This window comes from Chiloscyllium punctatum, chromosome 17 (genome assembly GCF_047496795.1).
Source record: "Chiloscyllium punctatum isolate Juve2018m chromosome 17, sChiPun1.3, whole genome shotgun sequence".
NCBI lineage: Eukaryota > Metazoa > Chordata > Chondrichthyes > Orectolobiformes > Hemiscylliidae > Chiloscyllium > Chiloscyllium punctatum.
The window spans coordinates 7,682,155-7,826,333 of NC_092755.1; the positions used below are offsets into that span (position 1 = coordinate 7,682,155).

At 44.3% G+C, this 144,179-nt stretch overlaps 1 long non-coding RNA gene and 2 gene segments (V, D, J or C); all 3 read right to left on the reverse strand.

Moving 5' to 3' along the window:
* Window positions 1-29,956: 29,956 nt before the first annotated feature.
* LOC140487729 (Ig heavy chain C region-like) lies at window positions 29,957-52,118 on the reverse strand. The segment is given in 7 exon segments: window positions 29,957-31,617; window positions 31,757-31,884; window positions 34,707-35,036; window positions 35,491-35,799; window positions 37,733-38,038; window positions 41,153-41,458; window positions 51,699-52,118. Coding segments are annotated over 7 exon segments (1,407 nt in total).
* Window positions 52,119-52,126: 8 nt separating this feature from the next.
* Window positions 52,127-55,755, reverse strand: LOC140488198 (Ig heavy chain V region-like). The segment is given in 2 exon segments: window positions 52,127-52,458; window positions 55,749-55,755. Coding segments are annotated over 2 exon segments (339 nt in total).
* Window positions 55,756-60,092: 4,337 nt separating this feature from the next.
* Window positions 60,093-91,122, reverse strand: LOC140487730 (uncharacterized). The gene is made up of 3 exons (XR_011962908.1): window positions 90,055-91,122; window positions 64,061-70,762; window positions 60,093-60,372 (listed from the first exon to the last, which is right to left on the reverse strand). It is a non-coding gene; the product is annotated as an uncharacterized lncRNA (long non-coding RNA).
* Window positions 91,123-144,179: the final 53,057 nt, after the last annotated feature.

Here is a 144,179-nt window from a genome sequence, read left to right on the forward strand (position 1 = left end):
TTTGTGGTTCTTCGACATGTCCCACCTCAGTCTCGGGACATCTCTGCGGGAGATCCACAGCACAACCATCCTCATTTGTGCCTCGGTGTCTTCCCCCCCATCAGAATCTCAGAAGTGGAGATTGTGACTGAAAATCATGTAAGGTTTAGAACAATGTGCCCCCCTCACCTCCTGAAGCAGCCTGTGTCCATGTGCAGGAAGACCCGGACAACATTGAAATGTCGGTAACATTCATGTAACAGTCCTGCTGGATACTGTGCGTTACCAGAGTAAAGAGAGGTGCTCATTCAGCACCTCAAGCTCACTTCACAGGAATGTGAGGAGGTCATTCTGCCCATCAATGTTATTGGATAAGAATAGGGATAGCCCATTCATTCTTTCCTGACTATTCAACAGGAAGATAAGGAGCCCAGTCAAATACATGAGCTGTTAAACAGGAAACACAGTTTGCTCAGTCAGGTTCTTGAGCATCTCCCATGCCATCAGGAGGTGGCCATTCAGCCGCTCAAGCCCATTGTACAGAAATAAGACGATGTTATTTATGACCAAACAAGACAAACCAATGAAACAGAGACTGCACAGATAGACTGCTCTATGTCGTTCCTCCTGGCTCCATTGCTAATGGTACACAATAGATACATTAATACGGTTCGTTGACGGGGAGGAGGGTGGACATCTCCGAGAAGGCAGACCGGTATCCCCAGTGGAGGTCGGAAGCTGTTGGGAACAATAAATATTTTAGGTGTTGCAGCTGCTGACAGATTAGTGAACACTGTGACTTTCAGTGCAGGGTCACACACCAACTGCACATTGAGGCAATGAGAGTTCATTCAGAGCCTGAAACTCTCTCCCAACCAACATAGGAGCTTCACAGAGGTACATAAACTAAAAAGAAGCATGTATCATGGGCAAAATGTAAGTTCCCATGCCATCAATGTTTTTCTCTGGACGTTTTGTGTGTTTGTCCATCATCTTCAAGGTTCAATGCAGTCAACTCTTATTCTCTCACGGTGCTGCAAATTAAACATCAATTTCCTTCACACTCTCTTCATGTTACCATCATCCCAGAGACTGTTCTGATAAAACAGCTTTGCACTGCCTCTGTGACAAGGAGATCACCGATTTATAAAGGTCAGAAAATCTGTCCACAATCGCCTCAACAACTCTCCACAACTCCTACATATGATTCATTTTGTAATGAAGGCTGGCATTTCATTTCCTGGATGCCCTGCATGAATTCTGTTCATGACGCGTGATCAAGGACATTCTGGTCCTTTTTGGCAAAAGCACTTCCCAACCTCGCACCTTCTAATAAATACAACATGAAAAGGAAAGTATATGTTAATAAAAAAAGAACAAAGAAAATGTACAGCCCAGGAACAGGCCCTTCGGCCCTCCAAGCCTGAGCCAATCCAAATGTACTATCTAAACCTGTCAGTCAATTCCTAAGCATCTGTATCCCTCTGCTCTCCATCTACTGCATCTGTCCATATGCATCTTAAATGAATCTACCATGCCTGCCTCTACCACCTCAGCTGGCAACGCATTCCAAACGGCCACCACCCTCTGTGTGAAGTACTTGCCGCATGTATCCCCCTTAATCTTTCCACCTCTCACCTTGAAAGCGTGACCTCTCGTTAATAAATCCTTCACACTGGGAAAAAGCTTGTCTCTATCCACCCTGTCTAAACCCTTCACAATTTTGTAAACCTCAATCAGGTCCCCCCTCAATCTCCTTTTTATTAATGAAAATAACCCTAACCTACTCAACCTTTCTCCATAGCTAGCACCTTCCATCCTCGTAAACCTTGTTTGCACCCTCCAAAATGCGTCTATATCCTTTTGACAATGTGGCGACCAGAACTGTACAGTCTTCTAAGTGCGGCTGAACCAATGTCTTGTACCATTTTAACATGACTTGCCAGCTCGTATACTCAATACGCCATCCAATGGAGGCAAGCAAACCAAATGCCATCTTGACTACTGTATCCACCTATCCAGCAACCTTCAGAGTACCATGGACCTGCACTCCCTGATCTCTCTGCCTAACAACTTTTCTCAAGGCTCTTCCGTTCATTGTATAATTTGCTCTAGAATTAGACTTGCCTACTTGCATTACCTCACATTTGTCTGGATTGAAAACCAACTGCCACTTTCCGCAAAAATCTCCAGTCCCTCTATATCCTCCTGCATTCTCTGACAGTCCTTTATGCTTTCTGCTACTCCAACAATCTTCGTGTCACCTGCAAACTTGCTGATCATACCAAAAGTGTCCTCTTCCAGATCATTTATTTATATTACAAACAACAGTTGCCCCAACACTGACCCCTGTGGATCACCACTGGTCACCTTTCACCATTTCAAGAAACTCCCTTCAAATACTCCTCTCTGTCTCCTGTTTCTCAACCAGTTCTTTATCCACCTAGCTAGAATACCCTGCACACCATATGACTTCAATTTCTCCATTAGTCTACCATGGGGAATCTCATCAAATGCCTTACTAAAGTCCATGTATATGACATGTACAGCCCTTCTTTCATCTAGCAAATTGCTCACTTCCTCAAAGAACTCAATTAAGTTGGTAAGGCACGATCTCCCCTATACAAAACCATTTTGCCTATCACTGTAAACCCATTCTTTTCTAAATATAAGTAGATCCTATCCCTCAGTACCTTCTCCAGCACCTTTCCCACCACTGACGTCATGCACACTCGTCTTTGGTTACCCAGAATATCCCTACTACCCTTCTTGTATAGGGGGACAACATAAGCTACCCTCCAAGCCTCCAGCACCTCACCTGTATTTAAGGATTCCACAAAGATATCTGTCAGGGCACCAGCTATTTCCCCTCTCGCCTCCCTCAGCAACGTGAGATAGATCCCATCCGGTCCTGGGGATTTGTCCACCTTAATAACCACTAGCCTACCCAACACATCTTCGCTACTTATGTCAGCGTGATCAAGACTAATCAAATTTCTATCGCTAATCTCAACATTCATCATGTCCCTCTCCTCAGTGAACACTGATGCAAAGTAATCATTCAGAATCTCACCCATTCTCTCAGGTTTGACACACAGGCTTCCTTCATAATCCTTTAATGGACCAATCCTTTCTCTAGTTACTCTCTTGCTTCTTGTATAAGAATAAAATGCTTAGTGATTCTCCTGAATTCTGCTTGCTAAAGATATTTCATAACCCATTTAAGCCCGCTTGATTTCTCGTTTAAGACTTGTCCTACTTTTCCGATATTCTTCCAGGGCCCATTCTGTTCTGAGCTGCCTAGACCTTATGTACACTTCCCTTTTCCTCTTTGCTCGTTGTAGAATTTCTCCTGTCACCCACGGTTCACGAATGTTGCCCTTCCTATCCTTTGCCTTCAATGGGACATGCCTATCCTGCACTATCTTTAACCTATCTTTCAAAGCCTCCCATGTCTCAAATGTGGACTTCCCTTCAAATAGCTGTGTCCATTCCACATTTCTGAGCTTCTGCCGAATTTTGATTTAATTGGTCTTGGCTCAGTTTAGTAGTCTTCCCTTAGGAGCACTCTCTTCTTTATCCATAAGTATTCTAAACCTTACAGAATTGTGGTCACTGTTCCCAAAGAAATCCCCCACCGCAACTTCTACCACCTGTCCTTGTTCCCCAGTACCAGGTCCAATATGGCCTCTTCCCTCATCGGACTATTGACATACTGCAGTAGAAAACTCTCCTGGACATTTCTTACAAATTCTACCCCATCCAGGCCTCTGACGCAAAGTATATCCCAGTCAATGTTGACAAAATTAAAATCTCCCATCACCCCTACCCTATGGCCTCGACATATTTCCATAATCTGTTTGTTCTTCTACCACATGCTCACTGTTGGGAGGCCTGTAATACAGCCCCAACAGTGTAACTGCACCCTTCTAATTTCTCTGCTTCACCCATAATGACCCACTACCCAAGACCTCCATAGTGTGCTCCTTTAGCACAGCCGTGATATCGTCCTTGACCAGCAATGCAACTCCACCTTTTACTTCCCTTTTACTTCCCTCCCTGTCCTGTTTGAAGCGTCTATATCCAGGGATGTTTTATTTGCCAATCTTCATGCCCTTCCTTCAACCAAGCGTCTGTGATTGCAACGACATGATACTCCCAGGCACCAATCCAAGCCCTAAGTTCATCTGTCTTTCACACTATACTCCTTGCATTAAAGTAGATGCATTTTAGGCTACCAGTTTTTTTATGCTCTGTCTACTCTTCCCTTTATGAATGCAATCTTCATAATTCTTACATTCTCCACATCACTGCCTACTTGTTTTCTCTTCTGGTTCCCAGTCTCCTGCCACATTAGTTTAAATATTCCCAAATGCAGGAGCAAAAAACCCACTAAGGACATTGGTTCCAGTCTGGTTCAGATGTACACCATTTTGTAATAGTCCCACCTGCCTCAGAACCGGTCCCAATGTCCAACAAGTTGAGCCCCTCCTTTCTACACCATCTCTCAAGCCATGTGTTCAACCTGTCTTTTTTTAAAATTTCTACACTGGCTTGCACGTGGCACTGGTAGTAATCCCAAGATCACTATCTTTGAGGTCCTCCTATTTAATTTCCCTCCTAGCTCCCTGAATTCTTCTTTGAGGACCTCATCGCATTTCCTACTTATATTGTTGGTGTCCATAAGCACCAAGACAACTGACTGTTCACCCTCCCCTTTTAGAAGGCTCTGCAGCTGATCGGTGGCATACCTGACCTGTGCACCTGTGAGGCAACATACCATCCAGAAGTCCCATTCCGGCCACAGAACCGCCTATCTACTCCCTTCACAAGAGAATTCCCTGTGACAATGGTCCTACGAGTCGTTTTATTGCCCTTCTGAACAGCAGTGCCTGCCACGATGCCATGAACCATGCAACTGCTGCCCTCCCCTGGTAAGTAATCTCCCCCAACAGCATGCAAAACGGTATACCTGCATTGGAGGGAGATGACCGCAGGGGACACCTGCACTGTCTTCTTACTCTTTTTCTGTCTTTTAGTCACCCATTCACTGTCTCCCTCAGCAATTCTAAACTGTGTTGTGACCAACTCACTAAACGTACTATCCATGGCATCCTCAGCATTACAGATGCTCCACAGTGAGTCCATCCACTGCTCCAGAGTCATCATGCGGTCAAACAAGAGCTGCAGCTGGACACACTTCTTGCAAGTGTAAGAGTCAGGAGCGTCAGCCACATTCCTGAGCTCCCACATCAAGCAAGAGGCACAGGCCACGGGTCTGAGTCAACCATTGTTGACATCGTACAGTGGAAGTTTATAGTATCCATTTGCCTTACAGACATCTTACATTTCATGATTTTCACATATCCATGGTGTGTGTGTGTGAGAGAGTGACAGAGAGAGAGGGAGGCTGACAAGAATCCTATTGTTATTTTGGTATACTCTGATTATATTCAGGGGTTCAGCCTTTTTTACATGAATGTTCATTACTTCGGTGTTTGGAACTGAGAATTATCCGGAGTTCAGAATGGTTAGGATCATATAACTTGAGCAGCTATTTCAAACAAATCTGAATCTGCTCAAATCTTCCACGTATTGACTCACAGTCCATGACTCACGAAGGAATTAATATAAAGCTAACATGACAAAAGAAAGGTTAAAAAATAACTTCAGATGACATTGGAGTGCTATAGAGAAATGTAGGTTAAGTGAGTCGTCAAAGGCCTGACAAATAGAGCTTTACGTGGATAAAAGTGAAGTTGTCCATTTTGACTGGATGAAAAGCATTTTTTTTAAATAGAGGGAGATTCCATAGCTGTGAGATGCAGTGGGATCAGAGTGTAACATTACCTGAATCACAAAGTGCTAGCAATACGTAATTAGGAAAGCGAATAAATGTTTTCCTTTTATCGTGGGGCAATTTAAAGCCAAAGGTAGAGAGCACTGTTGAGCTTGTATCTTGAATGCTCTAATTCTTATCGGTCACCCTGTTTATGGAAGGAAGTAAATTCATTGGAGGCAATTCGGAGAATGCTTACCAGAATAATACTTACAGAATGACTTTCATACAAAGGGAATTCGGATAGTCTAGGCTTTTGTCAGTTTGTGGTTAGGAGAGGAAGAGACAAATTAATTGAAACAAGATGTTTCCTCTTACGGAAGAGACGAGAATGAAGGATTGCTGTCTAAATGTCAGTGGTTGCCCATTTGAATCACATAGAGATGATTTGTTTTCTCTCAAAATGTGGAAACTCTGACACGTTATTAAAGCAGAGCTATGGAATATTTTAAAGGCAAAAATAAATAGTTTATTGTTGAGAGAGGGATGGTGAAAGGTTTTCAGGGTAGGCAGGAATGTGGATTTAACGTTACAATGAATGAGACATACTCATGTTGAATATCTAACTCATCCCTGTTTGTATGGGATGTGACAGGTTGATTAAACTGACAAATTGGAGTTTCAATGTAAAGATCCAAAGTTTATAATGCTGAAATCCTCCATCTTCAGAGCCTTTTCAATGGTTGAATTTTTCAAGTGTTTGTTTAAAATCACCTAATTTGTGCTGTAACACTAATTGCCGATATGGAAACTGTGAAGAGATTCCAGTAATGAATGCAGTGATCACAAAGAAAGTTTTAGTCCAATGTGGGACTTAATTAAGATTCATCTAGAACTCAACAATGTGAAAGAAAATTAGTGTTACTTCCCGTAAGTTCTATGGAGGGGCTTCTGTCTGAGAACATGCCACAACAATGCAACAATAACAGTAAATTGCTGGTGGACTGACAGTTTCAGTAAGATAACGTAGAGACTCCTCATGAAAACAGCACACAGCAATGCAGAGAATACCATTCCCGACAATAGCAATCACATACTGCCTCTCCATTATCGACATTATCCTTCGGGTCAGAGAGTTTATTACAAAACAGACAGTTTTAGGAGAGGACATCAAGGAAGCTTGAATTCAAAATTGCTTGCAAATTTGAGTTACTTGTCCCTCCTCATTTTAGTGTCTTAAAATGAGTATATTCAAGAAATACGTATCCCATCACACTCTCACCTTTATCACCGGCTATAATGTTCATCAAACCTATGAAAGGGGTTGAAGAATAAAATCAGTATTGATTGCAGTATCCATCTGGGTTGTAAGAAGTTGAACAAAAGCAGCTGAACGCAAGCTGCAGGACTGCCTCCAGAGTCTTCAGCCATTCAAGCAGCTGGCACTCAATAGTAGCTGGAGGCAAATGCTAACTTCAGGATTTAATTTATCTTGTCTGACCAGTTACAGGCATGGTAAGGTTGACAATCCAAACTGCACGGGATATGTAAAATATAATTCTCCAAGATTGTTTGCAATAACTGGAAAATATGTTTGATCTTTTGTGTAATTCGTACTTCATTTGATATTATATTTTCCAAGGCAAAGGCTGGAGAAGAAGCAGTTCCTGTGAAGTTATGTAGATATTTCCTTCTACATCCAGGAACCATGTAGCAGGCCCTAGTTACCACAGTCAGCTTTAACCCCCAAAAGATGTATTACATCCAGAAGTGGGATAGTGTTCTTTCTTACAGGAGACTTTTGCAGTCATCATTTTATGAATTCTGGTAAAGCCCTGCTGGTTGAACTGAGAGCTGGAGTCAATCGTGATGGTTGGCAGTGCCAAGGGTGGCATGGTACTGACAGTAGGTAGTACAGAAGATGCTGCCTGATCACAAACCATTATTGAAATGGCATGATCCCAGGAGCTAACAGCAACAACAGAATGAAGACAGAGCAGTGATCTGTCCTTTGCTGCCAGTAGTGGTGGATATTGCTGAGCCTGTACTCAAGAGATTTGCAGGCCATGGCCCACTGCGGGAGTTGAGGAGCTCTCCTATTCACTACACAGACAGACACGAGTGGCTCTCAACTGGTGACTTCATATCCCCCCCCACTGACAGGATAATATAATGGGGCAGAAGGGAGTTGGGCTTTGCTCCTGGACTCCCCTCCGCTTGGCCTGACTCATGAGAATCTTGACAAATGCCAGTTGACATGGAAAATGCAGCCCTGCATGTGGAGACAGTACCAAAGGTCTTCATTGGAGATATTGGAAAATTGGTTGCCAAGTCTCCATTTGGGCCTGGAGCTCTTCAATTGAGATATTTTGAGACGCTGCAACAAGTATAAAGTTTTGAAGAAATGAATTGATTGCATCGTATCTCCCTTTCTTTGCTTCCACACTCCAGCCTCATTAGCTTGTCTTGCCAACAGTTAATGAGGGTTTTGAGCTAATAAATCTTGAACCAGTTTTATAAAACTAGCTGTCAATCGCTTGAAATATTTACTCAATTCTTCAGGTTTATTATGATGATTTTATTGTGGATGTAGAGGTACGCTTAAAATGACTGAATAGCACGTTTCTGACTATTTGCAGATCACCTGAGAGTCCAAAGTACAAGGTCGATGAAAAGCTGTACACTCCAAAATCTATCATGAAAAAAGTAAGTTTGAAAACAATATATGATTTGCTTCATTCAGAGGACACAAAATAGAAAGTAAATCACTTTCTCTGGACTTTTCAGGAAACATCACACAGCAGCACAGGGAAGACCACTGCAGGCAAGAGCATTTGCATTACTGTCTCTCTGTTATCTGCATTAGAATGAGGGATTCAGAATTTTGTTTCAAAAATATCAGGAGAGAACATCGAAGACACTTCATTGTAAGTTTGCTTACATTTTATTATTGAAGTTTCTAAACTCTTAATATGAATACATTCAAGACCTTGCTATCCCATTTTTGTCTCTAATCATTATCACCAGCAACAAAGGTTTTGAAGAACAAATTCATCATTTATTGCTAAACATCACACAACACCAGGTTATAGTCCAACAGGTTTATTTGGAAGCATGCTAGCTTTCGCAGTGTCGCTCCTTCATCAGGTGATAGTGGAGGGCTCAATCCTAGCACACAGAATTTATAGCAAACATTTACAGTGTGATGTAACTGAATCATGAACATTTATTGCAGTCCCCCATCTGGAGTGTGGCCAGTTTCACTCAAACGGCTGAATGCAAGCTGCAGTCCTGAATCCCGAATCTTCAGTCTTCCAAACAGCTGGCACACAATTGTGGGATGGAGGCAAATGCTCATTTAAATAACTTCATGTATCTTTTATCATCAATTGCAGGCATAGTAAGTGTAACAATCCAAACTGCAATGGAAATGAAACCTATAATTGTCAGGAACAAATGAAGAAATTGAAGTGTCAGTTTGATCCAAAGTGCAATTTAACTCCTGAATAATATTGTATTTGGAATAAAGGCTATTGCTGCAGAACCAGCAATTCCTTTGAAGTTATGTAGGTATTTCCTTCTGCATACATGCAAGAACAATGTCAAATATGCTGTTCAGGCCACAGTTAGCACATTGTGGAAACTGCTGGGCTCTGCCTCCCAAGTGTGTATTTTACCGAGAAGTTAGATTGTGGTGTTTTTTTATTTAAACAAGGCTTTTGCAGTAATAATGTTGTGAATTGTGGTGGAGTCCTGCTGCTTGGACTGAGAGCTGGAGCCAGCGCTGCTGTGGTGGATGGCACCACCAAGGGCAGCATGTTGCTGATGTGGCCTGACCAAGAAGATATTGCTGGGTCACTGTCCCAAGAATGAAATGGCCCAATCCAAAGAGCTGATGGTGAAATCGGAACGATAACAGAGTGGCAAATCTTTCTGTGCCACCATTAATGTTTGCAATTGCTGAGCCAATACCCATTGATGAGGAAAAGTCAATCCTGTATTAGAACCAGTATCCAAAGCACTTCACTGGAGAAATTGGACAGTTCGTTGCCCTTCTATAATTGCCCCCAAGCTTTTTATTTGAGACTTTTCTAGACTGTGCAACTGTGAAGAAATAGGTTTATAACATCCTTCATTTCCATGTTCCAGCCTGCCTGTCAGTGGCTTGAAATCCTGACACTCCTATTCAAGTTTCTAAAAATGTTTTTATTCTGAATGTAAATGTTTGCTAAAATTGACTTAATGGCACTTGATGACCATTTGCAGCTCTGAAAACATCAACTGCTGAAAGTGCAAGGGAGCTGGTGATTCTGGTTCTCCAGAAACTAAGAAGGTCATTGAAAAATAAGCTGAATACAATGTGTGACTGTCTACTAATAGCTAGCAGGTCTGGCTGCATCTGTGGAGTGAAAGCAGAGTTAATGTTTTTAGTTGAATGACTCATGTTCAGAACTTCAGACCTCTCTTAAGAAGGGTCACTTGACTCAAGGTGAACTCTGCTTTCTCTCCACAGATGCTGCAAAATATGTTGAGTTTCTCCAGCAACTTTTGTATTTTTTTCAGATTGTCAACTTCCACAGTTTGTTTTTTTACATTAAAGAAATTATTGACTGGCGTATAATCTTTGCTCTATCGTTAATCTTGTAAAAAGAGATTTTAGGTGGAAGCTTGCAGTGAATGCTGCAGACCTAATGCTCGGACTGAAACCTAGAGTTTTGGCGTATGCTCAGGATGGTATATTGCCAGCAGTGACCAATGAAGAGATTCTTCATTGATGAAGGGCTTTTGCCCGAAACGGCGATTTTCCTGCTCCTCAGATGCTGCCTGACCTGCTGTGCTTTTCCAGCTCCATTCTAATCTAAAATGAAGAGATTCCTGCCAGGGTTACTCATCAGTTGACAGTGCAGCTTAATTTCAAGAGTTGCTACTCCAGTAAGAGGGACACATTTCTGAGCCCTACTGTTCATACTGATCATTGTTGAGGCTGTAAAGGTGGGCACAATCAGGGAAATGAGGGAGGCAGGACTGAGAGAACATGCAGAGTCAAGATGTCAAAGAGAACTGGTCTATGTCAGCATGGCTTAGCAATGAGAAGGTGCCAGACTCCCTCCTGCAATTTCCCAAATTCGACCACCTCCCAGTTAAAGGTTAGTGAATAATTGAGTGAATAATGCATTAATACAAAGTCTTTCAAGAATCATTTCCAGCCCTTCAATGTTCAGGCCTTCAGTTGTTCACTTCAAAGCACTGGACTGTACAGTGAGGCTAAACATATTGAAAACACATTGACTACCTAACTCTCTGCTTCCAGACACTATTACATTGGCCACCTCCCCTCACCCCATCTCTTCCAAAAGAACAGACTAAGGTGTCCTGCAAACCTCTGTAGAAGTTGAAAAAAAGTCAGCATATATTGCAGTCATATCTTTTGAAAGTGGCCTTTTTTAACAGAATATAATAGAACTTAGAACAATACAGCACAGAACAGGCCCTTTGGCTCACGATGTTGTGCCGAACATTTGCCCTAGCTTAAGTACCTATCCATGTACTTATCCAATTACCGCTTAAAGGTCACCAATGATTCTGACTCTGCCACTCCCACAGGCAGCGCATTCCATGCCCCCACCACTGTCTGGGTAAAGAACCTACCCCTGACATCCCCCCTATACCTTCCACCATTCACCTTAAATTTATGTCCCCACGTAACACTCTTTTGCATCCGGGGAAAAAGTCTCTGACTGTCTACACTATCTATCCTAATGTAATCAGGAATTTCTGGAGTGCATTAATTTCTGTAAGATTTCTGTAGGAACTTCCTCTTGACAACATCTCTCAGTGCTATAGCAAACCCCACCATTCCAGACCACAGCCCCTCCCAATATTTGCATTACTCCTGGTGATTAGAGTGATTCCTCTCTTTTTTAAAAATATGCTGTATCAGCTCAATAGAGCCTTTTGATCTTCAGGGTTTATTTTCAAATGTTTGCAAGTCATTGATAAGTGTAAATCCTTTGTTTAATTTGTGCTTCACGATGACTTGTGGCTGGGGACATTTTGACAGACTAGATTGTCAGGAAGATGGGAATCAAAGTTTGCCAGAAATGAGGAAGCGAGTTTGATTTGATCTGATTTTGATGTGGTTTAATTATGCTTCATTTGGAATACAACAATGTGAAAAGGGAATGTTGGAGAACCATTGATTCCTTCAAAATGTTTTGTGCAATGCAACGAATGCCAGTTCAGACAACAGCAGCTCCATTAAAGAGGCTGCTAGACTGCCTCCCAAGGAATTTAAGGTTAGGGACAGAGTTGTCTTAAACAGTAGTACCACCACCCGAAATGCTGAGAAGGGAAATTACTTGCTGATCAATATTGAGGTTCTGTTTCTGGACATCGGAGCTATAGTGAAAACACTGAAGAATTGTGTTCCTTTCCTTCACCCCACCTCATCGCTTCTTTTAGTTTCTCTTTCCTGCTCATCCTCACTCCCCCACCCCCGATTCCACACTAACTCCAAAATCATCGCCATGGTCTCCAGAGTTTGGTGACATTTGATGAAGTATGGCTGCATATTTGAAGAAATATGGCTATGGATTGGGACCAGCTCCTGGTCTCCTCACCTTGGTCTATCTCCCATACAATGTCGCCATTGTATACTTCGCACTTTTTATAATTTAAGTTGGCCAGAGGCCATGTGTATCCACAGAGTCAGGCACATTCCCTAGTAATAGTCATTTGTTTGAATCAAGCTTATAAATTGCTTTCATGGTGAATTCAATACAGGCAGCATCACATCCACACCGTTTCACTGACATCATCAATGAATAGAAGCCTAAATACTGAGGTCATTACTGTGCTCTGGGTCAGAGATCTGTAATTACTCCCGGGTTTATTATGGTCAGGTCTTTCAGTAAACTCCAAACGGATGAAGGAGCAGGAAAGGAAAAGGAATAAAATTCTCTTTTCAACAAAACAGCCAATACTGACTAATATGACATGAACATTCAGTGAATTTGAATAATGAGAAATTACTATATTCGGATTCTGAATCAAACATTGAGCTACAAATTGTGCTTGTAAGGGTTAAATTAGCAATAGTGTATAAAGGGCTTGAGTTACTTTTTCAGAGATAAGGAAGTTAAACTTGAATCCTTGCATTTGGGATGTTGTCCCTCTGTCCAAGTGCAGACAAGTCTTGATTTGACCTCTTTACTCCCCACCGACCAACTCCTACCCTGACAGCCAAAACTTTCGATGTTAATAAGAAGTGCCAAACATTAATTTGTGATTATGCACATATTTAAAATGATTTAACTGGTAATTTATAACCAGTTGCAGCTGTGAAAATGTTGACACCTCACACTGTGAATTAGGTGGAAACCTAAGTTTGCCAGAAACTAAAAGGAACAAATTGGCAAGTAAGTTTGGTCTAATGTAAGATTTAAATCTGCTATATTATGGATCCAATAATGTGAAATGGAAGTGCTGGCAGTTGTTGTAAGATTATGTCAGGATTGCCTCACGAAGGCATCCCATGGCAGTGTGGTGAACACCAACACAGATGAGAACAATCACAGAAAACAACTGCTTGACTGGTTCAGAAATGCTTGGCTTATTTCGAAAGACCAATCTTGAATCAGCATAAAATATCCAAAGTTTTTCAATGGTCAGTTGAATTTTGCTTGTCTTTCAGTATTAAGGTCTTGCATAGACCAGAAATAGCTATAAACAATGGTGACATACTAAATAAATGGTTTTCTCTTCTTTTCACTCTGTACTGTCTCTTCCACACCCCAACCCCAGCATTCCCTCATTGTATTGTACTGTAGAGATCCTGTGGAAGTCAAAAGAACCCCATAACAACAGGACCAAGATGGTTTATGATGCATCTTGAAAACAAATAAAGTCCCAGCACCATTTTGTAGATCATAGGACAGCATTGTCAATACACTCCAGGGGGATGGGTGGTGAAGGCATCAATAACTAGTTACATTAGCAAGATTACAAGACTGGGATTCAAGGTATACTGCTCTGTCATTACCCCCTCATTAACTTCACCATTACAAGGCTAAAGTCGGGAGCATTGGAATCTTCACTGCTCACCTGGTGATTGGTTTGTTTGCAATAATAGTCAAGAAGCTCAATATGATCAAAGAGAGAGCAGTTTGATTGACTGGCAAAAGAACTAATGAACCTAATTTCCACCTCCTTCACCATCATTGAGCTACGATGTTGGGCTACATAGTACTTACACTCTACGGAATGAACCTCAGCAACTTATTAGCCTCACACTGAAAGGACCTTTCCTGTCTATAATCTCTATTTCTGAACAGAACAATGATCAGCTAAAGGTCTGTTACACCAGATTCTGACTTTGCATGGATATCTCTGTTCTGTTATTATCGCTATGGCAAAATAATGTGATTTATTAAAATTGCAGTCATTAACTAACTTATGAAAACTAATCGATCAGGCTTGGAATATTGAATCGCAAGTCTGCGATGTTTTTTGTTAAATTGCTTTGGACTTAATTCTGAATAAGTTTACTGATAGCAAATTACTTAATTTGTGCTCTTCGATGAATTGCAGTTCTGGAAACATTGTCAGTGCAAACAGTGAGGAAAATGGGAATGTAGGTTCTCCTGGATCAAGTGAAGTAATTGCAAAGTAAGTTTAGTTTCGTGCATGACTGACGAAGTCATTATTTCAGAATATGACAAACCATTAGGAAATAACTGGTGAGCTGGGAGTTTGGGCAATGTTATACAACGATCAGTGGTAACAACTCGGAGGCAATGATTTGATGAACTCTCAAAGAGGAACTTGCCTGTGTTCACTCCCAAGTCCTTTTAGTATGTGATACTGCAAAACCTCTCCGTATGAAAATCGTAGATTCCCTTTGAAGACCTCAGTTGAAGCTGCCTCCACCACTACACTATTAGGCAGTACATTCCAGTTTCCGAACTATGCTGTTTTTTAAAAAAAAAGGATTCCTTGTAACCGTTGTTTTATTTTGCCGATCATCTTAAATCGATGTCCTTTTCTTCTCAAGCCTTTTTAAAATAGAATCTGTACAGTATGGAAACAGGTCACTTGGCCCAACAAGTCCACACCAACCCTCCACAGAGTAACCAATCCAAATGTATTCTCCTCCCCTTTTACTCTACTCTATCCAAATCCCTCATGATTTTGAACACATGTAAAATGTATTCTTCACCTTCTGTTCTCCATAAAGAGCAGCCCGAGCTTCTTCAAACTATCCACTTAGTTCTCCAGTTGCTCATCTCTGGTACCATTTTTGTGTACCTTTTGTGCACATTCTCAAATCCCTTCCTGAAGCGTGCTGCATAAATACTAAACATGTGGGAAAAGCAGGACTGTTTATAACCATTTGTCATAATTTCCTTATTTTGCTAGTGACGGTCCTATTTCTAATGTTCAGAATCCTAATGATATCTTCAATCTGTACTGCCAACTTCATAATTTGTGTGCATACACACAATATGTATAAAATGCATTAAATATTAGACCGGGATCATTTCAGAAAGCATTGATCATTGTATCAAAAGATTTTAGCTTGTGTATTAAATGAACAAAGAACAATCCAGAATAATTCTGAGTTGGAGGAGGGCTGAGTTCAATGGGGCAAGAGGGCATTTGTGCGAGGGCATTTGAGCACAAATCTGGGCAACGTTCAGCTTCAGCTGTATAGTACAGCTTAACATTTCCACAAGCAGGAAATGGTGGCAAAAACAGTACTCTAATTCCCTGCATGATATTGCAAAGGATATGGATTATTGTTAACCTCAGTGAGGACCATGCTAAATATAGACTGTTCAGAGGGGAAATAAAGAGTAAGGGAGACTGGCAGCTAACTTTAAAAGGGAATCCAAAAGTCATCATTAGTCACAAACAGTGAAAGGGTACCAAAGGAATGAGTGGGGCCAATTCTCATTCATCTCCTGTTTAAACGTCATCGGGGCAGGGGCCTGGCTGAGGTATTATGAAGAGGATGTTGATGTCCAGTTCATGGTGAAACAAAATGTAGTTGAGACTTGGATGAGATGAAGTTTGACAGAATTTTAGAAAGGCTAAAATAAAACAAAATTGTAGATGCTGGAAATCTGAAACAAAAATGAAACTGCTGGAGAATCTCAGCAGGTCTGGCAGCATCTGTGGCGGGAAAGCAGAGTTTTAGTTTTCGGGTCCTATGACCCATTGAGTATATCCAGCTCTTTCTTTTTCAATGAGAAAGGCTGATCATCATTGAGTGTTGTAACTGATAACAGCGAAATTGGAGATACCTGAGGATACAGAGGAAAGTAACATTGAAGCTGCAGTGGGAATATCCACAACAACCGAATCCTGTTCAAATAGAGGCATGAAATCAGAGACAGGAAAATCACAACATTTCAAATACTTTTGTTCAAAATTGTCTGGATAAATCCAGCAACCAGATTCATCTTAGTGGTAGGAAAGTTTCTAATGAACTGTACTCACAGCTCAAGCAACAATACTGGGAGATCATATGGACTAAATTTATATGCTGACTAAAAATTTAATATGTAACCTGTTCACCTAAATCAACTGATGAAGGCTCATAATTCTGAATCTTCAGTTTTCTTGGGTATTTAATCCAGTTTAGAAACGTAGAAAATAGGGCAGGAGCAGGCCATGCAATCCTTCGAGCCTGCTCTGTCATTCATCACGATCATGGCTGATTGGAGTATGACCTTGTTTCATTAAATTATTTGATCAAGGCTTGAAATGCAGCATTGTGAGACTTCTGCTTTTTAAATGTCTGACAATAAATTATAGACCCAGACACCATTTTAGTTTGCTTTTAATTTTGTGGTTATTGATCAATTGCAATTTAACAGACAGAGCATTCAACAAAATTATAGACTCAATTCTACAGAAAAAAAATGGACGAAAAAGTAAGTTTGATTTGTCATGTGACTAAATTGTATTTTTAATGTGGAATCGAACACCATGAGAGAAATTGCTGGAGAGTCAGAATATCCTGCAAAATAATGTAGAGACTTTCTCATGAAGACATGCCCCGAAAACCAGTCGACATTGTTTGTCCTTGAATTTTTCCAAAAACCTTTCAAGGATTATGATCAATATGTATGGTTGTCTCAGATACATTACTGGCAAATGTTGTAACGCCAATACCAAACTCAAGGTCTCTTTCTCAACTTTAAACATTCCTAGGAGAAATTGAGGATGGCAGAGTCTGGAGATCAGAGATGAAAAATGTGTTGCTGCAAAAGCACAGCAGGTCAGGCAGCATCCAAGGAGCAAGGAATCGACGTTTCGGGCATTAGCAATAGTCAGTAATTTCTATCAGTGTCCACCGTTACAGCTACAAAAAATCCTCTAATATCTCTCCTCAATGGGTCATTCTTCCCCTTTGAATGTGGGCAGTGAGCACTCAGCTCTATCTTTTTTTTGTCAGCAAATGGCTACCTTACTTCCAGCCTGCTCTCAACAAGAGGTTAACTTGCACTGTCAAAGTGTGGCAATACTGAGAGGAATCCTCCCCATACATGACCCATGCTATGATCACAAGAGAGGGGCTTATGCCCGAAACGTCGACTCTCCTGCTCCTTGGATGTTGCCTGACCTTTCAAATATTCCTGTTGATGAATGTTTAGCTTCCTGAGAAACAATTGATAAGTCTTTTTATCTTCTCGATGCTTTCTGTAAGAGTACAGCACCAACACTTCTATCACTTGCATCGATAACTACATTGAATAGCTTTGGGTTATTAGTTGTCGCTAATATTGGGGCAGTAGTTAACACAACTTTCAGGCTGACAAATGCCTTCTGACAGTTTTCCATCCATTGAAACTTCCTGCATTTCTACGCAATTCAGTGAGTGAAGCAGCCACACTGCTAAGACTCCCTACAACTTTCTGATAAAACCCACTTGTAGCACTATCAAATGCAGAACAACCTCTGTTATATGAACGTCAATTATCCAAATTTCAGATTATCTGAACAAGATCTCAAGGTCCTTTGTTTGCAATCTGATCAGTTATCCGAGCAATGCATTATCTGAACAATTAGTTATTCGAACAATTAGTTATCCCCACCCGTCTAATGTGGATAATCAAGATTGTTTTGTAGTCGTACTGCTCTTTTGGTCGATGAGGACACCTGTCCATGTTCAATAACATGGTCCAGGAGAGTGATTTGTGTTTTCTTGAGTTCGCTGTCAGCCAGGTTTATCACCAAGCCTGCCTCTCAAAGTCGAGTGAATAATTTTGAGAAATTCTGCAAATTTTCCCTCCATGTGTGACTAAAAACCAGGTCATCAATGTGTACCACGCAATTGAGGAATGAAGAAATTGCGTCATTGGTTAGTCTTTAAAATGTAGCTGGCACATTCTTCATACCACATGACATGGCTGTAAACTGTACAGTGCATTTTGGTGTCATGAAAGCCAAAATTGTCTTCACATTTTTGAATAGAAGTAGCTGAAGGGATCCTTTGAGTAAGTCGTACAGAGAAATATAAATTGCTAGTCCCATCTTCTCAATATGGTCTTCCAAACTTGATTTAGGACATGTATCAGATTTAGTAACTGCATGGATTATGCATAGGTCCACACGTAATCATTGGATATGATCTGGCTTTGGTATCACTGATGTAGGTGAGCTCTATTCACTACGACAGATTTTGATTATATTGTCTTTCAGCAAGTGTTCAGTCTCTTTCTGAACCTGTGCCAACCTTCAAAGGTTAAATCTGTAAGATGTTATTTGATTGGAACAGCATTTCCTCAATCAATATTATGTGTAGTGAGATTAGTAATTCCCAGGTTATTCCCACATATCTCTCCATGTGATTATACTATTTATTTTGGGTCATTTCGATTTTCATCTGGAAGGGAACTCAGCAGTTTATCCCAGTTTCCCAGAACTTCCTCATTGTTCAATTTAATTTGAGGAGACAAATTCACAATCATCTGAAATTATTTTATCACTCTGTGTTGTAACCAGTACCACATTCTCTTTTGTTTTCCTATCAAAATAGCTTTTGAACAAAACACATCTCTTCAAGCCACAGAATGGTCACAGAAATAAGTGGAGCAGTAAGCCATTCAGCCCCTTAAGCATGCACTGCTGTTCAAAATGACGATGACTGATTATTCAACTCAGTACCCTGTTCCATCATTCTTTCTGTAAGCTTTGATCCCTTTAGCCCGAAAAAAAAACTATTACGTTTTGGACTCAATCAATTTCTATGACAGTGAATTCCAAAGAGTCACCACTGTCAGGGTGAAGAAAGGTTTCCCATCTCAGTCCAAAATGCCCGAGCCAGTATCCTTAGACCGTGAGCCCTGGTTCTGGACTCCCCAGCCGTGGAGAACATCCTTCCAGACTATCTAATTCTGGACATAAACACTGACTTGTGCTACATCTTGTGATCTTAGCCTGGGTCAATATGGGGAGAGTTGTTCTCAGTATTGCCACACTTTGACAGTGCAAGTTAACCTCTTGCTGATAGCAGGCTGGAAATAAGGTAGCCATTTGTTGCTAAGGAAGAGATAGGACTGAGTGCTCACTGCCCATATTCAAAAGGGAAGAATTACCTATTGATGAGAGATATTAGAGGACTTTTTGTTGCTGTAACGGTGGACAGTGATAGAAATTACTGACTCCTGTAGAACACACAGGGAATCAGCAAAGGTGACCCAAAGTGCTGATTCCTAATTACACATGTTGCACTTTCCAAATGACAACAGCCCATTGGTTGAAGAAGTTTTCCTTTATTTAAAATTAAAATGCCCATCGATGTATGATACACTTCTGGAGTAGGTGGGACAGGAAGATAAGCCTACTCAGTCTAACCTAGGAACTTAAGCTACTGATCTAGGGTAGGGAGACTACCATTCGATGATAAGAGGCCTGTTTGGCATCTCATACAGAATCGATGCAATTGCCCTTAATTGCTTCATTAATCCCTGGGGATGTAAGTAATAAGCCACTTGTCAGAGTGTTGTGTTTTGCTCAAGTGTCACTGAGTAGTGTGCTGATCTTTAAGTCGGAACGTTCAGGGTTCAAGATCTACCCTCGGGGTTAAAATAGACTAATTGATACTGCCACAGCAGTGCTGTCCTGAGATAATCCTACACATCAGACATATATGAGGCATTAAACCAAAGCCACTTATTATTTTGAACTAACGTGAGGAGATTATACTTGGTGTCCCGGCCAATATTTATTGCTCAATCCCGATGAGCAGATGATCCAGTCATCATCTCCTTCCTGGTTTTCTCATGGCACACAAATTAAATATCACTTTTCTGACATGTGACTACATGATCAAAAGTACTTCGGTTGTTGTATAGAATATCTCTGATTGAAAATTGATTTGTCAGAACCTGGATGTATTGTTACTCAACTTTGCTGTTCATTTTTTTATTCTCTTCACTCTATGCTGTAAGAAAAAACTCCTTTCCAACTTCCACCAAAGGAGAATGAGACAAAGTTCAGTGCTGTAATATTGCACTTTGTACTAACCTCTGGATGAAACTAAAATACCATTCAATGCAAATATAAAACGAATTGAACCAGTTTTAAATGTTTAAAACAAATTATATATTTCACCAAAGGAGTGTATTGAAATATTTCAATAGTTCTCGTTGTGTCAAGTACCAGCAAACAGTGGAGTCTGTTCCAATCTATTTTATCTTGTCGAAAGAATAGGCTGAGGAAAAGAGCAGTGCATTATGGACTCCTTCAATTTAAGAATGAGGAAAGGAGTACAGTGTGGATCAGTGATTAACAGCAGGAACAGTACTCTCCAGGTTAGAATAGATGTGCAGTGGAATATACTAAAATGATAGAATGAGAGAAGCTGAAGTGGGATATTGTCAGCTGAATGTTTTATAAGTCTGTTCAAATCGGGTCAGTCAGAATCTTATTAAATGGTGGAGCAGGCTTGAAGGGCCAAGTGACCTATCCTCGTTCATTGTTCATACCTCGAAACAATAATGTTAGTTACTCAAGTGGAAGTATTAAACACACATTTTAAACTGTTACATGGGTACGTGCTGATATTTCCATCTATGACTCCCTGGGTTTGATAACATGTAATTGACAGTGGCCCCAGGGGTTCTGCATTTGTTTCAGAGATCTGGAAAGAGATGTTTAGGATAGTCTGAGATTGCATTAAGATGTTATATAAATGCACAACTTTTCTACTTGTCTTCCTGCGAGGGTAGAGAGGGTTTTGCTCTTCATCAAACCTGTGCATCATTTGACTTCAATCTGCTTTTCTTTTTTGCATTATTGTGTGGAGTTTATTCTCTGAAGTCAATAGCCTGGGTTTTGCCCAAAGTTTAAGAGGTTTTTACTCATATTGGTGAGTTTCTGTATCCCATGAGGTAGATTCATTGCAATCAGTAATGGGAAATATAGCAGATCAAATAAAATGTTGTTAACTGTAATTAGGTCATTTAACAGGGATAACTATGTGCTGTTCTATGCCCCTCAGGATTTAGAAGCCTTTTCAATGGGGCCACTACTGATTTTCCCAAGGCACTATACTAGTGAACTCACTGAGACTGAAACCTTTATAATCTGGGACAATGATGAAATACACACTGACTGGAACTGCAACTTATCAGAAAGACGAGGGAACAGGGAGAGATTGGGGCCGAAGCTCAGAACACAGAGGCACTGTAAACCCAAGCACCCATTGACACAGCTTCTCGAGATGAGTTATGATGTGGTTCTGCACTATTCGGGTCTGATCTCTGATCAGAACCAATGCTTCTCTGTCAAACCTATGTGGTTTGTGGAAACAAATCATGTCTGCTCGGAGGCAACTACAAAGCTCTCCTGCAATAATGTGACACAGAATCAAGTGAAATTTGGAGTATCCCCTTTTGGGGCTTCTTGCATCCTTTCAAGTGGCAGCTGAATTTGTTGATCAGGTATCAGTTACCATCGAATTGGATGAAATCTTGTTAGTGGTTCATTTATTTACATTTCCCTATCTCTGAGGTTTGCCCCATTTCTTTATTAAAGAGCCAATGGGTGTGAGATCTCTTTAGTGCTGTCCATAGGAGAGCCGTGCTCCTGCCACTGTGCAACTTCATATTGATATCTGCCTTTAAAAACAATCTGAATCTATGGTCACATACTGGTGTCGGAACTGAGTAGGGCTCATAATAGAATGACCAACTCGACAACTGCTACAAACCAATGTGGGCTAGATTTTCCAACTGTCATTATCACAAGGGTGCTTTTGGTGCCGCATTCACTATTCAGAATAGCAATTGGTTTTTCTGCTCATGCAGAATTTCTCTCTATTACTTTAAGTAATATTGTAATGATTGTGGTTTGTTTCTATTTATTTCTGTTCCTCAATGACTTTGAAATTCTTACTGTAAAAGGATCAAAGGCAAAGTAATGCCATTCTTCTCTCTCCAGTAGTACATTGTTGCTGGTTTTCCTCTGAGGCCAGTGCAGAACTCTACCAGTTCATTGTAGGCCTGATACATTATAGTTAAGTTTCACCTCTGCCAGCTGGTACAACATGGAAATTTGAGTATTGATGAAAATAAAGATTTTTTTAAATTTAAGTCTTTATTATTGTACTTATCAGGACACACTCAAGAATACCAATGGGAAGGAAGAAGACATTTAATCTGTCTGGGTAATGAGTGCTGATTGGTAAAGGCCTGGAGAATGGACCAGCTGATGATTGGCAGTTTACTGCCAATGCTTGTTGTGATTCGACTAAATTGGTGATGGCCATTCTCTGATTCATTTGGCAGGGCAATACCTTAACCACTCAGGCAACCTGCCAATTGAAAACTTAACAAAGTTTAGCTGTTAATTGTCCGTCACCATCTGACCCGCCCATTTCCATTGGGGACATCTCGATCAATCATTGTGCACTTTCCAAAGCTGCAGAACTCTTTTCCTGTTCAGTGTAAACTGTTGTTTCCCTTTACATCAAAATCCTTGCAGCTATGCTGATGCATGCAAGACAAAAAAAAAAGAGTATGTCCTATTTTACAGCAATACCCAATTTCTGTATTTGCAAACAACTGTTTGAAAATGGGAACCTTTTGTTAATGGAGGATCCAACATCCGGCTGATATGATTAAAATGGAGGAGAAAGTGAGGACTGCAGATGCTGGAAATCAGAGCTGAAAATGTGTTGCTGGAAAAGCGCAGCAGGTCAGGCAGCATCCAAGGAACAGGAGAATCGACGTTTCGGGCATAAGCCCTTCTTCAGAAGGGCTTATGCCCGAAACGTCGATTCCCATGATTAAAATGGAATCTAGTTTTCGAATTTGAAATAATTTAACCCCCTGACAAGCCCACTTTGTACATGCAGATCCTCTTTGAATATTGTATCAGTCTGGCTGTTGAAAGCCAGCTTTGGAAAGTTGTTTGATTATGTTAACTTCATTTAATGAATTGCTGAACCGGTGGAAAATACATTCTATTGCATTTACAAAACTAAGATATCTTGTGAAATCAGGAGATGTGCACAATGCAAATGAACATCCCATTTACTGCTGGCCTGGACAAGACTGGTAAATTTAAACTGGCGCTTATAGAGAAAAGACTGAGAACTTAACTGGCTCATTATCATCTAATGTATTGAGTTTAAACTTATGTCTGTCTGTAAATTCTTCAAGGCCTTGGTCCATGCTGCCTCTTGTACCCCTAATATACACACTCTGTTCTTTTGGTTCTCTGATTGCTTTATATCTTTTTGTCCACGAGTATGGTCAAGTCCCCTTAATTAGCTGGACTTTACTGATAAACTTCCTCAGATGCCCTCTTTACTCATTCTCTCTTTGAAAGCTTACTTAAAAGGCAGTTTCATGTTTCTGGTCATTGGTCCAAACTCTACTGATACATGACAACAACCTTCTCCTGTTTGGCTTTCGGTGCATCCTTTTCCAGTTTGGAAGGTCGAACTCAAATGCTGAATATAGGGTTAAAGACAGGATTCTTGGCAGGGTGGATAAACAGAGGGATCTGGGTGTGCAAGTACATAGATCCCTCAAAGTTGCCACCCAAATGGATAGGTTTGTTAAGAAAGCATATGATGTTTAGGCTTTCATTCACAGGGAAATTGAGTTTGAGATCCGCGAGGTTTTGCTACAGCTCTACATGTCACTGGTGAGACCACGATTGGAATATTGTGTCCAGTTCTGGTCACCCTCCTATAAGAAGTATATAGAGGCTTTGGAGAGATTGCAAAGAAGGCTTACCAGGATGCTGCCTGGACTGGAGGGCTTGCCTTATGAAGAAAGGTGGAATAAGCTCAGACTTTTCTCTCTGGAGAGAAGGAGGAAGTGAGGAGACCTGATTGAGGTGTCCAAAATAATGAGAGGAATAGATAAAATCAAAGCTAGAGAGTTTTCTGCATGGCAGGAATGACAGGTACGAGGGGGTCATAGTTTTAAGATATTAGGAGAAAGGTGTAGAGGAGACGTTAGAGTAGGTTCTTTACACAGAGAGGTGTGAATGCATGGAATACATTGCCAGCGGTGGTGGCGGAAGCAGAGTCATTAGGGACATTTAAGTGACTGCTGGACATGCACATGGTTAGCAGGGAGTTGAGGGATGTGTAGGTTGTTATTATATTTTACATTAGGATTAAAACTCGGCACACTGTCGTGGGTCTGAGGGCCTGTTCTGCGCTGTACTTTTCTATGGTCTACGTGAAAGCATCTCATAAATGTGAGTAATAATGTCCACTTTTGGCAGATTTAATTGATTCTAATTGGAATGTATCTGCCAAACCTTTAGCAAAACTGAATCAGCCAACAGCTTCAAACTGTGCGCACATCCATCACATCACATTGCTGTTCCTCATTAACTCTTCAAATACACTGCTCCATTCCAAATAGCGGACCATCCCGTTCCCATTCAGAGACATTTGTTTCTGATGGATGGAAGCGGTTGTTTCTGTACTTCTGCCATTTTTATTGAACTCATCTCAAGCTACACTTTAGAATTTGACAGTCAGGCCAAGACTGTTTGTGTTAAGCTTTATCAATTTTGACCAGTTTTCCAGCTCTTCATGTTCTTGAATATTGGAATGGGACTGCGGTCTATCAGGCCTCAAGGGACAGGCAGCAAGGTCATTAGGTGGATAGTAGGGTGGAAGATGACAAGGGAAGGAAGGAGTTTCTGTGGCTCTCATATTTCCACCTCCGTAGTGTTTTATTGATCCCAAATTCGGGAAAGGATGGCTACTCAGGTGGTCAATGTAGAGTCTGTTCCCGCCAGTGCTGGCAGTTTATTAGCAGTAGGTGGGTCCTCTATTGCGTGGGAGACCTCCTCCTGCATCCTAGAGACACGCCTGCAGGATGTCCCTCCTAATGAAGTACCTCATGGCTCACAACAGGGTATCCAATCTGCATACTGGATCAGTCTCCTGTCCATGGTAGCGATTATTACGGGAACTGGAAATCAGAGTATGTGAGTGAAAGAAGCCGTGAGGGCTAGAGTGTTCACAACATTCCCAGGACCAGGTTGGCAGGTCCTACTGAAGCCATTAATAAGTCATTAAGATCCCCCAATTGGTGCATGGACAATGGGTTACTCCTACTCCAATAAGAGTATTGTGATTAATGCTTTTTAGTGCTATTAAGCAAATAGTGAAGTGTGGCCATGTGATAAAATCATTTACATTCACTGCTGAATACTCGGGACTTTTTGTGAGAAACTTTATAATTTTTCTAGCTGTTCTGAATACACTTTTTATTTCATACAATGGTGATTTTCTACATAGGGTTACAGAGGAAAAACAGACCATTAGGCACAATCAGTCCATGCCAGTGCTTATGTTCCACTCAAGGTGTTTCACATCTTTCCTCATCTAAATCGCCCATTGTAATTCTCTATTCCCAACCCTTCCAAGTGCTCGCCTAGTTTCCTTGAAATACATCTAACTATTGATTTCAACTATTCCGTCTGGTCACACATTCCCCATTCTCATCATTCTTTCAGTGAAGAGGTTTCTTCTGAATTCCCTTTTGGATTTCTTGAGGTACCGCCTTATATTGACAGCCTCTAGTTATGTTCTACCCCAAAGTGAAATGTTTTCTCTGTACCTTCTCTTTTCAAAACCTTTTATGAGTTTAGAACTGTCAGCCTTCTTTTCAAGAGAGAAGTGAACAGCACAACAATTCTTCCTTGATATGCACAGCCAGAAACTTGTGTAGCATTTTTATAAATCTTCTCTTCACTCTTTCTCATACATTCTATAATATGTCAACTCGACCTGCAAGCAATACTCTTAATTATAGTCAACCAAATTTTTATAGGGACCCTACTTTCAAATCTATCCCTTTCGAGATAAAGCTTAGAGCTTTGTTTGCATTTTTATGACCTTTGGAACCTGTGGTGAAATTGTTGATGACTGATGTAATTGTCTGAAATCCCTTTGTTTGTCTCCCTCACTTCGACGTGCATCTTTGAATAAATGACCTGCACATTATTCCTACCAAGATGTAACACCTTACGTTTATCTGTGTGGATCTTCATTTGCTAATTATTTGAACATACCCTAAATTAATTAATGATCGCTTGCAACCTCTTGTAGTCTTCAGAATTGGCTACATTTCAACATTCCTTTCCAATTTGGTGTCATTGAATTGCTCATTTTTTTTGTCGTAATTAGATACAATATTTAATTTGCAGTTTTACTTTATTTTGTTTTGAATTTTTAGAGAGGTGCAGTAATCCACACGGTAACTATAACAACTAAATGTAGAATGACAGATAGATGAAAATTATTACAAACACAGGGTTAATTAATAGACTCTATTAACTGCAAGGTCAAAACAGGGAATTATTTTTTACACGAATGATATGGTGAGATTATCCGTAGTGCAATAACTTTTTATCCATTTTTTTGTTGCAGTTTATTTCCTCAGGTCTTTCTGTGCTACTGGTACGAAATTGAAAAGGCACCCATCCTCCATTTTACGCTAAATGATAATTTTTTAAAAAAGCATTTATATAAAATGTAACATGATTTATGAAGCCATCCCTCTGGGCTTATACATATTCACAGCCATGTAGAGTTATATAGGGAGAGGCTGAATAGGCTGGGGCTGATTTCTCTGGAGCGTTGGAGGCTGAGGCGTGACTTTATAAAATCATCAGAGGCATGGATACGGTGAATAGACAAGGTCTTTTCCCTGAGTTGGGTGGAGTCTCACCTAAACCTATACTCGTGAGTATAGGTTTAGAGTGAGAGGGGAAAAAGTTGAAAGTACCTAAGGAGTAACATGTTCATGCAGAGGATGGTGTGTATAGAATGAACTGCCAGAGGAAGCGGTGGAGGCTGGTGCAATTTCAACATATAAAAGGCATCTGAGTGTGTATACAAATAGGAAGGGTTTAGAGGGAAATGGGCCAAGTACTAGGAAATGGGACTAGATTAGTTTAGAATATCTGGTCAGCATGGGCAAGTGAGACTGAAAGGCCTGTTTCCAAGTTGTAAATCTCTATGACTCTATGATCTACCCCTTTGCTCTTAATGTACTAGTCGAATCTCTTTGGATTATCTTGAACATTATCTCCCAAGACTATCTCATTTTCCTTTCTTGCCCTCCTCATTTCCCTCTTTAGAATGTCCCTGCACCTCTTGGACTCTTCGAGATTCACTTGATCTCATTTATCTATATCTAATATATGATTCATTCTTAATCTGAACCAGAGCCTCAATATCTTTATTCCTCCAGTGTTCCCTCCTCTTACCAGCCTTATCTTCACACTAACAGGAACATCACGCCTCCGAACTCTCGTTATCTCACTTCTGAAAGCTTCACTCTTGCCAGCCGTCCCTTGAGCTGCAAACAGTCTACTCCGATCAACCCTTGAAAGGTTTTGTCTCATACTATCAAAATTTGCTCTAGTCCAATTAAGAACTTTAACTTATATATAATGCCAATCCTTTCCATAGATATTTTACAACTAATCGAATTATGACCCCGGCCCCAAAAAGCTCCCCTACTAACCATTCAGTCCCTTGCCCTGCCTTGTATCACAAGAGTAGGTCAGGTTTGATCCTTCTGTGATAGTTACGTCTGCATATTAATGAAGAAAATTGACTTTAGCACTTACCAAATTCCTCACCATCCAAGCTCTTAAGACCATGGCTGTCCCACTGTATGTTTGGAAGTTTAAAATCCTATTATTCTTCAATATAAATAAGATCTTTCAACATATTTGTTACTCAATTTCACTCTGACTACTGGGGGGACTATTACAATTGCATCAAAGTAATCATGCCCTTCTTATTTATGAGTTCCATCCACATAGCTTCACTGGACCATCCCTCAGAAATACCTTGTGTTAGAACAGCACTTATATTTCACCACAAGAAAAATTGACTCCAATCTCCTTCTAGCTCTTCCTATTTCTGCCGTACCTTTGATAGTGAGATGGGCTTTGAACATAAATTATTCAGTTTACTGGTGATGGTTCGTAGTTGAAAATAAAGATACCATGGGTGATTTGGGTGATGGGAAATAAAAGGTTACATTGTGTGGAAGGAAAATTCTGGATATAAACAAGAATTTTACAAACCGATCTCCATTCTGTCTGCCCAGGTCTTGCCTTCACCACTGTACCTCCAGAGGACTTTGCTTTTATTTTGATGAGTTCAAGTTAATCTCAGCCGCTGTTTTGTACTTGTCAACCATTTGTTAACGGGGGTTTGCCGTTTCAGAATATAGGTTACCTTATTGTGTACCTTCTCAGAGTTCAGTGTTTGGAGTCCTTGTTGGTTGACCCTGTGCTTTGGTATATAATGCAAAATTACAGAAAAATATTAATAGCAAGTTAAGGTAAAATGTTAGGATATTGGAAGAACAGCTAAGAGCATCAAGTTTGACAGAGGGTTGTGGGACAGGACATGGAAAGCAGCAGGGTTTCCAAAACTTCTCATCTCTGCCTTCCCTGATCGAAATCAACCTGCGATTTATCATTTATGAGGATTGTTATTCATTAATATCGGTGTGTCAGATAGATCTCAGTCTCAGGGAGGTGTGACGTGCTTCTTTGTTTTGTGATGAACTCAGAGGAACATACAATAGTAAGGGAGTAAACCCAAAGGGGTGAAGGAGCAGAGGATCCCCCGTGTGTATGTGCACAAATCAGGGAATGTACAATGACACATGGACAGAAGAGCAAATAATCCCAACTTCATCAATAACGCTGTAGAGAACAAACACAAAGCAATTATATTAAACTCAAATAAAACAGTCTCTTGTCTCACCTGGAATGTTGCATCTTGTTTCTGGTGCCACGTTTTTGAAAAGATGCGAAGTTATGAGATTGAGTGCGTGACTGATTCACAACACTATTCCCGGGATGATACACCTCACCAACTCTGAGAAATGGAGAATGTTCTCCTCTGCTGATAGTTTCCAGACTCTGTGAACAGTTGCTCTGATTGGTTCTCAATTCAGTCTTGCGTCACATAGATCCCAATGGCTGAATATTTCAAGTACTCATGAGCTCTGCCTGATCAACATCGACCTCTGATTTATTATTTGGGAGGGTTGCTGTTCAGTAATATCCCTGTCTCAGATAGATCTCAGTCTCATTCCCTGGGATTTGACAGGTGTGGTGTGTCAAATAGACCCCAGGAATTGTGCTCCATGAGATTTAGGTGTGAGAAAAACGCCAGTCCTGAGAATCCGCCCTTGGATTGTGCACGTGTTTTGTCTGAATACCTGACTGAACGATGACATTTTTGGCTGATGAATGTTTCGTTGGGCGCTTTAGGTGGCGATTTCTGCATTACTAACCCAGGCTTTCCCCACATTGGAAGCACTTTTAGTTTAGACAGTGTAGAGTAAAGTTTCAAACTCCTTTGCCTGCCTTTTATAGGCTTCTGGTGGAGCAAAGCTCCTCATTTGTATCATTAGATGACCCGAGGTCGTGACCCTTTGTGCATAAGAGGAAATGTTCACTAATCATTCTGCCTCTGGAGTGTTCCATCAGGCATATCGTGTGATAGATGTATTGACATTAGTGGGCTGCATGGTAGCACAGCATTAAACTAAATGACTGGATGAAACACAACCAAACAGAACAAGTGAAAGCATTTGGCTGGGAAAGGAGTAGGATGTGGGAAAATGTATTATTACTGACTGGCCTTGAAGAAAAAATTAAGTAAACTCAAGATTAGTGCATATTCATTCGAGATTTATTAACAATTTCAGAAAGCATTTTTATCCAAAAAGTTGATGTAAAAGCGAACAGAAGTGAATATAATGGCTGGATGCCACATTGAGATGAGAACACATGCGCTGTGAGCTGGGAATTTTCTGTACATCAGTAACAGTCACAAGAAAGGGAATACAAAGGCTCATCAGAAAGGGTTACATCAGTAACAGTCACAAGAAAGGGAATACAAAGGCTCATCAGAAAGGGTTACATCAGTAACAGTCACAAGAAAGGGAATACAAAGGCTCATCAGAAAGGAGTACATCAGTAACAGTCACAAGAAAGGGAGTACTAAGGCTCATCAGAAAGGGTTACATCAGTAACAGTCACAAGAAAGGGAATACAAAGGCTCATCAGGAAGGGTTACATCAGTAACAGTCACAAGAAAGGGAATACAAAGGCTCATCAGGAAGGGTTACATCAGTAACAGTCACAAGAAAGGGAGTACTAAGGCTCATCAGAAAGGGTTACATCAGTAACAGTCACAAGAAAGGGAGTACTAAGGCTCATAAGGAAGGGTTACATCAGTAACAGTCACAAGAAAGGGAGTACTAAGGCTCATCAGAAAGGGTTACATCAGTAACAGTCACAAGAAAGGGAATACAAAGGCTCATCGGGAAGGGTTACATCAGTAACAGTCACAAGAAAGGGAGTACAAAGGCTCATCAGAAAGGGTTACATCAGCAACAGTCACAAGAAAGGGAATACAAAGGCTCATCAGAAAGGGTTACATCAGCAACAGTCAGAAGAAAGGGAGTACTAAGGCTCATCAGAAAGGATTACATCAGTAACAGTCACAAGAAAGGGAGTACAAAGGCTCATCAGAAAGGGTTACATCAGTAACAGTCACAAGAAAGGGAGTACTAAGGCTCATCAGAAAGGGTTACATCAGTAACAGTCACAAGAAAGGGAATACAAAGGCTCATCAGAAAGGGTTACATCAGTAACAGTCACAAGAAAGGGAGTACTAAGGCTCATCAGAAAGGGTTACATCAGTAACAGTCACAAGAAAGGGAATACAAAGGCTCATCAGGAAGGGTTACATCAGTAACAGTCACAAGAAAGGGAATACAAAGGCCCATCAGAAAGGGTTACATCAGTAACAGTCACAAGAAAGGGAGTACAAAGGCTCATCAGGAAGGGTTACATCAGTAACAGTGACAAGAAAGGGAGTACAAAGGCTCATAAGGAAGGGTTACATCAGTAACAGTCACAAGAAAGGGAATACAAAGGCCCATCAGAAAGGGTTACATCAGTAACAGTCACAAGAAAGGGAGTACTAAGGCTCATCAGAAAGGGTTACATCAGTAACAGTCACAAGAATGGTAGTACTAAGGCTCATCAGAAAGGGTAGGTAACCATTCTGAGTAAGGAACTAATAAAAGCAAAACAAATTGGCTTCAAACAACTGGGAAGCTGCAAATTCTTCCAACCACAACCATCTCAAAGATATCAAAGTAAAAAGGAAAATCCATCAATAATTGTCTCAGTTACACGCTGATAAACTGAAGTAATCTCACTGTTAGAGTGAGCAACAGGACAGATTGTAGATTGGGAATTCAGAGACCTTGATAAGCAGATCAGGAAAATCAAGGGGGTCCACAATTCATTCACTTAACCTGGAAAAGAGAGATAAAGCAATGACGCTGATATTTATGATCAGGGACTTTCAGACTTAATGTTTATTCAATGGCACACTTAGAGATTTCACAAAACATATTGGGCTGCTTGGCGTGAGAAAGATGTGATTATTCTCACCTTCACCAGAGTGACGGCAGCGCTGTAGAAAATACTCAGGACGAACAAGGTGATGAATGTGGAAGCAGTTGTCCAGATGTTGCTGTTATCATCCTCATAGTCTTCAATCCAAGTGCGATCTATTGAATCTATGAATATAAAGCCGAGAGAACGCATTTAGATTGTTTATTGATCCAGATCGATGTATCTGCATCCAAGTCATGTAATTAGAGACCATTACATCTTCATAAAGCTGTCAGGTATTTCTCAAGTGTGACTCTTATCTGTATCTATTAGTGCATTATTGACTCTCAGCAAGAAAATACAAATACTAACTGCACATGTTCTTTCTTCATTGTCCATGTCAGAATGTTTTAAATTATTTTTCTTTCAATCTATTATTTAAGGATATTATTATTGAAGAATGCTGATAACTAATGATTATTTTAATTGAATCATTATATTTTAAATATAGGCTGTGACAGCACTTTAGTTGAAAATTGTGGCCATCACTGAATAAAAGTTCAAATGTGGTTCTCATCTTTATGTATTGGTGACCAATTGCTTGGCAAATCATGAATATAAGTGACATCACAGTCAGGACATTGCTTCATATTTTTGTTTGTAGGATCTGTACATTTAGGAAGAAGTGTTTGTACATGTGTCCCTTAATTTATTTGATCTACTGCTTGGTGTGTTTGGTTTTCCTTCAATGTTTGTGTATGTGGTTATGAGAGTCTCTTACTTCACTCTTGCCCATGTTGGAGTCTGTGCGTGAATAAACACATTCCTGTTCCTTTACTGCTGGTGTGCTCATGTGTTTGTGTACCTAAATTTTGGTCTTTTCACATTGTGTCAGCATCATCACGCTAATATGCCACTTCGTTGCTGCCTATGCTTATCTTGTAATTTCTTTGTGAGTGTTCACTTTTCATTAGTGCTATCTAAAATGTGTGGTTATGTGTCTGTTTCAGATCCTACCTACATTAGGTTATTTTCATGTTTATGCTTACTAAATGTTAGCATGCAATGTTCTGTTTTGATGGATGTTTATCTTTATATGATGATGTTTGCTTGTGTGACAATCTTTCCCAAACCATCTCCTGAGAAGCTTGTTTGTGTTACTGTTTGTGGATGCTTGCTGATGCTTGTGCCCATTATCCTTATTTAATAAACACCCCTCTATTTGTTGATCTATGCATTTCTGTGTCTGCATGTGAGACTCTGAATTTGTGTGTACGTGTGATATTGTATCCATGCTGATCAATGTGGTTTAAAAATAACTAATTAAGCTGCCTCTGTCATTGTATGTTTGTGATTCTGAAAATGGGAAAATTATGATATTAATATTTATCTCTGTGCACTTATGTGCCTGTGTGAGTTGACAAGTGGGAGGACATTTTTTGGAATTTGTATCTGTGTTCATGTGTGTATGTCTGTACGCATTGTGCTGTATGAATGTAAATGTATTTGTGTGTTACCGTGTGTCTATGTTTCTCATGGTTATGTGTGAGTACCCCTGTTCATTTGTGCAAATGATTTTCATTCGGTGTATGTGAATTTTTGTATGAGCTTAGAGAGTGTTCAAGTGCCACTTGCATGTGTGGCTCTGTGTGAGTATGCATGTGTGACATCTTATCTATATGCACATTTGAGTGTGCACATAAATATGTGTCTTTAGGTGAGAGCTCGTATATGTGTCATTACGAGTGTATTTGTGATCATCTCTCTGTATCTGTTCTTATACCAGACTGCAATTTTTATTATTCTAATTTATTGTTCTAATTTTAATGGATTGTCCATAATTAGATCTGACCTTGGTGTTGTAGGAAACATTTCCCATTGTCATGGAGAGATAAGTGTTTTATGAGCAACACTTCTGTTGCAGTGATAGAATTTCTGTCTCTGAGAGAAAAGTCTTGAGTTCAAATCCCCACTGCCCCAGAGATAACATTTCTGAATATATTTATTAGAAAATGTCGACTTGTGTTCTGTATGTGAAACAAAATGATATCAGGTATTCGAATACCAGAATTGATCCCATGTGCTCCAGAAAACTGAGACAAACCTATGGAATTCAAACTGGGACGATGCAAACACCAGTTTTGGATTATGGGAATCAATGTTAATCATTTGTTAACAGAGCCAAGCATGTCCAACATGCTTCAAAGGTATTATTTTGCATGGAAATGTTAAATCTTTGGACAGTAAGCAAGACGCTGACTGTTCCTGTTAGTAACTGGGTTACATTACAGAGGACATCTTCCATGAAAACTCTTCACAGGGAGCAAGAGGACAGACCATTCATCGTTCCCCTCCCCTCTGCTTCACGACAACTTATCTGTTGATTCTCTTTGGTGTGAAAGTGAAGATACATTCTGTCAACTCATGCGCTGGTGCAAGATCCCTGGCAGTTCCCCAGAAACAAAGGTTACATTCAAACTGTTCTGCACTATTTACGATTGGTATGTTCCAATCAAATTTAATTTTTATGTGTCTTAAATTTACATTTCCAATTGGTGCAATGTGGCAGTTTAAAACCGACATGAATTTTGTAAGAGTGTCCAATCGGGGGAATCAAGAACACCAAGTTCAAAATTCGTGCTCTACCCTTGACATAAAATGGACATTGTCAGATTTTGTCACAGAGGGATTTAGGATGGATACGGTATTTGGCGGAATCCTGCAATGAGTGAGCTTTACTCTGTCTCTAACCCAGGGTGTATCTGAGCAGAGAACATTAACTGCACAAGACACTTGTCCTAGACCTGTTAATAATCCACTTTAACTACACAGATGGAATGGAAGTCAGGGTGGGAAACAATTAATTCAGTATTTAACTCACAGCTGGAGGAAAAAAAACCACTTCTATTACTTCTGTTGAATTATTAAATGCAACTTTGAGATTTTTATTGACATGAATTAACAGTGTCCATCAGTGCAAGCGAAATGTTTACAAAACTTGGTTTACCGCTGGATTTATCGACTGTTCTGTTGATGATCTTCAGTGGAATCGCTTCATGTCCCACCACACAGGAGTAAGAAGCACCGCTGGCCCACTCCTCCGCTGTAATGGATAACAGGCTGTACATGAAGAAGGAGATGTTGTCACTCTCCGCCATCACCTCGGTGTTCTTGTAGTTACTGGGATTCACCGGCTTGTCATTGTTTGTCCACTTGACGAAGATCTCTCGGGGGGAGAAACCTCTCACTAAACAGGTGAGGGAGAGAAACTTCTGAGCGGAGATTTCTTCTGTTGGTGGCAGGAGGACCGACACTGATGGCTCCAGTGGATTAATCACTGCAAAATATTTGAGACAAATATAAATCAACCAAAAAATGCTGAACCAATATCACAATTTCACTAAATATTAAAATATGCCATGTTTAATTTGGGATTTATTCACTTCCGTTTACTAAAGGAGCAGAATGGTAGACGTTCTGTCCAGTAAAAAAGGTCGAGTTTAATGTGAAAGTTGTCTCCATGTTTCCAGCCCACAACAAGGACATTCTGTCCAACTGTCATTGCTGATGGTGACGTCACAACCCAGGCTTCTTCCCACTTTATCTGACTGAATCAGAATACAATATCCTTTGGTCGATCTTTTTCTTAATCAGCTACCTAGCTATCCTGCCTTCAGATGCATCATTAATACTCCCAATGGTGTTTGTTCATTACCAATCAAAGCCTGCCATTGATGTAACTGGATCTGGATTACACATGGGATCCTTTGTGTTTTAATCTCACTGCTCACCTTTCTCCTTGTGGATGGAGTCTCTCAGCGGAGTCGGTAGATTCTGATGGTACACCACACATTCAAAAGTAACGCCACTCAGCCAGGCTTCAGTAGAAATGTCTAATTTGCTGATCACGCTGTCGGGATTCTGTCCAGGCTGGTCAGCAATCTCTGTTTTCAGAGGCTTCTTTTCTTGTTTCCAGGTCACGTTGACTCCAGAAGGAAAATTGGACACAACGCAGGTTAACGTCACCGTCGCCTCCAGTAAGACTTGTTCTACTGGCGGTGGGAGGATTTTAACGGTGTTAGGGTGGCACTCGGTATCTTCTATGAAACAAAAATCAAAGTTAATGAAAAATGCCCCTTTATGATACAAACAGTCAATCTTCAGATTACTTCTTCACAGGGTGAAGACACCACCTTCAAAATGGCAACTCCAACTATTGCTGAAACGATGCTTACTGTTGTTGATGTATTTTGATTTGTGAAAGCATTTGTGATTACCTATAACATACCCTGTGTAATTACTCCTAAAGAACACTGGCTTTGGAACAAGTGAAACCTGAAAAAAAATAAAATAATCGAAGATACCATCATGTAACCCATGGAATTACCTTTCTTTCAGAGTCTGTCTCTCACTTAACACCATCTATTGATACTTGTGACAAGAGTAATCTCAATATAATGAGTTCATTTCCATGTTCATAACCCTTAGGTGCAAATGCTGCTGGTCATGCTGACTGCCAAATCACATCCTACATTTTAGACAAATTATAATAAATAATAATTATTCTCTTTGCAGAGTTCTAAAGTGTTACAGGAGCGGTGAACAGCCATGGAAATTCTGTTCATTATATTTAATGTGATCAAAAATACTTTGTGTTATTGGTGTGATGTCATTCTCTAATTTATGTCATTGTTCCTCGTGAGCTGTGTTTGGAGTAGATCGGAAAACAAGACATTGAGTACAGTATTGGATATCGAGAAGGACACCCATCTCCTTAAGACTTTCCCTCCATTCAGTTTGTTCATAACTGGTCTGTACTTTCACTTTATTTACCAAGGTGCGTTTTTTAATTTCTTCATAGAGCAGGGGAGAAAAAAACAAACAAAAGCATCTTAAATCTACAAACGCGATGGAAATGTGCACTAATTTTATAGACATCCACTACTCACTGTGTAAACATGACTACCCCAAACAGGCTAAATCAGCCTGTCTCGAGTTCCTAGTTCATTCATCCCTATTGGACCGTTCTTACCAGAATTTATTCTCCTGCCTCATCCACTAATTAGAGAGAGCATCTTAAAGAAGCTCATTGAGATCACGTTTATCCCAGTTGATGTGATACCCACTTGGTCTGGGGTCTGATCCCATAAATGAAGTTAAAGAGCTCAGTACCAGATAAAAATCGATGTCGTACAATGTCCAAGGCCAACAGGTCATTCCTGAGCAGGGAATGAAACATTGAACGCATTTTGATTTATTTTCAAGTAAGGGTCACTGCATATTTTAACCACATCTTTTTGAGACCACAACATCATAAGATAGAAGATCAGAATAAGGCTGTACGGCCAATCTAGAGTTTAGATCAGAATGATGCTGGAAAAGCACAGCAGGTCAGGCAGCATCCGACAAGCAGGAAAATCGATGTTTCGGGCTACAGCCATTCTACTGTCTTCTCTAAACAAGAGCCGATCTATCTCTGTCTTGAATACACACAATGGCCTGGCCTCCACAGCCCTCTGCAGCAACAAGTTCCACAGCCTCATCACCCTCTGGCTGAAGACATTTCTCCCCACATCTCAGTTCTAAACGGTGCCCCTTTGACCCTGAGATTGTGCCCTTGGGTCCTAGTCTGGCCTACCAGTCAAAACATCTATTCCACGTTCACCCGACCTCAGTCTCTCAGTATTTTCTATGTTTCAATCAGATATCTCTCCAATATCCCCCCTCCACCCCCAAGCTTACCCTTGAAGCGGCCCTCTGAACGCCTCTCCTAGCATGGTCAGGCAATAAACTATTTAACAAAGCTCACAGTCTATATATCTATCTTCAACAGAGAGGAAACATGCTTTTCTGACTTGCCAAAATGTTGAGTCATGAGCGATGCTAATGTAACACTCAAATTGAAATGCGATACGTGGCATGTTGGGAAACGAGAAGCTGTACCGTACTGTTTACTACGCCTGATAAATGAGCGTGTTTGATTCACATCAGAGTTTAGAATAATTTGTAGCTCTCTCAGTGTGTGTCTCTTACCCTGGAGTGCGGTGATGTTTTTACTTTGAATGTTCTCTCCATGAGTGACCTGGCAGGTATAGACTGCGCTGTTGAACCATTCACCATAAGGGACCATCAGCCGACTCATCACCGAGAAGTTCCCGTTTGCCTCACACACGGGAGACGTGAAGAAGCCAGAATCCAAGGGTCGGCCATTTTTCAACCAACTCACGGAGATTGACTTCGGATGGAAATCGATGATTGAACAGACGACGGTTGCAAACTTGCTGCTTGTGATTTCTTCACTGGAGCTCACGGTTAGGAGAAGAGTTGGTGGGAGAATACCTAGATCATTAGGAAACACATCGCATAAATTATCTGACGAATTTCAGAACAAATACAATCAGTTCTCATATATCAAGGTTTCTTGTGGTTAATGGATACAAGAATCATAATTGTGCAGAGTGCTGGAGAAGCTGGGATCCACACAGAAAGATCAGCAGGACAATGTGAAAGGCTAAAATTATAGGGCACAGCAAGGGAGTCAAGGAGGCATAGAAACTATAGCCCGGTAACATCAAAAGGGAGATAGCAATGTTGGATGGTATTCGTTTTAATGACAGAGTCTGATGAACAAGGCAGACGAATTACCGGCATAAATGAGGAAACGATGCGGTTGCTATCACGGAGACATATTGAGAGTCAGGCAGGAGTGGGCTATTCAACATTCCAGGATTTAGTGCCTTCAGGCGAGACAGGCAAAGATGGAAAAGGATGAGGGCTGGGGGTGTGCAGTGCAGAATGTTGCTTCTGTCGCAATTCTGACAAGAGTATTTTAGGCTGTAAAGAGAAATGAAACCATGGATACCTCCTCGAACAAAGGCAAATGGACAGTACTTCAAAACCAAAATACAGCAAACATAACTACTGGGAGAGCACGATAGACCTTACTATCGGTCCAAAAGAGCAAGTGCAGATACATGGGCAAATTTCAGAGAAATGTAAATTAAATCGGGGAGTGAGAAAAGAGGTTTTGAACTTCCTCAGCTTAGGCTTGGATATTCATTTTGTCAAAAATTTAGAGGGAGCAGAATTCTGAAAATGCCCCCAGGAGAATATTTTAACAAAGTATGTGTTTAATATTGAGAATTTTAATCCAGACCTTGCAAGAGAGGGGTGAATCTGGACTTAACTTTAGGGAATGAAGTCGACCCAGTGGGTAAAACCTCAATGGTGGAGCACTGTGCAGACAGTGATCGTCAATCAGTTGGATTTCAGATTGTACTGTAAAGGAATAGAAATTGGCCCAAAGTTCTGAAAAGGGGAAGGACAATTTTAGTAAGATCAGGTAATGACTTGACCAGAGTGGACGAGAAGCTGACACTTATTGGTAAATCTGAGTCAGAGCAGTGTGACACATTTAAGAGAGAGATAAGAAAATCACAGGGAGGACATTTCCCAGGAAGCCACTGAGTGGGACCAAGAATGCAGTGGGCTCTGGACACCAAAGGGCAAGGAGGGGGAGATAAAGAGAAACAAGGGAGGCTTCTGGTCGATACTGAAATCTCAAAACAATAGCAATTAGTATGGAGTACAGAACGTGCAAGGGGGAGTTTGAAAGACAGAGGAATTAGAAGAGCAAAAGGGACCATGAGAAAATAATAGCAGTCAAAATAAAGGAAAATATTTTTAAAAGTTACACGCTCATTCATAATAAAAGAATTATTCGGGAAACAGTAATGCTCATTAAGTGTATTATTGGAGTGGAGCCGGAGGATTAGGTTGTGGTCAAAACGAACGTGTTGTGCCAGTGTTCAGTAGTAAGAGGGACAATGTGGGGACAGAAAACATGGAGGGGTGTTGTGATGTAGTTTTCAGAAATTAGGACACATGACGTGATGTTCTGCGTTGTCTTGCTGAATGAAAAGTGGTTATATTTCCAGGGCAGATGAAATGTATACCGAGCTGTTGAGCGATGCAAAGGATGAAATAGTTGGGTCGCTGAAAATAATTTAGAATTCCAGTCTGGCCACAGCACTTGTGCCAAGTGAGTGTAGATCAGCCAACGTTGCACTGTCATGCAGGATGAAGGAAAGTATAAATAATGAAAACACAGATCTGTCAAGCTCATCTCAGTGGTAGGGAAACTATTGAGAAGTGAAATTAGTCTTCATTTGGAAGATAAATCAACAATTTTCAGCACGGTTTTATTGAGAGGAAGTCATGTGTAAGAATTTGATAGAAGTTTTCAGAGAGATAACTCAATGTCCAGATGATAGAAATAATCAGAGCCAATGGGATCGGAGTTAATTTGACAGATTGGATCTAGAACTGGCTGAGTGGTGGGAGCAGGGGATAATAGTCATCGGGTGTCTGCGTGACTGGAAATCTATGTCTCCTGGTGCTCTGTAGGGATTGGTTTGATTTCCTTGTTATTTCTCTTACATACTAATGATTAAGACTCAAATTTAGGAGGATTAACCAGTGAATTCACAGATGAAACGAAAACTGTCATGTTGGTAAGTCATGAGCATAATGGCTTTAGATTGCAGGAGGATATAAAAGGGTTGGTTGTATGTGAAGAGAAGTTGCAAATGGAAATTATTCTGCATAAATGTAAGGTGATGTAATTCAGCAGAAGAATCTGTGAGGTATGACGTTTTGAATCGTGGAACCCTGGAAAGGACTGAGGATCTTTGGTGCATGTACCCACCGATCCCCTATTATACTGTGTCGTCTGGATAAAGAGGCTAAGAAGGTGAGAGGATATTTTCTTTTATGAGCCGAGACATTGACAATGAAGAGTAGGGAGATGATACTGGAACTTAAGAGAACACTGGTTAGGCCATACTGAAGCGTTGTATGCATGTTATCGAAGGAATGTGATTACACTGAAGGCAGTATTGATGAGATTTGCCAGGATCTTGCCTGGGTTGGAGGGTTTTAGTTATGAAACTAGTTTAGATAGACAGGGGTTTTCCCTGGAGCAGAGGAGAATTAGGGAGAAGATTATCATAATGTCTAGAATTATTTTAGGCATAGACAGGGTAAACTGGATGAAACCTTTCCCCTTGATGGAGAGATCAATGCCTCAGTGGCACAGGGTGAAGGTAAGGCCAGGAGCTTCCAAGTGGATCTCAGGGGAAAACAAAATCAAACAGAGGGTGGTGTTAGCCTGGAGCTCAGCACCTATAAGTCATGTAGAGACTGAGCCCCTCATAATAGGTATGAAGTATTGCGATGCATCCTTGCAAGGGCAAGTCACACAAGGCAATGGATCAGCTGCTGGCACATGAGACTGGAATAGTTAGGTGGCTGTTATTGATAGGCGTGAACTGGATGGATCAAAGGGCCTTGTTCCTGTGCTGTATAAGGTGATTCTGTGAAAACGGTTATAAATAATGCCTTCTTCATATTAATCCCAGATGCTCTGTTTATCTCAGTTCCCACAACACGTACCTGGACATGGCATTTCTTTGCTCTTGTGTGACCCGCTGTGTTGAACCTCACAGTAGATTTTGCTGGGGCAATCTGCCGCTGACCTGGGCAGGGTTAACTGGCTGCTCAGGGTGTAGGTTCCCTTCTTGTTTCTCACTGATGGGTAAGTCTTAAATCCAGTCGTGATTAACTCCCCACCTTTCTTCCAGGTTACCTTGGTGACGTCAGGGGAATAGTCCATCGCCAAACAACCAAAGGTCGCAGAACCAGTGTCGTGCTCCTGACAGGAGGAGACCAGGCCATAAAGCGTGGGGGGAGGTGGTGTCTCTACAATAGAATGACCAATTGAGCAAGTTAGTTTCTGTTCATTTGACCTTATCAGTTACTCAAATGTATCCTCAGCTGTAAACGTTTGCCAGTCTGCTCCCACTGAGTCTACAGCATAACGGGAGTTTATTTTTGTTTCCTACCAGTTGCTGATCACGATCATTGGTTTCTTCTTTAGAAACATGCCCTCGACCTTGACCATTGCCATATAATTTAGGAAGAAGAACATCCTGATCCCACCCCAGTAACTTTGAAGATCTCACCAACTGACACTTTCACTGGATTGCTGTGAAGAGCAGAGAAGTTTCACAAAATACAAACCAAGGAAATGCAGATTCATCAAAATTCTACACTGTGTGCAAACAGGCCATTTGGCCCAACAAGTCCACACCCACCCTCTGAAAAGTAACCCATCCAGAACTAATCCCCTACCCTATTATGCTATAGTTAACCCTGACTAATGCACTAACCTCCCAATCACTGAACACAACATTTGCAATTCCCCCAGCTTGCACATCTTTGGACTGTGGGAGGAAACGCACACAGACCTGGGGAGAAAGTGCCAACTCCACACAGACAGTCACCCGAGGCTGGAATGGAACCCGAGTCCCTAGCACTGTGAGGCAGCAGCGCTAACCACGGAACCAGCGTGCTGTCCCACTAGGGACCGTGCTGCTGGAAATACCCAACCGCTGGCAGTACCCCCGGAGAGAAATCAGAGTGAATCATAGAACATAGAACATTACAGTGCAATACAGGCCCTTCCGCCCTTGATGTTGCGCCACCCTGTCATACTAATCTGAAGCCCATCCCACCTACGTCTGTATGCCTAGGTAAAAACAATGACGACAGATGCTGGAAATCCGATTCTGGATTATTGGTGCTGGAAGAGCACAGTAGTTCAGGCAGCATCCAAGCCTGTCCAATGATGACTTAATCTTGGCGAATCTACTACCGTTGCAGGCAAAGCATTCCATTCCCTTACTACTCAATGAGTAAAGAAACTACCTCTGACATCTGTCTTATACCTATCTCCCCTCACTTTAAAGTTGTGTCCCCTCGTGTTTGCTGTCCCCATACTTGGAAATCAGGTCCAGTGAGCCTTCCTCCCTTATCAATGCAAGGCAGAATGTTCTCTCTGGGAGGAAGGTCACTGCAGCAGCAGCACAGACAGGAGCTGAGCACTGGGACTGGGAGGAGGGCTGTCACGGCTGAACTCATGCCAATTGTCTGGAAGTTGAAACATCTAATTTACAATTATCTGAATTCTGGAGGCCTCTGAAAAATGGAGGACCATTAAGGTTCAGAGGCTTTGGAGTGTTACAGCTGAGTATTTACGTAAATATGATTTGAGAAATGAACTGGTAATGTTTAACTTTAATGACTATCAAATTGACACACAGTTCACCACCAAACCTCATCTTTCAGACTAACCACTGCACTTACTCTGTCTAGACTAAATTTCCACTCACATTGACAAACCCTACCCATTCATGCCCGGAACACACAACCCCGATCACACAAAACACATCCAAGGCAATCCATATTGGTAGTATAGCTGAGAAGAGAGATCTCGGTGTCTATGTACATAGATCCCTAAAAGTTGCCAGCCAGTTTGATAAGAGTTATTTAGAAGGCATACTTTGTGTTGGCTTTCATCAATAGAGGGACTGAGTTTCAGAATCACGAGGTTAGGCTGCAGCTGTACAAAACTCTGGTGTGGCCGCACTTGGGAGTATTGTGCACTGTTCTGGTCACCACATTATAGAGAGAATGTGGAAGCTTTGGAAGAGATCAGAGGAGGTTTACCAGGATGTTGTTGGGTATGGCGGGAAGGTTTAATGAGGAAAGGATGAGGGTCTTGAGACTGTTTTGTTTGAGAGAAGAAGGTTGAGAGGTGACTTAATTGAGACATAAAAGATAAACAGAGGGTGGACAGTGAAAGTCTTTTTCCTTGAATAGTGATGGCTAGCAGGAGAGGACATAGATGATAGATGTCAGAGGTTGTTTCTTTACTCAGAGAGGAGTAGGGGCATGGAGCGCACTGCCTGCAACAATAGTACACTCGCCAACTTTAAGGGCATTTAAAGGTCATTGGATAAATATATGGATGAAAATGGAATAGTATAGGACAGATAGGCTTCAGATTAGTTCCACAGGTCAGCACAACCTTGAGGGCTGAAGGGCCTGTATTGCACTGTAATGTTCAATATTCTATATTCCAGAAGGACATATGATCTCAATTCCTTTCACTCATTTACATTCCTGCCACCCTGCACCTGGCCCATGGTGAATCTGGCCCTGACTGGACCTGGCACCATCATTTTCACAACCTCTGACAAAAGCCCACTACCCAAGACATGACCTCAGCCCTTGATCACTGACCTCTCATCTTACCCAAGTCAACCTGTGCACATTGCATCCTCGCTCCTTTCGCATCTGTGCTTTACAACCTACCATTTTGCCAGACTCCGAGCTTTGCATTTTGACAACACGTCCACCTGTCACTTCATTACAGTGACCTTCCACCCTGAAACATCCTGGCACTCTGCCCACCTCTACACTAACCAGCCTGGCATCCTTCCCACCTCTCTATAAACCTGTCTGGCAAAGACAGACCTCCTGCATTTCAGCTCAAACTACCCCTCACCTACCAAGCACAATTCAAACAAATTATCCTGTGACCATTACCATTTACCTTGATGCCACCTTGCCTGACAGAGTGCATGCAAGCTTACCCAGCAGCCAGCCAACACCTCACAGCCTACCAGCCCAAACTCTCCCACATGCCCAATCTAGCCCCTCACTTGCTCACCACCTTCCAACTTTGAGCCTACTCCAACATAAAGTCAGAGAGTCATAAAGTCGTACAGCACAGAAACAGTTCCTTTGGTCCAGCTCATCCATACTGACCAGAGTTCCCAAATTAAACTCATTCCACTTGCCTGCCTTTGACCCATATCCATCCAGACATATCCTGTTCCTTTAGCTGTTCAAATGTCTTCTAAATGTTGGACCTATCTCTGCATTTACCACTTCCTCTGGCAGTTCATTCCAATGTTTTGGACAGTTACAACATGAAGCCCTAACTCCTGCACTCAGTGCTCTGACCAATGAAGGTACATGTGCAAAACACCTTCAACACACTAGGTACTTGAGACAACGCTTTCAAGAATCTATGAGTCTGATCCCTCAGGTTCCTCAGTGTTCAACATCACTATCCAGTGCCCTACCATTAACCCTGTAAGACTCTATGAGTCTGGACCCTCAGGGCCCTGTGTTTAAACATCACTATCCAATGCCCTACCATTAACTCTGTAAGTTGTGACCTGATTTATCTTCTCAAAAAGCAACACGTCGTATTCATTTAAATTAAACTCCATCTGCCACTCCTCAGCCCATTGGCCCAGCTGATCAAGATCTCATTGTACGTTTAGATAACTTTCACTGCCAATTATACCACCAATGTTGGCATTATATGCAAACTTACAAACCTACAAACCATGTCCCATTCAATGTTTTCATGGCTTTCAACCAATATTGTAGCCTGTTTCCCTTTCTCCCACATATCTGTAGCACTTTTTTAAAGATTGAAGGAATCTATCTCCTTATTGAAATCATTTAATGTTTTATCCTCAATCAATTTCTGTGGTGGAGAATTCCAAAGGTTCACCATTTTTTTGCTGAATAGTAAACAATCAGGTTCAATGTTATCGAGTGTTGGGAAGATTGGTGAGCAGCAAGATTAATGATGATCCCATGAATGGAATAGCCTTCTAGAGGGGCCAAGGTGCCTTCTTCAGCTTCCATTTTGCATGCTGTCATGTCTCTTCGGCAGCATGTTCCAAAATTGTGACCCTTGAGGATAAGGGTGCACATGTATGTAAATGCTTCTCCTGAAAGCTTTCCTCCAAATCAGACTTCAACTTGACTCTCAACTATTTCCCTGCCCGTTTCCTCTTCCTCAATCACAGCCATGGGACTCACTTCCTACCAGCGCTCTGAATGTGCTAAATACCACACCAACTTCAGCAATTCAAATAGACTGATGACAACTGGTTTCTCAAGGCAATATAAAAAGTCTGACACTTCCACACCGGTCTAGAGATTCAAACAACCACTGGAAGAATTGTAAATAATTTGAGGCACTTGCGTGTCTACACAAGATGACATGGTTTCCTTTTGTGTGATTTGACTGTGTTTTCACTAAAGGAACAGAGCTATTTCTTAATCATATAGTAGGAATCAAGCATCCCTCATTTTTAGCAAGGCAATCACACATTATATTTCTTTATTCCAGGGAAGTATAGTGTTAACTTAATGAAATATGATGATTGGGATGTTTCAATTGGAAATAGTCAGAGATTTAAAGTTTACTTTCATGAGCAATTAATTCCAGCCTCATTGTTTCACAGTACTCACAGGAATGTCTTTCAGAAATGGTGTCTCCCTTTGTTTACTGAATCAGTAAATCTGGGATAGTTTTTGCTTGTTAATCAAAGGTGTTAAAGAGTTTTAGCCAAAGGGAGACCTGCGGATTTAGCTCACAGATGCTCCATGATCTAAGTAAGTGGTGGAACAGCTCGAGGGGCTGAGTGCCCTCTTCTTGCTCCTACCTTCCTATCATTGTGTCATTCATTAAACTAGCACTGGCGGTGAACACTTTTTATTAAAATATTTCAACAAATTAATTGTTTCACACATGCTTTAAAAAGAATTCTGTTGAGTATTTGGAATGAGATCATTGACATTCTCTATTTGAGTGATCAAAATAACTTCCACCCAATTACAGCAGCCACTGCACTCTGGAGTGGGTTGTTACTTCATAATAGTTTCTTGTGAAACTACAGCTCGAGATCAGGGTGCTCAAATTCAATGATTCTCTGATATTTAATATCTCTGAACATTCGCAATTTGTTCAAATGCATCTTTTCTCTGAAGAACGTGTTTAATCGAACAGAACATTTTTCAATGAAACAACAAACTTTAAATGCTAGAAAACCAAAATAAAAGACAGAAATTTCTGAAGAAACTCAGCAGGTCTAGCAGCTCCTGTGGAGAGAAGGCAAGGTTAACCTTTCGCACCCAGAGACCCCCTCTTCACCAAATTGTTTTCATGTTTTTGACACAAGAGCTCACACCTGTTGAGATAAACAGTGATTACGTTGGCTTGACTTCTGCTGGAGAAAGGATTCTTAGCAGAGGGACTGGATGGTCGGAGATAGCAATTGAAGACCAACTGAAAAGCTATCACCATCTGCTGCAAGTATTGGATTCAGCAGAACTCCCACTGTACTGAACAATCAAATTCAGCGACAGCACTGGTTTAATATAAAGTAAAAACAGCCGAAGTATCATCTCATCAAATATGCTTCGAAAATGATTCAATCTGGATTAGTTATAAATTATATTGTTAGAACAGCAAGTCAAAAGCTGGGATTTCTTTGAGCACTTACTCCATTAACACCATCTAGCGATGCCCAAACGCTTGTGAACAAATATTGATCTGGAAAAAGCTGCTAACTGCCAAAATTCTGTTTAATATCTAAGAGACACAAGTCAGGACAGCGATTGAATAGATTTCACTGGCCTCTGTGAGTGGAATTCCAACAAACACCCAAACATCTCAATCTGCTTTCTTGCACTGAAGTAACCTGATAAGAGATGGTGTTACATACCTCTCTAACAGGTTGTAAGTGAACACAGGCCACCTGGCACAGAATCAGGAACACTACTACAACATCACAACAGACCTGAACACAATGAGCTTGACACTATCACAGAGAACACAGCCCACCTGTTCTGACAGTACATAAACCATGTTAGTTATTAACACCTTCCAACAACCAGGAATTGTTCCAGAATGTTTGTACAATTAAAGTAACATTTCAACATTTATCCAAGAATACTTTGACAGCAGCTCCTAATTGTTCAAACTCTATGGGAACTACAGAGGAATAAAACTAGGAATTGCATTGCCATCAATTCACTGTCACTGGATTCCAACCTCGAACTCCCTTCCTCTTTCCCCTGTGAATGTTGCTGCACCAGATGGTCTACTTAGTCTGAAAAAGATTAAAATGTTTTGAAGTGTAATATGACCGTTGCCAGTGACATGAAAAGCTGATAATAGGTTTTCAAATAATAAGATGCAAAAAAATTCTGATTCTACATTGTGCCACGAAACATGTCCTGCATAACTGAGGCACAAAGAAAGTATACAGCATATTTCCATCTGCCTCGCTCAATCAAATATCTCTTGTTGCCAACAACCAATTTCAAAACTCTTGCTATCTGCCTTTTGTTCCTGAAACGTTTGTTCTGATTGGAACAACTTAGTCAGGGCTCTCAATTCTGAGGCATCTAATCGAATATTGTATTTCTGGCTGATAAAAGTGGTTTTGAAGCGCGAGATGAAATTGAACTGTCTGAGATTCAGGGATCCGAATTGGACAATTTACAAATGGTCAGGACCGTTGACAAGTTAGTCAGAGATAGCACTGAAACAAACTGTACAACAGACTTAATCCGAGAGGATACATTGCTCAACTCCTCATGTCAAATATATTCACTGTACTTGAACATTCATCAGAGGAACTAACCAGTGGATTAATGTGAACGAGAATGTGTTCACAATGAACATAAATAACCACTGAGTTAATAAACTTAATAAGTCATTGTATTTAATAAAATGATTGAGGTGTGAAATATCACCAATTAAAGCACAGATCCGGAGGCAATGGATTATTCTCCAAATTATTTTTACATATTTTTAAAATGTTCCTTGAACTGTGGAGATTTTGCATGCACTGCATAAAGTCAATACTGCATTTCAGTGTGGAAAGCATTTCTGTTGAAGGAATCAGGGCAAGGTCATTTTCTTGTTTACTGCTTTTAATGAACGAAAATGTTTAAAAAGGTATGAATTGAAAACATGCTTCTGTCTGGAGTTGCCCGCTTTAACAGATGTCTAAGTAAATGTGGGCACTGCTGCCTCACAGATCCAGGTACCCAGGCTCGGTTCCAGCCTTGGGTGACTGCCGATGTGGAGTTTACACAATCTCCCCTGTGTCTGTCTGGGTTTCCTCCCACAATCCAAAGATGTGCAGGTCAGGTGAACTGGTCATGCTATATTGTCCATAGTGTTAGGTGCATTAGTCAGGGGTAAATATAGGGTAGGGGAATGGGTCTGGGTGGGTTACTCTTCAGACGGTCGGTGTGGACTTGTTGGGGTGTGGACCCCAACTCGGTGACTCGGTGTGGACATACTGCAGGAAATCTAATCTAAACGATTGTAACACTTAACAAATGTGAGCAGATTCCTTCAGATCGCTACATTGCAATAAATCGGTCAAGTATATTAATTAAAATAAATATTACTCTATTTTCAGTGTCTGAATAAACAATGTGCTCCGTTATCCTCTAGTTCATGTCTTCTGCAAATTTGTGAACTCTGCACACGTCTGAACACATCGATGTAAAATGAATTCTCTGCGTTTGCAGCAAGTACTCCCATGGTTTTAAGAGTAGAGTTCCTACAGTATGGAAACAGGCCATTTGGCCCAACAATTCCACACTGACCCTCTGAACAGTAAGTAGCCCAACCAGACCCATTCCCCATAATTTATATTTACCCCTGACTAATACACTCTAACCTCGACATCCCTGAACACTATGGCTGTGCTAAATTGCACAAATCACCTGACCTGCGCATCTTTTGGACTGTGGGAGGAAACCAGAGCGCCCTAAGGAAACCCACGCAGACACAGGGAGAATGTGCAAACTCCACACAGGCAGTAACCAGAGGGTGGAATCGAATTTGGGATCCTGGCGCTGTGAGGCAGCAGTGCCAACCACTGAGCCACTATGCTGCCCTGCAAGTTCATGAGTGAATTATTTTAATTAATTCAAAATTTGTCCTTGGTCACATAATTCACTATAGCAGTTGTTTCCGAAAGAATGACTCTTCAGTTGATTTTTTTTGTAAAATGTAACTAATTAATTAAAATGCACAGATTGGGAACACATAAAGCACTGTGCAGATTAAATAATTCAGTTAGTTTCATTTTTATTCTGCAAATCCAGTTTAATCAGGGACATAACAATGAATTAACTCAAGTTATGTATGAAACTGATCAAAGCAGTGAAACTGATCTGTTCTTCATAGAATTGTGCAGAATTTCCAAATGGTCTTTGCCAATGATCTTTTCCAGTCAGAAAAATATGTATGTAGTGTACAGCGGAATTGAAATGTGTTTCTTGATCAATTATAACGCAGTCATGGCATTTTTGGTCAAGAGCAAGAACTATTAGAACATTAGATTTTTGAAATGCTATTTATATTTCTCTATGACTTGTAAACTGTTTAAAGACAGACCTTGTGATTGAACTAGATAGTGGAGTTCTGAATTTGGATTGGAAAGCATGGATTAGATTAATCCTTAATTATTACTTTTAAGTAAAAATGGCGCCCGAAGGTATCTGTTTTCCCTTCATTTCTGAAACCTTTGCGATTTGCCTTTCACTTAATAATAGGCTTTATGAAATGTCAACTCGCATGCTGATTGCATTGAATGAGGAACCTGGAGCGGTTCACTGTCACCAACCGTGTTAACATTGCAAAAACAATGTCGAAACCAGAAACGGTTTCCCAAATATAACACATTTAATGTTACCCAAGCACAGTCCTTCCTCAACAGATGAACGATCACCAGATCACAACATGGTGTGTTTGCAGCAGAACTGGCTCTGCAAACATTTTCAACAGAACCAAGAACATGATGTAACCTCACACAAAAAAAACCAAGTTGAAGTCTAACAAAGCTGCTCAGAATCAAGCAAACTAATGATTAAATTGAATAGAAATAACAAGTCATAACAGCAACCTTGTTTGTGAGGGGACTTAACACTTCAAGCTGTAACGTTTCTGGCAAAAGTTCAATTTATTTCCAACCTGCACACCCTTCTTGATCATGACAATCCTGTGCAGCACACAGTAGAGCGGTTGAAGGCATATATTGATTAATCACTTCATGGTCAAAACAAAATTACTGAATGGACAATTATTATCGCATTATAATTTTAAATTAGTTTCAATTACATAATCTGTTCAATTCTGCAGTTTCAGATTTTAGTCCCAAATTTTATTTTGAATGAGGCTACTCAAAACAAAATTCAGTTAGTTTACAATTAGAACTGAGTTCTTTTTTTAAAAATCCAATGCATTAAAAACTTATTTTTTTCATTTCTCACACTTCTGGGTTTCTGCCTTAAGTTGGTTTTCATACCGTTACAAATGGATGTAATGTTTTCAATCAAGCAGAGAAAAATGTGTCATATAAGTTGAACAAATGCAGAAATGATTCATGAAAAACAATAGAACTTCACAAATATTGGGAATGAACAGTAATCCAGAGAGACAATCTCCTCACCAGAAAGAAAACACCAATTACAGAAAGCATGAAAACGCTGATCAATTCCACAAATTGAATAAGAATTCAATCAACTCAATTCAACAGAATCAAGGAAAATAAAATCAGAATCCAATCAACTCAAAACAACAGATTTGAATGAAACATAATCAGAATCCAACCAATTCACTTCAACAGAATCAAATAAAACAATTTCAAATACCAATCAACACACTTCAACAAAACCAAGTAAAAACAAAGCCAAAATCCAATCAACTCAATTCAACAGAATCAAGTAAAACAACTCAGAATCTAATCAACAAATTGCAATATTGCACCGCAAGAAAATTTTATGACAGTTTCTAACCTGCTTGTCATCAACAAAATAAATGAGAAAATATAATCATGGTAAGAACATATATTCAAGAAATGAATAATGATATTTTAGCATATTTTAATCATGTTTGGTAATATCTCAAGCATCTTTGAATTCTTAGCGTTTGTTGTTGACAATAAAACTCACAGTCAGTGTGTCACTGACATTAAACATTATTTATAGCTGACTGTTTAAGAGACAATAGTGTTTCAAGTAACCCAGCCACATAGAATGCCCATCTGATCAAAAAAAAAGAGATACACGGAGCAACTGACGCCATCATCACCATTTTAGCTATTTGCTGAGCCTTAACTGAAGTCTATAATCAGTCTGAACAAAAATCAATCCGAACCAAACCAAACTCAGCACAGAATCTGAGTTTCATTTAATTCAGAAATTAGTCACATGAATAGAAAGTTTTTAAAAAGTCACGAAGAAAGTTCAAGTTTCTTACCTGAAGTCACTGTCACCATGGTCCCTTGGCCCCAGTAATCAAGATAGTCACAGTGTTACATTCTCTGGACTGGGTCACACAATAACTAGCTCTGCATTAAACAAATCAAAAATTTACCAACATTTTAAATTTTCAGAACCACAGGTAAAATAAAGTCACAATAAATCTTCATCACATAATTGCGCTAGTGAATTCTGATCATTCTTGATAAATTTTAATACTGTTTTATACTTCACAGAGTAACACATGAGTTGATTCTCAAAATCCCCAAATGGTGTATCGATAATTACCCAACACTTTTACAAATTAAATAGTGATACTGGCATTAAACCCCACAGAATTAATACTGCACTGCAAGTTAAGTTGGTTTGTAGAAGTAATCACTGACTAGTTTCAAACAATGGAGGCTGAATAGGTTTTTGTATTGATCATAATTGCAGTGTCACTCCAGCTACCCATCTTGCACAGTAATAGATGGCGGTGTCTTTGATCTTCAGGTTCCCCATGTCCAACGCGAAAATATTGTTTGAATTGTCTTTGGACGCAGTAAATCGATTTTTAATCGCTGGTGCATAGTAACTGCTGGATGAACTATAGTAGTACAGCAGCCACTCCAGACCCTGTCCGGGAACCCGTCGGACCCAGCTCATGTAATAGCTGCCAAGATTGAAGCCGCTGGTTTTACAGGTCAGTTTCAGGCTGCCTCCGGGACGGCCAGTCTCTGCCTCTGGCTGGGTCAAAACAATCTCCGACTGGACACCTTTAAAAAAGAAAACAAATAAACCATGAGCATTAATGCTGATGAAATCATGGCTGAGTCTTTTACATTCCTGCGGTAGACTAACATTGAGACAGTGACAAAGACAGACTTGAACAAAAAAACACTCACATGATAAGAAAGTAAGGAATAAACTGAGAAACATTGTCGACACAATCATTCTGATAACTTGTGGGAAGCGGTTCTGTCAAGATCGTTCTAAACAGAGCCGACCCAGGAGTGTTGAATTACGGTCTAGTGCCCAGGATTTATATGGCCATCGGAAAGGGGCAGGATCACAGCTTCCGCCTGTTGGTTTCCTGCTGGAGGCTCAGACTGGATCCTGGTCTCAGCTTGTACAGCCCGAACACATGGGATCATTTATTTACGAGGTTACGCTGAAACATGGACATATACACATCTTGGGATATTTATTTTGCTGAATAGCTTCTTTGGGAGTGTTTTTATTTAAATGGTGGAAGTAAAATTGAGTAGCTTCAGGTCTGTTTCACATGATAGTTGTAAGTATTTTGTTTAAGAAAAACAAATTCATTCGGATGTTAGCTCCCTTTATTTCTACATTCATTCACAAGCAGATAAAACTAAAATCAAAGTTCAAACATATTACCATATAGTAAAACAATTGAGCTTGTTTTCCCAGGACACTGCCAGTCTCTGTCCCACTACAAAATAACATGTAATTCATACTAAACATTTCAAAATTCAATTTAGACAACTGAACACAGAGCTTGTCCAAAGTGATTATATTTATAATATTCAATTAGAAGTTAACTCCCTTGAATTCTACATTCCACCACAAGCAGATAAAGCTAAAAAGAACTTCAATAATATTATTAACCAACAAAATTAGTGACTTTATTTTTGCTGTCAAAGTCGCTCTCACTTTACAAAATAACATGCCATTTCTAATCTGCGTTTCTAAATTCAGTTTAGGCAACCTAATATGGAGCATGTCTAAAGTGATTATGTTCAGAATGTGAGTGTGTGTCACTAAACAGTTTGGACTCGGAGATTAGAAGCACCTCCTTACATTGCAGAATGTCTCTCCCTGCATCTTTATTTTCAAATTGCTCCGACCCTAAAATGCATAGTAAAGGAAAGCTGTGTGCCTGAGAAACAAAAAAATGAGTTGGCAGTGATACATAACACCTAGGTAAACTTTTGAAAGAGCATCTAATGAACTAGAACAGGACAGTCCATACGTCCATATCTTACAGTCTGGGTTCATCAGGAATGTTTGGTTAAATTAGAGAGTATTACAATAATCATTACCACAGATGGAGGTTATAAACAGTACATGTCTCTGCTCACTGATAGCTCTGACAGGGGCAGATAACTCATAAAAATCAGTAAAAATTCGCTGTTACACTCAGTTTTAATGAGATGCATGAATCCGAGAATGGTGTCACAAGTGATGTGAGTTTGAACCAATTCAATTTTGCTAATTTACTTTGAGATGATAACAAATGTTAGTGCAATGTGGGATTTTGGATCCATTAACTTCATATTCAGGAGCTTTAAAGATACTCAATAAACAGGCTGAACTAACCAGAACGTCACTGCATTCAATGTCCTGTTTTCTGACAGTCATACAGTGAATTCTGTATTTAGTGACTTTCCTTTTTAAAGAAGAAATGCCAAGTGAAATGTATCCATTGTGAGTAAATGGGAAAATATCGTTTGTTTGGTAGGATTTTACTTGAGTTGATTCATTTTCCCTTTAATAGGCCAGATACAATAGTTGGCAGCAATTAAACTGACTGCCGAAGGGGTCCTTGAGTTTCCAGTTTCATTTACTGGAAGCAGGTGGAGTTTCTGCAGTGGATCAAAGATATTTTGTCTCACTGTTGACCAGTTGGTGGAAAGCAAACTGCAAACCATAACCACTGCCTCCTCAGAAACAAATCGACTCAGCAACAATGCTGGAGGAAAGTTTATTTTTCAGTTATGTAACTTGGAGAACTAGTCACTCCTCTCATTGAAAGAAATATTCACAGAGTCTCAGACACAACCTTAACATCAACAGTTCATTCGAGGATCACTACAGCACTGTTTAATATTGAGAAAAATTGATAAATAGTCAGAGTCATGTAGTGATACAGCATGGTTCCAGACCCTTCGGTCCAACCAGTCCATGCCAGTCATACTCCCAAACTAAACTAATCCCACCTGTGTGTACTTGGACCATATCCTTCCAAACATTTGATATTCATTTACTTATCCAAATGTCTTCTAAAGGTTGTAAGATCATCCCACACAAAAACCATTCTCATTGTAAAAAGTTGTCTCTGATATGTTTTTTAAAATTTTTCTCCTCTCATTGTAAAAACATGTTCCCTATTGTTGAAATCCCCCACCATAGGGAAAATTCGCCAATGTCTTAGTCAAAAATTGAAAACAATCCCAGCTCCAAACACTTACAAAATATCACTATGGATCTTCCTCGAGTCCAAAATAAGATTGTCCCCTTTGATCAATGATTTGTAAAATTTACTCGTGTATCTACTGTGATAGACGTTTTCAAATAACTTCTTAAATGCAAATGGTTCACATCAATCGGATTAAAGTAACATTTCGTGCACTACCCCACACACAAAAAAAAGAACTAGTTTGTTAACATGATTTGCTCTGAGGAAGTCTACGATGGATTCTTTTATCAAACAAAATCATTTCCACTGTTGTGAGCGCTCGTCTATCTTCTGTGCAATGGTCTGAATTTTAAGTTGTGTCTGACTGCAGATGAAACTGGCTGATCTGGGTAAAAGTACAGTTTGTGCCTTTCACATTGTTAATGTATATTGCTGACTTTAGGTGTTGTCCCAGGCATCGTCTGGCACCATTAATTAGACCATTAATTTCCACATCACTAGCCAGATTATCAGGTGGAGTTTATTGATATGTGATATTTTTGAAACGAAAGCTTCGTACATTTCCAGTATGAATCATGTCAATTAGAGCCATTCACCTTTCCACTCATGGCTTGATAAACGTATATGAGGTCGCCCCCCCGAACTCTCACCCTCCAGTGATAAAGGTTCCAGTCTATCTGGATTTCCAATGGTGGTTCTGTTCCCTCACATTCTGCTGTTTAAGATCCTCCTGCCACCCCAGGTCCACAGACAGTGTCCCTTGATACCAATTCAAAGAAATGAAAGGAACTTGTCCCACCATATTTTTCAATTTTCTTTGGCTTCAAACACCATCAAAAATAAATGTTTGTGTCATTGCTGATTTATGGGAGAATGCCGTGTACACAATATCTGCTGAAATACCTGCCATACCATCCTGAATCTGGTTCGCAGGTTCATCTGTTGCTCACAGACGCAACCAGACATCAGGGAACAATGAACATCGGCCACACCCAACCCTCCACCATTCCCCTCTGTACTTTGCACTTTGTGAAATCCGTGTTGTCAATAATAATTTAAAAGAAAGTTTCTTTTTTAAACTTTCTTAATTCATGTTGCTGATCTTGGCGGAATGTTGCTGTCAGCATTTCTGGGGAACATGTCTGCACTTTTTTCATGTCAGTTTATATTAAGACAAGAATTGTCAAAATGTCCTGAGAAACAACGTTTAGAAATGGGCCTATTAGCTCCTCAGGGCTGTACCAACTGTTTGAATATTGATACAGTTCTGCCCCTACTTTTTCCCCATAAGCCAGGATTTACAGCATTGGAGATCATATCTATGTTGATAATGGATTAGACCCTACACAATGTTCCCGAATGTTTACAGTGCTATCACCTGCAGGGTTATGGACAACATGCTATAAATTGGGTCTTGGCTGGAAGGCTCTGTCTTCACGTGATACAGGTGCGATGGGCGAAGTGATCTCTCTCTGTCGTGAAAACTTCCTACTACTCTAAATTCATCTTTCCTACTTTGTCTCGTTCAGAGGCTCTTCATACCAGAAATATTCCAAGCATTCGTTTCAATGAGATCAATACATTCCACCTGATAGTCTGGCTTGTGATGTGGAAATTAATGGTCTAATTAATGGTGCCAGACAATATCACTTTATTCAACTAAAGTCAGCAATATACATTCACAATGTGAAAGGCACAAACTGTACTTATACCCAGATCAGCCAGTGTCATCTGCAGTCAGACACAAAATTCAGACCATTGCACAGAAGATAGACGAGTCCTCACAACATTGGAAATGATTTTGTTTGATAAAACAGTCCATCACAGACTTGCTTAGAGCAACTCGTGAATATTGCTTGATATCTTTTTGTGTGGGGTAACACATGAAATGTTACTGTATTCCGACTGATGGGAACCATTTGCACTTCAAGTTATTTGAAAACGTCCTTCAAAACAGATATGTGAGTAAATTTTAGAAATCATTGATCAAAGGGACAATTTTTTTGGATTCAAGGAAGATCCATAGTGAGATTTTGTAAATGTTTAGAGCTGTGATTGCTTATATTTTTAACTAAGACATTGACATACAGTGGACAACTTCACAATTTGCTGTAACATGAAATTCGCAACCACTGTGAACCTGGAAGGTAATGGTTCAGAATTTAACAAGGACCTAACAAGGTTCGTGAATGGACCAACGAATGGTTCATGAAATTTAACAAAGGCATTTCTGAAATGATTAATTTAGCTAGGATGAATGTAGAGACACAAATTCACATCTCTGTTTGCATTTCAATATGCTATAAATCACTTTTCTATTATATCCTAAAATACTTGCTTCTTCGTTCATATTTAATACACTCTATCTTGTTCCGGTGTGAAGATAGTTTCTTTATTTATTTCACTCAAGACTGTAAGCTGTATTTTTGCCTCAGTATTGACCAAACTCGGTTTGGTGCAGATTATATCACTTGATCTGCTTTTTCAGGAAGTGAATCTCTCCACCTGTTATGTCAAAATAATCTGTTCATGCTTAGTTCGAAATGAATCCTGTTAATATCATCCCAAATTCAGACTCGGTTATTTTGTATTTATTCATTGGAAATGAACAGAATATGACTGGTCTGTTCTTGGTGGAGTGGGAGAGGGAGTTAAAGTGTTCAGCCACGGGGCCGTGGGGTTGGTTGGCACGGGTGTCCCAGAGATGTTCTCTGAAATGATCAGCAAGTTAGTGTCCTGTCTCCCTGATGTAGAGGAGTCCACATCAGGTGAAACAGACACAGCAGATGACATTTGTGGAAGTATAGATAAATTTCTCTGGATCATTTGGGGCCTTGTCGGAGGTGAGGTGGAGGTGTGGGCACAGATTTTGCACTTCCTGTGGTGGCAAAGGAAGGTGATAGGGGTGAGGAGTGGGCTGGTGGAGGGGCATGGACCTGACGAGGGAGTCGCGGAGGGAATGGTGCCACCGGAATGCAGATAGGGGTAGGGAGCGAAATATACCCGAGTGATGGGGTCTGTTTACAGGCGGTGGAAGCAGCGGAGGATGATATGATGTATGCAAGGTCGGTGCATTGGAAGTTGAGGACCAGGAGGGCTCCCTGTTGAAATTGGAGGAATGGGGTTCAAGGGCATCGTTGACCACGTGGGAGGGGAAATTGCAATTTTTGAAAAAGGAGGTTATCTGGGATGTTTTATGGTGGAACTGATCCTCCTGGGAGTAGGTGCGGTGCAGGCAGAGGAATTGACAATAAAGGGATTGCATTTTTACAGGAAGCCGGGTGGGAGGAGTGTAGTCCAGGTAGCTGTGGGAGTCAGAAGGCTTGTAGTAAATGTTCAGTTGGTCACTGGAGATAGAGGTGGAGAGGTCTAGGAAAGGGAGGGAGGTGTCCGAGATGGTCCCTCTGAAGTTTAGGTCAGGGTGGAAGGTCTTATTAAAGTTGATGAACTGTTCAACCTCCTAGTGGTAGCATGAGGTGGCATTGATACAGTCATCAATGTAGCGGTGGTAAAGGTGGGCAATGGTATCAGTGTAGCTGTGGAAGATTGACTGTTCCACATATCTGACAAAGAGGCAGGCATAGCTGGGGTCCATACAGGGGTCCATGGCTACCCCTTTGGTTTGGAGGAAGTGGGAGGATTGAAAGGAAATGTAGTTGAGGTTGAGCATGTACTGCTTGGGTTGGCGTGACAGGAAGAAACGGAGATCTTCGAGGCCTACATCATGGCGTTTGGATGTGTACAGGGCCTGGACATTCTGTTCATTCTGGGGCTTATCAATTGCTTGCAGTTATTATGGAACTGCAAGGACAATGGCTGGGAACTCGGAGAAACCAATGATTAGGTCTTCTGCTTGAAGCAAATTTAGATCAGAACATTTAAACACCACAAAGCTCACTGTAGGAAATGACAGTGGTGCAACTTTTAATAATATTTGAAACTTTGTTAAAAATAGGGATTTTTAGTCATAGTTTCTGAAATAATCAAGAAAATAATTAACCGTTTGAACAAGCTCTTTCGAAGAGAGAGGATTTGCAAAGTTTGAAACCATACAGTGCTGTGGTTTATTTGAATTCAATGTCGGTCAGAGTTAGATACAGACAAGGTGATCTCTCCATATATTGATTCTGTTAATCTGACAGACCGACATACCTGTCTGTACAAAACTGTATTATTTGTTTAGTTGATCAAAATTTAGGAAACAGATCAAACAGAATGTATTCGGCTGGGAAGGTGATGGATACAGAAGGCAGAATCAAAAACTGGGAACATTAAATCTGAAGAGAGAGTTACAAGGAGTACAAGATCAAAGACATGATAAGGTGCATGTCGATATGTTCCAGACGTTAGTGAATCGAATGAGCTTGTTCGATGGTCGAGAGACTAGTCCAGTGATGTCCTGGAATCAGACCATGAAACAGAGATCGAAATGTCGATTTGCAAATGTCACTTCGATGTGATCGCTTCACACTCTGTGTCCTGATATAGGCCACATTGGCAGATGTTTCCGCCAGATTGCATCCCCTGGGTTTATTTTCTGATCACAAGTGAGATGTGTGGCTTGCTGCTGGCACATAGAAACAGGAAGTTGCGCGCCAGCTGAGAATGATCCATCAGGCGCTACTTTCCGTATTATCAGCACAAACAGTCTTCCTTCCTCTGAGGGTGAACACACACTGACAGGGTCAAGAACAAACGGACAGATTGCTGTAGGTCTCAACGTTGTATTCAATTCCATTCCCATGTTCCAGAATGAAACAGAAGAGACACAAGGTTATTTCAGCTAGAGTAAATTATCTGTCAGAGAGATAAGAAGAGTTACCATCGGGTGAAAGGAGCTAAATGACAATATGTAGTTTCGCTCATAAACCTATGTTTAAAAGTAGAAAGCTTGAGGGAAGTTAATAAGTAAATCTAAGAGACAGCATTCATTAAAAGTTGGAAAAGTAAAGTTTAAGCAATAAAATTCAGCATGGTAACTCTTCTTATCTCTCTGACAGATAATTTACTCTAGCTGAAATAATCTTGTGTCTCTTCTGTTTCATTCTGGAAAATGGGAATGGAATTAAATACAATGTTGAGACCTACAGCAATCTGTCCGTTTGTTCTTGACACTGTGGAAGTGATATCATATCGGAAGTGGTTGATTCTGTTTTCCGGAGAGGCAATGAGATGTGACATCGGGTGTAAAAAGTGGATGTAATGCTTCTTGACTTCAATCAGGTTTTTGACCAGATCTTGCATCTTCAATAAGGTAAGGGTTCATGGGATCTGGTGCAGTTTGGCAAATGCATCGAAGGTTTATTTGTTGGCAGAAGGTGATGTTTGAAGGTAGTCATTGTGAAGACATCTTGTGTCCAGTGGCTTATTATATGACTTGGTGCTGGATCCTTTGATGTTTGCAGAGTATATGAAAGGTCTAGTCAAGAATGGAGCAATTTTGATCAGTAAGTTCAAAGATGAGGTGAAAAACATTTGGTTTTGCAATTAGTGAGGAGGAAAGCCAGTGTGACATCGATGACCTTGCCTGTCGGAGAGAAGAATTGAAAACAGAACATTATATCCTAAAGTCTGTGAAGTAAAGCATTTTCAAGACTAACAATTTAAGTGAATATATGATGTATTGTTAGAATCTACAAAATACAAAGGATAAGCGATCTTCAGGAATCCTGAAGAAGGGCTCATACCCGAAACGTCAATTCTCCTGTTCCTTGGATGCTCCCTGACCTGCTGCACTTTTCCAGCAACACATTTTCAGCTCTGATCTCCAGCATCTGCAGTCCTCACTTTCTCCTCGATATTGTGGCTAGACCATTAATTCAGGAAGCTGGGGTCTGAGCCCACAGTGCTGCCACATCAAGACGTGAATTAAGGTTGATAATTAAACAACTCATTGAAGGAATAAGCTCCACAGATATTCCCTTGCTCTGCTTTGGAAAGAACAACACATCAGCGCAAAAGTTAAGGCTGAAGCGTTCACAGCAACCTTCAGCCAGATGTGCCAATTGTCTGATCCATCTCAGCATCTTCCATAGATCACCAATATTACAGATACCTGTCAGCAGGGAATTCGCTTCGCTCCACGTGAAATCAAGACACTGTTGGGCGAGTGGCACTGGTTACTGCAAACGCTATGGAGCCTGACAAAATTCTGGCAATAATACTGATGACTTGTGCTAGCCAAGCACTCCCGGTACAGCTGCAACACTGGCATGGACAATGTGGAAAATAGGCCAGGCATGTCCTGGGCACAGAAAACAGGTCAAACCACCCCGGTGAATTACTGCCCCATCAATCCATGCTCAATCATGAGTTAGGTGTAGGAAAGTGCTTTCCACAGTGCTATCAAGCAGCACTAGCTCAGCAATAACCTGCGTAAATGTGGGTCATGCAAGGCCTACTCAGCTCATGACTGAATTACAGACTTGATTGAAACATGGACAAAGAACTGAATTCCAGAAATGAGGGGAGAGTGACAGCCCTTCACACTAAAGTCACATTCGACAGAGTGTGATATTATGGAGTCCTAGCAAAACTAGATTCAATGGGTATCAGTTGACAACCTCCCTGCTGCCTGCAGTCAGACCTCCCACATTGGAAGATGGCTCTGCTTGTTAGAGGTCAGTCGTCTCAGCCAAAGCAAATCTCTGTTGGAGTTCCTAAAGGAAGTGTTCTTGGCCCAATCATGTTCAGCTGCTTCAGCAATGACCTTCCCTCCATCAGAAGGTCAGAAGTGAAATCTGCATTGATCTAGCACTTTTTCTGTGACTCCTCAGTCCACATTCAAACGCAACAAAATCTGGACAATATCCAGACTTGAGCTGACAAGTGACAAATAGCATTCACACCACAAAACTGCGAGACAAAGACCATTGACAATAGGAGTGAATCTAGCCAAAACCCCTTGATATTCAATAGTGTTACCTTCACTGAATCCCTCACCATCGACATCCTGGGTTTTATTGTTCATTAGAAATTGAGCTGGACACTCCATATAAATACAATGGTTGTAACAACAGGACAGAGGCGAGGAATACTGCAGCGAGTAACTCACCCTTCTGACTTGCAAAGCCAATTGACTATTTAAGAGACAGAAGTCAGGAGAGTAATAGCACAGCTCACCCCTTGACTGGATAGGAGCACCTTCAACTGCACTCAAGAAGTTAGGCATTGTCCAGGACAAACATCCCACTTGATCAGCAGCACATCCACAAGTGCCCATTGCCTCCATATCTGATGCTTAGTACCAGCCGTATGCTGAAAAATGAGTTGCTGGAAAAGCGCAGCAGGTTAGGCAGCATCCAAGGAGCAGGAGAATCAACGTTTCGGGCCTAAGCCCGTCTTCAGGCATACCTGCCATATGCACTATCTAAAATACTGCACTGCAGAAACTTAGCCACTTCCTTAGACAGTATCTTCCCACTACCACTTGCATCTCAATGGACAAGAATAGCAGATACTTGGGAACAGCACCACTGTAAGCTCCTCTCTAAACCACTCCTGACATGGAAATATATCATCGATCCTTGACTGTAACTGGGTCAAAATCTGGAACTCCCTTCCTCAGGCCATTTTGGAACATGTTATTTCAGAAAGGCAGCTTACTGCCATCGTCTGAAGGACACCTACAGACAACTGAAAGCAACCACCGTGTTCCATGAGTCAATAAAAAAAATCATTCAAGCTAACATGACAGTTTGAGAAAGTGGTTGAGGAGGCACTATGGGTATGTAATAAGCAATCAAAAGGTTTGGAGCAAAGTTCCAGAATCAATCTCTACCATGGGAGCTTCAATTAATGAAAGAGTATGAAATGAAAATGCTGGGGTAATGAATGATAATCACATACCTACCAAAGTTTTGAAACATGTGAAATGGTTCAGTATTGTCCTTCAGAGGAGGATGTGTGACTTTCCTACCTGGCCTGCCTACCTGTTCAACAAAAAGGCGATGGTTCCTTTCCTGTGCCGAACCTGACTAAGAAAGTGAGGACTGCAGGTGCTGGAGACCAGAGTTGAGAGTGTAGTGCTGGAAAAGCACAGCAGGTCAGGCAGCATCCAAGGAGCAGGAGAATCAACGTTCCAGGCATAACAACTTCATCAGGTATCTTAATGAAGGCCTCATGCCTGAAACGCCGATTCTCCTGTTCCGGATGCTGCCTGACCTGCTGTACTTTTCCAGCACTACAGTCTCGACTGAGAAGCCATTTGGTTGTAATAAAGCTTAAGAAAGATCAACCATAATTAGCCGAGCAAGATGGCAGACCTTCAAAAAGGTAGCTGATGACCACCTTCTTGGGATATGTGACTAACTTTTTCATAAGTCAGTGCAGAATTCAAAAATGCAAATTATGGTGAGTCAGGCTGTTCAGACAGAGCCCGGTACACATTTAAGATTGATGATTGGATGCAAAGTCTCCTGTGGTGTTGCTGTGAACAGCAAAAGAGTTCTTGCCAGTATTGCACTCCAATATTTGTTCATGAAGTAAAGTGTCAGATTTATTGCATTTCTGTGCTTTCTGTGCATTTCCCACATTAGGATCACAGTGGTGATATCATGAGACCAGGATTCTCGAACTCCAGTTTAATGTTGAATGGCCAGGGTTTGGAATACCATCGTTTGCCCAGGGTGAAATTTGAATTTAAAGAAATCCTGGAATCGGAAAGAAAGCCAAATGGTGACCATGTAGCCCGAGTCAATGGAAAAATACAAAAACAGCTGCTGCACGAATGCCAAGGCATCTGTCACCTTTCCATGGTCTGGCCGACATGAGATTCCAGACCCACTGGGAAGTTAATTGACTGTGTTCTGAAGTGGCTTTAGCAAGTTATTCAATGGGCAATTGGGGATAGGGACTCATCGCTGACCCGAACCAGAAAGTAATACGTGTAACAAAACCTCACAACAACTATATCAATTAAATGTAATTGTTGCGGCAGTTCCTGATGACATTTCATGTATTTCATGTGAATGTTCTAACACACACTTTGAGTGATGTTGCACCGTCTAAACGGACTACAATATAAATCATTGGTCATTCAGAGTAGATCCAGTTCAACATTTAAGTTTAATAGCAGAATTTTCAGCACTGAATTTTTAACCTAAATAAAAGTTTTCAATAAATAAAATATGTTGCAATTCGTCTTCATTAATTTGTATTCACTTCTACAAATGGTCAATATTCTTAAAACATACTTGTTTCGATTTGAATCTTACCAACAAATCACTTTGTTCATCTGGCTTTGCTGTCATCATCACTTCCTTGAAGCCAATTAAGCATTTATGTAAATAAACACAGAAATAGAATTCTCAGAATAGATTACAGAACCACAAAACCCTAATTTATATTTCCCCACAAGCACCGCACACGAATTGTGGAAAAAATGCAAATAACTCAATGGATTCCAATACTAATTGATGTTAGGACTTTTTAATACATAAGTTGTATGATTGTTGAATGACAGAGGTATCAGTTCTCATGTTTAGTCAAAAATCTATAATTCAGAGATACATTGGCACAGCTAATATTTCTGTCTCTCTTTTTCTCTCTTCCCCTCCTGCCTTCTCCCCTTTTTTCTTTCTATCTGATGCCGTGTTTTGCCTCTCCACAATCGGACGATGTTTTCCTTAATAACCTGATCCAACACCTCCCCAACATATCCTCTCAGCCACATTCATCCATTTCATTAGAGGGATTTGAGTCAAGATTTTCTCAAAAATCTGTCTGAGTATTGAGTGATCTGGAAATACTTGATAGGAATGAGGCTGCAAGACTGGGATAGCGTTTTCATTGTATCTCAGCAGTATTATTCTTGGCTGAGGAATGTTTAATGGTTCAGGGCAATGCTTATTGAGACTATAATTAACCTTTACTGCACATCTCATGGAATGTTTAATATTGTAGAGGTCGATTTATTCTGTATCGACTCTGTGTCGTACCTACTCTGGGAGGGTTTTTTTTAAGGGAACCCTGGACGCAGCTCTACTCTATGTCTAAACCAAAATATATTTGACATGATTGCATTGGACAGTACAATATAGAGGGAGATTTACCCAGCACATTACATGAGCTGTACATTCATAGAAAACATTTGATGTAGCCGTGTAAAGGGGCTTGGACTCCTACCCACTGTCTTTGTGATTTTGAAATGCTTGATACCAGAATAAAAAGGGAACAACACTATGCACCGAAACTTTGTTATACAAGCAGATTATCATCTACAGGCACATACGCAAATCATCTATGAACAACCCTTGCAGTGTTTAATGGATGAGTGCTGAGAGAGCTTTAATATGCAATACGTGTCTATTCCATGCAACACATGCCGACAGTGTGTTTGATATGGTCGTTTAAATGTAGTTTTGATTTGTCTTTAACCTTTTCTGTGACAGTCGTGGTTGTGTTTGACAAATATTCAACAGAACTGGAGGACTCTATGACTATAAATACAGTCACTGCATTCGAGGCAGAATGCAATGCCATCAAACAGGGAGAAAGATGATCCCTGTCTTTTTTCATGATGAGGAGAGATTGAAGCAGCTGGGCTTCAAACATGAAATTTAAATGAGGCCTATATAATTCTGAAAAGAGTAACTTAGAGCAAAGGTCAATGATAGGGAACCAGAAGCAGCTTGTTCAGCCAATGGAGTTTGGTCTTCCAAACAATGACATCAGGGCTGAACTGATAATCCTCACCTCCACTTCCCAGCGTTTTAAATGTAAGCATTGATTCAATTACCAAATCAAAATCTGTCCATTTCAGCCTTCGGAATACTGAATGACCCAACCTCGACAGTCTTCTGTGGAAATGAATTCCACAGATTCACAACATTCTGGGAGACAAAATTCTGTTCTGCCTGAAAATTGTGACCTCTAATTCAGAGATTCTACTCCCTGGTCCGAAACTCTCCCACAAGGGGAAACAACATTTCTGCATTTACACCATCAAGTTTCCTGAAAATAATAGATGTTTCAGAATGTCACCACTGAGTCTTCTATGTTCCATTGAGTATAGGCCCAAACGACTCAATCTCTACTCTCAAGACAGTCCCTGCATCCTCAGGATCAGTCGACTCAACCTCGTGTGGATTGTCTCACATTCCAGTGTACCTTTTCTTTGTGATATGAGTCCAAAGAACAATTCACAGTATTCCAGCTGTGGTGAGAATAGAGGTTTTTTTCAGTTTTAACAAAGATTATAGTCATACAGACATCCAGCAAAGAAACAGACCCTTCGGTCCAACTGCACTGACCAGACATCCCAATCTGACTGAGTACCATTTGCCAAACATTTGGCCTACCTTCCTCTAAATGTTACCTGTTCATACACCCATCCAGGTGCCTTTTAAATGCAGTAATTGAACCTGCCTCCACCACTACCACTGGCAGCTTTAACCATACATACATGTGAAAAGGTTACCCCTCAGGTTCTTTTCAAACGTTTCTCCTCTCACCTTAATCCGCTGTCCTCTAGTTTTGGATTCTCCCACTCGAGGAAAAAGGCCTTGGCTATTCACCATATCAATGCCCCCCATGATTTTATAGGTCTTGTTCAGGCCACTCCTCAGCCTCCTTTCCTCTCACTGCAGGGAAAAAAAAAGCCCCAGCCTATTCAGCCTCACCTTATACCTTAAACACTCCAGTTCCAGCATCATTCTTGGAAATCTTTTCTACACCCTCTCAAGTTTCACAAAATCCTTCATAGAAATGGTCAACCAGATTTGTCTGTAATAATTCTAAATGTGGCCTCACAGACGTTCTGTAGAGCTGAGACATGACATCTCGACTCCTACACTTAATGTTATGACCAATGAAGGAAAGCATGCCAAACACCATCTTCCCCACCCTGTCTCCCTGCAACTCCACTTTCAAGGAATGATTCATCTGCACCCTTTGGTGTCTTTGCTCAGCAAAACTCCCCAAGGCCCAGCCATTAATTGTGTAAGTCCTGCCCTGGTTTGCCTTACAAAAATGCAACACCTACATTTATTTAATGAAGCATGGGTTCATGAAAGGCAAGTCAGCTTTAACTGATCTATTGGAATTCTTTGAGGTTATAACGAGCGTGGTAGACAATGGGGAACTGGTGAACGTGGTGTATCTGGATTTCCAAAAGGCATTCAGCAAGGTGCTGCACAAAAGGCTGTTGCATAAGATAAAGATGCACAGTGTTACGGGCAATGCATTAGCAAGGACAGAAGAATGGTTAACTAACAGAATGCAAAAATTGGGGATAAATGGGTGTTTTTCTGGTTGACAATCAGTGGCTAGTGATGTGTCTCAGGGATCAGTGTTGAGACAGCAATTATTTACAATGGTTGGGACTGCAATTGTTTACAATTCAGATAGATTGCTTCAAGTTAGAGACCCAAGTGTAGAGTGTTGTAATTCACAGAAGCCACTTAAATGAGTGATAGGGCACAGTGTGCAGAAGGATATAGACAGGCTAAGTGAGTGGGCAAGAGTTTGGCAGATGGAGTACAATGTTAGTAAACGTGAGGTCATCCATTTTGGTAGGAACAATAACAAAGTGGTCTACTTTAAAATGGTGAAAAATTACAGAATGCTGCTGTGCAGGGGGACCTGGGTGTTCTTGTGCATGAAACACAAAAGTATGGTTTGCGAGTACAGCAGCTAATTAGGAAGACAAATGGAATAATGTCCTTCATTGCCAGTGGATAGAGTTTAAAATTAGGAGCTGCAGCTGTATAGGGCCACACCTGGAGTACTCTGTACACTCTTCATCGCCTTACATGAGATGGCACTGGGGTGGGGTTTGCTGACGAGGTTGACTGTGTTGATTCTGGAAATGAGGGTGTGGGCTTACGAGGAGAGATTGAGCAGACTGGGATTATACTCATTGGAATTCAGAAGAATGGGGGACCGGGTTTGTAAAATCATAAATGGGATAGATAAGACAGAAGCAGGGAGGCTCAAAGTTTGGGAGAAGATTTGTAGTTCGGGTGCTCGTTGTTGTGGTTCTGTTTGCCGAGCTGGGAATTTGTGTTGCAAACGTTTCATCCCCTGTCTAGGTGACATCCTCAGTGCTTGGGAGCCTCCTGTGAAGCGCTTCTGTGATGTTTCCTCCGGTATTTATATTGATTGGTATCTGCCGCTTCCGGTTGTCAGTTCCAGCTGTTCGTTGCAGTGGTCGGTACATTGTGTCCAGGTCGATGTGTTTGTTGATAGAATCTGTGGATGAGTGCCATGCCTCTAGGAATTCCCTGGCTGTTCTCTGTTTGGCTTGTCCTATAATAGTAGTGTTGTCCCAATCGAACTCATGTTGCTTGTCATCTGTGTGTGTGTGGCTACTAAGGATAGCTGGTTAAGCCAAAGTCTTCACCCAAAGGGTTGTGAATCTCTCGAATCCCCTGCCTAGTGAAGCAGCTGAGTCGAACCTGTTGAATATTTTAAGGTGAAGATAGATTTGTGAAGAGTAAAGGAATGAAGGGTTATCGTGAGGGGTGGGTAAGTGAAGTCTCAGTCCATTGAAAGATGATCCACGATATTATTGAAAGGCAGAGCTGACTCATGGAGTCAGATGGCCTCCTCCTGATTGTATTTCTTATGTTCGGATGTTGTTATGTTCTAACAGGCCTCCAATTCAAAACGTAATGCTCTCTAACTACTAAATAAAAACTGAAAGAACTGTGGATGCTGTGTATCAGAAACAAAAGCAGAAACTGCTGGAAACGCTCAGAAGGTCTGGCAGCATCTCTGGGGTGAAAGGCTCACCAGTTTATGGTTCCCTGGCTTTTCCATCCAACTTTCTTCAATAATGCTGCCCCATTAGTCACTCTCCAGTCTTCTGGCATCTCATCTTTGATTATCAACAATACAAATATCTCAGCAAGGGGTCCAGGAATCTCTTCCCTAGCTTCCCACAAAGTTCTGGGAAACACCTAATCTAGTCTGTAGGATTTATTTCCATTTTTCTACTTTAGACCTCCAACATCTCCTTTTCTGCAAAATGAACTCATTTTATGATCACATTATTTATTTCCCTAGCTTCTATGCTCCTGTCTACTGTAAATATTGATGCAAAATATTTGTTTAGTGTTTCAGCCATCCCCTGTGGTTCCATGCATGGAAAGCCATGTTGATCTTTAAGGGCTGTATTCTCTCCTTAGATATTCTTTTAACCTTCAAATAATTTTAGAATCTTTTCGGATTCTCCTTCATTCTATTTGCCATAGCAATTTTATGTCCTCTTTTTTCCCTCATGATTTCCTGTTTAAGGATACTCCGACTGCCCTTCTACCCTTCTCAGGATTCACTCAATCCCAGCTGTCTATATCGGATGAATGCCCCCTTCTTTTTCTGGACAGAAGTTGCAATTTCCCTCATCATTGAGCTTTCCCCATGCCTTGCCCTTCACACAAACAGAAACATACCATCACTGAACTCTCATTGTCTCATTCTTAAAGGCCTCCCACTTGTCAGCCATCCCTTTACCTGTGAATAACCTCCCCAAACCAACTTCTCAAAGTCTAATACCATCGAAACTGGCCACACTCGTATTTGAAACTTTTCATTTTTAAATCAATTCTATCCTTTCTCATCATTATCATTAAAGCAATAGAATTATGATCACTTTCCCTGAAGCCTGCCCCTATGGACACCTCAGTCACTTGCCCTGTCTTGGTTCCCAACAGAAGGTCAAGTATTGTGAACTGTCTAGTAGGTGCATCCCCATATTGAATAACAACATTTTCTTGTACACACTTAACCAATTTCTCCACCTTCCAAGATCTTAACACTACCCCAAACTCTGTTTGGAAAGTTAAAATTCACGATCATTATCCGTTTTTTCTTACAGATAGCATATTCGCTTGTAAATTTCCCATTAACTATTAGGAGGCCCATTTTACAATCCCAGCAAGGTCATCACCTCTTTCTTATTTTTATGTTTCATCCATATAACTTCACTGGGCAGTCTCCAAGAAATATCCTCTCTACATCCAGCTGTAATGTTCTTTCTAACCAAAACCACCACTCCATCTCCTCTCTTGCTCCTCTGTCTATACATTCTATAGCATCTATATCCTGGAACATTAAGCTGCCAGTCCTGTTCATCCCTGAGCCACATTTCTGTAATGGTAATGATATACTTGTCCCACATTCCCATCTATGGCCTATGTTCATCTGTCTCACATGTTAGGCCTCTTGCATCAAAGTAAATGCAGTTTCGCAGCCTTCCCTCGCTCTTGCCGAACTGTTATCTGCCTTGACCCCTAGAACTGCTCACCATATCACACCTCAAACATTTCTCTTTTCTCACGATCTTGTTGGTTCCCACCATCCCCCTTACTGGTTTAAAACCTTCAGCATACTGCTAGCAAATCTCCCCACAAGAATATCGGTCCCCTTCCATTTCAGATCCCTCTTATACAGGTCATTTCTATCCCTGAAGAGATCCCAATGATTGAAAAATGGGAATCCGAACCCCTGCAGCAGCTCCTCAGCTACACATTAGCTGCTCGATCTGACTGTTCCTAATCTCAATATTCCATTAGTTTTTAAACAAATCCCAACATGACATTTGCCATCCTTATTGACAGTTGAAATTAAAAGCTAACTTTTTGTGGTTCGGAGATGCAGACTCCCTGTAGATTTCTGAATTCAATCTCTATCTTGCCTGTTAAAATGCATAACTTCACGGTTTATGTCTGTTCCCATTTATTTCATCCACATTACATTATTATGCAAAGCTCCTTGTTCACTCTCTTGTCCTATCTGTATGCCTCCACAAACTTCTTTTTGTGTCATACTCACCACTTGTCTCCGCTCCAACTTTTGAGTCATTCGCAAACTTGCCTACAATATATTCACTTTCCTCATCTAAGTCATCAAAATACTTTGTAATTTTTTTTGTTATCTCCAGAACAGACTTATGTGGTACTCCACAGGTTGACATCCTGTAAAATAAAACACTTAATCAAACTTGTCTGATTGGGATTTCAAAACACCTCTCTCCATGTTAATACAGTCCCTCCAAAGCCAAGGCTCCTTTCTTATTCAGTAATCTTATCCATGGGTGCTATCAAACACCCTCAGAAAATCAAAACATATTACAATCACAGTTTCCTCCATTTTCTCCAAGAATTCCGATACTTTTATCAGGCAAGATTTCCATTTTGTAAAGCCATTCTCAGTTTTCTGCTATAACATTCCTTTTTAAAGACTCCACCATTTTTTTCAATAAATGATGTTCAACTAACTAGCCTCAGTCAATATTTGTGTGCCTTAACTTTTTATGAGTGAAGGTGTTGGGTGAAGGATCTACTATCAGCCCTCACTTCCAACTGCTGGAGAAGCACTGTCATTGCATCTACTGTGAAAATCTCAACAAAATGTATCTATGTTCATTTACTGAGAAAGCAATTCCACAAATGTTCTAGCTCATCACCTTCTGCTGGCGGACCCAGATTTTACGAAGCAACTCATTGAAAGTCAACAAGGCTAATTAGCATCAAACCAAGATCAATATTTGAGCAAAAATATCTCAATTCCTGGTCACGTATTTTTGTTCATCTCTTTTTCGGACATTAGCTTCGACAATGTGGAGACTGTGTGGGTGGAGCTGTGAAATACAAAGGGACAAAAAACATTAGTGGGTGTCATACAGAGACCCCCAGACAGCAGTGGTCATGTTGGAATAGTATTAAACAGGAAATTAGCCAAGCATGTGATATGGAGACATCGGTGATCATGGGTGATTTTAACCTGCATCTAGATTGGACAAATCAAATTAGCCACAATGTCTAACAGGCGGAATTCCTGGAGTACATATGGGATGGTTTTCTTAACCAACATGTGGATGAACTAACTAGAGAGCAGGCCATCTTAGACTGGGTACTGTGTAATGAGAAGGGAATCATTGCCAATCCAGCTGCGTGAGACTCCTTGGGGATGGGTGACCATGACATGATACAACTTTTTTATCAAGATGGAAAGTGAGCCGGCTGATTTGGAGACTAGAGTGCTGAATTTTAATAAAGGAAACTATGAAGATATATAAGGCATGAGTTGGGGTTGATAGATTAGTGGAAGTTGCTTAAAGGTGTGACAGTAGATAGGCATTGGCAAATATTCAAGGAAATCATGGGAAGCTGCAACAACTATTTATTCCTGTCTGGTACAAAAGCAAAATGGGTAACAGGGCCAATCCATGGCTTATAAAGGAATTCAGATAGTATCCATTTGAAGGAAGAAGCATAAAGATTGGCCAAGAAAAATAATAGGTCTGATATTTGAGAACAGTTTCGAATTCAGCAAAGAAGGACCAAGGGATTGATGAAGATGGGAAAACAAAGTACAAAAGGAAGTAAGCTTACAGGGAACATGGAGACTGAGACTACAAGGTTCAACAGTAGGTGAAGAGAAAGAGATTGATGAAGACAAATGTGGGTCCCTACAGATGGAAATTGGGGAAATGTATAACAAAGGACAACGAAACAGCTGAACAATTGTATACATCCTTTAGTTCTGTCTTCACAAAAAACGACAGTTGTACAGGAGGTTGGTGAGGCTGCAGTTGGAGCATATGTTCTGTTTTGGTCATCTTGCTCGAGGAAGGAAGTTATTAAACTGGAAAGAGTGCAGAAGAAATTTATACGGATGTTGCTCGCACTCAGTGGTCTGAGTTATAAGAAGAGGCTGAACAAGCTCGAACTTCTTTTCTTGGCAGTCCAGGAGACTGAGAGGGGACCTTGTACAAAATTATGAGAGGCATACACTCAGTTTTTTTTGCCAGGGTTGGGGAATCAAGGATTAGATGGCATTAGTTTAAGGTTAGAGGGGAAAAGTACAAATGGGAACCTGAGGGGCAATTTGATTACACAGTGGCTGGCACGCGTATGCAATGAGCTGCCAGCGGAAGTGGTTGAGGTGGGTACGTTAGCAAAATTTATCGGCATTTTGACAAATACATGGATAGGAAAGGGTTAGAAGGGTGTGGACTAAATGCAGGGAAATGGGGCTAGCATGGGTGGACATTTTGGTCAGTATGGACCAGTTTGGGCTAAACGACCTCTCTCTGTGCTGTAGGACTCTCTGACTCGAAGATAGAAATCAGGTACCAGAAATCCTGGAGAATGCAAGATTTATTGAGAGGGAAGAACTGAAGGAGGTCAATATTAATAGAGAAATGCTGCTGGGAAATTGAGGGGATTGAACCCGATAAATCCTCAGGGCCTGATAAATCTACATCCCAGAGCACTTAGGAAATGGTTCTAGAAATAGTGGATGCTTTGGTTGTCAGGATTCACTAGATTTTGGTACAGCCCTTGCAGATTGGAGGGCAGCTACTGCCACTCCAATACTCAGAAAGAGAGGTACAAAGAAACCAAGGAATGAGAGACCAGTGAGCTTCAGATCAGTAGTGGGGAAAATTATCAAATCCTTTATCAAGTACTTTATGGCCAAGCATTGAGAAAGCTGTGGCAAGATCAAACAGAGTCAGCATGGATTTATGGAGGGGAAATCATGCTTGTCAAATCTATTGGAATTCTGTGAAGATGTAACTATCAGAGTCGACAAAGGGGAACTGGTCAATATGGTATATTTGGGCTTTAAGAAAGTTTTTGACAATGTCCCACTTAAGACATCACTGTACAGTATTAAAGCGCATGGGATTGGGGTAGGTGTACTGAGATAGATAGAAAACAGATCGGTCGAGAGGAAACCGAGTAGGGCTTAAGGGGTCCGCTTCAAATTGGCAGCCAGTAGCTTGTGGGGCGCCGCAGGGAGCCCAGCTATTAACAATTATTTTAATGATTTGGATGAGGGAATAAAATGCAATATCTCAAGGTTTGCAGATGATACCAAGTTGGGTGGGAGGGTGAACTGTGACGAGGATGCAGAGACCCTATGGCATGGTCTGGACAGATTGGGTGAGCAGGCAAAACAATGGCAGATGCAGTTATTTTGGATAAATGTCAGGTTATTCACTTTGGAGACAAAAGTAAGGTGGTGGATTACTACCTGACTGGCTGTAAATTGGGAGAGGAGAGTGTGCTGCAGGGCCTACATGTCCTTGTGCACCAGTTGCTGAAGGTAAGCTTGCGAGTGCAGCAGGCAGTAAAGAAGGCAAATGCTATATTGGTCTTCATTGTGAGATGCTTCAAGTACAGGAGCAGGGATGTGTTGTTACAGTTAGTTATACAGAGCCTTGGTGAGGCCACACCTCAAACACTGTGTGCAGTTTTGGTCTCATTTTCTGAGGAAGGGTGTCCTTGCTTGGAAATAAAATACGAGGATAGATTGTCCAGCTTAGGATTGTATTCACTGGAATTTAAACGAATGGGAGGGGATCTCATTCTAACAGGATGAGACAGGGTAGATACAGGGAGGATGCTCCGGATGGTGGGTGTGTTTCAAATCAGGGGACACAGACTGAAGATTTGGGGTGGATCATTTAGGACAGAGATGAGGGAGACATTTCTTCACCCAAAGAGTGATGAGCCCGTGGAATTCATTATCACAGGAATTAGTTGATGCCAAGACATTAAATGTATTGAAGAGCGGCTCAATATAGCACTTAAGGCAAATAGTTCAAAGGGGGAGTAAACAGGATGAGGTTGTTGAGTTGGACAATAAGCCATGATCATGATAATGACAGCGCAGGCTCAAAGGGCTGAATGGCCTCCTCCTGCTCCTATCTTCTACACTTAAGAGGATATTGCCCTGAGAAAACCATGGACAGTATTAGTGCTTCCCCATTTAACTCAAAATATCACTCATCATCCCACCCGAAAAATAATATGGAGACATAACCACTCAAATTTCAATGACACATCACCTCCCAAGTGTCAAGATGTGATGACTGAAGTGCAGCTTTGCTCAGTCTTAACACAAGATGTCATTTTGTTCTGTGATTGTGTGTGTGTCTGCAAATCTATGTGCGCATGTGTCTGTGTGCGTGTATCTGTATATGTATGTGTCTGTGTCTGTATGGTTGTATGTGTGTGTGTGTGTGTGTGTGTGTCTGTGTGTGTCTCTGTGTGGGGATGTGTGCATAACTGTGTCTGTTTGTGTCTCTGTGTAGGTGCATGTCTGTGTGTGTGCGTGTGTATGTGTGCATGTACATTTCTGTATCTGTAGCCATGTGAAGCACATCATATTTCCTTGAAACTACTTTCTTTGTCAGAGACCACCAGCATGCTCCAGTTGCTGGAAGGTGCTCTGATGTATTTCAGATTGTGTGCCTCCATGTAATGTAACTTTACTGCTTGATGAAAAGACTGATTCATAAGAGACAACTTCTATCACCAATTTCTCACTAACAATTACAGAGTGTCATGATGAGTTATTATCTTTAGTTTTAGCATTTAAGGTCACCCTGACAGCACATGTCAAACCAATGGAAATCTTCCCATTCATTTCTCTCAGCCAATAGGGACTCTCTCCATGTATAGTCAATGTTCAAGACTGTCATACCATTCTTCAGCGTTCCTAAAGCGGACCCTTTGGTCCATCACTAGCTGCCTGGCTGTAGGAATCTCACCATGCAGGAAGTAAGTTCACATGTCACATGCTTCTATTCTGTGAACATACCCAAGATACACTTGTTGGATGATTTAGGGACTCTCCATTTGAGAGGACACAGAATTCAAGAATTTGTCATGTCACCTCCAAATCTCAGCATTCTAACTGGGATACCTTCACCCACATCTCAATTCAACCCAACAAACGCTGCATGTCTCCATACCTTTTCATTCCACCCTCTGTATGTTCCAGGAACACAAAACTCCTTGCAAGGGCATCCGTACCTCTCAGATTATTCCAGACCAGACAACCAAGGGAAAGGGAGTAAGAAAGGACTGCAGCTCAGAGTCAAAAAGCGTGGCGCTGAAAAAGCACAGCGGGTCAGACAGTATATCCAAGGAGAAGAGTCAACGTTTGGGGCATAGGCTTTTCATGGAGTGTCCTGCCCGAAACATTGACTTTTTGGTCAGAAGTGAAGACTATTGTTGGGACAAGGTCTGCTGTTAGAATTGGGCAGTGAAAAGTTAGTTGTCACTCTAATAGATGCCATAATACAACATTCTTGTGGATGGATTATCTCATGCTCCAAATAAAATACAATGAACATCATTGTTATGTGAATCATGAAAAAATTGGAGAACATTAACAGACTGATAACAAAGTCACAAAGCCACCAGTTGACACAGGAGAAGAAAACAAAGAATACAGATAAGCAAGTTCAAGCAGAATTATCAGAGACCATATTTGATTGAATGACTGAGACAAAACAAGTACAGATGACGAACAAATGGATATTTTCAGTTCAGAGAAATTAACTGAGCTACAGCGGAAAGATGAAACACTGAAGCAATATATTGAAAGGCACACACAGAAGTAGAATCGGAAAGCATTCCCAAATGTTACTAACCTAAAAATGATGTCTTGATGAGAAAATGGAGGCGATCACATATTCAGGCAGATGGGAAAGTGGCAGAAATTCATTACCAGGGGCTTTTCGAAAGGAGGTGTGGCATGGAGCACCTGAGCTACCTGTAGGTCATTGTGGGAGTGATAAAACTCACCAAAATACAAGAACATTTTTACTGGTCGAGACTGCACTAAATGGAGTTTACAGTTGATAGAAATGTCAAACATGTCATGCATCTGGAAAACCTCAGGCAGGAATAAAACCAGCACCTTAATACCCATCCCTGAATTTGAGGAACCCTGTTACAATTCTTTGAAGAGGTGACAAGTAGGTTAGACCAGGGAAACCCAGTGAATGTGGTCTACCTAGACTTCCAAAAGGCCTTTGATAAGGTGCCACACGGGAGGCTGCTGAGCAAGGTGAGGGCCCATGGTGTTCGAGGTGAGCTACTGGTATGGATTGAGGATTGGCTGTCTGACAGAAGGCAGAGAGTTGGGATTAAAGGTTCTTTTTTGGAATGGCAGCCGATGACAAGCGGTGTCCCGGAGGGTTCAGTGTTGGGGCCGCAGCTGTTCACATTATATATTAATGATCTGGATGAAGGGACTGGGGGCATTCTAGCGAGGTTTGCCGATGATACAAAGTTAGGTGGACAGGCAGGTAGTACTGAGGAAGTGGGGAGGCTGCAGAAGGATCTAGACAGTTTGGAAGAGTGGTCCAGGAAATGGCTGATGGAATTCAATGTGAACAAATGCGAGGTCTTGCACTTTGGAAAAAAGAATACAAGCATGGACTACTTTCTAAATGGTGAGAAAATTCGTAAAGCCAAAGTACAGAGGGATCTGGGAGTGCTAGTTGAGGATTCTCTAAAGCTAACCATGCAGGTTGAGTCCGTGATTAAGAAAGCGAAAGCAATGTTGTCAATTATCTCAAGAGGGTTGGAATATAAAAGCACCGTTGTGCTGCTGAGACTTTATAAGGCTCTGGTTAGGCCTCATTTGGAGTACTGTGTCCAGTTTTGGGCCCCACACCTCAGGAAGGAGATACTGGCACTGGAGCATGTCCAGTGGAGATTCACACGGATGATCCCTGGAATGATAGGTCTAACATATGAGGAATGGCTGAGGATCCTGGGATTATATTCATTGGAGTTTAGAAGATTAAGGGGAGATCTAATAGAAACTTACAAGATAATACATAGCTTGAAGAGGGTGGACGCGAGGAAATTGTTTCCGTTAGGTGCGGAGACTAGGACCCGTGGACACAGCCTTAAAATTAGAGGGGGTAAATTCAGAACAGAAATGCGCAGACATTTCTTCAGCCAGAGAATGGTGGGCCTGTGGAATTCATTGCCGCAGAGTGCAGTGGAGGCTGGGACGCTAAATGTCTTCAAAGCAGAAATTGATAAATTCTTGACGTCACGAGGAATTAAAGGCTACAGGGAGAATGCGGGTAAGTGGAGTTGAAATGCCCATCAGCCATGATTGAATGGCGGAGTGGACTCGATGGGCCGAATGGCCTTACTTCTGCTCCTATGTCTTATGGTCTTACGGTCTTACAAGGTTCTTAACTGATTCAGTAGGTCCCCTACATAAAACAAAAAGTGGGAGTCAGTATTTGTTAACAATAATAGATGAGTCCATTAGATTTGCAGAGGCTATTCCATCTGTGCAATATCACTGCTCGAAGGATTGTAGAAGAGTTAACCCAGTGTTTAACTCAATAAAGACTACCCACAGAGATACAACCAGATCAAGGATCAAATTTTACATCAAATTTATGGCAGGGAGTGTTAGAAAGGTGGCATCAAACTTCAAAGACCATTAACAAATTTAGGGAAGACCATATTGTGGGCTTATATTCAAGATAATCCAACCAACTGGATAAAGGAATTCCATTTGCACATCTTGCCAATAGGGATGTACTAAATGAATCTGCCTCTTTCAGTCCATTTGAATGAGTGTTGGGGCACGAGCTGAGAGGACCACTGAAATTAAATAAGGAGAAATTAGTGAGTCAGAGTTCAGCAACATATTTGAACTGTGTATCAAATTTTAGGCAATGATTAAATTGAGCGGGGGGTTGGCTAGATGGCATTTAAAAGTAGCACAGCACCTAATGAAGCAGGAAGCAGACAAGAGATCGAAAATTTGGAATTTTTTGAACATGGATAAAGTGTTAGTGTTACTTCCACTTGAACAAATAAAAGCAAGATTTAGTGGAACTTATCAAAGTGAAAGAAAATTGAGTGAGGTGAATTATTTGATAAGGACTGCAGATAGAAAGCAATCTCAGAGTGTCATGTGAATATGCTCAAATGATAATTTGATCCTGTGACAAAGCTGTTACTTTAACAAGGTTAGGTTGTCATTCGGTCTTTTTTCTTCTGGAGGTCATAAAAACTCAGGTTCAGAAAAAGTCTGAGTTTGGAAGGGTTCTAGGGCCAATTTGACAATAGCTAACAGATACTGCCGCAGGCAGAATGCTTTCAAGTTTAAAAAACAAACACTTGTATATTGAAAGGGAGCGGCCAGTTCACCCAGCTCAGCTTTTCTCTGGTTTAGTTTTTTTTAGCAGTCGTGTGAAGAAAGACTGCTGGACCCAAAGAAGCATGTCCAGGCTGGTAATCTCTCTCAGGTGTCTATCCTGTGATAACTTGTGTTTGATATGACCATTTGTGCCAAGGGGTGCTTGTGGGGATGTTGCAAGTACCTTGGAACAGATACACTGTTAGGTTTTAGGATAGGATAAGTTATTCGGTATTCTGTTTCTGTTCTTTGTGTTTCATTCAGTAATCTTTTAAATAAATCCTGTTTGGTTTACAATGAGGTGGTTTAACCAGCTGACTCTCTCCTTGAATATCCACTGTACACCTTCTCAAAACAACTAGCAAAGTTAGGGTCTGGGCTACCTTCTTGAAATATTTTAAGGGGTTTGGTCTGGTCCATAACAATCGAGAAGGAAAGTAAAAGGAGAGTGTGTGACTGGAATCAACTCGCGTGACAAAGTGAGTTCACAGGATTCTGAATTGGACTTTCCTCAAATTAAAATGGACAATGAGGACGTTCTCAAAATTTGGTATAAATTATTGAGGTACCTTCCACCGGAAATCAAAGTGACCTGAAAGAGTTATTTCTATTACATGGGTGATATATGTGGGAATAAGCTGGGAAGTACTAATTTAATTATGCATGATATAGATATAGGAAATACTGTTCCAATTAAGCAATATCCTTATAGATGTACGCCAAAGAAAGTTGGTATAGGTTCAAAGACAACTTGGACGCATGTTCCAAAACAACAGCATCAAAGGGAGTTGCAGGAATTGGAGCTCAGTCATAGTAATGGTGCCACAACCAGATGATTGCGTGCAGCCTATTGCAAAGTTAATGCACTTGCAGCGTCTGATCCATATCCACTTCGACATTGAGAAAACTGTATTGAAAAGGTAGAACAAAGCAACTTATATTTGTAATTTGGACTTGCTCAGAGGATACTGGCAGGTACCTTTATCCAAAGGAGAGAAGACAATTTCGGCTTTTGTAACAATGAATGGATGTTACCAACTTAAAGTCATAGAGTCATAGAGATGTACAGCATGGAAACTGACCTTTCGGTCCAATCCGTCCATGCCGACCAGATATCCCAACCCAAACTGGTCCCAGCTGCCAGCGCCGGCCCACATCCCTCAGTAATCTTTTAAATAAGGTGGCTTACAATGAGGTGGCTTAACCAGCTGATTCTCTCCTTGAATATCATATATCAATCCAGATGCCTTTGAAATGTTGCAATTGTACCAGCCTCCACCACTTCCTCTGGCAGCTCATTCCATACACGTACCACACTCTGTGTGAAAACGTTGCCCCTTAGGTATCTTTTATATCTTTCCTCTCTCACCCTATACCTATGCCCTCTAGTTCTGGACTCCCTAACCCCAGGGAAAATACTTTGTCTATTTATCCTATCAATGCCCCTCATAATTTTGTAAAATTCTATAAGGTCACCCCTCAGCCTCCGATGTTCCAGGGAAAACAGCCCCAGCGTATTCAGCCGCTCCCTGTGGCTCAAATCCTCCAACCCTGGCAACATCCTTGTAAATCTTTTCTGAACATTTTCAAGGTTCACAACATCTTTCCGATAGGAAGTAGACCAGAATTGCACACAATATTCCAACAGTGGTCTAACCATTGTCCTGTACAGCCGCAGCATGACCTCTCAACTCCTGTACTCAATACTCTGACCAATAAAGAAAAGCATACCAAACACCACCTTCACTATCCTACCTATGTGCGATTCCATTTTCAAGGAGCTATGATCCTGCACTCCAAGGTCTCTTTGTTCAGTAACACTCCCTCGGACCTTACCATTTAGTGTACAAGTCCTGCTAAGATTTGCTTTCCCAAAATGCAGGACCTCACATTTATCTGAATTAAACTGCATCTGCCACTCCTCAGCACATTGGCCCATATCCTGTTGTAATCTGAGGTAACCCTCTTCGCTGTCCACGACACCTCAAATTTTGGTGTCATCTGCAAACTTACTAACTGTACCTCTTATGCTCGCATCCAATTCATTTAAGTCATGCAATTTGGTTTAGAAAATGTCCCAGCCACATTTGAAAGGCTAGCTAATAAAGTAATTTCTGGGTTATTCAATTGTACGGTGTACATCGACAACCTTGTGATCTTTTAGTCACACACGGAAGGAACATTTGCAGCATTTATTGGAAGTATTCAATTGACTTTGGGAGGCAGGCTGGTGATAAACCTGTCTAAGTGTGAATTCTCCAAAGACCGAGTCATGTCCCTCAGCCATGTTGTCAGGCATGGACAGGTGGCCCCGACAATGCCATTGACAACGACAGCAGGACGATGGTTCCTGGGAATGAAAAGGTTTACCAGAAGTTTGTACCAAACTATAGTAGTGTGGTTGCTCCACTAATTGACTAATTGAAGAAGTGCAGGAAATTTCAGTGGACAGTAGAATGTCAGAAAGCATTTGCCAACCTGAAAGCTGTGTTAGCCACTGCCCCAGTGTTAGCAACGCCGAACTGCACAAAGCTCCTCAAGATGGCTTCTGATGTGAGTGATATGAGTGTTGGTGTTGTATTCTTACAAGATGACAATGAGAAGATAGAAAGCCCCATTGGGTATTTCTTCAGGAAATTGAATACTCATCAGAAATATTCCACAATTGAGAAGGAGAACCTTGAGCTTGGTGTTCCAACATTTCAACATTTGTATTGTCAGTAATGGGCCTTGGTCAATTGTCTGGACTGATCATAACCCATTAAAGCTTTTGGAGAAATGTAAGGGCTGCACTTCCAGATGGTTTACATGGAGCTTATTACTGCAGCCATTCAATTTGAAAATGATACACGTGGCAGGATGAGAAAATGCATTTGCTGATGACTTGTCACAACTTGGATAATGTAAGATGGAGGGATTTGGTGACAGGAGTAAATGGACAGAAACAGAATGCTGTAGTGAATACTTGCATGGTTCCAGGTGATGCAAGGTGTATGTATTGTCATGTAATAATAGATTAAGACTAAGGTTTTTAAAATGAAATCATCTTTGTCTCTTATTAATGTTGCAGTACAATTACAATACTGGTACCAAACCAACAATGTGGAAACTTGCCCAGGATGTCCTGTACATTAAAAAAGGACAAATTCCAGCCAATTAACGCCCCCATCAGTCTATTCTTGATCATCAGTAAAGTGATGGAAAGGGTCATGAACAGTACTATAAAGCAGCACTTGCTCAGCAATAAGCTGCTCAACATCCTGGGCATTATTATTGACCAGAAACTCAACTGTACTTGCCACAAACACAGTAGCTACAACAGCAGGTCAGAAGCTAGGAATACTGCAGCAAGGAATACTGCAGCCTGTCCCCCATCTACAATGTACAAGTTGGAAGTGTGATGGAATTCCCCCAACTTGCCTGGATGGGTGCTGCCCCATCAACACTCAAGACGTTTGGCACCATCCAGGAAAAGCAGCCCACGTGATTGGCACCACATCCACAAGAGTCAACTCCCTCCACCACACATGCTCAGTACAAACTGCTGCTGCTACTATCTACAAGATTCACTGCAGAAATTCACCGAGGATCCTCAGACAGCACCTTCCAAACCCACAACCACTTCCATCTAGAAGAACAAGGGCAGCAGATGTGTGGGAACTCCACTATCTTCAGTTCCCCTCCAAGTCATGCATCATCCTGACTTGAAAATATAACGCCGTTCCATCACTGTCACTGGGTCAAAGTCCTAGAATTCCCTCCCTAATTACATTGGGGGTTAACCCACAGCAGTTCAAGAAATCAGCTCACCCCCACCTTCTCAAGGACAACTTAGGTCAGGCATAAAATGCTGGCCAGCCAGCGACACCCACACCCCATAAAATAAATAAAAGATAATAGTTCATTGTGTGTGTGTGTGTGAGAGAGAGAGAGTGAGTGAGTAAGACCATACCTCTGTGTGTGTGTGTGCGCGTGTGTCTCTGTGTATGTGTGTATGTGTATTTGTGTATGTGCGTGTCTGTGTGTGTGTGAGAGAGAAAGACCATACCTCTGTGTGTGTGTGTCTCTGTGTGTGTAAGAGAGAGAGAAAAACACTGTGCCTGAGCATGTGTAAGAGAGTGAGTCAGAGAGAGAGAGAGACCATGCCTCTGTGTGTGTGTGTGTGAGAGAGAGAGATAGCAAAAGACTGTGTGTGTGTGTGTCTGTCGGGGGCAAGCGGAGTGGGGGGTGTGGTGATGTGAGGATGCTGTTATCATAAAAATGTTATTTTTGTCCTGTGTTTTTTTGAAGAGAGATTGTAAGGGCAGAGGTGCTGAAGAGTCCAGAGTGTTTGCAGTTTTTTCTTTAAAAAAGTTTAACAATGGAAAAGGAGTGACCAGTTCAGGTTCTTCTAGTTTTGGTCGAGCTGCAGCATTCCCAAGATGTTTTGAGTATCAGAAGGTTGCAAGCTTCAGTAAATGATTCCTAACTGAGCACTCGGGCATTTCTCTGGATGTCGTTCCCTCCTGCCTGTAAGAATACGAGTTTGAATTTACCTTTTTGCCAAGGGGTGTGTTTATGAGATGTTATAACATTGGATCAGGAAATTAGTAAGTTACTGTATCAAGTAGTCGGTTATGTTTTCCAATCGTTTAATGCCACTTTCTTTTGTTTGTGTTTCAACCGTAGTGTTTAAGTGAATTCTGTGTGGCTTAATGCCGAGCGGTTTAACCAGTCGTATCACATCTGGAACATCAATGTCACATTTGCCTTTAAACAAAGAAAACCTTATTTATCCCATCCATGCCTCAATGATTTTACAAACCTCTATACGGTCACCCCTCAGCCACCGACACTCCAGGGAAAACAGCTGCAGCTTCTTCAGCCTTTCCTTGTCGCTCAAACCCTCCAACCCTGGCAACATCCTTGGAGATCTTTTCTGAACCCTTTCAAGTTTCACAGCACCCTTCCTTTACGAGGGAAATTGCACGCAATATTCTAACAGTGGCCTAACCATTGCCCTGTATAGCCGCAACATGACCTCCCAACTCCTATACTCAATGCTCTGACCAACAAATGGAAGCATACTCAATGCCTTCTTCACTATGCTGTCTTCCTGGGACTCCACTTCCACGGAACTAGGAACTCCAAGGTTTCTTTGATCACCAACACTCCCCAGGACATTACCATGAAGTGTGTAAGCCCAGCCCTGATTTGTCTTTCCAAAATGCAGCACGTTGCATTTATCGAAATTAAACTCCATCTACCAACGTTTGCTCTATTGGCCCATCTGATCAAGATCCCGTTATAATTTGAGGTAACCTTCTTCGCTGTCCATTACACCGACAATGTTGGTGTCATCTGCAAACTTACTACATATACCTTCTATGTTCACATCCAAATCTTAAATGTAAGTGATGAAAAGCAGTGGATCCAGCATTGATCCTTGTGGCACATCACAGGTCACAGGCCTCCAGTCTGAAAATCAAACATCTACCACCATCCTCTGTCTTCTACCTTCAAGCCAGTTCTGTATCCAAGTGGCTAGTTCTCCCTGTATTCCATGAGATCTAACCTTGCTAGCCAGTTTCCCATGGGGAACCTTGTTGAACGCCTTACGCCTTATATAAATCACACCTACTGCTCTGCCTTCATGAAATCTCTTTGCTCCTTATTCAAAAAACTCAATCAAGTTTGAGAGACATGATTTCCCATGCACAAAGCCATGTTGACTGTCCCTAATCAGTCCTTGCCTTTCCAAATACATCCTGTCCCTCAGGATTCCCTTCAACTGCAACGTACCCCACCCCCACTGATATCAGGCTCACTGGGCTATAGCTCCCTGGCTTTCCATACCACCTTTCCTCAATAGTGGCACCATGTTAGCCAACCTGCTGCCTTCCAGCACCTCATCGTGACTATCGATGATAAAAAATATCTCAGCAATGGGCCCAGCAATCACTTCTAGCTTCCCACAGAGTTCAAGCGTACACCTGATCAATTCCTGGGGATTTACCCACATTTATGTGTTTTAAGACATCCAGCACCTTTTCCTCTGTAATGTGGACATTTTTCAAGATATCACTGTTTATTTCCCCACATTCTATTTCTTCCATGCCCTTCTCCACAGTAAACACTGACACAAATACTCCTTTAATGTCCCCCTCCCATCTCTTGCAGTTTGATACATAGGCTGCTTTGCTGATCTTTGAAGTACCCTATCCTCTCCCCAGTTACCATTTTGTCCTTAATGCTTTTTTTGTAGAATCATTTTGGATTCTCCTTCACCCAGTTTGCCAAATGTATCTCCTGCCCCCTTTTTGCCCTCCTGATTTCCCTCTTAAGTATACTCCTACTGCCCTTATACTTGAAGAATTCACTCAATCTCTACTGTCTATACCTGACATATGTTTCCTTCTCTTTCTTGAGCAAACCTTCAAGTTCTCGAGTCATCCAGCATTCCCCACACCTCCCAGCCTTGCCTTTCACCCCAATAGGAACATACTGTCTCATTATCTCATTTTTGAAGGCTACACATTTTCCAACCATCCCTTTACCTGCAAAAATCCGCACATAATCACATTTTCAAACTTCTTCCCTCATCCTGCCAAAATTGTCCTTTATCCATTTTAGAACTTTAACAGTTAGATCCTGTCTATCCTTTGCCAGTACTATTTTAAAACTAATCGAATTATGGTCACTGGCACCAAAGTGCTCCCCCACTGACACCTGCTCTGCCTTATTTCCCAAGGGTAGGTCAAGCTTTGCACCTTCTCTAGTCGGTACATTCACATACTGAATCAGAAAATCTTCTTGTACACACTTAACAAATTCCACTCCTTGGGTGCTCCGGTTTCCTCCCATAGTCCAAAGATGTGCAGGTTAGGTGAATTGGCAACGCGAAGTTGCCTGTAGTGTTAGGTGAAGGGGTAAATGTAAGGGAATGGGTCTGGGTGGGTTGGTCTTCAGAGGATCGGTGTGGACTCGTTGGGCCGAATGTCCTGTATTCCACAGTGTAAGTAATCTAATCTAATTTAATCTAACTTTATCTAATCTAATCTAAACCCTTAGCACTACGCCAGTTCTAGTCTACATTTAGAATGTTAAAATTCCCTACCATAACACACTATTATTCTTATAGATAACTGAGATCTCTTTACAAATTTGTTACTCAATTCCCCGCTGATTATGTGGAGCTCTATAGTACAATCCCAAAAAGGTAATAGTCCCTCTCTTATTTCTCACTTCCACCCAAATGAATTCCTGGATGTATTCCCAGGAATATCCTCCCTAATTACATTCATAATGTTATCCCTTATCAAAAATGACACTCCTCCTCCTCCACACCTGCCTCCCTTTCTATCCTTCCTGTAGCATTTGTATCTTGGAACATGAAGCTGCCAGTCCTGCCCATCCTTGAGCGACGTTTCTGCAATTGCTCTGATATCCCAGACCCATGTTCCTAACCATGCCCTGAGTTCATCTGCCTTCCTTGCTAGGTCTCTTGCATTGATGAAAATGCAGTTTGATTTATCAGTCCTACGTTGTTCTCTGCTTTGTTCCTGCCTGCCCTGACTGTTTGACTTGCTCCTTTTCCCAACTGTACCAGTGTCAGATTGATCTCTTTCCTCACTATCACCCTGGGTCCCATCCCCTTGCCCACCTTATTAATTTAATTCCTCCCAAGCAGTTGCAGCAATCTCCCTGCCAGTATATTAGTCCCTTTTGAATTCAGGTGCAATTCATCCCTCTTATATGGGTCACTTCAGCCCTAGAAGAGCTTCCAATGATCTAAAATGTGAATCTTTCTCCCACACACAAGCTCCTTGGCTACACATTAATCTCGGACACCACCTTCCCTCTCCTTCCTGGACCGCTCCATCTCCATCAACAGTGTCCGATTCAACACTGACATCTTCTCCAAACCCACCGGCTCCCACAGCTAAACAAGGACAGAATCCCCCTGATCTTCACGTTCCACCCCACCAACCTCCGGATACATTTCATCATCCTCCGCCACCTACAAATGGACCCCAGCACCACAGAGATATTTCCCTCCACACACTTATTTGTATTCTGTAAAGACCATTCCCTCCGCCACTCCCTTGTCAAGTCCACACCCCACACCCCACCAACCCACCCTCCCCTCCTGGCACCTTCCTCTGTCACCACAGGAATTGCAAAACCTGTGCCCCGATCTCCCTCTCACTTCCCAAATGCCCCAAAGCAGCCTTCCACATCCAACAGAGCTTTCGCTGCACTTCCGCACACGTCATTTACTGTATCCGTTGCTCCCGATGCAGTCTCCTTTACATTGGGGATACAGGTCGCCTACTTGCTGAGTGCTTCAGAGAACATCTCCAGGACACCCGCACCAACCAACCCCACCACTGTGGCTGAAAACCTCTCAACCCCCCCCCCACTCCCACTCCGCTGAGGACATGCAGTTCCTGGGCCTCCTCTATCACTAAACCCTAACCACTCGTCTCGTGGAGAAAGAATGCCTCACATTCTACCTTGGGACATTGCAACCACACACTATCAATGTGGATTTCACCAGGTCCTCTTTTCTCCTCCCCCTCACCATCCCCCCAATCCCAGCCCCAACCTTCCAAATCAGCACCACCATCATGACCTGTCCTATCTGTCAATCTTCCTTCCCACCTATCCACTCCATCCTCCCCCCGACCTTTCACCTTTACCCCCAACTCCATCCATCTAATGCACTCTCATCTACCTTTCCCCAGGCCCACCCCCCCTCCCAGTTCTCTCTCCATCCCCTTGGCTCACAGCCTCATTCCTGATGAAGGGTCTTTTCCTAAAATGGTGATTCTCCTGCTGCTCAAATGCTGCCTGACCTGTTGTGCTTTTCCAGCACCACGTTCTCGACTCTGATCTCCAACATCTGCAGTCTTCACTTTTTCCTAGACGTTCATCTGCTTGATCCTCCTATTCCTAGCCTCACTAGCTCACAGCATCGGGAGTAATCCAGATATTACTACCCTCGAGGACCTCCTTTTAAAATTCCTGCCTAACTTTCTCTCTCCTCTCTTCAGCATTTCATCCATTTTCCTTCCTGTGTCATTTGTTCCAGTGTGCACAGTGACCTGCTGCTGGTCCCACTGCCCTTTGAGAATATTCTGCCTTGATCCTGGAAACAGGGAGACAACACACCATTCTGATTTCTCACTGTCGACCGCAGAAACATCTGTCTGTGCCTCTGACTAGAGAGTCCCCTCTCACAATCGATCGCTTGGTACCTGACATACCCCTTGTTACATTACAGCCTGTCTCGGTCCCAGAAACTTGGCTGTTCATGCTGCGTTCTCCTGAAAGGCAATCACCCCCTACATTTTCCAAACCAACATACTTGTTTGAGATGGGGTTAACCACAGGAGACTCCTGCACGACCTGCCTCCCTCTCCTACTTTTCCTGGTTTTTCTCCCTTTCTTAAAACTACCATCCGTCAGATGCCCCAAGTTCCTGTAAATTCCTCCTTGCCTCAAACTGCCGCTCCAACTGATCGATGCGATCTGATAGGATTCAGAACCAAACACACTTACTGCTGACATAATCATCAGAATTAAGGAAACTGTCCCTAATCTCCAACAGCTGACAGGAAGAGCACATCACTCGACTCAAGGCCATCTTTGTACCTTAACAACCTACAGAAAATAGCATAGTCTAATGCACTTAAAAAACAGTAATCCAGTCTAACTTAGTATCTATGTTTCATATTTTTAAATTTTAATCAAAGGACAGATCTCAAAAAAAACACTCCCCATTAAAAATGACAGCAATATTACACTTAAAAACCATGTACTTATCTGCTCCTGTGCTGTGTGCTCTCCAACATAGGTTCCTCGAATGTCAGCTGTGAATTTCGCTGTTTGTCAATTTTTCTTCAACACACTCCAATATCCGGAAACACTTGAACTCAAACAGCAAAGGCAGTAACTGTGCAGATTCACTGCTGTGTCAGTTAGCAGTGTCAGTTCCTTTCTCTCTGTCTCTCTCTGTCTCTCTCCCTCTCCGTTTCTCTCCCAGACCATGTGGTCACTACCTTTCTTCACTTCCTCCTTTTTAAAGAGCCATTGTTTTGATCTTTTCTCCCAAACTTCCAAAACAATGCAACAGCTTAAAAACAGTAATTACTGCTTGTGGAATTCGAGGAACTCACTTCCAACACATAAAATACTCCAAAAGCGAGCAGTTCTTACAGCCAAAACTTTTCCCATCTTCCATCTTGGATTACCCAAATCCTGATAGCTTTTGCTCCATCTCCATGTCAATCCTTATCACTCATTAATTGGTTCTCCCTGTTTCAGTTTGCTTACTTGTCTTCAAATCCTGACCAGTGTAGGGCAGAAATGTTCAATTTTGGTTTTCTTTTAGCAATATTTTGGTTTTGTTCAGTTCTATAACAATAATTCACTATCTTCTTTTTAATGTCCTTTCCACTTCTCTAACGACTATATTTATTGCCTTCAGTTGTGAAGAATATTTGTCCCTATTCTCGTAGAAACTGAGCTCATCTTGTACCAAACTGGTTGAATGTCAGACAGATCGGGGAGTTAGGCATCATTCACCCCAGACTTACACTGACAAGGAAAGCCCAGACTTCAGTCAGGTTTTCTCTTGTTTCTCACCAGCTATTCCTTAAGATACTGAAACCTGACTGTCATCCAGTCCATTTCTGGAGTTCTTAATCCATGAACCTTCAACCTTCAATAGGGCCAATGGTGAAATACCACAGTGGGGGTGATCCCTTCAAAAATGAACTAACTTGTGTCAGAGATGCTAAAATGGCTCAATATAGCTAATGCAAAACTAATTTATTTGACTTTTATCCAAAATATTAAACCTGTCTCACACAGGTTAATTAACCTGAGCATAAACAGACTCAGTGAACATGGCTTGGGCCTGGATGTGGTTAACAGCACAATCTCATTGCTGCAGTTCCTTATGAACACGTTGGTGTCTCAGCAGGTTGAATGAGCGAGCAAACCCTTCTTACACACAGAGCAGGTGAATGGCCTCTCCCTGGTGTGAACTCACTGATGTTTGATGTCAGATGATTGACTGAACCTGGTCCTGCAGTGAGAGCCCCAGAAAGGTTTCTCATCATTGTGAACATGTTGATGGAACATCAGTTTCCTGGAACCTTTAAAGCACTTCCCACAGTCTGGACATTTAAAAGTCCTAGTCTCAGTGTGAACTCACTGGCCTCCCAGTAGGGCAGAAGAGTGAGTAAATCCCTCCCTAAACACGGCGCAATGAAATGGTCTCACGCTTGTGTGAACTCACCGGTGTTTTTGCACATAGGATATGGTACAGGATACCTTCTCATTCGGCTCAGAGGAACAGTCTGAGTTTGCCGATATATCTGCAGCTGGATGACTGAATGAACGCCTTGCCACAGTCAGAGCAGGTTCTCAGCCTCTACCCAGTGTGATCTCGCTGGTGTATAGTGAGTTGAAATAATTGTCTGAACTTAATGCCGCAGTGAGAACTCCTGAATGGTCTCTCCTCTGTTCGAATACGTCAATCAGTTGCCCAGAATTTCTATGGCATTTTCCAAAGTCTTGTGATTTAACAAGTTCTTTTATCTGGGTGAACTCTATGGTCTGCCTGCAGTTGAGAAGACTGAGTGAATCCCTTCCCACACTTGGAGCAGATGAATGGCCTTTCCTCAGTGTGAGTGCATTGCTGAATTTCCAGTTGAGGTGGGGATTTGAATCCTCCTTCACTGTCCTCATATTCCCATCCTTTCTCCCCAGCTTGACTGTGATTATATTTTGACAGTTCAGATGATTTCATCCACACACAGGACAGGTGCACAGTTCCTCGTCACTTGGTGTTTTTTCCTTCCAAGTTCAGAATTGAACAATATTCCAAACATAAAATAAAAATCAATCTTTCCAATTCTAATATGATACCTGGTTCTGTTTCCTGACCACAGAGTGTCCCCTTCACATAATCTATGAAGCTAATTAAAGAGAAGCAAAGTGAGTGAGAAGACCACAATCTGACTGAATGGTCATCCCTAAGACCTGGCTGCAGGATGAAGTTCTAGGACATTCCTGAAGAGGGCGCGCGATATCTCCCCCGCCCCCCAAAAGACACCGGTGCGCAGGCGCTGGATTGAACACGTTGGAGCATGCGCAAATTGACTAAAGGCCCCTTTTTCAGTATCCAGGTTATGGCGGGGAGAGGGTGGTCCCGGAGGAATCATAGAGCCAGTGGTGGGAAAGGTGGTGCGATCTGTCTTCGTAATATCCAGTAAAGGTCCCGCGAACCGAATAAGAATGAGCGGGTCCCGCAGTTTCAGCCCTGAGTTTAATTTCCGGGACCTGGCCGTGACCACCATTTTGTTTGGGGCCAGGCGCATGCGCCGTTATACTGGTGACGCAAAGGGGGTGGGCGGGGCCTACGGTCCCAGTGACGGAGACAATGGAGACAATGGAGATGGGGAGGGGCCTGTGGGACTGACCCAGGAGGAGGGAGAGCCTGGGGGCGGGGACAGGCTTCACAGATCAGGGGGAGGGGGGGGGGACAGGGATTCACAGATCAGGGGGAGGGGGGGGACAGGGATTCACAGATCAGGGGGAGGGGGGGGGACAGGGATTCACAGATCTGGGGGAGGGGGGGGACAGGCATTCACAGATCGGGGGGGGGGACAGGGATTCACAGATCAGGGGGAGGGGGGGGGACAGGGATTCACAGATCAGGGGGAGGGGGAGGGGGAGGGGGAGGGGGGGACAGGCATTCACAGATCAGGGGGAGGGGGGGACAGGGATTCACAGATCAGGGGGAGGGGGGGACAGGGATTCACAGATCAGGGGGAGGGGGGGACAGGGATTCACAGATCAGGGGGAGGGGGGGACAGGGATTCACAGATCAGGGGGAGGGGGGGACAGGGATTCACAGATCAGGGGGAGGGGGGGGACAGGCATTCACAGATCAGGGGGAGGGGGGGACAGGGATTCACAGATCAGGGGGAGGGGGGGACAGGCATTCACAGATCAGGGGGAGGGGGGGGACAGGGATTCACAGATCGGGGTGGGGGGGGACAGGCATTCACAGATCAGGGGGAGGGGGGGACAGGGATTCACAGATCAGGGGGAGGGGGGGGACAGGGATTCACAGATCTGGGGGAGGGGGGGACAGGGATTCACAGATCAGGGGGAGGGGGGGGACAGGGATTCACAGATCAGGGGGAGGGGGGGGACAGGCATTCACAGATCAGGGGGAGGGGGGGGGACAGGCATTCACAGATCAGGGGGAGGGGGGGGACAGGCATTCACAGATCTGGGGGAGGGGGTGGGGGACAGGCATTCACAGATCTGGGGGAGGGGGTGGGGGACAGGCATTCACAGCTCTGGGGGAGGGGGTGGGGGACAGGCATTCACAGCTCTGGGGGAGGGGGTGGGGGACAGGCATTCACAGCTCTGGGGGTGAGGGGGTGGGGGACAGGCATTCACAGCTCTGGGGGAGGGGGTGGGGGACAGGCATTCACAGCTCTGGGGGAGGGGGTGGGGGACAGGCATTCACAGCTCTGGGGGAGGGGGTGGGGGACAGGCATTCACAGATCTGGGGGAGGGGGTGGGGGACAGGCATCCACAGATCTGGGGGAGGGGGGGACAGGCATTCACAGATCTGGGGGAGGGGGTGGGGGACAGGCATTCACAGCTCTGGGGGAGGGGGTGGGGGACAGGCATTCACAGCTCTGGGGGAGGGGGGGGCAGGCATTCACAGATCTGGGGGAGGGGGGGACAGGCATTCACAGCTCTGGGGAAGGGGGTGGGGGACAGGCATTCACAGATCTGGGGGAGGGGGTGGGGGACAGGGATTCACAGATCTGGGGGGGGGGGGCAGGCATTCACAGCTCTGGGGGGGACAGGCATTCACAAATCTGGGGGGGGGGAGACAAGTATTCACAGCTCTGGGGGAGGGAGGGGGATAGGCATTCATAGCTCTGGGGTTGGGGGGACAGGCATTCACAGCTCGGGGGGTGGGGGGACAGGCATTCACAGCTCTGGGGGAGGGGGAACAGGACAGGGACAAATAATTCACCAATACTGGAATGGTCTGAACTTCTCTCCTGTATTGACAGTGATCACTTTTATAAACTTCTTTTACAGGGCATCAGGAGAGAGCTAGAGAAAGGAAACTCAAACCAAACCAAAAACAGTCAAAATCTGATACGACACAATTAATCAGGAACTGAATGCTATCGGTCTTTGAACTTGAAAGCAGAAGTGTTACAACCAGATGATCAGCCTAGAAAAAGCTTTGCACCATTCGCAGCAGACAGGACCTGGACAGCATAGAGTTACAGAGATCTACAGAACAGAATAAGATCCTTGAGCCCTTCTACAATTTAAACCAAACACACAGAAAAACTCACCTTGCCTCGTAATATGTTAAGCTATGAGAGACAGAGGACTCCTAAATTCCACTATTTAAAGAAAATTATCAATTTTATTCTTTAGCCCTAAAAGTGAATATGAAACATTAAACAAAAATGAACATTTTTATTGGGGAAAATGAAATTATGATGCGATCAGGCAGGAGTTGGGAAGGACAAACTGAGAGCAATTGTTCCACAGATAGGGCACAGCAGACATGTGGCGACTATTTAAGGAGCAGTTGTTGCAAGTGATGCACGAAGTTGTTCCTGTGAGACAGGTACGAAGGGGTAAGATTAAGGAACCTTGGATGACGAGAACAGAGGAACGTCTCGGCAAAAGGTAGAGGGCAGCTTAGGTTAGGTGGAGGAAGCAAGGATATAGCACAGTTTTAGATTATTACAGGCGAGTTAGAAAGGAGCTCAGTAAATGGACTGAGGAGAGCCAGGAGGGGGCACGAAAAAGGCTTGGCAAGAAGGATTAGGGAGAATCCAAAGGCATTTTACTCCTACGTGAGGAATAGAGAATGATCAGGGAGAAGGTAGGGCCAATCAGGGATAGCGTAGAGAACTTGTGCTTGGAATCTGAGCAGATAGGGGAAGCCCTAAATGAGTTTTTTTGCTTTGGTTTTCACTAAGGAAAGGAACCTTGTTGTGAATGAGAACTTTGAGGAGCTGGGATACAGGCTGGAACCGATCAAGATTGATGAGGTTGATGTGCTGGAAATTTTGGCAAACATTAAGATTGATAAGTCCCCAGGACCAGACCAGATTTATCGTAGGTTACTCTGGGAAGCAAGAAAGGAGATTGCTAAGCTGCTGGTGAAGATTTTTGCATCCTCACTCTCCACAGGAGTCATACAGAAGGATTTTTTTTTGAGTGCGAGCAGCAGCTAAGGTAAGACTGTTTGTTTTAAAAGTACTTACCGGAAGCGGGCAGCGGTATTTTTTTTTCACTCTCTCTTCACAGAAAGAGCGGGAGCAGCAGGGGGAAGTGACGACGACCAGAGAGGCAGCCGAGACCCGGAAGCAGGTAGAGCGTAAGCTTACCTGGGTAGGTTTGTTTCCCCTTTACAAGCGCGCAGCTGAAGAACCCGAGGCACTACGGAGGTAGTGCCTCCCACCCGCTCTCCTCCTCTAACCTAATAATAAGATCCGTTGTGGGAAGGAGGTAAGTGCTGAATTTTGCTTGTTGTATTCTTTAGACCCAGTTTTGTTTTAAAATAAAGGTTAGCTTTAGAGGGATGGCAGTGAAGGCAGTGCAATGTTCCTCCTGCAACATGTATGAGGTGAGGGATGCCATGGACGTCCCTGCTGATTACACTTGCAGGAAGTGCACCCATCTCCAGCTCCTCCAAGACCGTGTTAGGGAACTGGAGCTGGAGTTGGATGAACTTCGGATCATTCGGGAGGCAGAGGGGGTCATAGATCGGAGCTATAGGGAAGTAGTAACTCCAAAGATGGCAGATAGATGGGTGACAGTGAGGGGGACAGGGAGGAAGCAGCCAGTGCAGGGACCCCCTGCGACCGTTCCCCTCAAGAACAAGTATACCGTTTTGGATACTTGTGGGGGGGACGACTTACCAGGGGTAAGTGACGGGGCTCAGGCCTCTGGCACGGAGCCTGTCCCCATTACTCAGAAGGGAAGGGTGGAGAAGAGCAGAGCAATAATAATTGGGGACTCGATAGTTCGGGGCACAGATAGGCGGTTTTGTGGGAACGAGAGAGACTCACGTTTGGTATATTGCCTCCCAGGTGCAAGGGTACGTGATGTTTCTGATCGTGTTTTCCGGGTCCTTAAGGGGGAGGGGGAGCAGCCTGAAGTCGTGGTCCATATTGGCACCAATGACATAGGTAGGAGGAGGGCTGAGGATGTTAGACAGGCTTTTAGGGAGCTAGGTTGGAAGCTCAGAGTTAGAACGAACAGAGTTGTTGTCTCTGGTTTGTTACCCGTGCCATGTGATAGAGAGTCGAGGAATAGGGAGAGAGAACAGTTAAATGCGTGGCTACAGGGATGGTGCAGGAGGGCGGGATTTCGGTACTTGGATAACTGGGGTTCTTTCTGGGGAAGGTGGGACCTCTATAAACAGGATGGTCTGCACCTGAACCTGAGGGGCACCAGTATCCTTGGGGGGAGGTTTGCTAGTGCTCTTGGGGGGGGTTTAAACTAACTCTGCAGGGGCATGGGAACCCAGACTGTAGCTTTAGGGTGCAGGACCTGGAGTGTAGGGAGGTTAGGAATATGGCATCAATCTTAAAGGAGGGTGCCTGTAAACAGAAGAGTGGCTTGAAGTGTGTATACTTTAATGCCAGAAGTATACGAAATAAGGTAGGTGAACTTGCAGCGTGGGTTGGTACCTGGTACTTCGATGTTGTGGCTATTACGGAGACATGGCTAGATCAGGGACAGGATTGGCTGTTGCAGGTTCCAGGGTTTAAATGTTTTAGTAGGGTCAGAGGTGGGGGTAAAAGAGGGGGGGGGGTGTGGCTTTGCTTGTCAAAGATAGTATTACAGCGGTGGAAAGGAAGATGGACGAAGATTTGCCATCTGAGGTAGTTTGGGTTGAGGTTAGGAATAGGAGAGGTGAGGTCACCCTGTTAGGAGTCTTTTACAGGCCTCCTAATAGTCCTAGAATCGTTGAAGAAAGGATTGCGAAGATGATTCAGGAGAAGAGTGACAGTAATAGGGTGGTTGTTATGGGGGACTTTAACTTTCCTGATATTGATTGGGAAAGCTATAGCTCAAGTTCGTTAGATGGGTCAGTGTTTGTGCAATGTGTGCAGGAGAGTTTCCTGACACAATATGTAGATAAGCCAACAAGAGGTGAGGCCATACTGGATTTGGTTCTGGGTAACGAACCAGGCCAGGTATTAGAACTAGAGGTAGGTGAGCACTTTGGGGACAGTGACCACAATTCGGTGATTTTTACTCTAGTGATGGAGAGGGATAAGTGTGTACTACAGGGCAAGAGTTATAGCTGGGGGCAGGGAAATTATGATGCGGTGAGGCACGACTTAGGATGTGTGGATTGGAAAAGTAGATTCCAAGGCAAGAGCGTAATTGATATGTGGAACTTGTTCAAGGAGCAACTATTGAGTGTCCTTGATAAGTACGTACCTATCAGGCGGGGAGGAAAGGGTCGTGTGAGGGAGCCATGGTTTAATAAGGAATTGGAATCCCTTGTTAAATGGAAGAGGACGGCCTTTGTAAAGATGAGGTGTGAAGGTTCAATAGGGGCGATTGAGAGTTATAAGGTAGCCCGGAAGGACCTGAAGAGAGAGCTAAGAGCAGCAAGGAGGGGACATGAAAGGTCCTTAGTTGGTAGGATTAGGGAAAACCCTAAGGCTTTCTATAGGTATGTTAGGAATAAAAGAATGACTAGGGTAGGAATAGGTCCAATCAAGGAGAGTAATGGGAAGTTGCGTGTGGAGGCTGAAGAGATTGGGGAGGCACTAAATGAATACTTTTCATCAGTATTCACTCAGGAACAGGACATTGTTGTCGATATGAATACTGAGGCACGAATAAGTAGAATGGATGGCTTTGAGATATGTAGAGAAGAGGTGTTGGAAATTCTGGAAAGGGTGAAAATAGATAAGTCCCCTGGGCCTGATGGCATTTATCCTAGGAATCTCTGGGAAGCAAGGGAGGAGATTGCAGAGCCATTGGCCTTGATTTTTGTGTCCTCTTTGTCTACAGGAGTAGTGCCAGAGGACTGGAGGCTAGCAAACGTGGTTCCCTTGTTCAAGAAGGGGAGTAGGGATAATCCTAGTAACTATAGGCCAGTGAGTCTCACTTCTGTTGTGGGCAAAGTCTTAGAGAGAATTGTAAGGGATAGGATTTATGCACATCTGGATAAGAATAATGTGATCAAGGACAGTCAGCATGGTTTTGTGAAGGGCAGGTCGTGCCTCACAAACCGTATTGAATTCTTTGAGAAGGTGACTAAGGAGGTAGATGAGGGGATAGCGGTAGATGTGGTATATATGGATTTTAGTAAGGCGTTTGATAAGGTCCCCCATGGTAGGCTACTGCAGAAAATACAGAGATATGGCATTGAGGGTGAGTTGGAGGTTTGGATTAGGAATTGGCTGGCTGGAAGAAGACAGAGGGTAGTAGTTGATGGCAAAGGTTCATCTTGGAGTGCCGTCACTAGCGGTGTTCCGCAAGGATCTGTTTTGGGACCATTGCTGTTTGTCATTTTTATAAATGACCTGGAGGAGGGGTTAGAAGGTTGGGTGAGCAAGTTTGCGGATGATACGAAAGTCGGAGGAGTTGTAGACAGTGAGGAAGGATGTGGCAGGTTACAGCGGGATATAGAGAAGCTGCAGAGCTGGGCAGAAAGGTGGCAAATGGAGTTCAATGTAGCTAAGTGTGAGGTGATTCACTTTGGTAGAGTAACAAAAAGATGGGGTACTGGGCTAATGGTCGGATACTTGGTAGTGTGGAAGAGCAGAGGGATCTTGGTGTTCATGTACACAGATCTCTGAAAGTTGCCACCCAGGTAAATAGTGCAGTGAAAAAGGCATATGGCGTACTGGCTTTTATTGGTAGAGGAATTGAGTTCCGGAGTCCTGAGGTCATGCTGCAGTTGTATAAGACTCTGGTGCGGCCACATCTGGAATATTGTGTGCAGTTTTGGTCACCATACTATAGGAAGGATGTGGAGGCACTGGAACGGGTGCAGAGGAGGTTTACCAGGATGTTGCCTGGTATGGTAGGAAGATCGTATGAGGAAAGGCTGAGGCACTTGGGGTTGTTTTCATTGGAGAAAAGAAGGTTTAGGGGTGACTTGATAGAGGTGTACAAGATGATTAGGGGGTTAGATAGGGTTGACAGTGAGAACCTTTTTCCACGTATGGAGTCAGCTATTACAAGGGGGCATATCTTTAAATTAAGGGGGGGTAGATATAGGACTGATGTTAGGGGTAGGTTCTTCACTCAGCGAGTCGTAAATTCATGGAATGCCCTGCCAGTAGCAGTGGTGGACTCTCCCTCTTTATGGGTATTTAAGCGGGCATTGGATAGGTATATGGAGGATAGTGGGTTAGTGTAGGTTAGGTGGGCTTTGATCGGCGCAACATCGAGGGCCGAAGGGCCTGTACTGCGCTGTATTCTTCTATGTTCTATGTTATTGCTAGGAGGCCAATGTTGTTCCCCTTTTCAAGAAGGGTAATAGGGAAATCCCTGGCAATTACAGACCAGTCAGTCTTATGTTTGTGGTCAGCAAGGTTTTGGAAAGAATTCTGAGGGATAGGATTTATGACTATTTGGAAAAGCATAGCATGATTAAAGGCAGTCAGCATGGCTTTGTGAGGGGAAGGTCATGCCTCATAAATCTTATTGATTTCTTTGAGGAAGTGACAGGATAGATCGATGAAGAGGATATGGTGTATGAGGACTTCACCAAGGCATTTGATAAGGTGGTCTCATCCATAAAGTCAGGAGGTATGGGTTACAGGGAGATTTGGCTATTTGGATTCAGAATTGGTTAGCTGACAGAAGGCGAGATGGAAAGTTCTGCCTGGAGATCAGTCTTAAGTGGTGTCCCACAGGACTCTCTTCTTGGGTCTCTGCTCTTTGTAGTTTTTATAAATGACTTGGATGAGGGGTGGGTTAGTAAATTTGGAGATGACACAAAGGTTGGAGGTGCCGTTGATAGTATCGAGAGCTATTGCAGGCTGCAGCGCAACATAGGCAGGGTGCAGAGCTGGGCTGTGAAATGGCAGATGGAATTCAACCTGGATAAATGCGAAATGATGCAATTTGAAAGGTCGAACTCGAATGCTGAATATAGGATTAAAGACAGGATTGTTGGCAATGTGGAGGAGCAGAGGGATCTTGGTGTTCAAGTACATAGTTCCCGCAGATTTTCCACCCAAGTGGATAGGGTTATTAAGAAAGCATATGGTGATTTGGCTTTCATTAACAGGGGGATCAAGTTTAAGAGCCGTGAGGTTTTGATACAACTCTACAAGCCCCTGGTGAGACCACACTTGGAATATTGTGTCCAGTTCTGATTGCCCTACTGTAGGAAAGATACAGAGGCTTTGGGGAGGGTGCAAAGAAGGTTTGCTGGGATGCTGCCTGGACTGAAAGGCTTGCCTTATGAAGAGAGATTGAAGAAGCTCAGACTTTTCTCTCTGGAGAGAAGGAGGAAGAGAGGAGACCTGATTGGAGATCTCCCTGGGTCATCTTTGGACTTCTGCTGCAAGGGTAAAAAAAGTACCGTTGATCGAGAGTGTTTTGGATGGCAGTCTCTCTCTCTCTCTCTCTCTCTCTTTGGGTTTTAGTATACTGGGGCATAATTTAAACAGATTGGCTGAATTCAAATTGTGGTCAAAATACTGAGGTATCTAATTTACAACCAAATGTTGCATATTTTCAATTTTCCAGAACACTCTGAGACTGCTAGTCAGTCACACAGCAGTTGCTCTCACTGCCAAAACAGCCTTCACTCTCCCTTAAAGGTACAGTATACACCTTCAACTTCATAACAACATCTTCAATATTTGGAGAGTTTCTCCTTCTGTCACCCTTACAGACAGTAAGTTCCCATTTCCCACTACCCTGGGGCTATGCTTGTGTGTGTGCAAGGCTTGAACTGATCACACAACCTGGAGACAAGCAACAACACCAGTACCACAGGGAAACCATGTAACCATGGGGATTGTGGAAAGGCATTCAAATACTCATTCCTGTTGGAAATTCATCCGCACAGTCACTCTGGAGAGAAGCCATTCTCCTGCACTCAGTTTGGGAAAGGATTCACTCAGTCAACAGCTCTGCTGACACACCAGCTGTTTCATACAAGTGAGAGACCATTCACCTGTTGTCTCTGTGAGAAAGGATTCACTCAGAGTGACTGGTAGATCAGGTTCATACTGGGGAGAAGCTATTCATTCCCCTGCTCCATTTGAGAGAGGGATTGACTCAACTGTCACAGCGACTGATCCATCAGCATGTTCAAACTGCGGAAAGAATATTCATCTGCCGTGTGGGAGAAAGGGTTCCCGAATACATCTAACCTTGTGACCCATCAGTGAATTCACACTGTGTCAAGGCCATTCCCCTGCCCTGTGTGAGAGAAAGGATTCACAACTTCATCCAACTTCTGACACATCAGCAGATTCACACCTGGGAGTGACCTGTTCAACCAGTGCAAGTGGATTTAGTCAGCTCACACACCAGCAAGTCTACATGTGACTGCAGAGGTTGGAATAATCCATTACTCCTGTTGCTCGTGACATCCAGCACTGAATCAGGTATGTCCTGACAGTTAGGGTTTGTTTCTGCTGAAGTTACTTCCTTATCACGAGAGTAGAGTTGAAGATTCTTGTCATTGTAGCTGACAGCGATCTTCGGGGTATAGTGACCCTTTAAAACCAGCTCTCTGTGATTATTCTGTAAAATTCAGAAAAATTACACAGGCAATTAGTGTGCAATTAGTATTGAATTTCTGCTTCAAATGGAACTTGCTCCCTGTGATAAGAACTGAAATTTGATATCTGAAAGGTCCCCGGCATTAAAATCTCCAGTAAGAAAGTGCTGATGAATCCTTCCTGACAATTCTTACTGAATCCTTCCTGACAATTCTTACTGAATCCTTGCTGACAATTCTTACTGAATCCTTGCTGACAATTCTTACTGAATCCTTCCTGACAATTCTTACTGAATCCTTCCTGACGATTCTTACTGAATCCTTGCTGACAATTCTTACTGAATCCTTCCTGACGATTCTTACTGAATCCTTGCTGACAATTCTTACTGAATCCTTCCTGACAATTCTTACTGAATCCTTCCTGACGATTCTTACTGAATCCTTGCTGACAATTCTTACTGAATCCTTCCTGACGATTCTTACTGAATCCTTCCTGACGATTCTTACTGAATCCTTCCTGACAATTCTTACTGAATCCTTCCTGACAATTCTTACTGAATCCTTCCTGACCATTCTTACTGAATCCTTCCTGACGATTCTTACTGAATCCTTGCTGACAATTCTTACTGAATCCTTCCTGACAATTCTTACTGAATCCTTCCTGACGATTCTTACTGAATCCTTGCTGACGATTCTTACTGACTCCTTCCTGACGATTCTTACTGACTTGAACATTCCACACATGGCCCTACTTTCCTACCAGGAAGAATGGGAATCAAAGTTTATGTCAAAACTGAGGCGATTGGTGTCAGGGACTGTGGGACTGTGGGACCGCAATCTCCCCTTGTCTGATATAAACCAACCCCGGAGTCAGTGACACCATTCTCTTCCTGTCTGATATAATCCAGCCCCACACACACTGACACCAATCTCCCCCTTGTCTGATATAAACCAACCCCGGAGTCAGTGACACCATTCTCTTCCTGTCTGATATAATCCAGCCCCACACACACTGACACCAATCTCCCCCTGTCTGATATAAACCAACTAGGTAAAAACAAGGACTGCAGATGCTGAAAACCAGAGTCTAGATTATAGTGCTGCTGGAAAAGCACAGGTAGCGTTGATATAAACCACCTCCACTGTCAGTGATACCAATCTCGCCCTGTCTAAGATAAACCAGCCCCACAGACAATGACACCAATCTCCCCCTGTCTGACATAAACCAGGACCGCAGTCCCTGACACCAATCTCCCCCTGTCTGATACAAACCAGCCCCACAGTCACTGACACCAATCTCCCCCTGTTTGATATAAACCAGCCCCACACTCACTGACACCAATCTCCCCGTCTGATATAAACCACCTCCACAATCACTGACACCAATTCTCCCCTGTCTGATATAAACCAGCCCCACAGTCACTGATGCCAATCTCTCCCTGTATGATATGAACCAGTCCCACAGTGCCTGACACCAATCTCCTCCTGTCTGGTATAAACCAGCCCCACAGTCACTGACCCCAATCTCCCCCTGTCTGATATAAACCAGACCCACAACCACTGATAGTAATCTCCCCTTGTCTAATATAAACCAGACCCACAGTCACTGACCCCAATCTCCCCCTGTCATATATAAACCAGCCTGACAGTTACTGATGCCAATCTCCCGCTGTGTGACATAAACCAGCCCCACAGTCACTGACACCAATCTCCCCAGGTCTAATATAAACCAGACCCACAGTCACTGACACCAATCTCACCCTGTCTGATATAAACCAGGCCCACAAACCCTGACACCAATCTCCCCCTGTCTGATATAATCCGGCCCCATAATCCCTGACACCAACCTCACCCTGTCTGATATAAACCAGACCACAGTCACTGACACCAATCTGCCCCTGTCTTACATAAACCAGACCAACAGACCCTGAAACCAATCTCCCCGTCTGACATAAACCAGCCCCACAGAAATGATGCCAATCTCCCCCTGTCTGATATAATCCAGCCGCACACACTGACACCAATCTCTGCCTGTCTGATACAAAGCAACGAGGTAAAAACAAGGACTTCAGATGCTGGAAACCAGAGTCTAGATTATAGTGCTGCTGGAAAAGCACAGGTAGTGTTGATATAAACTAACTCCACAGTCACTGACACCAATCTCCCCCGTCTGACATAAACCACCTCCACTGTCACTGATACCAATCTCGCCCTGTCTGATATAAACCAACCCCACAGTCACTGACACCAATCACCCCCAGTCTGATATAAACCAGTCCCACAGTCACGGACACCAATCTCCCCCTGTCTGATATAAACCAGTCCCACAGTCCCTGACACCAATCTCCCCCTGTCTGATATAAACCAGTCCCACAGTCCCTGACACCAATCTCCCCCTGTCTGATATAAACCAGACCCTCAGTCCCTGACACCAATCTCCTCCTGTCTAATATAAACCAGTCCCACAGTCCCTGACACCAATCTCCCCCTGTCTGATATAAACCAGACCCTCAGTCCCTGACACCAATCTCCTCCTGTCTGATATAAACCACCTCCACTGTCACTGATACCAATCTCCCCCAATGTCTGATATAAACCAGACCCACAGTCACGGACACCAATCTCCCCCTGTCTGATATAAACCAGCCCCACAGTCACGGACACCAATCTCCCCCTGTCTGATATAAACCTACCCCACACGCCCTGACACCAATCTCCTCCTGGTTAAAAAATTAACTGCAGATGCTGAAAACCAAATACTGAATTAGTGGTGCTGGAAGCGCACAGCAGTTCAGGCAGCATCCAACGAGCAGCGAAATCGACGTTTCGGGCAAAACCCCTTCATCAGGACTTTTGCCCGAAACGTCGATTTCGCTGCTCATTGGATGCTGCCTGAACTGCTGTGCTCTTCGAGCACCACTAAACCAAACTCCTCCTGTCTGATATAAACCAGACCCACAGTCACTGACACCAATCTCCCCCTATCTGACATAAACCTGACCAACATTCCATGACACCAATCTCCCCCTGTCTGATATGAACCACACCAAAAGTCACTGACACCAATCTCCCCCTGTCTGATATAAACCAGTCCTACAGTCAGTGACACAAATCTCCCCCTGTCTGATATAAACCAGACCCACAGTCACTGACACCAATCTCCCCTTGTCTGATCAAAACCAGCACCACAGTCACTGACACCAATCTCCCCCTGTCTGATACAAACCAGCCACACAGTCACTAACACCAGTCTCCCCTTGTCTGATATAAACCAGCCCCATAGTCACTGACACCAATCTCTGCCTGTCTGATATAAACCAGACTTACAGTCCCTGACACAAATCTCCCCCTGTCTGATATAAACCAGCCTCACAGTCACTGACACCAATCTACCCCTGTCTGATATAAACCAGCCCCACAGTCACTGACACCAATCTCCCCCTGTCTGATATAAACCAGCCCCACAATTACTGACACCAATCTCCCCCTGTCTGATATAAACCAGCCCCACAGTCACTGACACCAATCTCCCCCTGCCTGATATAATCCAGACCCACAGTCACTGACACCAACCTCCCCCTGTCTGATATAAACCAGCCCCACAGTCACTGACACCAATCACCCCCTGTCTGATATAAACCAGCCTCACAGTCACTGACACCAATCTCCCCTTGTCTGATATAAACCAACCCCAGAGTCAGTTACAACAATCTCTTCCTGTCTGATATAATCCAGCCCCAAACACACTGACACCAATCTCTGCCTGTCTGATATTAACCAACTCGGTAAAAACAAGGACTGCAGATGCTGGAAACCAGAGTCTAGATTATCGTGCTACTGGAAAAGCACAGGTAGTGTTGATATAAACTAACTCCACAGTCACTGATGCCAGTCTCCTCCTGTCTGATATAAACCAGTGGCTGTGGGTCCCGTTTATATTAGACAGGGGGAGATTGGTGTCAGGGACTTTGGGCCTGGTTTATTTCAGACAGGGGGAGATTGGTGTCAGGGACTGATGGGTCTGGTATATGTCAGACAGGGGGAGGTTGGTGTCAGTGACTCTGGGGCGGGTTTATATCAGACAGGGAGAGATTGGTGTCCGTGACTGTGGGGTTGGTTTATATCAGACAAGGGGAGATTGGTGTCAGTGACTCTGGGGCGGGTTTATATCAGACAGGCAGAGATTGGTATCCGTGACTGTGGGGTTGATTTATATCAGACAGGACGAGATTGGTGTCAGTGACTTTGGGGCTGGTTTATATTAGACAGTGGAGATTGGTGTCAGTGACTGTGAGTCTGGTTTATATCAGACAAGGGGAGATTGGTGTCAGGGACTATTGGTGTGGTTGATATCAGACAGGGGGAGATTGGTGTCAGGGACTGTGGGTCTGGTTTATATTAGACATGGGGAGATTGGTGTCAGTCATGGTGCGGCTTGTTTATATCAAACAGGGGGAGATTGGTGTCAGTGATGGTGGAGCTGGTTTACATCAGACAGGGGGAGATTGGTGTCAGTGACTGTGGGGCTGGTTTATATTAGACAAGGGGAGATTGGTGTCAGGAACTGTGGTCTGGCATAAGTCAGACAGGGGGAGATTGGGGTCAGTGACTGTGGGGCTGGTTTATATCAGACAGGGGGAGATTGGTGTCAGTGAGTGTGGGTCTGGTTTATATCAGACAGGGGGAGTTTGGTGTCTGGGACTGTGGGCCTGGTTTATATCAGACAGGGGGAGATTGGTGTCAGTGACTGTGGGTCTGGTTTATATCAGACAGGGGGAGTTTGGTGTCTGGACTGTGGGCCTGGTTTATATCAGACAGGGGGAGATTGGCGTCAGTGACTGTGGGGCTGGTTTATATCAGACAGGGGGAGATTGGTGTCAGGAACTGTGGGTATGGTTTATATCAGACAGGGGGAGATTGGTGTCAGTGACTGTGGGGTTGGTTTATATCAGACAGGACGGGATTGGTGTCAGTGACTTTGGGACTGGGTTATATTAGACAGTGGAGATTGGTGTCAGTGACTGTGAGTCTGGTTTATATCAGACAAGGGGAGATTGGTGTCAGGGACTGTGGGGCTGGTTTATATTAGACAGGGGGAGATTGGTGTCAGGGACTGTGGGGCTGGTTTATATCAGACAGGGGGAGATTGGTGTCGGGGACTGTAAGTCTGGTTTATATCAGACAGTGCGAGATTGGTGTCAGTGACTATGAAGCTGGTTTATATCACACAAGGGGAAACTGGTGTTAGTGACTGTGGGATGGTTTATATCAGACAGGGGGAGATTGGTGTCAGTGACTGTGGGTCTAGTTTATATAAGACAGGGGGAGATTGGTGTCAGTGACTGTGGGGTGGTTTAGATCAGACAGGGGGAGATTGGTGTTAGTGACTGTGGTCTGGTTTATATCAGACAGGGGGAGATTGGTGTCACTGACTGTGGGTCTGCATTATGTCAGACAGGGGGAGATTGGTGTCAGTGACTGTGTGGCTGGTTTATATCAGACAGGGGGAGATTGGTGTCAGTGACTGTGGTGCTGGTTTTGATCAGACAAGGGGAGATTGGTGTCTGTGACTGTGGTGCTGGTTTATATCAGACAGGGGGAGATTTATGTCAGTGACTGTGGGTCTGCTTTATATCAGACAGGGGGAGATTGGTGTCAGTGACTGTGGGTCTGGTTTATATCAGACAGGGGGAGATTGGTGTCAGTGACTGTGGGGCTGGTTTATATCAGACAGGGGGAGATTGGTGTCAGTGACCGTGGGGCTGGTTTATATCAGACAGGGGGAAATTGGCGTCAGGGACTGTGGTGCTGGTTTGTATCAGACAGGGGGAGATTGGTGTCAATGACTATGTGTCTGGTTTATATCAGACAGAGGGAGATTGGTGTCAGTGACTGTGGGGCTGGTTTATATCAGACAGGAGGAGATTGGTGTCAGTGTCTGTGGGGCTGGTTTAAGTCAGATAGGGGGAGATTGATGTCAGGGAATGTTGATCTGCTTTAAGTCAGACAGGGGGAGATTGGTGTCAGCGACTCTGGGTCTGGTTTATATCATACAGTGGGTGACTAGTGTCAGGGATTATGGGGCTGGATTTGATCAGACAAGGGGAGATTGGTGTCAGTGACTGTGGTGCTGGTTTATATCAGACAGGGGGAGATTTATGTCAGTGACTGTGGGTCTGGTTTATATCAGACAGGGGGAGATTGGTGTCAGTGACTGTGGGTCTGGTTTATATCAGACAGGGGGAGATTGGTGTCACTGACTGTGGGTCTGCATTATATCAGACAGGGGGAAATTGGTGTCATTGACTGTGGTGCTGGTTTATATCAGACAGGGGGAGATTGGTGTCAGGGACTGTGGGGCTGGTTTATGTCAGACAGGGGGAGATTAATGTCAGTGACTGTGGTGCTGGTTTATATCAGACAGGGCGAGATTGGTGTCAGTGACTGTGGGGCTGGTTTATATCAAACAGGGGGAGATTGGTGTCAGTGACTGTGGTGCTAGTTTATATCAGACAGGGGGAGATTGGTATCAGGGACTGTTGGGCTGGTTTATATCAGACAGGGGGAGATTGGTGTCAGGGACTGTGGGGCTGGTTTATATCAGACACGTGGAAATTGGTGTCAATGACTATGGTGCTGGTTTATCTTGACAGGGGGAGATTGGTGTCACTGACTGTGGGGCTGGTTTATGTCAAGACAGGGAGAGATTGGTGTCAGTGAATGTGGGGCTGGTTTATATCAGACAGGGGGAGATTGGTGTCAGTGACTGTGGGGTTGGTTTATATCAGACAGGACGGGATTGGTGTCAGTGACTTTGGGACTGGGTTATATTAGACAGTGGAGATTGGTGTCAGTGACTGTGAGTCTGGTTTATATCAGACAAGGGGAGATTGGTGTCAGGGACTGTGGGGCTGGTTTATATTAGACAGGGGGAGATTGGTGTCAGGGACTGTGGGTCTGGTTTCTGTCAAACAGGGGGAGATTGGTGTCAGTGAGTTTGGGGTTGGTTTATATCAGAAAATTAGGAGATTGGTGTCAGTGCTGTCGGGCTGGTTTATATCAGACAGGGGGAGATTGGTGTCATTGACTGGGTCTGGTTTAAATCAGACAAGGGGAGATTGGTCTCAGTGACTGTGGGCTGGTTTATATCAGACAGGGGAAATTGGTGTCAGTGACTGTGGGGCTGGTTTATATCAGACAAGGGGAGATTGGTGTCAGGGACTTTTGGTGTGGTTCATGTCAGACAGGGGGAGATTGGTGTCTGGGACAGTAGGCCTGGTTTATATCAGACAGGGGGAGATTGGTGTCAGAGACTATGGGTCTGGTTTATATCAGACAGGCAGAGATTGGTGTCAGGGACCGTGGGGCTGGTTTATATCAAACTGGGGGATTTTGGCATCAGTGGCTGTGGTGCTGGTTTATGTCCGATGTGATGAGATTGGTGTCAGTGAGTGTGGGTCTGGTTTATATCAGACAGGGGGAGATTGGTGTCAGTGAGTGTGGGTCTGGTTTATATCAGACAGGGGTAGATTAGTGTCACTGACTGTGGGGCTGGTTTATGTCAGACAGGGGGAGATTGGTGTCAGGGACTGCGGGGCTGGTTTATATCAGACATGGGGAGATTGGTGTCAGTGACTGTGAGGCTGGTTTATATCAGACAGGGGGAGATTGGTGTCAGGGACTGTGGGGCTGGTTTATATCAGACAGGGGGATATTGGTGTCAGTGACTGTGGGTCTGGTTTATATCAGACAGGGGGAGATTGGTGTCAGGGACTGTGGTCTGGCTTATGTCAGACAGGGGGAGATTGGTGTCAGTGAGTGTGGGTCTGGTTTATATCAGACAGGGGGAGATTGGTGTCAGGGACTGTGGTCTGGTTTATGTCAGACAGGGGGAGATTGGTGTCACTGACTGTGGGACTGGTTTGTATCAGACAGTGGGAGATTGGTGTCAGTGACTGTGGTCTGGTTTATATCAGACAGGGGGAGGTTGGTGTCAGTGACTGTGGGTCTGGTTTCTATCAGACGGGGGAGATTGGTGTCACTGACTGTGGGGCTGCTTTATATCAGACAGGGGGAGATTGGTGTCAGTGACTGTGGGGCTGGTTTATGTTAGACAGGGTGTAATTGGTGTCAGTGACCGTGGGGCTGGTTTATATCAGACAAAGGGAGATTGGTGTCAGTGACTGTGGGCCTGTTTTATATCAGACAAAGGGAGATTCGTGTCAGTGATTGTGGGACTGGTTTTTCTCAGACAGAGGGGAGTTTGGTGTCAGGGACTGTGGGTCTGGTTTACATCAGACAGGGGGAGATTGGTGCCAGGGACCGTTGGGCTTGTTTTTATCAAACGGGGGGATTTTGGCATCAGTGGCTGTGGTGCTGGTTTATGTCAGACGTGATGAGATTGGTGTCAGTGAGTGTGGGTCTGGTTTATATCAGACAGGGGGAGATTGGTGTCAGTGACTGTGGGCCTGGTTTATATCAGAGAGGGGGAGATTGGTGTCACTGACTGTGGGGTTGGTTTATATCAGACTGGACAAGATTGATGTCCGTGACTTTGGTGCTGGTTTTTATTAGACAGTGGAGAGTGGTGTCATTGACTGTGGGTCTGGTTTATATCAGAAAGGGGAGATTGGTGTCACTGACTGTGGGGTTGGTTTATATGAGACAGGACGAGATTGGTGTCAGTGACTTTGCGACTGGTTTATATTAGACAGTGGAGATTGATGTCAGTGACTCTGGGTCTGGTTTATATCAGACAGAGGGAGATTAATGTCAGTGACTGTGGTGCTGGTTTATATCAGACAGGGGGAGATTGGTGTCAGGGACTGTGCTGCTGGTTTATATCAGACAGGGCGATATTGGTGTCAGTGACTGTGGGGCTGGTTTATATCAGACAGGGGGAGATTGGTGTCAGTGACTGTGAGGCTGGTTTATATCAGACGGGGAGATTGGTGTCAGTGACTGTGGGGCTGGTTGAAATTAGACAGGGAAAGATTGGTGTCAGGGACTGTGGTCTGGCTTATGTCAGACAGGGGGAGATTGGTGTCAGTCACTGTGGGGCTGGTTTATATCAGTCAGGGGGAGATTGGTGTCACTGACTGTGGGGCTGGTTTATATCAGACAGTGCGAGATTGGTATCAGTGACTGTGGATCTGGTTTATATCAGACAGGGGAAGATTGGTGACACTGACTTTGGGGTGGTTTATATCAGACAAGGGGAGATTGGTGTCAGTAACTGTGGGGATCGTTTATATCAGACAGGGGGAGATTGGTGTCAGTGACCCTGGGACTGGTTTATATCAAACAGGGGGAGATTGGTGTCAGGGACTGTGGTCTGGCTTATGTCAGACAGGGGGAGATTGGTGTCACTGACTGTGGGGCTGGTTTATATCAGACAGAGGGAGATTGGTGTCAGGGACTGTGGTCTGGCTTATGTCAGGCAGGGGGAGATTGGTGTGAGGGACTGTGGTCTGGCTTATGTCAGACAGGGGGAGATTGGTGTCACTGACTGTGGGGATGGTTTATATCAGACAGTGGGAGATTGGTGGCAGTGACTGTGGGGCTGGTTTATATCAGACCGGGGGAGATTGGTGTCAGTGACCGTGGGTCTGGTTTATATCAAACAAGGGGAGATTGGTGTCAGGGACTGTGGGTCTGGTTTACATCAGACAGGGGGAGATTGGTGTCAGGGACCGTTGGGCTTGTTTATATCAAACAGGGGGATTTTGGCATCAGTGGCTGTGGTGCTGGTTTATGTCAGACGTGATGAGATTGGTGTCAGTGAGTGTGGGTCTGGTTTATATCAGAGAGGGGGAGATTGGTGTCAGTGACTGTGGGTCTGGTTTACATCAGAGAGGGGGAGATTGGTGTCACGGGCTGTGGGGTTGGTTTATATCAGACTGGACAAGATTGATGTCCGTGATTTTGCGACTAGTTTATATTAGACAGTGGAGATTGGTGTCAGTGACTGTGGGGCTGATTTATGTCAGACAGGGGGAGCTTGGTCTCACTGACGGTGGTGCTGGTTTATATCAGACAGGGGGAGATTGGTGTAAGTGACTGTGGGGTGGTTTATATCAGACAGGGGGAGGTTGGTGTCAGGGACTGTGGGGCTGGTTTATGTCAGACAGCGGGAGATTAATGTCAGTGACTGTGGTGCTGGTTTATATCAGACAGGGCGAGATTGGTGTCAGTGACTGTGGGGCTGGTTTTTATCAGACAGGGGGAGATTGGTTTCAGTGACTGTGGGTCTGGTTTATATCAGACAGGGGGAGATTGGTGTCAGGGACTGTGGGTCTGGTTTCTATCAGACAGGGGGAGATTGGTGTCACTGACTGTGCGGCTGCTTTATATCAGACAGGGGGAGATTGGTTTCAGTGACTGTGGGGCTGGTTTATATTAGACAGGGGGAGATTGGTGTCAGGGACTGTGGGTCTGGTTTCTATCAGACAGGGGGAGATTGGTGTCACTGACTGTGGGGCTGCTTTATATCAGACAGGGGGAGATTGGTGTCAGTGACTGTGGGCCTGTTTTATATCAGACAAAGGGAGATTCGTGTCAGTGATTGTGGGACTGGTTTTTCTCAGACAGAGGGGAGTTTGGTGTCAGTGACTGTGGGGCTGGTTTATATCAGACAGGGGGAGATTGGTGTCAGGGACCGTGGGGCTTGTTTATATCAAACGGGGATTTTGGCATCAGTGGCTGTGGTGCTGGTTTATGTCAGACGTGATGAGATTGGTGTCAGTGAGTGTGGGTCTGGTTTATATCAGACAGGGGGAGATTGGTGTCAGTGACTGTGGTGCTGGTTTATATCAGACAAGGGGAGATTGGTGTCAGTGACTGTGCGGCTGGTTTATATCAGGCAAGGGGAGATTGGTGTCAGTGACTGTGGTGCTGGTTTATATCAGACAGGGGGAGATTGGTGTCAGTGACTGTGGTGCTGGTTTATATCAGACAAGGGGAGATTGGTGTCACTGACTGTGCGGCTGGCTTATGTCAGATCGGTGGAGATTGTTGTCAGGGACTGTTGTTCTGCTTTATGTCAGACAGGGGGAGATTGGTGTCAGTGACTGTGGGGCTGGTTTATTTCATACAGGGGGTGACTAGTGTCAGGGACTATGGGGCTCGATTATATCAGACAGGCGGAAATTGGTGTCAGGGACTGTGGGTCTGGTTTCTGTCAAACAGGGGGAGATTGGTGTCAGTGAGTTTGGGGTTGGTTTATATCAGAAAATTAGGAGATTGGTGTCAGTGCTGTCGGGCTGGTTTATATCAGACAGGGGGAGATTGGTGTCAGTGACTGTGGGGCTGGTTTATATCAGACAGGGGGAGATCGGTGTCATTGACTGGGTCTGGTTTAAATCAGACAAGGGGAGATTGGTGTCAGTGACTGTGGGCTGGTTTATATCAGACAGGGGGAGATTGGTGTCAGGGACTTTTGGTATGGTTCATGTCAGACAGGGGGAGATTGGTGTCAGGAACTATGGGTCTGGTTAATATCAGACAGGCAGAGATTGGTGTCAGGGACCGTGGGGCTGGTTTATATCAAACTGGGGGATTTTGGCATCAGTGGCTGTGGTGCTGGTTTATGTCCGATGTGATGAAATTGGTGTCAGTGAGTGTGGGTCTGGTTTATATCAGACAGGGGGAGATTGGTGTCAGTGAGTGTGGGTCTGGTTTATATCAGACAGGGGGAGATTGGTGTCACTGACTGTGGGGCTGGTTTATGTCAGACAGGGGGAGATTGGTGTCAGGGACTGTGGGGCTGGTTTATATCAGTCATGGGAGATTGGTGTCAGTGACTGTGAGGCTGGTTTATATCAGACAGGGGGAGATTGGTGTCAGGGACTGTGGGCCTGGTTTATATCAGACAGGGGGATATTGGTGTCAGTGACTGTGGGTCTGGTTTATATCAGACAGGGGGAGATTGGTGTCAGGGACTGTGGTCTGGCTTATGTCAGACAGGGGGAGATTGGTGTCAGTGAGTGTGGGTCTGGTTTATATCAGACAGGGGGAAATTGGTGTCAGGGACTGTGGTTTGGTTTATATCAGACAGGGGGAGATTGGTGTCAGGGACTGTGGTGCTGGTTTATGTCAGACAGGGGGAGATTGGTGTCACTGACTGTGGGGCTGGTTTATATCAGACAGTGGGAGATTGGTGTCAGTGACTGTGGTCTGGTTTATATCAGACAGGGGGAGATTGGTGTCAGTGACTGTGGGTCTGGTTTATATCAGACAGGGGGAGATTGGTGTCAGGGACTGTGGGTCTGGTTTCTATCAGACAGGGGGAGATTGGTGTCACTGACTGTGGGGCTGCTTTATATCAGACAGGGGGAGATTGGTGTCAGTGACTGTGGGGCTGGTGTATATTAGACAGGGGAGATTGGTGTCACTGACTGTGGGGCTGGTTTATGTCAGACAAAGGGAGATTGGTGTCACTGACTGTGGGTCTGGTTTATATCAGACAAAGGGAGATTGGTGTCAGTGACTGTGGGCCTGTTTTATATCAGACAAAGGGAGATTCGTGTCAGTGATTGTGGGACTGGTTTTTCTCAGACAGAGGGGGGTTTGGTGTCAGGGACTGTGGGTCTGGTTTACATCAGACAGGGGGAGATTGGTGCCAGGGACCGTTGGGCTTGTGTATATCAAACAGGGGGATTTTGGCATCAGTGGCTGTGGTGCTGGTTTATGTCAGACGTGATGAGATTGGTGTCAGTGAGTGTGGGTCTGGTTTATATCAGAGAGGGGGAGATTGGTGTCAGTGACTGTGGGCCTGGTTTACATCAGAGAGGGGGAGATTGGTGTCACTGACTGTGGGGTTGGTTTATATCAGACTGGACAAGATTGATGTCCGTGACTTTGGTGCTGGTTTTTATTAGACAGTGGAGATTGGTGTCATTGACTGTGGGTCTGGTTTATATCAGAAAGGGGAGATTGGTGTCACTGACTGTGGGGTTGGTTTATATGAGACAGGACGAGATTGGTGTCAGTGACTTTGCGACTGGTTTATATTAGACAGTGGAGATTGATGTCAGTGACTCTGGGTCTGGTTTATATCAGACAGGGGGAGATTAATGTCAGTGACTGTGGTGCTGGTTTAAATCAGACAGGGGGAGATTGGTGTCAGGGACTGTGGTGCTGGTTTATATCAGACAGGGGGATATTGGTGTCAGTGACTGTGGGGCTGGTTTATATCAGACAGGGGGAGATTAATGTCAGTGACTGTGGTCTGGCTTATGTCAGACAAGGGGAGATTGGTGTCAGTCACTGTGGGGCTGGTTTATATCAGTCAGGGGGAGATTGGTGTCACTGACTGTGGGGCTGGTTTATATCAGACAGTGCGAGATTGGTATCAGTGACTGTGGATCTGGTTTATATCAGACAGGGGAAGATTGGTGATCCTGACTTTGGGGTGGTTTATATCAGACAAGGGGAGATTTGTGTCAGTAATTGTGGGGATCGTTTATATCAGACAGGGGAGATTGGTGTCAGTGACCCTGGGACTGGTTTATATCATACAGGGGGTGACTGGTGTCAGGGACTATGGGGCTGCATTAGATCACACAGGCGGAATTTGGCATCAGTGACTGTGGGGCTGGTTTCTGTCAAACAGGGGGAGATTGGTGTCAGTGACTTTGGGCTGGTTTATATCAGACAGGGGGAGATTGGTGTCAGTGACTGTGGGGCTGGTTTATATCAGACAGGGGGAGATTGGTGTCACTGACTGTGGGGTGGTTTATATCAGACAGGGGGAGATTGGTGTCAGTGACTGTGGGGCTGGTTTATATCAGACAGGGAGAGATTGGTGTCAGTGACCGTGGGTCTGGTTTATATCAAACAGGGGGAGATTGGTGTCAGGGACTGTGGTCTGGCTTATGTCAGACAGGGGGAGATTGGTGTCACTGACTGTGGGGCTGGTTTATATCAGACAGAGGGAGATTGGTGTCAGGGACTGTGGTCTGGCTTATGTCAGGCAGGGGGAGATTGGTGTGAGGGACTGTTGTCTGGCTTATGTCAGACAGGGGGAGATTGGTGTCACTGACTGTGGGGATGGTTTATATCAGACAGTGGGAGATTAGTGGCAGTGACTGTGGGGCTGGTTTATATCAGACCGGGGGAGATTGGTGTCAGTGACCGTGGGTCTGGTTTATATCAAACAAGGGGAGATTGGTGTCAGGGACTGTGGGTCTGGTTTACATCAGACAGGGGGAGATTGGTGTCAGGGACCGTTGGGCTTGTTTATATCAAACAGGGGGATTTTGGCATCAGTGGCTGTGGTGCTGGTTTATGTCAGACGTGATGAGATTGGTGTCAGTGAGTGTGGGTCTGGTTTATATCAGAGAGGGGGAGATTGGTGTCACTGACTGTGGGGTTGGTTTATATCAGACTGGACAAGATTGATGTCCGTGACTTTGCGACTGGTTTATATTAGACAGTGGAGATTGGTGTCAGTGACTGTGGTCTGGTTTATATCAGACAGGGGGAGATTGGTGTCAGTGACTGTGGGGCTGCTTTATGTCAGACAGGGGGAGCTTGGTCTCACTGACGGTGGTGCTGCTTTATGTCAGACAGGGGGAGATTGGTGTAAGTGACTGTGGGGTGGTTTATATCAGACAGGGGGAGGTTGGTGTCAGGGACTGTGGGGCTGGTTTATGTCAGACAGGGGGAGATTAATGTCAGTGACTGTTGTGCTGGTTTATATCAGACAGGGCTGAGATTGGTGTCAGTGACTGTGGGGCTGGTTTTTATCAGACAGGGGGAGATTGGTTTCAGTGACTGTGGGTCTGGTTTATATCAGACAGGGGGAGATTGGTGTCAGGGACTGTGGGTCTGGTTTCTATCAGACAGGGGGAGATTGGTGTCACTGACTGTGGGGCTGCTTTATATCAGACAGGGGGAGATTGGTGTCAGTGACTGTGGGGCTGGTTTATATTAGACAGGGTGTAATTGGTGTCAGTGACCGTGGGGCTGGTTTATATCAGACAAAGGGAGATTGGTGTCAGTGACTGTGGGCCTGTTTTATATCAGACAAAGGGAGATTCGTGTCAGTGATTGTGGGACTGGTTTTTCTCAGACAGAGGGGAGTTTGGTGTCAGTGACTGTGGGGCTGGTTTATATCAGACAGGGGGAGATTGGTGTCAGGGACGATGTGTCTGGTTTATATCAGACAGGCAGAGATTGGTGTCAGGGACCGTGGGGCTGGTTTATATCAAACTGTGGGATTTTGGCATCAGTGGCTGTGGTGCTGGTTTGTGTCAGATGTGATGAGATTGGTGTCAGTGAGTGTGGGTCTGGTTTATATCAGACAGGGGGAGATTGGTGTCAGTGAGTGTGGGTCTGGTTTATATCAGACAGGGGGAGATTGGTGTCACTGAGTGTGGGTCTGGTTTATATTAGACAGGGGGAGATTGGTGTCACTGACTGTGGGGCTGGTTTATGTCAGACAGGGGGAGATTGGTGTCAGTGACTGTGGGGCTGGTTTATATCAGACAGGGGGAGATTGGTGTCAGGGACCGTTGGGCTTGTTTATATCAAACAGGGGGATTTTGGCATCAGTGGCTGTGGTGCTGGTTTATGTCAGACGTGATGAGATTGGTGTCAGTGAGTGTGGATCTGGTTTATATCAGACAGGGGGAGATTGGTGTCAGTGACTGTGGGCCTGGTTTACATCACAGAGGGGGAGATTGGTGTCACTGACTGTGGGGTTGGTTTATATCAGACTGGACAAGATTGATGTCCGTGACTTTGGTGCTGGTTTTTATGAGACAGTGGAGATTGGTGTCATTGACTGTGGGTCTGGTTTATATCAGAAAGGAGAGATTGTTGTCACTGACTGTGGGGTTGGTTTATGTGAGACAGGACGAGATTGGTGACAGTGACTTTGCGACTGGTTTATATTAGACAGTGGAGATTGGTGTCAGTGACTCTGGGTCTGGTTTATATCAGACAGGGGGAGATTAATGTCAGTGACTGTGGTGCTGGTTTATATCAGACAGGGGGAGATTGGTGTCAGGGACTGTGGTGCTGGTTTATATCCGATGGGGAAGATTGGTGTCAGTGACTGTGGTGCTGGCTTATGTCAGACAGGGGGAGATTGCTGTCAGTGACTGTGGGGTGGTTTATATCAGACAGGTGGATATTGGTGTCAGTGACTGTGGGGCTGTTTTATATCAGACAGTGGGATATTAGTGTCAGTGACTGTGGGTCTGGTTTATATCAGACAGGGGGAGATTGGTGTCAGGGACTGTGGTCTGGCATACGTCAGACAGGGGGAGATTGGTGTCACTGACTGTGGGGCTGGTTTATATCAGACAGAGGGAGATTGGTGTCAGTGACTGTGGTCTGGTTTATATCAGACAGGCGGAGATTGGTGTCACTGACTGTGGGGCTGCTTTATATCAGACAGGGGGAGATTGGTGTCAGTGACTGTGGGGCTGGTTTATATCAAAGAAGGGGAGATTGGTGTCTGTGACTGTGGGGTGGTTTATATCAGAAAAGGAGAGATTGGTGTCAGTGACTGTGGGGCTGATTTATATCAGACAGGGGGAGATTGGTCTCACTGACTGTGATGCTGGTTTATATCAGACAGGGGGAGATTGGTGTTAGTGACTGTGGGGTGGTTTATATCAGACAGGGGGAGGTTGATGTCCGGGACTGTGGGGCTGGTTTATGTCAGACAGGGGGAGATTAATGTCAGTGACTGTGGTGCTGGTTTATATCAGACAGGGCGAGATTGGTGTCAGTGACTGTGGGGCTGGTTTATATCAGAAAAGGAGAGATTGGTGTCAGTGACTGTGGTGCTGGTTTATATTAGACAGGGTGTAATTGGTGTCAGTGACCGTGGGGCTGGTTTATATCAGACAAAGGGAGATTGGTGTCAGTGACTGTGGGCCTGTTTTATATCAGACAAAGGGAGATTCGTGTCAGTGATTGTGGGACTGGTTTTTCTCAGACAGAGGGGAGTTTGGTGTCAATGACTGTGGGGCTGGTTTATATCAGACAGGGGGAGATTGGTGTCAGGGACCGTTGGGCTTGTTTATATCAAACAGGGGGATTTTGGCATCAGTGGCTGTGGTGCTGGTTTATGTCAGACGTGATGAGATTGGTGTCAGTGAGTGTGGGTCTGGTTTATATCAGACAGGGGGAGATTGGTGTCAGTGACTGTGGGGTGGTTTATATCAGACAGGGGGAGATTGGTGTCACTGACTGTGGGATTGGTTTATATCAGACAGGGGGAGATTGGTGTCAGTGACTGTGGTGCTGGCTTATGTCAGACAAGGGGAGATTGATGTCAGGGACTGTTGGTCTGCTTTATGACAGATAGGGGGAGATTGGTGTCAGCGAGTCTGGGTCTGGTTTATTTAATACAGGGGGTGACTAGTGTCAGGGACTATGGGGCTGGATTATATCAGACAGGTGGAAATTGGTGTCAGGGACTGTGGGTCTGATTTCTGTCAAACAGGGGGAGATTGGTGTCAGTGACTTTGGGGCTGGTTTATATCAGAAAATTAGGAGATTGGTGTCAGTGCAGTGGGGCTGGTTGATATCAGACAGCGGGGAGATTGGTGTCATTGACCGTGGGTCTGGTTTATATCAAACAAGGGGAGATAGGTGTCAGGGACTGTGAGTCTGGTTTATATCAGACAGGGGGAGATTGGTGTAAGGGACTGTGGTCTGGCTTATGTCAGACAGGGGGAGATTGGTTTCAGTGACTGTGGTCTGGTTTATATCAGACAGGCGGAGATTGGTGTCACTGACTGTGGGGCTGGTTTATATCAGACAGTGGGAGATTGGTGTCAGTGACTGGGGGTCTGGTTTATATCAAACAAGGGGAGATTGGTGTCTGTGACTGTGGGGTGGTTTAGATCAGAAAAGGAGAGATTGGTGTCAGTGACTGTGGGGTGGTTTATATCAGACAGGGGGAGATTGGTGTAAGTGTCTGTTGGGTGGTTTATATTAGACCGGGGGAGATTGGTGTCAGGGACTGTGGGGCTGGTTTATATCAAACAAGGGGAGATTGGTGTCAGGGACTGTTGGTCTTGTTTATGTCAGACAGGGGGAGCTTGGTGTCAGTGACTGTGGGGTGGTTTATATCAGACAGGGGGAGATTGGTGTCAGTGACCGTGGGGCTGGTTTATATCAGACAAAGTGAGATTGGTGTCAGTGACTGTGGGTCTGGTTTATATCAGACAGGGGGAGATTGGTGTCAGTGACTGTGGGGTGGTTTATATCAGACAGGGGGAGATTGGTGTCAGTGACTGTGGGGCTGTTTTATATCAGACAGTGGGATATTAGTGTCAGTGACTGTGGGTCTGGTTTATATCAGACAGGGTGAGATTGGTGTCAGGGACTGTGGTCTGGCTTACGTCAGACAGGGGGAGATTGGTGTCACTGACTGTGGGGCTGGTTTATATCAGACAAAGGGAGATTGGTGTCAGTGACTGTGGTCTGGTTTATATCAGACAGGCGGAGATTGGTGTCACTGACTGTGGGGCTGCTTTATATCAGACAGGGGGAGATTGGTGTCAGTGACTGTGGGGCTGGTTTATATCAAACAAGGGGAGATTGGTGTCTGTGACTGTGGGGTGGTTTATATCAGAAAAGGAGAGATTGGTGTCAGTGACTGTGGGGCTGATTTATATCAGACAGGGGGAGATTGGTCTCACTGACTGTGATGCTGGTTTATATCAGACAGGGGGAGATTGGTGTAAGTGACTGTGGGGTGGTTTATATCAGACAGGGGGAGGTTTATGTCCGGGACTGTGGGGCTGGTTTATGTCAGACTGGGGGAGATTAATGTCAGTGACTGTGGTGCTGGTTTATATCAGATAGGGCGAGATTGGTGTCACTGACTGTGGGGCTGGTTTATATCAGAAAAGGAGAGATTGGTGTCAGTGACTGTGGTGCTGGTTTATATTAGACAGGGTGTAATTGGTGTCAGTGACCGTGGGGCTGGTTTATATCAGACAAAGGGAGATTGGTGTCAGTGACTGTGGGCCTGTTTTATATCAGACAAAGGGAGATTCGTGTCAGTGATTGTGGGACTGGTTTTTCTCAGACAGAGGGGAGTTTGGTGTCAGTGACTGTGGGGCTGCTTTATATCAGACAGGGGGAGATTGGCATCACTGATTGTGGGCTGGTTTATATCAGACAGGGGGAGATTGGTGTCACTGACTGTGGGGCTGGTTTATATTATACAGGCGGAAATTGGCGTCAGGGACCGTGGTCTGGCTTATGTCAGGCAAGGGGAGATTGGTGTCAGTGACTGTGGTGTTGTTTATATCAGACAGGGGGAGATTGGTGTCACTGACTGTGGTGTGGTTTATATCAGACAGGGGGAGATTGGTGTCAGTGACTGTGCGGATGTTTTATGTCAGACAAGGGGAGATTGGTGTCAGTGACTGTGGGGCTAGTTTATATCAGACCGGGGGAGATTGGTGTCAGTGACTTTGGGACAGGTTCATATCAGACATGGGCAGATTGGTATCAGGGACTGTGGGTCTGGTTTATATCAGACAGGGGGAGCTTGGTGTCAGGGACTGTGGGGTGGTTTATATCAGACAGGGGGAGATTGGTGTCAGGGACTGTGGGTCTGGTTTATATCAGACAGGGGGAGATTGGTGTCAGTAACTGTGGTGCTGGTTTATATCAGACAGGGGGAGATTGGTGTCTGTGATTGTGGGGCTGGTTTATATTAGACAGGGGGAGATTGGTGTCACTGACTGTGGGGCTGGTTTATATCAGACAGGGGGAGATTGGTGTCAGGGACTGTGGGGCTGGTTTATATCAGACAGGGGGAGATTGGTGTCAGTGACTGTGGGGCTGGTTTATATTAGACCGGGGGAGATTGGTGTCAGTGACTGTGCGGCCATTTTATGTCAGACTAGGGGAGATTGGTGTCAGTGACTGTGGGGCTGGTTTATATCAGACAGGGGGAGATTGGTGTCTGTGATTGTGGGGCTGGTTTATATTAGACAGGGGGTGATTGGTGTCACTGACTGTGGGGCTGGTTTATATCATACAGGGGGAGATTGGCGTCACTGACTGTGGGCTGGTTTATATCAGACAGGGGGTGATTGGTGTCAGTGACTGTGGTGCTGGTTTATATCAGACAGTGGGAGATTGGTGTCAGGGACGGTGGGGCTCGTTTATATCAGACAGGGGGTGTATGGTGTCAGTGACTGTGGTGCTGGTTTATATCAGTCACGTGGAAATTGGTGTCAATGACTGTGGGGATGGTTTATATCAGACAGTGGGAGATTGGTGGCAGTGACTGTGGGGCTGGTTTATATCAGACAGGGGGAGATTGGTGTCAGTTACTGTGGTGCTGGTTTATATCAGACAGGGTGAGATTGGTGTCAGGACTGTGGGGTGGTTTAAATCAGACAGGCGGAGATTGGTGTCAGGGACTGTGGGGCTGGTTTATATTATACTGGCGGAGATTGGCGTCAGGGACCGTGGTCTGGCTTATGTCAGGCAAGGGGAGATTGGTGTCAGTGACTGTGGGGTGGTTTATATCAGACAGGGGGAGATTGGTGTCAGTTACTGTGGTGCTGGTTTATATCAGACAGGGTGAGATTGGTGTCAGGACTGTGGGGTGGTTTAAATCAGACAGGCGGAGATTGGTGTCAGGGACTGTGGGGCTGGTTTATATTATACTGGCGGAGATTGGCGTCAGGGACCGTGGTCTGGCTTATGTCAGGCAAGGGGAGATTGGTGTCAGTGACTGTGGGGTGGTTTATATCAGACAGGGGGTGATTGGTGTCACTGACTGTGGTGTGGTTTATATCAGACAGGGGGAGATTGGTGTCACTGACTTTGGGACAGGTTTATATCAGACAGGGGGAGATTGGTGTCACTGACTGTGGGGCTGGTTTATGCCGGACAGGGAGAGATTGGTGTCAGTGACTGTGGGGCTGGTTTATATCAGACAGGGGGAGATTGGTGTCAGGGACCGTGGTCTGGCTTATGTCAGGCAAGGGGAGATTGGTGTCAGTGACTGTGGGGCTGGTTTATGTCAGACAGGGGGAGATTGGTGTCAGGGACCGTGGTCGGGCTTATGTCAGGCAAGGGGAGATTGGTGTCAGTGACTGTGGGGCTGGTTTATGTCAGACAGGGAGAGATTGGTGTCAGCGACTGTGCGGCTGGTTTATGTCAGACATGGGGAGATTGGTGTCATTGACTGTGGGGCTGGTTTATGTCAGACAGGGGGAGATTGGTGTCAGTGAGTGTGTGGTGGTTTATATCAGACAGGGGGAGATTGGTGTCAGTGACTGTGAGTCTGGTTTATATCAGACATTGGGAGATTTGTGTCAGAGACTGTTGGTCAGGTTTATGTCAGACAGGGTGAGATTGGTGTCAGTGACTGTGGGGCTGGTTTATATTAGACAGGGGGAGATTGGTGTCACTGACTGTGGGGCTGGTTTTTTTCAGACAGGGGGAGATTGGTGTCCGTAACTGTGGGTCTGGTTTATACCAGACAGGGGGAGATTGGTGTCAGTAACTGTGAGGCCGTTTCATAACAGACAGGGGGTCATTGGTGTCACTGACTGTGGTGCTGGTTTATATCAGACAGGGGGAGATTGGTGTCAGTGACTGTGGGGTGGTTTATATCAGACAGGGGGAGATTGGTATCAGGGACTCTGGGGCTGGTTTATATCAGACAGGGGGAGATTGGTGTCAGGGACTGTGGGGCTGGTTTATATCAGACAGGGGGTGATTGGTGTCAGTGACTGTGGTGCTGGTTTATATCAGACACGTGGAAATTGGTGTCAATGACTATGGTGCTGGTTTATCTTGACAGGGGGAGATTGGTGTCACTGACTGTGGGGTGGTTGATATCAGACAGGGGACATTGGTGTCACTGACTTTGGGACAGGTTTATATCAGACAGGGGGAGATTGGTGTCAGGCACCGTGGTCTGGCTTATGTCAGGCAAGGGGAGATTGGTGTCAGTGACTGTGGGGTGGTTTATATCAGACAGGGGGAAATTGATGTCAGTGACTGTGGAGCTGGTTTATATCAGACAGGGGGTCATTGGTGTCAGTGACTGTGCGGCTGGTTTATGTCAGACAAGGGGAGATTGGTGTCAGTGACATAGGGGCTAGTTTATATCAGACAGAGAGAGATTGGTGTCAGTGACTGTGCGGCTGGTTTATTTCAGACAGGGGGTGATTGGTGTCAGGGACCGTGGTCTGGCTTATGTCAGGCAAGGGGAGATTGGTGTCAGTGACTGTGGGGTGGTTTATATCAGACAGGGGGAGATTGGTGTCAGGGACTGTGGGGCTGGTTTATATCAGTCAGGGGGAGAATGGTGTCAGTGACTGTGGTGCTGGTTTATATCAGACAGGGGGAGATTGGTGTCAGCGACTATGCGGCTGGTTTCTGTCAGACAAGGGGAGATTGGTGTCAGTGTCTGTGGGTCTGGTTTATATCAGACAGGGGGAGATTGGTGTCAGTGACTGTGGGTCTGGTTTATATCAGACAGGGGGAGATTGGTGTCACTGACTGTGGGGCTGGTTTATATCAGACAGGGGGAGATTGGTGTCAGTAACTGTGGGGCTGGTTTATATCAGACGACGGGAGATTGGTGTCAGTGACTCTGGGGCTGGTTTATATCACACAAGTGGAAATTGGTGTCAATGACTATGGTGCTGGTTTATCTTGAGAGGGGGAGATTGGTGTCACTGACTGTGGGGCTGGTTTATGTCAGACGTGATGAGATTGGTGTCACTGACTGTGGGGCTGGTTTATATCAGGCAGGGGGAGATTGGTGTCAGTGACTGTGGGGCTAGTTTATATCAGACAGGGGGAGATTGGTGTCAGTGCCTGTTGGGCTAGTTTATATCAGACAGGGGGAGATTGGTGTCAGTGACTGTGGGGCTAGTTTATATCAGACAGGGGGAGATTGGTGACAGGGACTGTTGGTCAGGTTTATGTCAGACAGGGGGAGATTGGTGTCAGTGACTGTGGGGCTAGTTTATATCAGACAGGGGGAGATTGGTGTCAGTGACTGTGGGGCTAGTTTATATCAGACAGGGGAGATTGGTGTCAGGGACTATAAGTCTGTTTATATTTGACAGGCAGAGATTGGTGTCAGTGACTTTGCGGCTGGTTTATATCAGACAGGGGGAGATTGGTGTCAGGCACTGTTGGTCAGGTTTATGTCAGACAGGGGGAGATTGGTGTCAGTGACTGTGCGGCTGGTTTATGTCAGACAAGGAGAGATTGGTGTCGATGACTGTGGGGCTAGTTTATATCAGACAGGGGGAGATTGGTGTCAGTGCCTGTTGGGCTAGTTTATATCAGACAGGGGGAGATTGGTGTCAGTGACTGTGGGGCTAGTTTATATCAGACAGGGAGAGATTGGTGTCAGTGACTGTGCGGCTGGTTTATGTCAGACAAGGAGAGATTGGTGTCACTGACTGTGGGGCTGGTTTATGTCAGACGTGATGAGATTGGTGTCACTGACTGTGGGGCTGGTTTATATCAGACAGGGGGAGATTGGTGTCAGTGACTGTGGGGCTAGTTTATATCAGACAGGGGGAGATTGGTGACAGGGACTGTAAGTCTGTTTATATTTGACAGGCAGAGATTGGTGTCAGTGACTGTGCGGCTGGTTTATATCAGACAGGGGGAGATTGGTGTCAAGGACTGTTGGTCAGGTTTATGTCAGACAGGGGGAGATTGGTGTCAGTGACTGTGGGGCTAGTTTATATCAGACAGGGGGAGATTGGTGTCAGTGACTGTGGGGCTAGTTTATATCAGACAGGGGAGATTGGTGTCAGGGACTGTAAGTCTGTTTATATTTGACAGGCAGAGATTGGTGTCAGTGACTGTGCGGCTGGTTTATATCAGACAGGGGGAGATTGGTGTCAGGCACTGTTGGTCAGATTTATATCAGACAGGGGGAGATTGGTGTCAGGGACTGTGGGGCTGGTGTATATCAGACACATGGAAATTGGTGTCAATGACTATGGTGCTGGTTTATCTTGACAGGGGGAGATTGGTGTCACTGACTGTGGGGCTGGTTTATATCAGACAGGGGGAGATTGGTGTCAGGGACCGTGGTCTGGCTTATGTCAGGCAAGGGGAGATTGGTGTCAGTGTATGTGGGGCAGGTTTATATCAGACAGGGGGAGATTGGTGTCACTGACTGTGGTGTGGTTTATATCAGACAGGGGACATTGGTGTCACTGACTTTGGGACAGGTTTATATCAGACAGGGGGGGATTGGTGTCACTGACTGTGGTTTTGGTTTATATCAGACGGGTGGAGATTGGCGTCACTGACTGTGGGGTGGTTTATATCAGACAGGGGGTGATTGGTGTCAGTGACTATTGTGCTGGTTTATATCAGACAGGTGGAAATTGGTGTCAATGACTATGTTGCTGGTTTATCTTGACAGGGGGAGATTGGTGTCACTGACTATGGGGCTGGTTTATGTCAGACAGGGAGAGATTGGTGTCAGTGACTGTGGGGCTGGTTTATATCAGACAGGGGGAGATTGGTGTCAGGGACCGTGGTCTGGCTTATGTGAGGCAAGGGGAGATTGGTGTCAGTGACTGTGGGGTGGTTTATATCAGACAGGGGGAGATTGGTGTCAGTGACTGTGGGGTGGTTTATATCAGACAGGGGGAGATTGGTGTCAGGGACTGTGGGGCTGGTTTATATCAGTCAGGGGGAGAATGGTGTCAGTGACTGTGGGGTGGTTTATATCAGACAGGGAGAGATTGGTGTCAGTGACTGTGGGGCTGGTTTATATCAGACAGGGGCAGATTGGTGTCAGTGACTGTGGGGTGGTTTATATCAGACAGGGGGGGATTGGTGTCAGTGAATGTGGTGCTGGTTTATGTCAGACAGGGAGAGATTGGTGTCAGTGACTGTGGGGCTGGTTTATATCAGACAGGGGGAGATTGGTGTCAGGGACCGTGGTCTGGCTTATGTGAGGCAAGGGGAGATTGGTGTCAGTGACTGTGGGGTGGTTTATATCAGACAGGCGGAGATTTGTGTCAGGGACTGTTGGGCTGGTTTATATTAGACAGGGGGAGATTGGCGTCAGGGACCGTGGTCTGGCTTATGTCAGGCAAGGGGAGATTGGTGTCAGTGACTGTGGGGTGGTTTATATCAGACAGGGGCAGATTGATGTCAGTGACTGTGGGGTGGTTTATATCAGACAGGGGGAGATTGGTGTCAGTGACTATGCGGCTGGCTTATGTCAGACAAGGGGAGATTGGTGTCAGTGTCTGTGGGTCTGGTTTATATCAGACAGGGGGAGATTGGTGTCACTGAATGTGGGGCTGGTTTATATCAGACAGGGGGAGATTGGTGTCAGTAACTGTGGGGCTGGTTTATGTCAGACAGGGAGATATTGGTGTCAGTGACTGTGGTGCTGGTTTATATCAGACAGGGGGAGATTGGTGTCAGTGACTGTGGGGTGGTTTATATCAGACAGGGGGTGATTGGTGTCAGTGACTGTGCGGCTGTTTTATGTCAGACAAGGAGAGATTGGTGACGATGACTGTGGGGCTAGGTTATATCAGACAGGGGGAGATTGGTGTCAGTGCCTGTTGGGCTAGTTTATATCAGACAGGGAGAGATTGGTGTCAGTGACTGTGCGGCTGGTTTATGTCAGACAAGGAGAGATTGGTGTCACTGACTGTGGGGCTGGTTTATGTCAGACGTGATGAGATTGGTGTCAGGGACTGTTGGTCAGGTTTATGTCAGTCAGGGGGAGATTGGTGTCAGTGTCTGTGGGGCTAGTTTATATCAGACAGGGGGAGATTGGTGTCAGTGACTGTGGGGCTGGTTTATATCAGACAGGGGGAGACTGGTGTCTGTGAGTATGCGTCTGGTTTATATCAGACAGGGGGAGATTAATGACACTGACTGTCATGCTGGTTTATATCAGACAGGGGGAGATTGGTGTCAGGGACTGTGGTGCTGGTTTATATCAGACAGGGGGAGATTGGTGTCAGGGACTGTGGTGCTGGTTTATATCAGACAGGGGGAGATTGGTGTCAGGGACTGTGCGGATGGTTTTTGTCAGACAGGGGAGATTGGTGTCAGTGACTCTGGGGCTGGTTTGTTTCAGACGGGGGAGATTGGTGTCAGTGACTGTGGGGCTGGTGTATATCAAACAGGGGGATTTTGGCGTCAGTGGCTGTGGTGCGGGTTTATCTCAGACGTGATGAGATTGGTGTCAGTGAGTGTGGGTCTGGTTTATATCAGACAGGGGGAGATTGGTGTCAGTGACTGTGGGGCTAGTTGAAATCAGACAGGGGGAGATTGGTGTCAGTGCCTGTGGGGCTAGTTTATATCAGACAGGGGGAGATTGGTGTCAGTGACTGTGGGGCTAGTTTATATCAGACAGGGGGAGATTGGTGACAGTGACTGTAAGTCTGTTTATAGTTGACAGGCAGAGATTGGTGTCAGTGACTGTGCGGCTGGTTTATATCAGACAGGGGGAGATTGGTGTCAGGGACTGTGGGTCAGGTTTATGTCAGACAGGGGGAGATTGGTGTCAGTGACTGTGGGGCTAGTTTATATCAGACAGGGGGAGATTGGTGTCAGTGACTGTGGGGCTAGTATATATCAGACAGGGGAGATTGGTGTCAGGGACTGTAAGTCTGTTTATATTTGACAGGCAGAGATTGGTGTCAGTGACTTTGCGGCTGGTTTATGTCAGACAGGGGGAGATTGGTGTCAGTGACTGTGGGTCTGGTTTATGTCAGACAGGCGGAGATTGGTGTCTGTGACTCTGGGGCTGGTTTATATCAGACACGTGGAAATTGGTGTCAATGTCTATGGTGCTGGTTTATCTTGACAGGGGGAGATTGGTGTCACTGACTGTGGGGCTGGTTTATGTCAGACAGGGAGATATTGGTGTCAGTTACTGTGGGGTGGTTTATATCAGACAGGGGGAGATTGGTGTCAGTGACTGTGTGGCTGGTTTATATCAGACAGGGGGAGATTGGTGTCAGGGACCGTGGTCTCGCTTATGTCAGGCAAGGGGAGATTGGTGTCAGTGTGTGTGGGGCAGTTTGAGATCAGACAGGGGGAGATTGGTGTCACTGACTGTGGTGTGGTTTATATCAGACAGGGGACATTGGTGTCACTGACTTTGGGACAGGTTTATATCAGACAGGGGGGGATTGGTGTCACTGACTGTGGTGCTGGTTTATATCAGACGGGGGGAGATTGGCGTCACTGACTGTGGGGTGGTTTATATCAGACAGGGGGTGATTGGTGTCAGTGACTATTGTGCTGGTTTATATCAGACAGGTGGAAATTGGTGTCAATGACTATGTTGCTGGTTTATCTTGACAGGGGGAGATTGGTGTCACTGACTATGGGGCTGGTTTATGTCAGACAGGGAGAGATTGGTGTCAGTGACTGTGGGGCTGGTTTATATCAGACAGGGGGAGATTGGTGTCAGGGACCGTGGTCTGGCTTATGTCAGACAGGGGGTGATTGGTGTCAGTGACTATTGTGCTGGTTTATATCAGACAGGTGGAAATTGGTGTCAATGACTATGTTGCTGGTTTATCTTGACAGGGGGAGATTGGTGTCACTGACTATGGGGCTGGTTTATGTCAGACAGGGAGAGATTGGTGTCAGTGACTGTGGGGCTGGTTTATATCAGACAGGGGGAGATTGGTGTCAGGGACCGTGGTCTGGCTTATGTCAGGCAAGGGGAGATTGGTGTCAGTGACTGTGGGGTGGTTTATATCAGACAGGGGGAGATTGGTGTCAGGGACTGTGGGGCTGGTTTATATCAGTCAGGGGGAGAATGGTGTCAGTGACTGTGGTGCTGGTTTATATCAGACAGGGGCAGATTGGTGTCAGTGACTGTGGGGTGGTTTATATCAGACAGGGGGGGATTGGTGTCAGTGAATGTGGTGCTGGTTTATATCAGACAGAGGGAGATTGGTGTCAGTGTCTGTGGGGTGGTTTAAATCAGACAGGCGGAGATTGGTGTCAGTGACTGTGGGGCTAGATTATATCAGACAGGGGGAGATTGGTGTCAGTGACTGTGGGGCTGGTTTATATCAGACAGGGGGAGATTGGTATCAGGGACTGTTGGGCTGGTTTATATCAGACAGGGGGAGATTGGTGTCAGTGACTGTGCGGCTGGTTTATGTCAGACAAGGAGAGATTGGTGTCACTGACTGTGGGGCTGGTTTATGTCAGACGTGATGAGATTGGTGTCAGGGACTGTTGGTCAGGTTTATGTCAGTCAGGGGGAGATTGGTGTCAGTGACTGTGGGGCTAGTTTATATCAGACAGGGGGAGATTGGTGTCTGTGAGTATGTGTCTGGTTTATATCAGACAGGGGGAGATTAATGACACTGACTGTCGTGCTGGTTTATATCAGACAGGGGGAGATTGGTGTCAGGGACTGTGGTGCTGGTTTATATCAGACAGGGGGAGATTGGTGTCAGGGACTGTGGTGCTGGTTTATATCAGACAGGGGGAGGTTGGTGTCAGGGACTGTGGTGCTGGTTTATATCAGACAGGGGGAGATTGGTGTCAGGGACTGTGCGGATGGTTTTTGACAGACAGGGGAGATTGGTGTCAGTGACTCTGGGGCTGGTTTGTTTCAGACGGGGGAGACTGGTGTCAGTGACTGTGGGGCTGGTGTATATCAAACAGGGGGATTTTGGCGTAAGTGGCTGTGGTGCTGGTTTATCTCAGACGTGATGAGATTGGTGTCAGTGAGTGTGGGTCTGGTTTATATCAGACAGGGGGAGATTGGTGTCAGTGACTGTGGGGCTAGTTGAAATCAGACAGGGGGAGATTGGTGTCAGGGACTGTGGGGCTGGTTTATATCAGACACGTGGAAATTGGTGTCAATGACTATGGTGCTGGTTTATCTTGACAGGGGGAGATTGGTGTCACTGACTGTGGGGCTGGTTTATGTCAAGACAGGGAGAGATTGGTGTCAGTGAATGTGGGGCTGGTTTATATCAGACAGGGGGAGATTGGTGTCAGTGACTATGCGGCTGGTTTATGTCAGACAAGGGGAGATTGGTGTCAGTGTCTGTGGGTCTGGTTTATATCAGACAGGGGGAGATTGGTATCACTGACTGTGGGGCTGGTTTATATCAGACAGGGGGAGATTGGTGTCAGTGACTGTGGGTCTGGTTTATATCAGACAGGGGGAGATTGGTGTCACTGACTGTGGGGCTGGTTTATATCAGACAGGGGGAGATTGGTGTCAGTAACTGTGGGGCTGGTTTATATCAGACAGGGGGAGATTGGTGTCAGGGACCGTGGTCTGGCTTATGTCAGGCAAGGGGAGATTGGTGTCAGTGACTGTGGGGTGGTTTATATCAGACAGGGGGAGATTGGTGTCAGGGACTGTGGGTCTGGTTTATATCAGTCAGGGGGACAATGGTGTCAGTGACTGTGGTTCTGGTTTATATCAGACAGGGGCAAATTGGTGTCAGTGACTGTGGGGTGGTTTATATCAGACAGGGGGGGATTGGTGTCAGTGAATGTGGTGCTGGTTTATATCAGACAGAGGGAGATTGGTGTCAGTGAGTGTGGGGTGGTTTAAATCAGACAGGCGGAGATTGGTGTCAGTGACTGTGGGGCTAGTTTATATCAGACAGGGGGAGATTGGTGTCAGTGTCTGTGGGGCTAGTTTATATCAGACAGGGGGAGATTGGTGTCAGTGACTGTGGGGCTGGTTTATATCAGACAGGGGGAGATTGGTATCAGGGACTGTTGGGCTGGTTTATATCAGACAGGGGGAGATTGGTGTCAGTGACTGTGCGGCTGGTTTATGTCAGACAAGGAGAGATTGGTGTCACTGACTGTGGGGCTGGTTTATGTCAGACGTGATGAGATTGGTGTCAGGGACTGTTGGTCAGGTTTATGTCAGTCAGGGGGAGATTGGTGTCAGTGACTGTGGGGCTAGTTTATATCAGACAGGGGGAGATTGGTGTCTGTGAGTATGCGTCTGGTTTATGTCAGACAGGGGGAGATTAATGACACTGACTGTCGTGCTGGTTTATATCAGACAGGGGGAGATTGGTGTCAGGGACTGTGGTGCTGGTTTATATCAGACAGGGGGAGATTGGTGTCAGGGACTGTGGTGCTGGTTTATATCAGACAGGGGGAGGTTGGTGTCAGGGACTGTGGTGCTGGTTTATATCAGACAGGGGGAGATTGGTGTCAGGGACTGTGCGGATGGTTTTTGTCAGACAGGGGAGATTGGTGTCAGTGACTCTGGGGCTGGTTTGTTTCAGACGGGGGAGATTGGTGTCAGTGACTGTGGGGCTGGTGTATATCAAACAGGGGGATTTTGGCGTAAGTGGCTGTGGTGCTGGTTTATCTCAGACGTGATGAGATTGGTGTCAGTGAGTGTGGGTCTGGTTTATATCAGACAGTGGGAGATTGGTGTCAGTGACTGTGGGGCTAGTTGAAATCAGACAGGGGGAGATTGGTGTCAGTGCCTGTGGGGCTAGTTTATATCAGACAGGGGGAGATTGGTGTCAGTGACTGTGGGGCTAGTTTATATCAGACAGGGGGAGATTGGTGACAGGGACTGTAAGTCTGTTTATAGTTGACAGGCAGAGATTGGTGTCAGTGACTTTGCGGCTGGTTTATGTCAGACAGGGGGAGATTGGTGTCAGTGACTGTGGGTCTGGTTTATGTCAGACAGGGGGAGATTGGTGTCTGTGACTCTGGGGCTGGTTTATATCAGACACGTGGAAATTGGTGTCAATTACTATGGTGCTGGTTTATCTAGACAGGGGGAGATTGGTGTCACTGACTGTGGTGTGGTTTATATCAGACAGGGGACATTGGTGTCACTGACTGTGGTGCTGGTTTATATCAGACGGGTTCAGATTGGCGTCACTGACTGTGGGGTGGTTTATATCAGACAGTGGGTGATTGGTGTCAGTGACTATTGTGCTGGTTTATATCAGACAGGTGGAAATTGGTGTCAATGACTATGTTGCTGGTTTATCTTGACAGGGGGAGATTGGTGTCACTGACTATGGGGCTGGTTTATGTCAGACAGGGAGAGATTGGTGTCAGTGACTGTGGGGCTGGTTTATATCAGACAGGGGGAGATTGGTGTCAGGGACCGTGGTCTGGCTTATGTCAGGCAAGGGGAGATTGGTGTCAGTGACTGTGGGGTGGTTTATATCAGACAGGGGGAGATTGGTGTCAGGGACTGTGGGGCTGGTTTATATCAGTCAGGGGGAGAATGGTGTCAGTGACTGTGGTGCTGGTTTATATCAGACAGGGGCAAATTGGTGTCAGTGACTGTGGGGTGGTTTATATCAGACAGGGGGGGATTGGTGTCAGTGAATGTGGTGCTGGTTTATATCAGACAGAGGGAGATTGGTATCAGTGAGTGTGGGGTGGTTTAAATCAGACAGGCGGAGATTGGTGTCAGTGACTGTGGGGCTAGTTTATATCAGACAGGGGGAGATTGGTGTCAGTGTCTGTGGGGCTAGTTTATATCAGACAGGGGGAGATTGGTGTCAGTGACTGTGGGGCTGGTTTATATCAGACAGGGGGAGATTGGTATCAGGGACTGCTGGGCTGGTTTATATCAGACAGGGGGAGATTGGTGTCAGTGACTGTGCGGCTGGTTTATGTCAGACAAGGAGAGATTGGTGTCACTGACTGTGGGGCTGGTTTATGTCAGACGTGATGAGATTGGTGTCAGGGACTGTTGGTCAGGTTTATGTCAGTCAGGGGGAGATTGGTGTCAGTGACTGTGGGGCTAGTTTATATCAGACAGGGGGAGATTGGTGTCTGTGAGTATGCGTCTGGTTTATATCAGACAGGGGGAGATTAATGACACTGACTGTCGTGCTGGTTTATATCAGACAGGGGGAGATTGGTGTCAGGGACTGTGGTGCTGGTTTATATCAGACAGGGGGAGATTGGTGTCAGGGACTGTGGTGCTGGTTTATATCAGACAGGGGGAGGTTGGTGTCAGGGAATGTGGTGCTGGTTTATATCAGACAGGGGGAGATTGGTGTCAGGGACTGTGCGGATGGTTTTTGTCAGACAGGGGAGATTGGTGTCAGTGACTCTGGGGCTGGTTTGTTTCAGACGGGGGAGATTGGTGTCAGTGACTGTGGGGCTGGTGTATATCAAACAGGGGGATTTTGGCGTAAGTGGCTGTGGTGCTGGTTTATCTCAGACGTGATGAGATTGGTGTCAGTGAGTGTGGGTCTGGTTTATATCAGACAGGGGGAGATTGGTGTCAGTGACTGTGGGGCTAGTTGAAATCAGACAGGGGGAGATTGGTGTCAGTGCCTGTGGGGCTAGTTTATATCAGAAAGGGGAGATTGGTGTCAGTGACTGTGGGGCTAGTTTATATCAGACAGGGGGAGATTGGTGACAGGGACTGTAAGTCTGTTTATAGTTGACAGGCAGAGATTGGTGTCAGTGACTTTGCGGCTGGTTTATGTCAGACAGGGGGAGATTGGTGTCAGTGACTGTGGGTCTGGTTTATGTCAGACAGGGGGAGATTGGTGTCTGTGACTCTGGGGCTGGTTTATATCAGACACGTGGAAATTGGTGTCAATTACTATGGTGCTGGTTTATCTAGACAGGGGGAGATTGGTGTCACTGACTGTGGTGTGGTTTATATCAGACAGGGGACATTGGTGTCACTGACTTTGGGACAGGTTTATATCAGACAGTGGGGGATTGGTGTCACTGACTGTGGTGCTGGTTTATATCAGACAGGGGGAGATTGGTGTCAGTGACTATTGTGCTGGTTTATATCAAACAGGTGGAAATTGGTGTCAATGACTATCTTGCTGGTTTATCTTGACAGGGGGAGATTGGTGTCACTGACTATGGGGCTGGTTTATGTCAGACAGGGAGAGATTGGTGTCAGTGACTGTGGGGCTGGTTTATATCAGACAGGGGGAGATTGGTGTCAGGGACCGTGGTCTGGCTTATGTCAGGCAAGGGGAGATTGGTGTCAGTGACTGTGGGGTGGTTTATATCAGACAGGGGGAGATTGGTGTCAGGGACTGTGGGGCTGGTTTATGTCAGACAGGGGGAGATTGGTGTCTGTGACTCTGGGGCTGGTTTATATCAGACACGTGGAAATTGGTGTCAATGACTATGTTGCTGGTTTATCTTGACAGGGGGAGATTGGTGTCACTGACTATGGGGCTGGTTTATGTCAGACAGGGAGAGATTGGTGTCAGTGACTGTGGGGCTGGTTTATATCAGACAGGGGGAGATTGGTGTCAGGGACCGTGGTCTGGCTTATGTCAGGCAAGGGGAGATTGGTGTCAGTGTGTGTGGGGCAGTTTGAGATCAGACAGGGGGAGATTGGTGTCACTGACTGTGGTGTGGTTTATATCAGACAGGGGACATTGGTGTCACTGACTTTGGGACAGGTTTATATCAGACAGGGGGGGATTGGTGTCACTGACTGTGGTGCTGGTTTATACCAGACGGGGGGAGATTGGCGTCACTGACTGTGGGGTGGTTTATATCAGACAGGGGGTGATTGGTGTCAGTGACTATTGTGCTGGTTTATATCAGACAGGTGGAAATTGGTGTCAATGACTATGTTGCTGGTTTATCTTGACAGGGGGAGATTGGTGTCACTGACTGTGAGGCTGGTTTATGTCAGACAGGGAGAGATTGGTGTCAGTGACTGTGGGGCTGGTTTATATCAGACAGGGGGAGATTGGTGTCAGGGACCGTGGTCTGGCTTATGTCAGGCAAGGGCAGATTGGTGTCAGGGACTGTGGGGTGGTTTATATCAGACAGGGGGAGATTGGTGTCAGGGACTGTGGGGCTGGTTTATATCAGTCAGGGGTAGAATGGTGTCAGTGACTGTGGTGCTGGTTTATATCAGACAAGGGCAGATTGGTGTCAGTGACTGTGGGGTGGTTTATATCAGACAGGGGGGGATTGGTGTCAGTGAATGTGGTGCTGGTTTATATCAGACAGAGGGAGATTGGTGTCAGTGTCTGTGGGGTGGTTTAAATCAGACAGGCGGAGATTGGTGTCAGTGACTGTGGGGCTAGTTTATATCAGACAGGGGGAGATTGGTATCAGGGACTGTTGGGCTGGTTTATATCAGACAGGGGGAGATTGGTGTCAGGGACTGTGGGGCTGGTTTATATCAGACACGTGGAAATTGGTGTCAATGACTATGGTGCTGGTTTATCTTGACAGGGGGAGATTGGTGTCACTGACTGTGGGGCTGGTTTATGTCAAGACAGGGAGAGATTGGTGTCAGTGAATGTGGGGTTGGTTTATATCAGACAGGGGGAGATTGGTGTCAGTGACTATGCGGCTGGTTTATGTCAGACAAGGGGAGATTGGTGTCAGTGACTGTGGGGTGGTTTATATCAGACAGGGGGAGATTGGTGTCAGGGACTGTGGGGCTGGTTTATATCAGTCAGGGGTAGAATGGTGTCAGTGACTGTGGTGCTGGTTTATATCAGACAAGGGCAGATTGGTGTCAGTGACTGTGGGGTGGTTTATATCAGACAGGGGGGGATTGGTGTCAGTGAATGTGGTGCTGGTTTATATCAGACAGAGGGAGATTGGTGTCAGTGTCTGTGGGGTGGTTTAAATCAGACAGGCGGAGATTGGTGTCAGTGACTGTGGGGCTAGTTTATATCAGACAGGGGGAGATTGGTATCAGGGACTGTTGGGCTGGTTTATATCAGACAGGGGGAGATTGGTGTCAGGGACTGTGGGGCTGGTTTATATCAGACACGTGGAAATTGGTGTCAATGACTATGGTGCTGGTTTATCTTGACAGGGGGAGATTGGTGTCACTGACTGTGGGGCTGGTTTATGTCAAGACAGGGAGAGATTGGTGTCAGTGAATGTGGGGCTGGTTTATATCAGACAGGGGGAGATTGGTGTCAGTGACTATGCGGCTGGTTTATGTCAGACAAGGGGAGATTGGTGTCAGTGTCTGTGGGTCTGGTTTATATCAGACAGGGGGAGATTGGTATCACTGACTGTGGGGCTGGTTTATATCAGACAGGGGGAGATTGGTGTCAGTGACTGTGGGTCTGGTTTATATCAGACAGGGGGACATTGGTGTCACTGACTGTGGGGCCGGTTTATATCAGACAGGGGGAGATTGGTGTCAGTAACTGTGGGGCTGGTTTATATCAGACAGGGGGAGATTGGTGTCAGTGACTCTGGGGCTGGTTTATATCAGACAGGGGGAGATTGGTGTCAGTGACTGTGGGGTGGTTTATATCAGACAGGGGGAGATTGCTGTCACTGACTGTGGGACTGGTTTTTATCAGATGGCGAGATTGGTGTCACTGACTGTGGGTCTGGTTGAGATTAGACAGGGGGAGATTGGTGTCAGTGCCTGTTTGGCTAGTTTATATCAGACAGGGGGAGATTGGTGTCAGTGACTGTGGGGCTGGTTTATGTCAGACAAGGAGAGATTGGTGTCGATGACTGTGGGGCTAGTTTATATCAGACAGGGGGAGATTGGTGTCAGTGCCTGTTGGGCTAGTTTCTATCAGACAGGGGGAGATTGGTGTCAGTGACTGTGGGGCTAGTTTATATCAGACAGGGGGAGATTGGTGACAGGGACTGTAAGTCTGTTTATATTTGACAGACAGAGATTGGTGTCAGTGACTGTGCGGCTGGTTTATATCAGACAGGGGGAGATTGGTGTCAGGGACTGTTGGTCAGGTTTATGTCAGACAGGGGGAGATTGGTGTCAGTGACTGTGGGGCTAGTTTATATCAGACAGGGGGAGATTGGTGTCAGGGACTGTAAGTCTGTTTATATTTGACATGCAGAGATTGGTGTCAGTGACTGTGCGGTTGGTTTATATCAGACAGGGGGAGATTGGTGTCAGGCACTGTTGGTCAGATTTATGTCAGACAGGGGGAGATTGGTGTCAGTGACTGTGGTTCTGGTTGACATAAGACAGGGGGAGATTGGTGGCAGTGACTGTGGGGTGGTTTATATCAGACAGGGGGAGATTGGTGTCACTGACTGTGGTGCCGTTTTATATCAGACAGGGGGAGATTGGTGTCAGTGACTGTGGGTCTCGTTTATTTCAGAAAAGGGGAGATTGGTGTCAGTGACTGTGAGGCTGGTTTATATCAGACAGGGGGAGATTGGTGTCAGTGACTGTGGGGCTGGTTTTTCTCAGACAGAGGAAGATTGGTGTCACGGACTGTTGGTCAGGTTTATGTCAGTCAGGGGGAGATTGGTGTCAGTGACTCTGGGGCGGGTTTATATCAGACAGGGGGAGATTGGTGTCAGTGAGTATGCGTCTAGTTTATATCAGACAGGGGGAGATTAATGACACTGACTGTGGTGCTGGTTTATATCAGTCAGGGGGAGATTGGTGTCAGGGACTGTGGTGCTGGTTTATATCAGACAGGGGGAGATTGGTGTCAGGGACTGTGGTGCTGGTTTATATCAGACAGGGGGAGATTGGTGTCAGGGACTGTGCGGATGGTTTTTGTCAGACAGGGGAGATTGGTGTCAGTGACTCTGGGGCTGGTTTGTTTCAGACAGGGGAGATTGGTGTCAGTGACTGTGGTGCTGTTGTATATCAAACAGGGGGATTTTGGCGTCAGTGGCTGTGGTGCTGGTTTATCTCAGACGTGATGAGATTGGTGTCACTGACTGTGGGGCTGGTTTATATCAGACAGTGGGAGATTGGTGTCAGTGACTGTGGGGCTGGTTTATATCAGACAGGGGGAGATTGGTGTCAGGGACTGTGGTGCTAGATTATATCAGACAAGGGGAGATTGGTGTCAGTGACTGTGGGGCTGGTTTACATCAGAAAAGGGGCGATTGGTGTCAGTGACTGTGGGGCTGAATAATATCAGAAAAGGGGAGATTGGTGTCAGGGACTGTGGGGCTCGTTTATATCTGACAGGGGGAGATTGGTGTCAGTGACTGTCGGACTGGTTTGTATCAGACAGTGGGAGATTGGTGTCACTGAATGTGGGGCTGGCTTTTATCAGACAAGGGGAGATTGGTGTCAGTGACTGTGGGGCTGGTTGAGATCAGACAGGGGGAGATTGGTGTCTGGGACTGTGGGGCCAATTTATATCAGACAGGGGGAGATTGGTGTCACTGTATGTGGGGCTGGTTTATAACAGACAAGGGGAGATTGTTGTCAGGGACTGTGGGGATGGTTTATATCAGACAGGGGAAGATTGGTGTCAGTGACTGTGGAGTTAGTTTATATCAACGCTGCCTGTGCTTTTCCAGCACCACTCGAATCTAGACTCTGGTTTCCAGCATCTGCAGTCCTTGTTTTTACCTCGTTGGTTTACATCAGACAGGCAGAGATTGTTGTCAGTGTCTGTGGGTCTGGTTTATTCCAGACAGGGACAGATTGGTGTCAGGGGCTGTAGAGCTGGTTTATATCAGACAGGGGGAGATTGGTGTCAGTGACTGTGGATCAGGTTTATATCAGAAAGGGGGAGATTGGTGTCAGTGACTGTGGGTCTGTATTATATCAGACAGGGGGAGATTGGTATCAGTCACGGTGGGGCTGGTATATGTCAGACAGGGGGAGATTGGTGTCAGGGACTGTGGGTCTGTTTTATATCTGACAGGGGGAGATTGGTGTCTTACTTCTGTGGTAGGCAAATTCATGGAATGGGTACTGAGGGATAGGATTTATGAGTGTCTGGAAAGACACTGCTTGATTAGCGACAATCAGCACAGAATTGTTAAGGGTAGGTCTTGCCTTACAAGTCTTATTGAATTCTTCGAGGAGGTGACTAAGCATGTGGATGAGGGTAGAGCAGTGGATGTAGTGTACATGGATTTTAGTAAGGCATTTGATAAGGTTCCCCATGGTAGGCTTATGTGGAAAGTCAGGAGGCATGGGATACAGGGAAATTTGGCCAATTGGATGGAAAACTGGCTAACCGGTCGAAGTCAGAGAGTGGTGGTAGATGGTAAATATTCAGCCTGGAGCCCAGTTACAAGTGGAGTTCCGCAGGGATCAGTTCTGGGTCCTCTGCTGTTTGTAATTTTTATTAATGAATTGGATGAGGGAGTCGAAGGGTGGGTCAGTAAATTTGCAGATGATACGAAGATAGGTGGAGTTGTGGACAGTGAGGAGGGCATTTGTCGTTTGCAAAGGGACTTAGATTGGATGCAGAGCTGGGCTGAGGAGTGGCAGATGGAGTTCAACCCTGCCAAGTGTGAGGTTGTCCATTTTGGAAGAACAAGTAAGAATGCGGAATACAGGGTTAATGGTAGGGTTCTTAGTCAGGTGGAGGAACAGAGGGATCTTGGGGTCTATGTTCATTGATCTTTGAAAGTTGCCACTCAGGTGGATAGAGCTTGTAAGAAGGCCTATGGTGTATTATCGTTCATTAGCAGAGGGATTGAATTCAAGAGTCGTGAAGTGATGTTGCAGCTGTACAGGACTTTGGTTAGGCCACAGTTGGAGTACTGTGTGCAGTTCTGGTCGCCTCACTTTAGGAAAGATGTGGAAGCTTTGGAGAGGGTGCAGAAAAGATTTACCAGGATGTTGCCTGGAATGGAGAATAGGTCGTACGAGGATAGGTTGAGAGTTCTCGGACTTTTCTCGTTGGAACGGCGAAGGATGAGGGGTGATTGATAGAGGTTTATAAGATGATCAGAGGAATAGATAGAGTAGACAGTCAGAAACTTTTTCCCTGGGTACAACAGAGTGTTACAAGGGGACAGAAATTTAAGGTGAAGGGTGGAAGATTTAGGGGAGATGTCAGGGGTGGGTTCTTTACCCAGAGATTGGTAGGGGCATGGAATGCGCTGCCCGTGGGAGTGGTAGAGTCAGAATCATTGGCGACCTTTAAGCGGCATTTGGTTAGGTTCATGGATGGGTGCTTAATCTAGGATAGAAGTTCGGCACAACCTCGTGGGCCGAAGGGCCTGTTCTGTGCTGTAATGTTCTATGTTCTATGTTCTATGTTCTATGGTGTCAGTGACTGTGGGGCTGGTTTATATCAGACAGGGGGAGATTGGTGTCAGTGACTGTGGGTTTGGTTTATATCACAGAGGGGGAGATTGGTGTCAGCGACTGTGGGGCTGGTTTATATCAGACAGGGGGAGATTGGTGTTAGGGACTGTGGGGCTGGTTTATATCAGACAAGGGGAGATTTGTGTCAGGGACTGTGGGTCTGGTTTATATCAGACAGGGTGAGATTGGTGTCAGTGACTGTGGGGCTGGTTTATATCAGACAGGGGGAGATTGGTGTCAGTGACTGTGGTGCTGGTTTCTATCAGACAGGGGGAGATTGGTGTCACTGACTGTGGAGCTGGTTTATATCAGACAGGGGGAGATTACTGTCAGTATCTGTGGTGCTGGTTTATATCAGACTGGGGGAGATTGGTGTCACTGACTGTGGGGATGGTTTATGTCAGAAAGGGGGAGTTTGGTGTCAGTGACTTTGGGGTTGGTTTATATGAGACAGGGGGAGATTGGTGTCAGTGTCTGTGAGTCTGGATAATATCAGACTGGGTGAGATTGGTGTCACTGACCGTGGTGCTGGTTATTATCAGACAGGGGGAGATTCGCGTCAGTGGCTGTGGTGCTGGTTTATATCAGACGGGGAAGATTGGTGTCAGTGACTGTGGTCTGGTTTATATCAGACAGGGGGAGATTGGTGTCAGTGACTGTGGTCTGGTTTATATCAGACAGGGGGAGATAGGTGTCAGTGACTGTGGGGCTGGTTTATATCAGACAGGGGGAGATTGGTGTCAGGGACTCTGGGTCTGGTTTATATCATACAGGGGGTGACTGGTGTCAGAGACTATGGGGCTGGATTATATCAGGCAGGGGAGATTGGTGTCAGGGACTGTTTGTCTTGTTTATGTCAGACAGGGGGAGATTGGTGTCAGGGACTGTGGGGCTGGTTTATATCAGACAGGAGGAGATTAGTGTCAGTGACTTTGGGGCTGGTTTTTATCAGACAGGGGGAGATTGGTGTCAGTCACGGTGGGGCTGGTTTATGTCAGACAGGGGGAGATTGGTGTCAGTGACTGTCGGGCTGGTTTATATCAGACAGTGGGGAGATTGGTGTCAGTGACTGTGGGGCTGGTTTATATCAGACAGTGGGAGATTGGCGTCAGTGGCCGTGGGGCTGGTTTATATCAGACTTGGGGATATTAGTGTCACTGTCTGTGGGGCTGGTTTATATCAGACAGGGGGAAATTGGTGTCAGTGACTGTGGGGCTGGTTTATATCAGACAGGGCGAGATTGGTGTCAGGGACTGTGGAGCTGATTTATATCAGGCAGGGAGATTGGTGTCAGTGACTGTTGGACTGGATTATGTCCGACAGGGGGAGTTTGGTGTCAGTGAGTGTGGGTCTGGTTTATATCAGACAGTCGGAGATTGGTGTCAGGTACTTTGGGTCTGGTTAAAATCCGACAGGGGGAGACTGGTGTCAGGGACTGTGGGGCTGGAATATATCAGACGGGGTAGATTGGTGTCAGTGACTGTGGGGCTGCTTTATATCTGACAGGGGGAGATTGGTGTCAGTGACTCTGGGGTTGGTTTATATCAGACAGGGGGAGATTGGTGTCAGGGACTGGGTCTGGTTTATATCAGACAGTGGGAGATTGGTGTCAGTGACTGTGGGTCTGGTTTATATCAGACAGGGGGAGATTGGTGTCAGTGACTGTGGAGCTGGTTTATATAAGACAGGGGGAGATTGATGTCACTGTCTGTGGGGCTGGTTTATATCAGACAGGGGGAGATTGGTGTCACTGTCTGTGGGCTGGTTTATATCAGACAGGGGGAGATTGATGTCAGTGACTGTGGGTCTGGTTTATGTCAGACAGGGAGAGCTTGGTGTCAGTGACTGTGGAGCTGGTTTATATAAGACAGGGGGAGATTGATGTCACTGTCTGTGGGGCTGGTTTATATCAGACAGGGGGAGATTGGTGTCACTGTCTGTGGGGCTGGTTTATATCAGACAGGGGGAGATTGGTGTCACGGACTGTGGGATTGGTTTGTATCAGACAGGGGGAGATTGGTGTCACGGACTGTGGGGTTGGTTTGTATCAGACTGGAGGAAAATGTTGTCACTGTCTGTGGGGCAGTGTGAAATCAGACATGGGGATATTTGTGCCTGTGGGGTGGTTTAGATTCGACTGGGGGTGATTGGTGTCAGTGAGTTAAGGGCTGGTTTATATCTGGCAGGAGGAGTTTGCTGTCACTGACTGTGGTGAGGACGTTATAAAGCCAGAAAGGGATCAGTTCCATGTTTTAATTCTCTTTCAAGGCATACTGGGCACTCAAGAGTTAAACATTCCACTGTGAAACAGACTCACTCCAGTATCAATTCCAGAATAGACCGACCATCTCAGTCGGATAACTGAATCTTCGAGAAGGGATCCATTGCAGCCACACATGTGGATTCCTCTGCAGCCTCAGGTCAAGGGATTTGTCCTCCCCAGCCAAGATTGGTAACCTTGACCCCAACCCTGTTAAACTGCCTCCTGCTCCCATTATCTTGCTTCCTTTCCGTATTAGCATAGGGATGGGAATTCCCGGTTGAAAACAGGCAAAACCCTTCCGTTTTAATCTCTTCCCATTGACACATGATCATGAAGATTACGATAATCAGTCGCTGTAATCCATTCACTCATTATCGCAGGACATCGACATTCTCCGGGCCTTAAGCAATGTAACGACAATCAACCGTGTGGCTGAGAGACCTTTTGTATTATTCCCATTAATGTACTGCCTTTGTGTGTCGAGCAGAGATTAGTGGAGAAGTGTCACCACAAGTAGACACACGACTCCATTCAGTGACATGGAGAATCTCACGCTGCACTCCGATAATAAAGTATCTGCTGTTATACTGAACCTTGTGTCGTCTGGATTTGTGGAACAAAATATACATTTAACAGCCTCACAATTCTATATTTGAGTTTTAATTTTCAATCAGGAAGTGTCTGCTTTGCATTCCCATCTCTACCAACCCAAGATTTCACCTCTACAGCCTCAGATCCTCTCTGTAACCACAAATAAACGCTGAGTGCTGAAGAAATGTAGCAGGTCCAGAAGCATCTGCAGAGAGTGAGAACAGAGTTCAAATCCAGGTCTGACAGTGTGTCAGAATAAAGCTCAATCTTGTGGCACTTCCACATTGACAATTGTTAGTGCCAACACCTCAATGAAAGTCTCTTCATTGTCCTTTTTTTTCGAATTGCAGCGGTCTACAGTGCAGAACAAGTCCCTTCAACCCATTGATTCTGGGCCAGTCAAAAACCACCTTCAAACTATGGTAACTTCATTTCTCAGCCCTCAGCCCATCACCTGGTATAACGTCAAAACAAGGACTGCAGATGCTGGAAACCAGAGTCTAGATTAGTGTGGAAAAGCCCAGCAACTCAGGCAGCATCCGAGGAGCAGGAAAATTGATGTTTCGGGCAAGCAGTACAGACTACAGATTCAAAAACACCAGCAACGGTTCTCCTTCAAGACCTTGTATGTCTTGGCATTGCAAGTGCACTTCTGAATACTTCTTCAATGATTTGAGAGCTTCTGTCTGCAATACCCTTCCGGCAGTGAATTCAGTTTCTCACCACCCTCTGGGTGAAGGCCTTTTTCCTTCATTACACAGACCATGAGTATAGGAGTGAGGACATCATGTTGAGGTTGGACAGGCCTCTTCTAGAATACTGTGTCCAATTCTGGTCTCCCTGTTAAAGGAGGGGTATTGTTAAACTGTACAGAAAATATTTACAAGATGTTGCCAGGACTGGAGGGTTTGAGTTATATGGAAAGGAGCTTGAAGGTTGAGGGGCGACCTTACAGAGGTTTACAATATAATAAGGGGCATATATAAGGTGAATGTCAGATGTCTTTTCCCTCAGGTGATAGACTTCAGGGCTTGTATATGAAGAGGAAGGGATTAGAGGGATATGGACCAAGTACTGGTAAAAGGGACTAGGGTAAGTTCGGATATCCGGTCAGCATAGACGAGTTGGGTCGAAGGGTCTGTTTCTGTGCTGTACGTCTCTATTACTCGATGACATGGTTGAGATGTATAAAATAATGAGAAGTGTTAATAAGGCAGATAGTGAGGAAATTTTCCCCTTGGACTAGAGAGCTTATTCCCCCCTAGACTTCAGGACTAGGGGACATATTTTTAAAGTGGGAGGATAAAGATTTAAAAGGGAAATGACGGTCAACTTTTTCTACACAGAGAGTGGTTCGTGTGTGAATGAACTTCCAGAGGAGTTCATGGATGCAGGTATAGTTCCAATGTTTAAAAGATATTTGGACAAATAGGAAAGAATTGGAGGGATATGGGCCAGGAGCAGGCGGTGGGATTATGATTAGCATTGACTTGGGGGGAACCAAAAGGTCTGTTTCCGTGCTGTATGACTTTATCACTGACATTCCCCTTAAGTCTCCTGCCCCTTACCTTAAATATCTGCACTGCCTTCCAGTCTTTACAGCATTTGTCTTAACTGGTTCCTCCATCAAGGGGAATATTTCCTGACTGTCTACCCAATCAACACCTCTCATTATTTGATACATCTCAATGATGTCATAGAGTCAGACAGATGTACAACACAGAAACAGATCCTTCAGCCCAACTCGTCCATGCCGACCAGATATCCGAAATTAACCTAGTCCCATTTACCAACACTTGGCCCTCTAATCCC